Source organism: Pecten maximus, chromosome 5 (assembly GCF_902652985.1).
Source record: "Pecten maximus chromosome 5, xPecMax1.1, whole genome shotgun sequence".
In the NCBI taxonomy this organism is placed as follows: domain Eukaryota; kingdom Metazoa; phylum Mollusca; class Bivalvia; order Pectinida; family Pectinidae; genus Pecten; species Pecten maximus.
The window spans coordinates 33,904,323-34,048,501 of NC_047019.1; the positions used below are offsets into that span (position 1 = coordinate 33,904,323).

General features: G+C 36.4%; 2 protein-coding genes and 1 long non-coding RNA gene across 8 annotated transcripts in view; 1 reads left to right on the forward strand and 2 right to left on the reverse strand.

Moving 5' to 3' along the window:
* Nucleotides 1-9,864: 9,864 nt before the first annotated feature.
* Nucleotides 9,865-86,413, reverse strand: LOC117327856 (tubby-related protein 3-like). 5 transcript variants are annotated; one of them, XM_033885062.1, is made up of 14 exons: nucleotides 86,298-86,413; nucleotides 75,944-76,058; nucleotides 43,224-43,274; nucleotides 38,507-38,558; nucleotides 37,401-37,569; nucleotides 33,662-33,811; nucleotides 28,387-28,599; nucleotides 23,262-23,527; nucleotides 21,142-21,351; nucleotides 20,452-20,664; nucleotides 20,000-20,098; nucleotides 17,754-17,841; nucleotides 14,814-14,897; nucleotides 9,865-14,503 (listed from the first exon to the last, which is right to left on the reverse strand). In XM_033885062.1, exons 3-14 carry the CDS (start codon nucleotides 43,241-43,243, stop codon nucleotides 14,370-14,372), a joined length of 1,698 nt encoding a protein of 565 aa, XP_033740953.1. In that variant the 5' UTR covers nucleotides 43,244-43,274; nucleotides 75,944-76,058; nucleotides 86,298-86,413; the 3' UTR covers nucleotides 9,865-14,369. The 5 variants fall into 5 exon arrangements, 4 of the variants coding, with proteins under 4 accessions (XP_033740953.1, XP_033740951.1, XP_033740950.1 ...); XR_004532742.1 differs by lacking the exons at nucleotides 75,944-76,058; nucleotides 86,298-86,413 and adding an exon at nucleotides 63,386-63,587 and having other exon boundaries at nucleotides 9,867-11,968; nucleotides 12,014-14,503; XM_033885060.1 differs by lacking the exons at nucleotides 75,944-76,058; nucleotides 86,298-86,413 and adding an exon at nucleotides 69,467-69,682.
* On the forward strand, nucleotides 63,782-86,303 carry LOC117327857. The gene is made up of 2 exons (XR_004532743.1): nucleotides 63,782-63,996; nucleotides 84,319-86,303. It is a non-coding gene; the product is annotated as an uncharacterized LOC117327857 (long non-coding RNA).
* Nucleotides 86,414-107,153: 20,740 nt separating the features above from the next.
* LOC117327858 (hormonally up-regulated neu tumor-associated kinase homolog A-like) overlaps nucleotides 107,154-144,179 on the reverse strand; it is a 38,899-nt gene continuing 1,873 nt past the window's right edge. The window contains exons 1-10 of one of the 2 annotated variants that reach the window (XM_033885064.1): nucleotides 139,136-139,716; nucleotides 130,622-131,310; nucleotides 126,510-126,802; nucleotides 123,102-123,157; nucleotides 122,625-122,778; nucleotides 118,467-118,594; nucleotides 114,554-114,646; nucleotides 113,800-114,077; nucleotides 113,265-113,433; nucleotides 107,154-109,759 (exon numbers count right to left, since the gene is read on the reverse strand). In XM_033885064.1, the coding sequence (XP_033740955.1) occupies nucleotides 108,861-109,759; nucleotides 113,265-113,433; nucleotides 113,800-114,077; nucleotides 114,554-114,646; nucleotides 118,467-118,594; nucleotides 122,625-122,778; nucleotides 123,102-123,157; nucleotides 126,510-126,802; nucleotides 130,622-130,810 (2,259 nt within the window). In that variant the 5' untranslated portion in view covers nucleotides 130,811-131,310; nucleotides 139,136-139,716 and the 3' untranslated portion in view covers nucleotides 107,154-108,860. Of the gene's footprint in view, nucleotides 109,760-113,264; nucleotides 113,434-113,799; nucleotides 114,078-114,553; nucleotides 114,647-118,466; nucleotides 118,595-122,624; nucleotides 122,779-123,101; nucleotides 123,158-126,509; nucleotides 126,803-130,621; nucleotides 131,311-139,135; nucleotides 139,717-144,179 lie in introns of those variants that run through there. The other variant, XM_033885065.1, reaches the window with a different exon arrangement.

Here is a 144,179-nt window from a genome sequence, read left to right on the forward strand (position 1 = left end):
ACAACCGTGAATGACAGCCATAGCCATGGCAGACTTTTGAACAGGAACATTGTCCTGATGGAATAACACACCTTTATTGAGCTTTACGTGGCGCTTAGTTTTAATATTTTCCCGAAACTGCCTCAGAAGTGAAGCATAGTGTGTACCATTGATTATTTGTCCCTTTTGGAGATAATCTATCAGCAGAATACCATCTGCATCCCAGAAAACCGAGGCCATAATCTTCCCAGCTGATGGAACAGTATTTGCCAGGGTGCTTCCATTGCTTCGATTGTTGTTTCGCATCTGGGCTAAAATGATGGCCCATGTTTCATCCATAGTGACAAATCTCTGAAGGATGTAGGCAGGATCTTCCTCAAAACGGTTAAAGATTACCACACGATTATGTGCCCCTGGTGTGCTTCTGATCAACTGTCAGAAGTCTTGGTGCACATCGGGCCGAAAGCTTTCTCATTGCGATATCCTCGGTCAGAAAGGAATGTGTTCTTTTCTGTGAAATGCCAACTCTACTGGCTATATATCTTTCTGTGACTCGTCTGTCAGTCATAACAATATCATGAACATTATTGACCATTTCTGGGGTGGCAACATTGACAGGCCTTCCAGGACGGGGGACATCCTCAAAGCTCTGTCTGCCGCGCTTAAATTTCGCCACACACCTTTTCACTGTAGCATATGAAGGGGCATCTTTCCCTAGTTTTGCAACCATATCATTATGGATACCCTTAGGTGTTAAACCTTTTTATGCAAATATTGAACAACTGCTCTTTTACCGATTTTGTCCATTTTGCAAAAGCCGCTTGTCTTGTTTACTTTAGATTGCTACCTTGTCGATATAAACTAACCAAATGAGACCAGTCCTTGGGTGCACGGCCCTATATAGTTAGAGAATAGTAGGACTTAAACAGAACATCCTTGAGTACCTCCTTTAATACGAGGCTCACAACATGTCAATCATCCCTCGTAGTGAAAGGCTGAGGTGAACGTTGCGGCGTTCAAAATACTTAAACAACAGAAACATAAAATTCATAATAGCATATTAAATCACATAAAGGCATCGGCTACTGTACCTGCATATCAAGTGGTTTTACTGAGGACCAATTTACCGACTATACGTTTGAACAAGGATAACAAAATAGCCGAGCGTTTTTTTCTTAATATCAATTCATGAAAATCAGTAATCACTGTGATTCCACCAATCCCTTAATATAGAGAAATCGGTGGAATTAAAAGATCAGCCGGACCTTCCAGAAGATTTGTTTTTAGAATTAGGTATTTACTGTTCATAACCTGACTTACATGATTGTATAGACGATATTTAGTTTATAACTATTTTACATGTGTATGCACTTTATATATACTACATGTGCTGTTTATTATGTATTTGATTTACTGTTATGGTTTATTTCATTAATTTGTTATCAATTCTCTAATTTCTGTAATTGGTTCGAGTCTTTTGTAATTAAAATAATAAAGATCTCGCGAAAATGCATTTAGTGTAAACGTTACCTTAGTACGTGCACGTGCCGTTTAAAGTTTCAAAACAAGGCCTATGTTATAGAAAGGATAGGTTTTAAGGTAGAACTATGTAAGGAATCGTCGCAACAAAACCATTATCTAATACAACGTGACACGCTAATTTTCTCATTTATTACGAGTTCGGCGTGCATTGTCGTACTTGTCCGGTCTGACAACGGAAACCAGACGGCGGGAGCACTCTAATTCTTAACGCCATTTCTCTCCCTTCCTCGCCAAATGTGTTGTAGCCATCGGCAAGATAAAGACTATCTTGTACAGACTCCTTCTTCATCTAATGACCTACCGTGGGGAGGGCGAGATACATGTGCCAACATGTAATCTTTTAAGGAGTTTAACACCACGCCGTGTTCTGGTCATGTGTACTGTTCCTCTGGCTTTTGTCTGGAGTTTCTCCACCTGCCCTTCTCATGTTATCTAACTGTATTGTATTGTTTCATGTGTCCGCAAAGATGTGTAGGCGTGTCACTTAAGGAAACAACACAAGTCGTGCTTTAACTTTAAATAACTTCATAGTACTGTTAGTTGTGTCCATCGTGAACATGTCATCATGTCCACACCACAAGTGAGGACAATCTCCACAAATGATGTCACCGATGTATTGTCAATTAGAATTCTACTAAAATATGTCGAATTTGTTTTTGGAAATTTAAAAAATAGAAAAGCTGATGTTACAGGTGTTCTAAAAATAATTGCTTCAAAAACAGAAACAAAACAATATTGTATAACAAGGGATCCTAGTTTTTAGAATTTATTTATTTATTTTTCTTTTTTCGTTTTTAGTCAATCCTGTCATATGCAACCTTCAAGGGAGGCAATGCAAAACATATCACATATGACAGGTGGTCTCTTAATCCAGGTTCAAGCAATTAGTATAGTAAATGAGGTATAACTATTCATAGTTACATTTGTATACATGTACATTCTATCTTATGTTGGGGAAACAGGTTTATTACTATGCAGAAATGGGTAAAATATAATAGTTTATCTGAGACTATCACCCTTATCATAAGCTCACACGTAGACTGGTTTTGTTGGTTATATTGTAAGACCAAGTTAATGTACTGATGGGGAAGAATCTGTTATGTCCTCAATTAAAGATTCATTTAAGCATTGAACTGTTACCAAATGGTAGTATACAGTCGATATGAATACAATTTGGGTGACAGATAAATAGAATGTCGCCCGTTAGGGCGACATGAAATATTATCTGTCACCCAAATTGTATTCATATCGACTGTATACTACCATTTGGTAACAGTTCAGTGCTTATTTTTACATTCATAAAGTTTTTTTTTATTAACTGTTGTTTATGACGCGTTTAAATTTGCCGCTTACCCTATCACTGACGTCATCTAGTTCAAATACCGGAACAGCCGAAATTTCCAGAAGGAATAATATAGTCCCTCGTGTCGTTATTAATAGCAAACACATACAATGGTTTTGCACAGATTTGACTTTATTTTCTATTTCATATACGTTTGTAGATATCGTCAAATTATTCACAACTGCATAATTTCTGATTGTTTAAAATCCAAGCCGTTTTTCGGCGCAATGCTATACGGTTAGCATTTAGAAGTGATGCGGCTTTGAACGGCTATTGCACAGGATAGACTCGATTCCTCGGAAACACCTACGTTTCAATCGACTGGATTTACGTTATTTTCAGAAGAATATCAGTTCTTAAATTCTAAATGAAAGTCGTCTTGACAGTAGGTGAGAACGATTCCAAGGATACATTTGTATTTCGTTCGAAACAGATTCGACAAGTCTAACCAGTCATATCTTAGCAGACGATTTTCAACTTCACAGGGGCTCGATCTTGTAAGGTAGGCCTTTGACATCAGTGAATAACCACAAAACTAAAATCCAATATACATACACAACCGGAAACCATGTCGATACTCCCGATTTTTCACGAGATTTTCTTTATATAAATACTGGACTTTTAATGTAAATGCTTAATGTCGTGTCTTGCATTTCATTCGGAAACGAGCCCCTGTGAGTGTGACGACATTGACTTTGACAATTTGATAATTCCTAAATCAAGAACGGCGCTTATAGTTATTTTGTGATGACTACATTTTGTTTTAATTATAAAATATTACTCTCATAACTTGTGAAGTTGCTTTATTTTTTTGTTGTGGATTATAAATGCTAGCATTCGAAAGCTCTCCAGGCTGAAAGTAACTGGCGGCCATTGTTTTGACCCGCAACACCTGGGGCTGTATTCCTGCTCTGACCGAATCACTGTAAATTGTAGTATACAGTCTCATGAATACAATTTGGTTTACTAACGATATATAGGCAAATGCAACACAGAATGTAAATATTACTGTATATTCAATCGAAATTATCCATCATTTTTACGATATGAAAATAACGTATCCTCAAAACATTTAAATCTGAAATTGAAGGATATCGTAAGATATTTGTTACCTGTTTTGATAAATTCTCAGATGAAATCAGTCTAAAATGGAAACAAAAACAAGTCGGCCAAAAGAGGAACACATTTTACCATTGATGTTTTGTAGGCTATTGGAAGAGTTTGTAACCTACGTCAACACAGAAATTTGAACAGGATCTTGGCTTCTTATTTCCCAAAAGATACTCCAGCTGGCTTATAATGTGTGCAAGATATTAAAATATCACCATCAAGATCCAGATTTCCGATACATCTAATCTGGTTGGCCAGTACCTTGTCACGCATGAGGATTTTGTTCTTGTATTCCATTATTTTAGGAACTTCACTTCAAATGTAACATAACAATACTTGGCTAAATATCGATACCGGCTAATGATAAGGATGCAAATCTTCTATCTCATTTATATTAGATCACAGAACCTCATAAAAACCCTTTTCTGTTATTGCTGGCTCGAGAAGTTCAACTAAGCCGTTATCCAAACTTTTTACTTTTATAATTAGTACTATTAAATAAGGGTTTCTATGGGATCTCTCGGAAAGACGAAATACATGGAGCCGAGAATGGAATCATGAGAATGATTGAAAGAAGGTCGACAGCATCTTTGTGGAGTCTGATGATAAGATCTTCCGACAAACTATAGGTATACCCATATGGGATCATCAGTGCCCTCTCTTGGCCGAATGGCCAGGTAACTTCAATTCACGGACACTGCACACGATTCTTACTGACAACGTGACCACAAGGGACACCTTACACTTAGCTGTATACGCGTGATGAGTTCAATTTCCAAATTGTTAATTTTCCATTTCTAGATAGTAACACTCATACTTCCCCTACCTACGGTGTTTACACGTTCCAGTTTATTTTATATTCAAGGGTTTGCTCCTTTTATCAAGGTTTTCGTGACTACTGAAGAATTAACTATCTACACACGGTTTAATTTTAAGATACAGGTTTATTAAAACCACGAGAAAGTTTAACGGTCAACAGCAAGATCTTATTGGGAAGATATTTCCTTGTGCGATATGAAGGTGGGCTTTTTCGTATGCATGTCGGTGTTCCCTGTCGTTTTTCCCCTAGACCAAAAACTATTCTTTCATAACCTTCTTTTTTTCTGTCACCACAATCAGCATTTTACCTTCGCTCGCTGTTGCAATGATTTTAAACCACAAACAACCAAGCAAACAATTTGTCACGTGTGATCAAAGATTCGACTGTTTTTGAATGATGTTGATTGAATTCATTTATGAATGGTGTTTCCTCATGAAAAACCGGGGTGTTGCTCACTCAGGTGATTTTGGCATGCCGCTATTTTCAGTAAACTTGGAGGTTTCATTATCCACTTCATTGTTCACGTTTGTAATAGTAGTAAATCAAATAAAGAATGGCCAATTAACAAATTGATTATGAATGTTTAATATTCAACTTAAATAAAATTCGTCTCAATTTATAATGGTTTATCATGAAATACAAACAAGTATATATATATGTATGTATACAGCTTGTAATGCTGGGATATAGCTTTTATATTATTTTTCTATCAGAAAAAATGATAGAACAGAATGGATCTTCCCCGACTATCTGTTCTTAACAAAGGATTTTATGGCTGTCCATAATTGGATTTTGTCTGCGAGTTTATTTCACAGCTACTCGGAGAAATTATGATCCATCACACAAAACGATAGATCCCAGAGGGATGGTGGCGCTTACCATTGATGGTCCCTATTGCTTTTATGTATGCTTGATCTTTTTTCTTCTTTTACTGATAACATAGTTGTTATATTGGCTGTGCTTGAATTTTTCCTTTTAAAATGAAAATGTTGTTCAATCTATTGACTAGAATTGTAAGAAGATATGACACGAACATCCAGACCCCATACCAGACCTGGCCATTAATTTTCAAGATCTCGTCTGTAGCTCTTGAGAAATAACAATAATTGTTTACAGAACCGACGGATAAAAGGCGATGAGAAAATCTCATGTCATCATCAGAATGTTGGGCTAAAACACTAAAATACGAACATGTTATCGTTCCTTTGTCAGTTTACCAGGGATCATTGTATATATACCTTTACCTTGATAGCGATAATGTTACCCTAAAGTATTGTGTGTTACTGCTATCCTTCGGGGTTTCACAGAATGTCCCGGATGATTGATTTGTTTCTACTTAATTATCTCCTCCGGTGTGGAACTAGAACAATATACATCCAGGACGTCATCAAAGTCCTAAGAATAGTCTACTGAATTATCTCCCTTAATATTAAACCAAGATACATCCAGGACGTCATCAAAGTCCTAAGAATAGTCTACTGAATTATCTCCCTTAATATTAAACCAAGATACATCCAGGACGTCATCAAAGTCCTAAGAATAGTCTACTGAATCATCTCCCTTAATATTAAACCAAGATACATCCAGGACGTCATCAATGTCCTTATAGAATAGTCTACTGGATTATCTCCCTTAATATTAAACCAAGATACATCCAGGACGTCATCAATGTCCTTATAGAATAGTCTAATGGATTATCTCCCTTAATATTAAACCAAGATACATCCAGGACGTCATCAATGTCCCTATAGAATAGTCTACTGAATCATCTCCCTTAATATTAAACCAAGATACATCCAGGACGGCATCAATGTCCTTATAGAATAGTCTACTGGATTATCTCCCTTAATATTAAACCAAGATACATCCAGGACGTCATCAATGTCCTTATAGAATAGTCTACTGGATTATCTCCCTTAATATTAAACCAAGATACATCCAGGACGGCATCAATGTCCTTATAGAATAGTCTACTGAATCATCTCCCTTAATATTAAACCAAGATACATCCAGGACGTCATCAATGTCCCTATAGAATGGTCTATTGGATTATCTCCCTTAATATTAAACTAAGATACATCCAGGACGTCATCAATGTCCTAAGAATAGTCTACTGGATTATCTCCTTTGGTAAAGAACTAAGATACTTCCAGGAGCTCAGTATATTCAGTCTCACTTTTCTTCGTAAATGCATATTCTACAACTGTGTTTTCTGCATTACAATATAGTATTTAATATCGTTCTGTCCAGTATTTTTACAACGCCCATAATAAACATTCTAAGGACACTGGTGACAACAAGAGTGACACTGGTATTTCAGGTTGATTTCCTTCCATGAAAAATCAACGTAAAAGCTCTTTCTTGAAATACATCCATATAAAAGGAAACATGTCAATCTCTTCTGAACCATTTTACAGCGTCACCTCAGTGAAATGTCCGTCACAGGCACACTGGCAAGGTATGTCCTCGTCAAAGGTTACACTGGCACGGTATGTCCTCGTCAAAGGTTACACTGGCACGGTATGTCCTCGTCAAAGGTTACACTGGCACGGTATGTCCTCGTCAAAGGGCACACTGGCACGGTATGTCCTCGTCAAAGGTTACACTGGCAAGGTATGTCCTCGTCAAAGGGCACACTGGCACGGTATGTCCTCGTCAAAGGTTACACTGGCACGGTATGTCCTCGTCAAAGGTTACACTGGCACGGTATGTCCTCGTCAAAGGTTACACTGGCACGGTATGTCCTCGTCAAAGGTTACACTGGCACGGTATGTCCTCGTCAAAGGTTACTCTGGCACGGTATGTCCTCGTCAAAGGTTACACTGGCACGGTATGTCCTCGTCAAAGGTTACACTGGCACGGTATGTCCTCGTCAAAGGTTACACTGGCACGGTATGTCCTCGTCAAAGGTTACACTGGCACGGAATGTCCTCGTCAAAGGACACACGTACTGGCATAAATAAAAATTATGTTCCACCACAGGCACAGTGACATGACATGTTCTGTCACAGGCATACTGATATGACCTGTCCTGTCACACTCGATATACTGATACTTGAAATGACTTTTGTACATTTTCGTATGCCAAGCCTTACTCAGAGTGGGAATGCTCAACACCAAGGCCATTCTTGGCCCCATCATCTCTCAATTACAGCTATCACTCTACCATAGCTCTGAACCCGATAGAAACAAAGGGAAGTAACTCTGATAGATCAGAATGCTTCAAGACTAAAAGTAAAGAATGTAAATGAAGACTTTTTTGTTTAGACTGAAAGGAAGAGATAATGGTCCCAAATTTAGCTGCCTCATATGATTAAGATGATATTACCAAGGTGTATTAAAGGGCTGAGAAATAAAAGAAAACTAGGTTGTTCTTAACAAGTGTTGTACTTTAATCAAGACAAACTGTGAATGCAGGCGACAACAAAACACATACTAATAATTTTTTTCTCGATTCCATAAAATATATATATCCATTCATACATAAGTTATAGTGATATACAGAATCATACAATACATAATATACATTTGATATAATTATCAAATTTGTGACATGTACAGACTGGCATGTAATATATATTTGGACGGCATACCTTGTTCAGCTGATACTACAGGAGAGGCATTTTGGAATGTAGCATTGGGAACACTGCCTGATGGGGCGAGTTGTCAACACGAGGTCAGACATTCCTCGTGTTCCCATTATTATTCTCTTTTCTCATTGTAATATCTTCACTTCTAATCTAGGTTAAACTTAAGATTTTTTCAGAGTTTCACTCTGACTTCCAACAAAAATTACTGTAGTCATTCACACATTCTTTTCATAATTTTTTTCAAATTCTAATCTATATAGCACTCAACTACTGAATGATTACTTTCTGCACTTCTATTTCAATTTCATATCACCCAAAAGTCAAGTCATCAACTATTAATCTATTGTGCGCGATATGAAATTACTGAAATCTTGTTACTTTTGAAGTATTTGTTTTGAAATATCATAAATATCCATATAATTATTTCCTACTAAATGAAAAACTAATAAGACATATTAGCCAAATATCCCTTTAACCACCAAAATAAGTGTGACACTGATGTCAGTTAAATATAAAATTAAGTAAAAGTGTATTGGTGGGATGAAAAAAATATATGTGTGCTTATCTGTTAGAAACATTATATGTGTATTTAACTCACAACCAGGAATGATAATACAAAAATATGGTGGTATGAAGCACACTGATAATGTACAACGCCTGAGAAAAAAGTACGAAAAAGTGCTGATTTCGGTGGTTAATTTATGTTTGTGACCAAAAATATATTGAATTATGTCAGTATAATGAAAATGAAACTAAACATAGTGTAAATTTTTAGATAACTATATATGGTATTATGATATGTCGCCAAAGATGTTGACCCTATGTATCAGCTGAACGCACTTCTTTTCACCAAAGTGTAAATAAAACAAAACAAAAAACGTCTGTCATATGATTGAGGTAATTCAAAAACAAAGCGATAAAAAAGCAATAAGCCAGAGAACTAAGACTAATGGTTGGATACAAGTCACCTCTGTACAACAACATAATACTAATGTGGACCCAGAAGTCTGTGTTAAATACTGATTTACTTTTCTAGTGTTTTATCTAAAACCAAGAGGTCCCTGTCAATCAATCATGATGCCATTCTCATTTACTAGATACTATATTCTGTTTTTCAGTAAGACAAAAGCGTATGTCCTGTTACCCATTGGTACTGGACTTAAAGACTTATAATCAGTTCTAAAAGTTATGAATGTGCTACTAATTAAGAATATTGTGTTGTACATATTTGATATACATACTAGATAGTTTGTTATATGATACTACATACCATGTATGTATAAACAGTTATTTCTGTGTATTTGTCTGTATCAGCGTTGTATTTGTATAATGTCTATGACACATTTATGATAGAAAAACATGAAAAATAATTCATTGGTCAAAATATATAGTATCTGCTCAGATACCAGTTTTACAGTCATCCTCCATTTTACATACATGTAGCAGTAAAACAAAATTGCTCAGCAAAGCTGTTTTTAAAAAAAAAAAATTACATTTGTATTGTCAAATGACAGAAAACCTGAATTGTTTGGTCAGTGATAGAATTCCTGGTGGCATTACAACATGGTATTTGTACAACTTCAAGAGAAATAGCGTTTGGAACAATCAGTTTATATATACTGTAATTTCATGAAAGATTGGACTTTTTCAGGATTTTTTCATGCAATATACACAGGTTAAAATTTCCTTGATTTATCAAGTTTGTTGTAAATCCCTCCATCCTGTTACCTCTTTATCAACATCATGCATTGCTAGCTTTAAGTAACTAAGGATTTCTTGAAATGTCCATTTTTGTTACAATGCTGGTGAATGGAAATGCTTATGAAATCATATATTAAATAAAATAATTATTAGCACTTAAAAAATTAAGATAATATATGAGCCTCATATATATTTATGAAACTCATAGAATACAAACAACTCTCATTATGACAAGTCTATTCAAGGGTCATCAATCCTCATGTCCACTAACAAACTATGTACATAAATTAATATTTGGAACGTTTCACCGCGGTAGGCACACGACATCTCGTACAATTATCACATTTTACAATATTGCATTTCAAGGGGGAAAAAAAATAAAAATTGAAAAAAAAACATATCAGCTTTGCAAATTCATATCCTCTCATCAAGAAAAACTTCAACTTGTCACATCAAAGATGATAAACTCTTTCAATTCTCTCACCTTCATCTTAAAATTAAAAATGGAGAGAGGCGATCGAGTTATCTACTACTTTTAACCAAACCATACGCTTGCATTTATCAGCTAGTAGGTCAAACAACAATTACAGAACATTTGATATTTACAACTCATTAAGACATTTAATTGAAATCATGTGACATGGACAACCCATCAAATGGCAATAAATAATGATTCAAAACAACCAATGCTAGTAGCCTAGCAACCAAGCAGTAACCAAGTAATCAACAAAATGCACTCTTGCCCATCTGTCATAAATAGATAAGAAACCACGATCCATTCTCACAGTGTGTTTAACAGAAGACAGATATATCAAGCAAAAATATTTTTCATTCTCAAAATCACAACCTTTTACCAAGTGAAATCATTTTTTCTTCTAGCAAGGAAATATAGGGTAGAAAAATGGTTTTGTTTTGGCAATTCTTTATCTTGATGTGTATGTTTTTGGTATTTTTTTAAAACTTCCTTACCGTTTTCTGGACTTGTCAATGAAAAAACTACTTTTAATGGTAGAAATAGATTTTTTTTTAAATTTTTTTTTTTTTTATAAAATTCAGCTTTATGTGCCAGATAAATTTAACCTGTGTTGGACAACATTATTATCCAACATCTTAACTTACATTTCTGACAGATATTCTTTTATAAGATTTCTATCTTAAAAAGTCTCTGAAAATCAGATTTATTCCTACCAATTTACCTATGTATCATTTGAATATAACTGTACTATGTAGACACGAACTGCCCCTGGTCGAACACTGTAAGTCAACACTCTAACAAGAATTAACACTATAACCTCTACCTTGGATGTGGACATCACAGATAATATGACTATTGGTCTGATGAAACAAAAGATGTTACAGATGAACGACCTTTAATGATATCACTTCCACATCTTTATAAAACTGCTCAGTGCTTCAAACTTTTATATTTCATTGAAAAATATTAAAGCCACTCAAATTTACAATTTACAAGAGATACACATATACATGTTTGCAATGTGATCAGACTCCTCTCACTTAAAAAGAGCAATCTGGTCATCATCACCACCATCATAAAATCAAATTAAATTATGAAGATAAAAAAATAAGAGCACAGACAGAAGGAGACAAGAATTTTTGCTGGAAATGCAATTTTCCAAAACTCAATCACAAAAATATAATCCAGTTTAAACCTGTTGGCAGGATTGTGCAGGGTTCATATAAAGAATTCCTTTAAATAACAGAATCAACATTCTACACCTCTGATCAAATTACACACATACTGTCTGAAAATAAAATGATCAGTGTACATGGGAAACACTTATGATGAGTGTGATGCATTAGATCCTTCCTAAATTGGTCCGAAGGCTGTACCTTATGTCAATGTGAATGTGGGATGCCTAAAACCTGACATTCACAAAAAACATTTAGGGCATTAGCCACTCCTTAAACCTGACATTCACAAATATCTAGGACATTAGTCACACTTAAAACCTGATGTTCACAAATATTTAGGACATTAGCCACACCTAAAACCTGGTGTTCAAATATGGAACATTTAACAGGTTTGCATTCTACATTCTCATTAAAAAAATAACAGGATTAATGTCATCATCTAACTGGTAACTTTCTGATCTAACAAAATGAAGATAAGTGAATATGAAAGCTCTCAGTCTTCAACACCATGATGTCTAGTTGTGTTTCTCATTGTAGTCAAACATTACAATCCATTCACAAAAACAAAGTGATATGATTTATATTATGAATTATTTATGTACATATTAATGATAGCTTGTTTACACAGGAGGAAAATTGTGTAAAATCATCCAAATTTCACAAGACCAATTAATAAAAAAAGTTTTATAAATGATGAAGATTAGGATAGGTAAATGGCTACATAGGCCAGTTGAAATATGTTCCAGTCCACACTGATTCCAATGAATTATGTTACACTGAAATAAAATTGTTCACAATGACAACCGTAACCCGTCATTAACCAGCCAAATAATAAAATGGCAGGGCAACAGGTATACCTTACACCAGACACAAAATTACAACCTTCTACTCTCAAAATAATTCTCGACCTTTTTGTCAAAACAAAATTAAAATCTTTTACCCACCACATGCATTCCCTTGTAAACAATCTTTGGCGTTCATATCAATATGAATATTTACATTCCCAATGATGAACTTTCTAAAATGACATGCCTTGGCATCAGAACAGTATCTTGGAAACCACCTACCAGGTTTGTTAGTACTCGAAGGTTAATTCTAGCTGGACACCAGGACTGGTCTGGTGATGTCACCAATACTAGGATTCCAGGACTGGTCTGGTGATGTCACCAATACTAGGATACCAGGACTGGTCTGGTGATGTCACCAATACTAGGATACCAGGACTGGTCTGGTAATGTCACCAATACTAGGATACCGGGACTGGTCTGGTGATGTCACCAATACTAGGATACCAGGACCGGTCTGGTGATGTCACCAATACTAGGATACCAGGACTGGTCTGGTGATGTAACCAATACTAGGATACCAGGACTGGTCTGGTAATGTCACCAATACTAGGATACCAGGACTGGTCTGGTAATGTCACCAATACTAGGATACCAGGACTGGTCTGGTGATGTCACCAATACTAGGATACCGGGACTGGTCTGGTGATGTCACCAATACTAGGATACCGGGACCGGTCTGGTGATGTCACCAATACTAGGATTCCAGGACTGGTCTGGTAATGTCACCAATACCAGGATACCGGGACTGGTCTGGTGATGTCACCAATACCAGGATACCGGGACTGGTCTGGTGATGTCACCAATACTAGGATACCGGGACTGGTCTGGTGATGTCACCAATACTAGGATACCAGGACTGGTCTGGTGATGTCACCAATACCAGGATACCGGGACTGGTCTGGTGATGTCACCAATACTAGGATACCGGGACTGGTCTGGTGATGTCACCAATACCAGGATACCGGGACTGGTCTGGTGATGTCACCAATACTAGGATACCGGGACCGGTCTGGTGATGTCACCAATACTAGGATACCAGGACCGGTCTGGTAATGTCACCAATACTAGGATACCAGGACTGGTCTGGTAATGTCACCAATACAAGGATACCAGGACCGGTCTGGTGATGTCACCAATACTAGGATACCAGGACCGGTCTGGTAATGTCACCAATACTAGGATACCAGGACTGGTCTGGTGATGTCACCAATACTAGGATACCGGGACTGGTCTGGTGATGTCACCAATACTAGATATAGCAGAGTAGTAAAGTATAGAGCACTATTGTCAATGTGGTGTGTGCTTTTTGATGTGAAATTACAACAGAAATGACTATCTTCCTAAACAATTAATTAATCTACTTGTGTTTGAACCACCAAACATGGAAAATATACCATTTGTATTTAATTACTTTATTTCTACCATTTATGCTTAATAATGTTAAAAAACATGTTTAACTTAAATGAACATGTACAGCTCCTAATTCTGTGTATCTGCCAACACGATTAGATACTTGTCCACAACATTGCATGCCCTAGCCCACTAGGTAGTATTGAATACCCCACTAACAGCATCACAAATGCAACTAAAGAGGTTTCCTAAGAGTTACCTCCCTTACACTGTACTACAGGTCTTCATTTGGTGTCAAAGGGTTTGTGAATTAGCTCCCTTCTCTAATCTGCTGGCATCACATGTAGTGATTTTGAGCTATGACGGAGTGCGATGAATTCAGTTAAATATCACATATTTGAAACTGAACAACATGTGGTTTTACGAGTTTGCTATCACTCGCACGCTAATTTACTGTCAAAACTGGAAAGGGCTATGCCAAAGGCCTGAACAGCACAAAGTGGGTAGTTAAAATCCAGAGTAAACACATCCTCTGCCACACGACCAAACTGCATCACAATGTAGTCAACTGGAAAAGAAAAAAGAAATTATCTAAGCTCTATTGCCTTTTCGTTTCCGTGGTAATTCAAGAAATATCATATTTCTGAAGTTATCTTGACTGATTTGGGAGATATATGGTACTCCAGAAATGTTGAAATCAGTGAAATTTACTTTTACTTTCCATGGTAAACATAAAATATTGAAACTGATAAATTGGTCCATAGGCAAAGATACAACTAGACCAAATGATTGACAGAAAGTTTTGTAAACATATCTTAAACAGTGTTGGAGATATGCTAAGAGAGCTTTGAAAAAACTCTAAAATTCTGTAAACTTACCATCATTATCGTGGACTATTTGGAAATTTTTCACAGAAGCTTGTGTTACCCGTCCATGAAAGTTCAGCACATAGGATTGTGTTTCTGAAATTAAAAAAAAATTTGATCATCTGTAATTGTAACTTGTCACTTCAGTCACAAACTAATGGTGGTGCTAGACTTGCTGTGACATGTACAAATGTCTGCCAAACCAGGACTTTTAGTGTAGTAAGTATGGTATAAACTAGATTGCTAACACATTGAAGGGTACTATACTAAGGCTGTTTTATAACAGTGGTACATAATGATTATTCAATGATTACTGCTAAGCAATACATGTGCTTATTTAAGAAGAAAAATTATACATCATATACTTCCCATCTGAAACTGTTCCATATGGCAGCCCTAACATACCCCAGCTCATGCATGAATATAGTATCGTTCCGATTAATCAATTTAATCAATGATTAGTCGTTTTACCTATGATTTCTATGATCAATCATGTGGTTTGTCTATGACATGGAAATTTTCAAGATTTACAGCCGACTTCAACAATTAATAAATGAACAATATCACAGGTGAATTGAAATAAAAATGCATTAAAACAATATCTTAACAAGAGATCCCAGAGGGATCTTGGCGCCCACCATTGAATGATCTTTATAGGTTCCATGTCAGATTGATCTTTTCTCTACTTTTCCCTTCCTCTAAGTCTTATATTACTAATCTGTGTAAATTCAGAAACAGCCCTCTAGTACTTTTCAAACAAGGGGAACCTATATATAAAATTTAAGATTTAGCGATAATGGCTGTCTGTCGGCCATGTTGTTTTCCGATTGGTCCCAAAATGCAATACCAGGGACCATGGGGAACCTACATATGAAATTTGAGAAAAATCCCTTCAGTACCTTCTGTACAATAGCGATAACAAACTTCAATTTTCAAAATACAAGATGGCTGCCTGTCAGCCAGGTTGTTTTCTGACTGGTCTCAAAATCCAATATGCATAACTAGGCACAGAGGGCAACCTACAAATGAAATTCAGAAAGATCCTTTCAGCAATTTCTGATAAATAGCGATAACAATCTTCAATTGTCAAAATCCAAGATGGCTGCCTGTCGGCCATGTTGTTTTTCGATTGGTCTCAAAATGCAATATGCATAACTACGCACTGAGGGAAACCTACATATGAAATTTGAGAAAGATCCATTCAGTACTTTCTCAGAAATAGCGATAACAAACTTCAATTGTCAAAATCCAAGATGGCTGCCTGTCGGCCATGTTGTTTTCAGATTGGTCTCAAAATGCAATATGCATAACTAAGCACCGAGGGAAACCTACATATGAAATTTCAGAAAGATCCCTTCATAAGTTTCTGAGAAATAGCGATAACAAACTTCAATTGTCAAAATCCAAGATGGCTGCCTGTCGGCCATGTTGTTTTCCGATTAGTCTCAAAATGCAATATGCATAACTAGGCACCAAGGGGAACCTACATATGAAATTTCAGAAAGATCCCTTCATTAGTTTCTGAGAAATAGCGATAACAAACTTCAATTGTCAAAATCCAAGATGGCTGCCTGTCGGCCATGTTGTTTTCCAATTGGTCTCAAAATGCAATATGCCTAACTAGGCACCAAGAGGAACCTTCATATGAAATTTGAGAAAGATCCCTTCAGTGCTTTCTCAGAAATAGCGATAACAAACTTCAATTGTCAAAATCCAAGATGGCTGCCTGTCGGCCATGTTGTTTTCCGATTAGTCTCAAAATTCAATATGCATAAGTAGGCACTGAGGGGGACCTACATATAAAATTTCAGAAAGATCCCCTTATTAGTTTCTGAGAAATAGCGATAACAAACTTCAATTGTCAAAATCCAAGATGGCTGCCTGTCGGCCATGTTGTTTTCAGATTGGTCTCAAAATGCAATATGCATAACTAGGCACCAAGGGGAACCTACATATGAAATTTCAGAAAGATCCCCTCAATAGTTTCTGAGAAATAGCGATAACAAACTTCAATTGTCAAAATCCAAGATGGCTGCCTGTCGGCCATGTTGTTTTCAGATTGGTCTCAAAATGCAATATGCATAACTAGGCACCAAGGGGAACCTACATATGAAATTTCAGAAAGATCCCCTCCATAGTTTCTGAGAAATAGCGATAACAAACTTCATTTGTCAAAATCCAAGATGGCTGCCTGTCGGCCATGTTGTTTTCAGATTGGTCTCAAAATGCAATATGCATAACTAGGCACCAAGGGGAACCTACATATGAAATTTCAGAAAGATCCCCTCAATAGTTTCTGAGAAATAGCGATAACAAACTTCAATTGTCAAAATCCAAGATGGCTGCCTGTCGGCCATGTTGTTTTCAGATTGGTCTCAAAATGCAATATGCATAACTAGGCACCAAGGGGAACCTAAATATGAAATTTCAGAAAGATCCCTTCAGTAATTTCTGAGAAATAGCGATAACAAGAATTGTTTACGGACGGAGGGACGGACGGACGGACGGAGGGACGGACGGACGGACGGACGGACGGACGACGGACCACGGACGCAGGGCGATTTGAATAGCCCACCATCTGATGATGGTGGGCTAAAAACATAGCTAGATGTCTAAAACATATCCACAACATTTTCCCCTATTTTGGTTAATATTTTTGCAGATATTTCCCTTTCTGTTCATGATCAATTAATAATCGATCATCGAGTTTAAGAAATGGTGATGATCAATTATGAAATTGATTCCCAATACAACATACATAACTAATTGACAAAAGCCGAGTGTAACAGCCAATTCACTCCCTTTCTTCCTCCTCCAGGGGAAAAAACTAATTTGTTAGGGAAAGAAGTGGCTAACTGTTAACATACCAGTGTGATCATGAGCTTATACTTGTAGAATCTGATCAAAGGGAGGCAATTCATACAACACTTTCAAAAATTTGCTTGTATTTACCATCATTCCACACAGGAGTTTTGTTGTGTAACTCCAGAATGTTCTCCATATTCTTCCTCTTCCATCTGTCGATAAGGCCATCATTATCCTGTCGTGCAACAAAACACAGTTAATTTTGTATATACAACATGCAGTTGATAAAAATATTTCAAACACCTTACTTTTATCTGAATCAATTAATCTGACAAACAGTTTTGCAAGAGATTAAATTTGGGCAAATTGACTACATTGCAATGTAATTATACGCTGTTTGCTTCCATTAACTCAAACAAACATGTGTACAAACAACATAAGGACACCATCTGATATAAACCACACAGATTAGATTGGCTAGCATTACATATACTGTGGGGTACTTTTAGTGTTCATCAGAATTTCTAATTATCTTCACTCCAACATACTTTTATTTTATTTTCTTCAATGAAGTCATTGATCAGCCTACTGTTGACATCTCTGTATCATAAAAGATATAAAGATGATTGACAGATAATTGCAAGGTACGGTGAGGGTGACAGCTCCCTGTAAGCAGTTTTCAAATGTCAATGAAACCGAAGGGTCGACCCTTGCTACTCCTCACAGGTGAGAGACACTAAGGGTCGACCCTTGCTACTCCTAACAGGTCAGAGACACTAAGGGTCAACCCTTGATACTCCTAACAGGTCAGAGACACTAAGGGTCGACCCTTGATACTCCTAACAGGTCAGACACACTAAGGGTCGACCCTTGATACTCCTAACAAGTCAGAGACACTAAGGGTCGACCCCTTCTACTCCTAACAGGTCAGAGACACTAAGGGTCGACCTTGATACTCCTAACAGGTCAGAGACACTAAGGGTCGACCCTTGATACTCCTAACAAGTCAGAGACACTAGTCAACCCTTGCTACTCTTAACAGGTCAGAGACACTAAGGGTCGACCCCTTCTACTCCTAACAGGTCAGAGAGACTAAGGGTCGACCCTTGCTACTCCTAACAGGTCAAAGACACTAAGGGTCGACCTTGATACTCCTAACAGGTCAGAGACACTAAGAGTCGACCCTTGATACTCCTAACAGGTCGGAGAAAATAAGGGTTGACCCTTGCTACTCCTAACAGGTCAGAGACACTAAGGGTCGACCCTTGATACTCCTAACAGGTCAGAGACACTAAGGGTCGACCCTTGCTACTCTTAACAGGTCAGAGACACTAAGGGTCGACCCTTGCTACTCCTAACAGGTCAGAGACACTAAGGGTCTACCCTTGCTACTCCTAACAGGTCAGAGACACTAAGGGTCGACCCTTGATACTCCTAACAGGTCAGAGACACTAAGGGTTGACCCTTGCTACTCCTAACAGGTCAGACACACTAAGGGTCGACCCTTGCTACTCCTAACAGGTCAGAGACACTACGGGTCGACCCCTGCTACTCCTAACAGGTCAGACACACTAAGGGTCGACCCTTGATACTCCTAACAGGTCAGAGACACTAAGGGTCAACCCTTGATACCCCTAACAGGTCAGAGACACTACGGGTCGACCCCTGCTACTCCTAACAGGTCAGACACACTAAGGGTCGACCCTTGATACTCCTAACAGGTCAGAGACACTAAGGGTTGACCTTTGATACTCCTAACAGGTCAGAGACACTAAGGGTCGACCCTTGATACTCCTAACAGGTCAGACACACTAAGGGTTGACCCCTTCTACTCCTAACAGGTCAGACACACTAAGGGTCGACCCTTGATACTCCTAACAGGTCAGAGACACTAAGGATCGACCCTTGATACTCCTAAAAGGTCAGAGACACTAAGGGTCGACCCTTGCTACTCCTAACAGGTCAGACACACTAAGGGTCGACCTTTGATACTCCTAACAGGTCAGAGACACTAAGGGTCGACCCTTGATACTCCTAACAGGTCAGAGACACTAAGGGTCGACCCTTGCTACTCCTAACAGGTCAGACACACTAAGGGTCGACCCTTGATACTCCTAACAGGTCAGAGACACTAAGGGTCGACCCCTTCTACTCCTAACAGGTCAGACACACTAAGGGTCGACCCTTGATACCCCTAACAGGTCAGAGACACTAAGGGTTGACCCTTGCTACTCCTAACAGGTCAGAGACACTAAGGGTCGACCCTTGATACTCCTAACAGGTCAGACACACTAAGGGTCGACCTTTGATACTCCTAACAGGTCAGAGACACTAAGGGTCGACCCTTGATACTCCTAACAGGTCAGAAACACTAAGAGAAGTGTATGACTTACTGATCGCGGCTTGATGTCTACTCTCTCGTGGTCAAGGTTCATGCCTGGGATAATAATGGTCATCTTTCTTGGTCCTTTGAATCCCAACACATTCGTTTCCTGAAATTAATTTTTTTATAATTATGTGTCAAGATTCTTTATTTGCAACCTGTATTATCAGAATACTTTTAATCCTGGAATTAATTATAAAAATATTCACAACAAAAACATTAAAACCCTACCGATAACCAGTGTGTCACACTGAATGTGAGAAATACGGATTTCTGTGTACAAATCTTCAGCTGATTTAAATATTATTGATAACTAATTAATTATTAACTGAAATTGAATACCACCCAATTTACTGGACTAACAAACACATGTCCTTGTATATGTAATAGACTTAGTTATCCCCACAGAATGTCCAACATATCTGTTGTTTATGGCACCACACCTGGCTACCCTATACTTACATAGACGACTCCAATCAGTTCCTTTCTTGCATTCTCATAGTTCTGTTTTGGGTTGTCCCCATTGTCAAACAGGGTAAAGTGTGTTCCAAGTAAGTTTGACCGCAACTTTCCGACATATGCCTCTCCGCCTCGCGACAGATCTGTTGGGTCCGTAGATATTAGGTAGTTGGATGTCTTACTCTTCTTTCTTTTTCTACCCGCTAATAAAAATATCTGAAATCAAGCAAGAACAAAATCCTATAAAACCTCATTTGGTGATGTTTCAATAAAGTTATTCTATAGAATTCCAGCTCAAAACTCTTACACTATATGCTTTTGCTGTGACATACATACTTCCCGATATGTTGTCCTGTTACTGTTGTGATTTTAATAGGATTAAAGGCAGAATATGTTAAATAAAGAAAATAGAGGATCGTCTTACAAGTTTCAATTTCATACTCTACAAGATTTATGAAATTAATGTTATTTAACAAGCCTATAACTACAAATAACAATGCTGGCATCATCAGTGTTTTGACAGGTAGCAATTCAAAAGTTTGATATTCATACATCCATTCAAGCTCTATAAATTAAGACTTGGCAAAAGCTTGAGAACCATTAAAACATATCAAAAGGAAAAAAACATCGATATCATACACATTAATAGAAAATATCCATGTAAGTTTTCAGTTTTCTGACAGCTCCACTCACCTTTTTTCCGTCCTCCCTCTCTACATGTAGATAGTAGGTCGGATAGATCCCACGGTCCACACCTTTTTTGTCCCTAGTAATGCGACATTTTACTGTTTGACCCTGTGGGGCTGGTTTGAACACAAAAGCATCAAGGTTCTCTGTAATGTCTGGAGTGAGAGTACGCCCCATGGCCCCTTGAACCTCGTCTCCATCATCATCCAAATCATTCTAAAACAAATTCAGACCCATATAAATATTATGGATTGTGTTTTTATCTTAACTGTAATTGCATTTATTATATGTATTTCTATACATACCAGTACATGCAATGCATATCTACATCCATCTTTGTTAGACAAGGGTTCATTTCATATACAGAGTTACAGCTCTTCACTAGTATCTTCACTAGTAAAACTTTTAACATTGCTCCAGCATTAAACCTCCGATGTATTTGTATTTCACTTGAATTATTGATCATTTATATTGATATCATCAATTATCACTACCAACTGACCAAAGTAAATTGTTTCCCAAAACATTAGTATATTAACGTATTTACCCTCATTAAATTAAAAAGAAAATTCACAAAATACACAACGTATAGTTGATAAGTATAAACTCAGTTCTAGGTGCTAACATTACAATTTTTATCAACCCTGCATGTGAGATGCAACTTCATGGATGTCCTGGAAAGCTAAATCTGCCAAGAGTGAATTTGGTGTATACAAAATGAACCCTGAGAAAGGATGGTCTATACATCAATGTTAGGTGATATTTTCCAGTTTGCTTCTACTAATTTGAATTTAGTATATTTTTGCATCATTCTGAACACAACAAAATTATAACTTGCATTAATTTCTTTTTGTGCAAATGTCACCATGTTCATGACTTAAGCAAGGGCTCATTCCCAATTCAGACTTCATGTTAGAACAAATATTGCCTTGGGTATATCTCTATTGTGTAGTGTTGCCATCTCTATTTTGTAGTGTTGCCATCTCTATTGTGTAGTGTTGCCATCTCTATTGTGTAGTGTTGCCATCTCTATTGTGTAGTGTTGCCATCTCTATTGTGTAGTGTTGGTATCTTTAAATGACTACGACTTTGGAATCTCTATTGTGTAGTGTTGCCATCTCTATTGTGTAGTGTTGCCATCTCTATTGTGTAGTGTTGCCATCTCTATTTTGTAGTGTTGCCATCTCTATTTTGTAGTGTTGCCATCTCTATTTTGTAGTGTTGCCATCTCTATTGTGTAGTGTTGCCATCTCTATTGTGTAGTGTTGCCATCTCTATTTTGTAGTGTTGCCATCTCTATTGTGTAGTGTTGGTATCTTTAAATGACTACGACTTTGGAATCTCTATTGTGTAGTGTTGCCATCTCTATTGTGTAGTGTTGCCATCTCTATTGTGTAGTGTTGCCATCTCTATTGTGTAGTGTTGCCATCTCTATTTTGTAGTGTTGCCATCTCTATTGTGTAGTGTTGCCATCTCTATTGTGTAGTGTTGCCATCTCTATTGTGTAGTGTTGCCATCTCTATTGTGTAGTGTTGGTATCTTTAAATGACTACGGCTTTGGAATCTCTATTGTGTAGTGTTGCCATCTCTATTGTGTAGTGTTGCCATCTCTATTGTGTAGTGTTGCCATCTCTATTTTGTAGTGTTGCCATCTCTATTTTGTAGTGTTGCCATCTCTATTTTGTAGTGTTGCGATCTCTATTTTGTAGTGTTGCGATCTCTATTTTGTAGTGTTGCCATCTCTATGTGTAGTGTTGCCATCTCTATTGTGTAGTGTTGGTATCTTTAAATGACTACGACTTTGGAATCTCTATTGTGTAGTGTTGCCATCTCTATTTTGTAGTGTTGCCATCTCTATTTTGTAGTGTTGCCATCTCTATTTTGTAGTGTTGCGATCTCTATTTTGTAGTGTTGCGATCTCTATTTTGTAGTGTTGCCACCTCTATTTTGTAGTGTTGCCATCTCTATTGTGTAGTGTTGGTATCTTTAAATGACTACGACTTTGGAATCTCTATTGTGTAGTGTTGCCATCTCTATTTTGTAGTGTTGCCATCTTTAAATGACTAAGTGCCAAGGGCCCTTCCTAGAACAATGGACATTATTTCTAGTAATGCAGTTTCCCTCACCCCTCCCGAGTTGTAATCCTCCTTGCCATTCCTCCCTGCTGGGGATTTCCCTTGAGGGAGCTGTTGGGGTACAATTGGGGCACTGCTATCATCAACATCCTCCACATCATCGTCACCCATATTTGGGCTCATGGACATGACGTTTCCACCTCTTTCTCCGCGGTCACCTCTATCCCCTGTGCTTCGTTCTGCGGCTAATGCTGCTTGTTGGGCATTCCTTTGTTTTTTCTCTTTCTTGTTCTTTGATTTCTTTGGAGTTACATTGTCTGAAATGTACAAGATATTTCCCATATAAACATTTCCTAGGGAATCCTTACCAGGGTTATGTCAATACGAAAAGGAAAAAAAACTTGGAGAATCACTTTGAAACTGGCATATAAATGACTTGGTATATCTGATAATATGTAAAAGTTTGAAATATATAAAAACTTTACATTTGGATACGCTTTCAATTACTCTAAGACCCACACTAAATATTCATAATAACAATGCAATCTTCAGAGAAATCTAGTAAAATATTCAGCAGAATATAACGTTAATGACCTAGAGCTAAAAATAAATATTAAACATTATTCAATAACGATCAAAGTTGAGCATTGTCATTAACAAAAGCATGCAGTGTAAAGAGACCTGTACAACAAAGATATTATTTGAAAGTTCCATGGTCAATATGGTTATTTAAGTATATATTTATAAGAAATTTTACATAAATATATATAAATAAATAAAAAAAAAACTAAAAATAAAAAAAATGTCAACAGTTTAAAACATGATGAATAGAAAACATTAAAATGGTTTATGTTAATTGTTAGCGACAAACTCCTTAAACAACACTGTTGATTACTCTACCGAGCATACTTTCTAATGAATTAATTGATCTATCAAAATATATGAAAACTACAACATAAATTAGTTAAATAGCTATATCAAAAAAAAGTTCTAAATGTGGTGATTTTCTAGCCAATATACTATAAGTGTATAGATCTAATTTTACCACATTGTGTCTACAGCACTTAAGAACCACACTGGTTAAGCTAGGGTAAGCGACATTATTATACAAGCAGTAGCACCAATGTATACATATTTATACACTGTAATGCTCGAGATCAGGAATAACAATGAAGTTCTTTAGTAAATTAAAATGAAACATCAACATACCATGATTAATAGCAACAAAAATATTCTGTAGGCTATACTGGCTTCAGTTGACAGCTGTTTGTACAGTTAATTAAAGGTAAATATATCTGCCATGTTTATCAATAAAGTCAAAATGCCCTTAGCATGTATTTTCTGTAAATATTACAACACCAGCTTGTAATCTCCATCAGATTGGCCAACAGTTAAAAACTATTATATAAATATATACTATGAAAAATATATGTGTTTATTGGTGTACGATAATTAATCAATCCATACTTGCCAATGTATATCAATCTATTCCCAATTTGCTGGGGAATTCAAAAAAGTTGATGGTTGATAATGAAAATAACGAGCAATTCCGTGTCCATCAATGAAGTTTTGTCTATGCAAAATCTAAGATGGGGCAACTAAAGGATTGCTAGAATCCAGTGTCCTCTCCTCATACCCAAGGTCAATATTTATCAGTAAAGTTATGGATTTATCTATTCTAGTATTTGATGTTAAAGATAAACCTAAATGAAATGTGCCAACATCAAGATAGTGTGCATTCTTATGATCGTTATCAGCCTGACCAGACAATGTCCGACATTCTTCCATAACCAACACTGTAAAGGTGTAGTCTGTATCACTGTGAGGCACAACATTGACCTTATTCAATGTATAGCATCAGTGACGTAGTTAAACTGATGTCAAACATTTGCACATTCTTAAGATATTGCATGGAGTATCTTGGTGACCTAGCTAGGCCAACTGTACTGGATCAATATTACAGAGGTGAAGGTCACACTTTATAATCTATAGTCATGAAGATTGATGTTACAAAACCACACTACATGCAGTTGAATATGTAGAAAAGAAAGTGGAGACTGGAACTAGGTCACATGTAGTAGAATGACCTTATACAATCTCCATTTTTATAATTATTCATATAGTTACATTAAGCTGCTGTTCAACTGCAGGAGCATATCTTATTTTGGCATGTCTCTCAATAATTTGGGATCATATTTATAGTATTGAAAAGACTGTAATCAGAGAAATATGTATTATACAATTAAACAATTAATTACACATGAATTGGAAAAACTTAAAAACAAAAATTGTTGACTAGTAAAATATTTACAATTCCATATACTCCTCGCTTACAATCCAAAATAAGGACTTTAACTTTAAGGATTATAACAAGCTAATGAATACGACTAACCATAAATGAGGTCTGCTAAATATTGAGATAATCTAAAGAAAACATAAACACTTACATGGATCATCCAACTGATCTCCTGAAGAGAACTCATTGTGTTCAAAATCGCCAAACTCAAAAGCTTCATTGACCCGGGCCCTACCACCACTTTCCAGGTGAAGGTCTTTAGCCAGAGCCATTATTAATATAGCCAACAATTAAAGATCACAACTTTAATCGTACATTGTACATCGGTCAGAAACTCTAATCATACAACTCCATAGGGATGTGAATCCTACAGGTGACTTCCAATTAGCCATTCACACTCAAGTTTGTGTATTATATCTGTAAAATCCACTGAGAATCTGGAAAACATATTTCGCCAAAAGAACCATCAGATGTGCAGTCTTCTAATCGAGAATTTTAACTTTTTGTTACACCGACCAGAAAGTGTGTCTGTACAGCCTTAGTTACTTGGTGTGACACTTGGTCTGACCAGACGATGGGATCAGTAGAATTCCAATTTACCTGTTTTATTGTCCTACACGGGTATCTAGATGAATGACCTGACCGTATTGAATTTACCAATAGGCAAAGACTCAAATGACAAAACACTGAACCGTTTCTTTCTGCTAGACTAGTTGTTACTACAAACTTAAAAGCCACCCAGCGAGCAAGCTTCCACTACGCCACAGGTATATATACTGACTGTGTGTCTTTTACCTGTAATCAAGCTGCACACCTGTAATTGTGTATGGTCTGTTACTCCAACACAGTTGTTTATTCTCCATTCAATGAGATTTAGATACCAACTTATGATAAAATCCGAAAATAACTCCCAATATTATCGCTCAGTTTAAGCATATATATTCTGACAACGATTGACAAAGATGTTTCATGTAAGCAATTCTATTAATCTCAGTTAACATATTTGCATCATTTGGACAATTTAAGTTAAACATTTAGTTTGGAAATATACCATGATTTGGATTTACATATATAGGGTTGAAATTTCCTCACCTCGTAAAATAAGTTTATTAATTTAACAAATCCTCCCTATTGACAGATATTATACCTCTGATATAAAAAACCACTCTCTCCTTGTACATATAAGTCAAAAGTTATAGATTCCTTCTATATGGTCGAAAGCCACACTTCTTATGAAAGTCCTATACAGGCAAAAGCCTCCAAGGCATAAAACAAACCTCACTTGCCAAGAAAGTGATAATCCGACCTAAGGTTCCTCCTAGGAAATATAACTGATGAAGCATAAACTCCTCCACCCTTCAAATGTTACACAGAATGACAGAATCCCACAAGTCCTATATATGCTCCCTCCCAGAAACTTTGGCATGGAGAAAACAGCCCAAGTAGAGTTCTGTTAGCAACATGGACACCAGTTGTACATTCATACCTGGGAGTTTTATCTATTCACAATACTGGCATTTATCTGTGGAGAATTTCCATTGATATATAACAAACTGTTTGTATGTAAAGGTCTATATCTATAAACAAATAATGACATTACTAACAGTTATCAGTCAGTCTAAGTGGTGTGTCAGCTTGTCTGTTATCAGCTGTTTCAGCTGTACAACTAAAGACACAGCTGTACATTTAAGAATAATAAAATCCCTTCTTCTTATGTGTTTTTCTTAAACTTCAGAACACATCGCATCAACATTTATCGCCCATTAATTGTTACATTGTATTTAAGACAATAAGACATAACATGGTGACACAGGTGAGCCAGGAAGTCCAAGTATGACAATATTCCTACTGACAACTGATTTTTTTTTTGGCATAATTATCTATAAAGCATTTTTATGATAAAATCATTTAATTTTTATTTGATTAATTTACTTTCATTAAACCGTAACAGATTTAAGTGATAACTTTATCACTCACTGGAATGTCATTGTGTAAATATCACATTTTGTATGATACTGAGTCAGAAGACTCATAGCTAGTTAAGAACTTGAACTTGTATGGGCAGGGTTTTCACATGAGGACGGGTGTAAGGAGGTAAATATCACATTTACATAGACGTAGCCAGGCCAACTAGCGTCCACCACTAGAGTGACCAAGATGGACAGTATAGCTATCGACAGCACTCGGTAAGCTAACTCAAAAAGTTGTAGAGTTCAGAAATTATCCATTATATATATTAAATATCACAGGTTACAATAATGCTGTAAAATAATTTAGTTAACTTTTCTGTATTAATGAATTCTAGCTAAACCACTAAATTCTACAATAATCATAGGTAAACATATAACAAAATCTGGATACCTGTAACACAAAACACTGTTCTACTTTAGCTAACTACTTCTGTAAAGTGTCAGTAGTAAAAAGTTAGACACAAAAAGTAAAAGAGTTATTCCCCTTCTATCAGCCCTCTGAACACTCATTAAGCAAGAGATAGACCAGTAAATAGACTGGAGAAACTAAAACACAACACTGATTACACATTTAATTAAAGAGACACCGTATGCAATGCCAACCAATTACAAAATCCATACTGATCATAATCATTGAATTCTATTCTTATGTTATTTGGAAAAATAATTTATGAAAATTCTGATTTTCTATATTTTCATTTCTTCTTTTTTCCCCTATTTTCTAAAAGGATATTGGCTATTAGGTTAGTTTTTACTGACTTTGGCAGGCTCTGCAGACAGTGTAGCTTAACTAGCTGTACAGTAGTAAAACTGTTATATATTTGGAAGGAGTTAGACACACACTGAGCAGGGTTAGGGGTGGCTAACATGCAGTGCAGTCACCTGACCCTACTAGACCACGCCTCCCTACCTTGTAGCATGGGGATATCTGGTGACTCATCATCATCAACATTTTCAACACCCTCAGCAATAACATTATCCTTAGATTTATTCTTTTTGGTGGTAAAATTTGGGATTTGTCCCGTGTTGGATAGAGTCCAATTAGCAGCACTCTTGGAGTTCTTGGCCTTGTCCTTTTTCCTGTTGGGCTGCATTGGTTCAGGTGCGGTGTTACCAGTGCTACCTATAGTACAATGTACAGGAACACATGCAGGAGTACAGGTATCTCAGGGTGGGGATCTGGGCTTGAGGAGGAAGAGAAGTATCACAGCTGGGGTGGGGATCTGGGCTTAAGGAGGAAGAGAAGTATCACAGCTGGGGTGGGGATCTGGGCTTAAGGAGGAAGAGAAGTATCTCAGCTGGGGTGGGGATCTGGGCTTGAGGAGGAAGAGAAGTATCACAGCTGGGGTGGGGATCTGGGCTTGAGGAGGAAGAGAAGTATCTTAGCTGGGGTGGGGATCTGGGCTTGAGGAGGAAGAGACGTTTCTCAGCTGGGGTGGGTATCTGGGCTTGAGGAGGAAGAGAAGTATCTCAGCTGGGGTGGGGATCTGGGCTTGAGGAGGAAGAGACGTTTCTCAGCTGGGGTGGGTATCTGGGCTTGAGGAGGAAGAGAAGTATCTCAGCTGGGGTGGGGATCTGGGCTTGAGGAGGAAGAGAAGTATCTTAGCTGGGGTGGGGATCTGGGCTTGAGGAGGAAGAGAAGTATCTTAGCTGGGGTGGGGATCTGGGCTTGAGGAGGAAGAGAAGTATCACAGCTGGGGTGGGGATCTGGGCTTGAGGAGGAAGAGACGTATCTCAGCTGGGGTGGGGATCTGGGCTTGAGGAGGAAGAGAAGTATCACAGCTGGGGTGGGTATCTGGGCTTGAGGAGGAAGAGACGTTTCTCAGCTGGGGTGGGGATCTGGGCTTGAGGAGGAAGAGAAGTATCTCAGCTGGGGTGGGGATCTGGGCTTGAGGAGGAAGAGAAGTATCTCAGCTGGGGTGGGGATCTGGGCTTGAGGAGGAAGAGAAGTATCACAGCTGGGGTGGGGATCTGGGCTTGAGGAGGAAGAGAAGTATCTCAGCTGGGGTGGGGATCTGGGCTTGAAGATGACGAGAAATATCACAGCTGGGGTGGAGAACTTTAATTTATCATAGGTAGAAAAAGCTACGAGGGTCTATGGAATATCTTAAAGGGTACTCCATCAACATCAGTATGTAAGAACTGTACATCAATACAAATAAGGAAAAGAATGTATGAGTGAAGGATCTACAGCGATGCAGAAGGGAGAAAACAAGAGGGGTGCAGAGGGCCGGGGGCATCAAAACAGGAGGGGTGCAGAGGGCCGTGGGCATCAAAACATGAAGGGTGTAAAGAGAAGCAAGAAAACATGAGGGGTGTAGAGGGTGACATTAATGCAGGAGAGTTGAAGAGCAGGGACATAAATACAGGAGGGGTGTAGAGGAGGGACGTAAATACAGGAGGGGTGTAGAGGAGGGACACAAATACAGGAGGGGTGTAGAGGAGGGACACAAATACAGGAGGGTTGTAGAGGAGGGACACAAATACAGGAGGGGTGTAGAGGGGACATAAATACAGGAGGGGTGTAGAGGGGGGACACAAATACAGGAGGGGTGTAGAGGGGGGACACAAATACAGGAGGTGTGTAGAGGGGACATAAATACAGGAGGGTGTAGAGAGGGACATAAATACAGGAGGGGTGTAGAGGGGGGGACACAAATACAGGAGGGGTGTAGAGGGGGGACACAAATACAGGAGGGGTGTAGAGGGGACATAAATACAGGAGGGGTGTAGAGGAGGGACATAAATACAGGAGGGTTGTAGAGGGGACATAAATACAGGAGGATGTAGAGGGGGACACAAATACAGTAGGGGTGTAGAGGGGACATAAATACAGGAGGGGTGTAGAGGAGGGACATAAATACAGGAGGGGTGTAGAGGGGACATAAATACAGGAGGGGTGTAGAGGAGGGACATAAATACAGGAGGGGTGTAGAGGGGGGACACAAATACAGGAGGGTTGTAGAGGGGACATAAATACAGGAGGATGTAGAGGGGGACACAAATACAGTAGGGGTGTAGAGGGGACATAAATACAGGAGGGGTGTAGAGGAGGGACATAAATACAGGAGGGTTGTAGAGGAGGGACACAAATACAGGAGGGGTGTAGAGGGGGGAGGGGTGTAGAGGAGGGACATAAATACAGGAGGGGTGTAGAGGAGGGACATAAATACAGGAGGATGTAGAGGGGGACACAAATACAGGAGGGGTGTAGAGGGGACATAAATACAGGAGGGGTGTAGAGGAGGGATATAAATACAGGAGGGGTGTAGAGGGGGGAGGGGTGTAGAGGAGGGACATAAATACAGGAGGGGTGTAGAGGAGGGACATAAATACAGGAGGATGTAGAGGGGGACACAAATACAGGAGGGGTGTAGAGGGGACATAAATACAGGAGGGGTGTAGAGGAGGGATATAAATACAGGAGGGGTGTAGAGGGGGACACAAATACAGTAGGGGTGTAGAGGAGGGACACAAATACAGGAGGGGTGTAGAGGGGACATAAATACAGTAGGGGTGTAGAGGGGACATAAATACAGGAGGGGTGTAGAGGGGACATAAATACAGGAGGGGTGTAGAGGAGGACACAAATACAGTAGGGGTGTAGAGGGGACATAAATACAGGAGGATGTAGAGGGGGACACAAATACAGTAGGGGTGTAGAGGGGACATAAATACAGGAGGGTTATAGAGGAGGGACACAAATACAGGAGGGGTGTAGAGGGGGGAGGGGTGTAGAGGAGGCACATAAATACAGGAGGGGTGTAGAAGAGGGACACAAATTCAGGAAGGGTGTAGAGGAGGGGCATCAGAAGAGCACACATGGGTAAGGGAAGCACATTGTCTTACAAGATTTAACAGATTTTTCGATCTACACAGTACATTCTAACCACAGAAATCAATAACCATGCATTAGTTGTAAGAATGACAGTATAAAATATGTCTTTGTGACATTCATACTAAATACAAATCCCAAATCCATCACATACCTACTTACTACAGTCTATGATATATAAAATACATATTTCAAATTCTCCCTTTAATCGCAGTCAAGCTTTATTTTCAGTCTATGGAGATAGATGCGGGACAGAAAACATTTATGGCACATGCTAATGTGCAAATGCATGCGGAAATGTCTGCTTACACCGACAATCCAGGCAGGCTTTATACCAGTTTATTTCAGATAATGAAAATTTGATGATACAAGAAAACGTCATTAATCCTGCTTTTTTTTATTAATCATTTATTCCAGTATAAATTAAATCAGCAATTTGTCATATTTGGTGTTGAAGCCATAAATCAGGGTGAGCTAGGATTCCTGTGGGTTGGTTATGTTTTTGTGTATGGGTAGTGGAGGTAAGTTTATGTTACTGACCTGTTATTGCAAGGATCAAAACCAAAAGGTTTTTACGCGACAAAAAAAAAAAAAAAAACATATTTCAAAGTTAAACTATATTATTCAATATTACTCCTGAGTTAATGAAAAAGTATAAAGTATATTTTAATATACTGATATCCTTAAATTCATAGAATTTACTTAATAAACCATATTCAATATTCAATACACATTACTTTATAAAAAAAAATACATTATCCACACTAAAACAAGGAAATACCACCCTTAAATTAATCATTACATTTATCAGGAGTTGTCATTTCTTTTCAAAACAGACCAGGGAGTGATATTTGGACACAGGAGACCAAACTTTGTTATAAGAATACAGTTTTTTGGTTGTTGTTTTTTTAGATTTTGGATGTTCAAGTTGTCTAGTTTACACAGGTTTTAATTGTGAAAGGTAAAACATACAATACAATGGAACATTATAATATACTAATTAAAAGAAACAGAACAAGAAATATATGAGGAAGCTTAAGTCAAATAATACTTATGACTGGCCACAATGAACTGTTTGTAATAAACAGAGCTAGGTTACAGCCATAGGTTACTGCCAAAGTGTTGGGGTTCGTTAACATTAAATATTCATCTCTATCTTTGTGTAGACTGGCCATTAATCAAAGCAGCCAATGAGAATTTGGGTAGATTCCAGTTAGAACAGGTAATACCAATCAATTACCAGTTTAACTTGAGACAGAGTATATATTTTCTCATCACTTCCAATATTTATTTGACCAATATATATATATATATATATGATCTACCAATATCTTAGTGAAAGTTTGAATAAATATTTTTGCTTTAAGTGGAAATAGTTAAATAAGATATGCCTCCAATGCATTGTTTTAAACACTGTTTGTCTGATGTCTATATAAATAAGGAGATTTTTAATATATTGTACAGGAGGCGCAGTAGATAGAAACAATCAATTATATAACCTATACAGTATAGTACTATAGAGTCACCATTAGCCTAACTACATAGGTGTAATCCCATATTAGGAGTTCTATGGCCCACCAAGTGTCATAACCCGTAATATGACGTTAATCAAACTTACTTAAATGTTGAAAAATAAATCAAGTTTATTGTTTTAATCAGCAGGTTGTATGAAGACTTGAATATCGACAGCCACTAGTGAGTTAAGTGTTGGTCTTTTTTCAGACAAAAGGAAAAAGAAACTATTCACATTGTACAATTATTGTGTATATCTGATGACATCAAATTTTATATTGCATGTTTGTAAAAACCCTAGACTTGTAAAATCAGAAATACATGTACTTGGAAGTAACAAGAAGGATAGCTATGTGATATTCTACCACATCTTCTGTCAGTCACATTTGACAAAGAGATAAATTATTTACAAGCTCAAGGTGAAAGTAGTTCTTTCTCTGATATTTTATAATGCAGATTATGTGTGGAACTCATTGTCTAAACAATGATTGTCTTGTAATATTCAGATTCTGTGATAGATTTAAAGGGGGGGGGGGGGGGGGGGGGGGGGGGGGGGGATTTTGTTAGCAGGAAACACAATTGTGATATCACTAACAACCACAAAAGGATCACATGTGGACAAAGTGCAGACAAATCTCATGACGGGGACACTAAACCTCACATGTAGGTGACAAACATTTCATCAACAGGTGTCAAACAGTCAATGACCACTGAGTGACCAATGAGTAACTACTGAGTGACCACTGAGTGACCACTGCGTAACAACTGAGTGACCACTGAGTAACTACTGTGTGACCACTTGGTGACCTTGTCCTTTGGCTGGACACATTGTGTGTACCTTCTAGAGGGGAGGCGATCTCTGGTATACTGTCACTATCATCGCTGTGGCTGTCAGTGGTTACATTAAGTACGGTCATCGTGCGTTGGTCTTGAGGTGACAATCTTGCCATGTCGTCTATGTCATCATTAGCTGCTGGGCCGAGGTATTCTGAAATCAAACATGCAGACTTATAAAAATAACGTCCATCAATGCAGGTTTATGAAATTTAATTGAACTACAAATTCCCATGGTATGATCCCTTCTAACATTGAGTTCTTATAACCAAGAACTTTTATTGATTTTCCTTCCACAGAATTTGGTAGACTACACAAGGCATGTTAGTATTGTAAGGTACTGTATACATGTCTAGTTAATCGTATTACACAAGCTATAGTCTCCAATGCTGTGAGAATGGTCCAGACCCTGTCTTATACATGTAGGCACACTGTCACAAAGAAATAAAGCTAGAAAATGAAGAAAGAATAAAGAAATATTTAAACAGATTATCCTAATTTTTGATCACATTTCTTTGGTGCAAATCAAAATAAATTCTGTAAGAAAAGTGTATCTGTATGTTGTAGGGTAGGGAATTCCATCTGATATGTGGTATATGAAGCTGAGGAGACTTTACCAACAACAGGTTTCTGTTAAGGTCAGACACGGAGACGATCCCATGGAATGGTATAATTCATCTTGAATTGCCGTAAAGCTATCTCTTAGGAATTCAAATGTCAGCATATATGCTTAACAATCAATGCCTTTTTTAACATTAGATGTCATCCAGATTGTAAATTACCATACTGTCTGGAGAACAATTATTATCACATGACTATAACCATACGCAGCAGTGAAACTCATTTACCATCACGTATAGCTGGGATCAGACAAAACGTTCACATCACATCTATATACTGTTTATTACAAACATGGACCTAACGAATGTTATTAAAATATGAAGGGATAGAATGTCGGTTGAGAATATCGTTATCTTCTGACCTATACACACATAGATTTAGATTCTAACACTTACTATACTTACATAATGTCCCAATATAGTACTTATCTCTCCGGATTTATAAAATCTGTAGCATATATAGCAAACTTTTCCCTGACAAAAACATAACTTTGTATTGATGGAAATACATGATAGTCCTGATACAGCTGTTTTAATCCTGACAATGGTATTATTGTCCTGATACAGCTGTTATAGTTCTGACAATGGTATTATTGTCCTGATACAGCCTTTATTGTCCTAATAGTGCTGTTCAAATTGTAGTCCTAATATGGCCGCTATAGCCCTAAAATATATACATTGTGTATATACAGTATATATACGGCCGTTATAGTCCTAATAACATATATACAGTATATATACGGCCGTTATAGTCCTAATAATTTAATTTTGTATGAAACACGCATTTTCATTGGCTGAAATAATTTTGTTATACTTCCATAACAAAATTTTTGACGTTGCGAAATGTAACGTCATTTTTGATTGGCTGATGATGTTGCGTAATAATTTATCACAGAAAAGAGTATACTCCAGTTTTTTATGTTATGACTGTATAACAGAAAAAATAATTAATGTTAATCCTTAAATAATATATATACAGTATATATATGGCCGTTATAGTCCTAATAACATATATCCAGTATATATATGGCCGTTATAGTCCTAATAATATATATACAGTATATATATGGCTGTTATAGTCCTAATAACATATATCCAGTATATATATGGCCGTTATAGACCTAATAACATATATACAGTATATATACGGCTGTTATAGTCCTAATAACATATATCCAGTATATATATGGCCGTTATAGACCTAATAACATATATACAGTATATATATGGCCGTTATAGTCCTAATAACATATATCCAGTATATATATGGCCGTTATAGACCTAATAACATATATACAGTATATATATGGCTGTTATAGTCCTTATATATATGGCCATTATAGACCTAATAACATATATCCAGTATATATATGGCCGTTATAGACCTAATAACATATATACAGTATATATATGGCTGTTATAGTCCTTATATATATGGCCATTATAGACCTAATAACATATATCCAGTATATATACGGCTGTTATAGTCCTTATATATATGGCTGTTTAAGTCCTGACAGTTATAGTCCTGATACGGTCGTTATAGTCCTGATACGACAGTTATAGTCCTGATACGGTCGTTATAGTCCTGATACGACAGTTATAGTCCTGATACGACAGTTATAGTCCTGATACGACAGTTATAGTCCTGATACGACAGTTATAGTCCTGATACGACAGTTATAGTCCTGATACGGTCGTTATAGTCCTGATACGACAGTTATAGTCCTGATACGACAGTTATAGTCCTGATACGACAGTTATAGTCCTGATACGACAGTTATAGTCCTGATACGGTCGTTATAGTCCTGATACGACAGTTATAGTCCTGATACGACAGTTATAGTCCTGATACGACAGTTATAGTCCTGATACGACAGTTATAGTCCTGATACGACAGTTATAGTCCTGATACGACAGTTATAGTCCTGATACGACAGTTATAGTCCTGATACGGTCGTTATAGTCCTGATACGACAGTTATAGTCCTGATACAACAGTTATAGTCCTGATACGACAGTTATAGTCCTGATACGACAGTTATAGTCCTGATACGGTCGTTATAGTCCTGATACGACAGTTATAGTCCTGATACGACAGTTATAGTCCTGATACCACAGTTATAGTCCTGATACCACAGTTATAGTCCTGATACCACAGTTATAGTCCTGATACCACAGTTATAGTCCTGATACCACAGTTATAGTCCTGATAAGGTCGTTATAGTCCTGATACGACAGTTATAGTCCTGATACGACAGTTATAGTCCTGATACGACAGTTATAGTCCTGATACGACAGTTATAGTCCTGATACGACAGTTATAGTCCTGATACGACAGTTATAGTCCAGATATGACAGTTATAGTCCTGATACGACAGTTATAGTCCTGATACGACAGTTATAGTCCTGATACGACAGTTATAGTCCTGATACGACAGTTATAGTCCTGATACGACAGTTATAGTCCTGATACGACAGTTATAGTCCTGATACGACAGTTATAGTCCTGATACGACAGTTATAGTCCTGATACGGTCGTTATAGTCCTGATACGACGGTTATAGTCCTGATACGACAGTTATAGTCCTGATACGGTCGTTATAGTCCTGATACGACAGTTATAGTCCTGATACGACAGTTATAGTCCTGATACGACAGTTATAGTCCTGATACGACAGTTATAGTCCTGATACGACAGTTATAGTCCTGATACGGTCGTTATAGTCCTGATACGACAGTTATAGTCCTGATACGGTCGTTATAGTCCTGATACGACAGTTATAGTCCTGATACGACAGTTATAGTCCTGATACGACAGTTATAGTCCTGATACGACAGTTATAGTCCTGATACGACAGTTATAGTCCTGATACGACAGTTATAGTCCTGATACGACAGTTATAGTCCTGATACGACAGTTATAGTCCTGATACGACAGTTATAGTCCTGATACGACAGTTATAGTCCTGATACGACAGTTATAGTCCTGATACGACAGTTATAGTCCTGATACGACAGTTATAGTCCTGATAAGATCGTTATAGCCCTGATATGGCTGTATATGGTTGTTATAGAACTGACCTCAGTTATCCGAGGACAACTGATGATCGATTATACTCACCAAAATTTGTTGGTGTGGACGGTTTAGATGATTCCTTGACCAGAGGCCGCGTTTCCTCTCCACGCCGGCGATGACCACCAGAGTTAGGCCGACTATCAGTGTTGGGCTGAAGAAGGCCCATGTTATTAGTCGCTCTCTTTCTCCTGTTCTGTTCATCGATTCTTCTCCGCTAAAAAAGATAAGCAATATCTTTCATATTCCAATAAATCAAATTTCACTATTAAAAACCCTTAATGGAGAATGATAATTCAGAGATTATAAATTGGTTTCTGAAGTTTGAATCAGAAAGATTGGAAGTATGTTTTGCTAGAAAATCATTTCCTCTGCAAATAGAACATTAAATGAGGTATTAACTGTCTGTATAATATTCTCTAAGTTAGACTGATTATCAGTTTGATAGACTTCTCTGATCACACTCAATATGTGATCTAGGCCAGACCCAGACTATAAATACAATCACAGGGCCTTAGTTCCAGTTAATAGCAGAACTATGATATTCATGATTAGAAAATCATTTAAATATTATGTTACAAGATATGATGTTTACTGTAATCAGTTAAGAATTATGATAATGTTTTAACCTTACATATCTCTTTACCCCAAGGAAAGTTACACATAATTGCAAGTCTTGGGTATATATCAATTGAACCTTCATAGATTTCCATCATTTAATTATCACTATTTGGTGCCCAAAGTTACTGGTAAAACACCAAGGCAATCAAGTCTGAGTGATAATTATATTGTTATGTTGCATATCTACAATGTATTTGTATTGTGTCTTTCTACATTGAGGTTTACAGTCACTATCTAGTGTAATCTTTGAATTACATGTACTTGCATTGTCTTTTGATAATTTAAATCAAGCCAAAGCAAACACCTGCTAGTCACTATGCAGCAGCCAAACGGTGGAGAACTGAGTTATCAAATGTACAAAATATTAGCTGTATCAGGCATTTTATCCACAGTGTATGTGATATAACAGAACATTTCAAAATGTATGAATATTGAATTAGCTGAATTCTTAGACAGGAAATATCATACAATCAGGTCCTGAATTCATTATACTCACATCCTCTTGTGAACACATCATGTGATATAATTCTTACCTCTTTGTCTAACTTCTTCTGGTGTAAGGACATTGCCTGTTCATCTTGTATACTGGAATGAAAATATCACAGTAATGTTATTGGTTGTCTCTTTAAGCATTTCTACTGATATATCTCTACATAGTCATAGGTTTACATCTGTAAAATATGATTCTAAAGTGTAACTATTTTCTACTTATCCTTATTAAAAGAACTTATTCAAAATACACGGCTTGTAACCACTCTATACATACACTTCAGATTGCATGTATGCGAAATTTTACAAGTCATGTCTTATATGACTGCTGAACAAGACAAAATCTGTGTGCAGAAACCAATACCATGCTATTTTGAAATCTAAAACATAAAATCATATTTAGATCTTGTAATATTTCCATGGTAACAGAAAGCAAAAAATCATTTAATCAATACCATTTTAATATTTTATGAATAACCAAAATAGAATTTTCTGTTAAAATGCAGATTCTGTCATTTAAGACACACAAATGGTGGTCTTAACTCCAGGATAACTGTAAGTGAATCCTTGTCTAACAGAATTATTTTTTTTTATATTATTGTCTGAGATCTCATCTTCCTACTCGTAAAAATATATTTTTATAGACCTGAAATTCCAACTACCTCTTACAATAAAACTATGGTACGTATGTCTAACAAAAAAGTAGACAGCCACCATCTCCATTACTAGAATAAACAGCTAGCCTCCATCTCTATTACTAGAATGTGTGATAAGGTGGCAATAAGCTGGACAGCCTCCCTCTCCAGTAGTAGAATACTAGAATATGTGATAAAATGACAATAAGCTAGATAGTCTCCCTCTCCAGTTCTAGAATACATGTATGTGTTAGGTGAGAATAAACTTGACAGTCTCTCTCTCCAATACTTAAATATCATAACAGTAGTGTTGCAGGGCATTATTGATATACCCATATTTCAAGATTCAAGAAAGATACGTATCACAGTACAATTTCAAACCTGGTAATCTTTGTATATTTCCGTAAAAACCTCGTTTTATAATAGAAATTCTGAAAATATTTGAACAACTGCTTTTGATTTTCGTTTCTAAGTGTAAATATCAAATAATATATCAGTTTACTTGCATATTTATTGTTTTCGAGATGATAAATACACAAAACATTTATTCATTCCCGACCTCAATCATATCAAGCGTCTGGTTCACTGAGACTCACAGCTTGAGTGTGTTGCACCATTTTCAAAATGGCAGGCATGATAAATCAGGTTTGTTTAGCCATCATATAACATTCATTTCCTTCATTATAAATGGCTTTGTTTAAAGAAAAGACTTGCAATTCTTCTGACTAAAATATCGTTATATGTATTGTGATATGCATTGTGATATGCATCATGGTACATACAAGCTAGGATCCTGTATCGCAATATATGGAGATACAAAAATTCTTGCAATACACATCCCTACAAAACAGTGCATATTATCAACACCTCATATGAGTTGTCTTTGGGTCCATTTTGATATACAGAACACTTATTAACCAACAGGCAGGATTTGGAAATTACTAGCCATAATATATCTTCTTATCAATTATTGCAAAACTTCACCAGATCTGTCAATGAAATTGACAGTTTATAAATACATTTCAATTATTTACCTATTTATATGCACACTGACTAATGGAATTTTTCACACCTACTTCCATTTCATATCTTTCAGCCAAATGTTAATTAACACAAGTTCAATGTTTACTTCTTAGTATAAACTGATACATAATAAGAATTACGGTACTGTATCCTGTTTCAGCACCTTTATATAACGAAACAGACATAGACTCCACATCGATCACTCACTCACTCACAGTACACCTTTTTAATGTACTAATAGTCTGTTCAACTCTTATTTGAGTTCACCTTTTGAAGAGTTATTGTAAAATAACTGCGAAGAAAACATATCTGCACCTGATCAAACATGCAGTCATTTGTATGGAAATACCTATGGAGTCTACACAGTAATATTCCTTATAGAAATGTCCAGGCTAACATCGAGATCTCATCACAATTTAATTATCTGCTAAAAAGCTTTTATTGTATAGTCAGAGACTTAGGTAGTGGCAAATACAGCCTTTAGTGCACAGACTTATAATGTATAGCATTAGTCTTATACCAGTAGTTGTGGTACAGCCTTAGTCTTATACCAGTAGTTGTGGTACAGCCTTAGTCTTATACCAGTAGTTGTGGTACAGCCTTAGTCTTATACCAGTGGTAGTGGTATATATAGCCTTAGTCTTATACCAGTAGTTGTGGTACAGCCTTAGTCTTATACCTGTAGTAGTGGTACAGTCTTAGTCTTATACCAGTAGTTGTGGTACAGCCTTAGTCTTATACCAGTAGTTGTGGTATAGCCTTAGTCTTATACCTGTAGTAGTGGTATAGCCTTAGTCTTATACCAGTAGTTGTGGTATAGCCTTAGTCTTATACCTGTAGTAGTGGTACAGTCTTAGTCTTATACCAGTAGTTGTGGTACAGCCTTAGTCTTATACCAGTAGTTGTGGTATAGCCTTAGTCTTATACCTGTAGTAGTGGTATAGCCTTAGTCTTATACCAGTAGTTGTGGTATAGCCTTAGTCTTATACCTGTAGTTGTGGTACAGCATTAGTCTTATACCAGTAGTTGTGGTACAGCCTTAGTCTTATACCAGTAGTTGTGGTACAGCCTTAGTCTTATACCAGTAGTAGTGGAACGGCTTTAGTATATACCAGTAGTTGTCACTGGGATATATCCTTAATTTTATACCAGTAGTTGTGGTACAGCCTTAGTCTTATACCAGTAGTTGTGGTACAGCCTTAGTCTTATACCTGTAGTAGTGGTATAGCCTTAGTCTTATACCAGTAGTTGTGGTATAGCCTTAGTCTTATACCTGTAGTTGTGGTACAGCATTAGTCTTATACCAGTAGTTGTGGTACAGCCTTAGTCTTATACCAGTAGTTGTGGTACAGCCTTAGTCTTATACCAGTAGTAGTGGAACGGCTTTAGTATATACCAGTAGTTGTCACTGGGATATAGCCTTAATTTTATACCTGTGGTAGTGGTACAGCCTTAGTCTTATACCAGTAGTTGTGGTACAGCCTGAGTCTTATACCTGTAGTAGTGGTACAGTCTTAGTCTTATACCAGTAGTTGTGGTACAGTCTTAGTCTTATAAATGTAGTAGTGGTACAGTCTTAGTCTTATAAATGTAGTAGTGGTACAGTCTTAGTCTTATACCAGTGGTTGTGGTACAGCCTTAGTCTTATACCAGTGGTAGTGGTATAGCCTTAGTCTTATACCAGTAGTTGTGGTATAGCCTTAGTCTTATACCAGTGGTAGTGGTATAGCCTTAGTCTTATACCTGTAGTTGTGGTATAGCATTAGTCTTATACCAGTAGTTGTGGTACAGCCTTAGTCTTATACCAGTAGTTGTGGTATAGCCTTAGTCGTATAACAGTAGTTGTGGTACAGCCTTAGTCTGATACCAATAGTTGTGGTACAGCCTTAGTCTTATACCAGTAGTTGTGGTATGGCCTTAGTCTTATACAAGTAGTTGTGGTACAGTCTTAGTCTTATACCAGTAGTTGTGGTATAGCCTTAGTCTTATAGCAGTAGTTGTGGTACAGCCTTAGTCTTATACCTGTAGTTGTGGTACAGTTTCAGTCTTATACCAGTAGTTGTAGTACGGCCTTAGTCTTATACCAGTAGTTGTAGTACGGCCTTAGTCTTATACCAGTAGTTGTGGTACAGCCTTAGTCTTATACCAGTAGTTAGTGGTACAGCCTTAGTCTTATACCAGTAGTTGTAGTACGGCCTTAGTCTTATACCAGTAGTTGTGGTACAGCCTTAGTCTTATACCAGTAGTTAGTGGTACAGCCTTAGTCTTATACCAGTAGTTGTGGTACAGCCTTAGTCTTATACCAGTAGTTGTGGTACAGCCTTAGTCTTATACCAGTAGTTGTGGTACAGCCTTAGTCTTATACCAGTCGTAGTGGTACAGCCTTAGTCTTATACCAGTAGTTGTGGTACAGTCTTAGTCTTATACCAGTAGTTGTGGTACAGCCTTAGTCTTATACCAGTAGTTAGTGGTATAGCATTAGTCTTATACCAGTAGTTGTGGTATAGCCTTAGTCTTATACCAGTAGTTAGTGGTATAGCATTAGTCTTATACCTGTAGTTACATATAGTGGTACAGCCTCAGTCTATAAGACCATGGTAATGGTGTCATAATCTTAGTCTAAATTTAAGCTAGTTGTTGTGGCACCAACTTGACATATGTCATATAGTACTAATCAATATAAGGGCACCTAACACACTTTGGAGAGGGGTTTCTGAAGAGAAAGAGTTTTTTGTTTCAAAAAGGATTGCAGTTAGCCCTTAATATTTGCATACAGATTTTTTTTTCTGTGAATTAAGGCTATGAAATATCAATATTTCCAGCCGAACATCCCCTACTGGAAATGTTGCTGGGCATGGAAAAAAAGCATCACTAATGTTTATAGCCCAGTGAATGCTATTTATTCTGGTATTTGTTGCAGTGTTGACATGAATTTCAGTCATTTCTTTCTTGATCTTTAGATCATTTTTGTCAGACATGAAAACCTGTAAAGTTTGATTAAAATGTCATTATCACTTGATCAATATTTAATTTGTTGAACAATGGTTATCAATTGTTAAGTAAATTATCTATGTTTTTTTGTTTTGTATATATAGTAACTTACCTTCCTGGTACACCACTCATATTCCAGCTTGGCGGTTCAGATTCAGCTGGGCTGCAAAACAAAAAATTCAATTATTGATAAAAGCTTTTCAATTAAAAAAAAAATTCTACTTAGCATCAAAATCAAATCTTTTGAAGAAAATGTCTTCCAGTAAAATAGGACACTTGTTGCCCTCGCTCACCTTCTAAGAGTCTTCAGAATGGTCTGGTAGTGTATATTGTAGTCTCTGCCCTAGAATAATCTATTGCAGCAGGCAGCTTTACTGAGTAGTGCTGCAGACCCACAACAAGCAGAGTACATATACAACTTGTATCAAACATGTCCTCACAGTTACTAAGGTACTGAAGTTCATAACAGGAGAATATATCACTTCTTCCCCCTCCTGACTTTGTTGAATATATATGTCAACCATCCTTTGAACTCTAAGCACTGATTAAGTTAATCACTTTTGGGCATAATAATAAGTGTAAAGTATCTCCACAGACCTGTTGATCTGATCCGTTACCTAATACACTAAACATTTTTATACCAATTTCAGACAATCTATTTCTGAGAATGTTTTTTTTTATTCGTTTGTTAATTAATACACCAGCTGCATGTCTATCACAAATCTAATCAATACTTATATGTCAATCCCCACCCCCATGGAGACTCTCGATCAGTAGAGCCAAGCTTTTAGTCTAATTAAAACCTGTTCATTATATTGATAACAAGTACATCCATGTTTCATTCATTAATAACTCTTAACCATTATCCCTCAGATTCACCTCAATAAAATGAAAATCGGAGGACTGGATAAACAATACACTCCTTAATTATATACAAGACTGGGCAAGTGTCACAACAAGTCTGAACTAATGATCAACACGGATCTGCTGGTAATTCATGGTCACAAGTGTCAAGAGTCCCAGAAACTCATGTGTGTGTCAGAGTCATAGAAACTCATGTGTGTGTCAGATTCATAGAAACTCATGTGTGTGTCAGAGTCAAAGAAACTCATGTGTGTGTCAGAGTCATAGAAACTCTTGTGTGTGTCAGAGTCATAGAAACTCATGTGTGTGTCAGGGTCATAGAAACTCTTGTGTGTGTCAGAGTCATAGAAACTCATGTGTGTGTCAGGGTCATAGAAACTCATGTGTGTGTCAGGGTCATAGAAACTCATGTGTGAGTCAGGGTCATAGAAACTCATGTGTGTGTCAGGGTCATAGAAACTCATGTGTGTGTCAAGGTCATGGAAACTCATTTGTGTGTCAGAGTCATAGAAACTCATGTGTGTGTCAGGGTTATAGAAACTCATGTGTGTGTCAGAGTCATAGAAACTCATGTGTGTGTCAGAGTCATAGAAACTCATGTGTGTCAGGGTCATAGAAACTCATGTGTGTGTCAAGGTCATAGAAACTCATGTGTGTGTCAGAGTCAAAGAAACTCATGTGTGTGTCAGAGTCAAAGAAACTCATGTGTGTGTCAGAGTCAAAGAAACTCATGTGTGTGTCAGGGTCATCATGTGTGTGTCAGAGTCATAGAAACTCATGTGTGTGTCAGAGTCATAGAAACTCATGTGTGTGTCAGGGTCATAGAAACTCATGTGTGTGTCAGGGTCATAGAAACTCGTGTGTGTCAGGGTCATAGAAACTCATGTGTGTGTCAGGGTCATAGAAACTCGTGTGTGTCAGAGTAAAAGAAACTCGTGTGTGTCAGAGTCATAGAAACTCATGTGTGTCAGGGTCATAGAAACTCATGTGTGCGTCAGAGTCAAAGAAACTTGTGTGTGTGTCAGGGTCATAGAAATTCATGTGTGTGTCGATCAGGGTCATAGAAACTCATGTGTGTGTCAGAGTCATAGAAACTCATGTGTGTGTCAAGAGTCCCAGAAACGCATGTGTGTATCAGGGTCAATTTTAGAAAATCATGTGTGTGTCAAGAGTCCCAGAAACGCATGTGTGTATCAGGGTCAATTTTAGAAAATCATGTGTGTGTCAAGAGTCCCAGAAACTCATGTGTGTGTCAGAGTATGATGATAGAAACTCATGTGTGTGTCAAGAGTCCCAGAAACTCATGTGTGTGTCAGGGTCATAGAAACTCATGTGTGTGTCAGGGTCATAGAAACTCATGTGTGTGTCAGGGTCATAGAAACTCATGTGTGTGTCAGGGTCATAGAAACTCATGTGTGTGTCAGGGTCATAGAAACTCATGTGTGTGTCAGAGTGAGACAAACATAATTCAGATGAATAAAGCAATACGTAAAACTGGATGACCTATTTTTGTTGCTGAAATTGTATCTTTTTTTCAATCAACCTTTTTTTTTATTAATGTTTATTAATCAGATGATCTGCTTTAAAAGATTACCTTCAAGTGATAAAGGTATAACGGTTCTGGTTAGTAGATTATTTACTGTAGTGTTAGCAATAGTTGTTATAATGTAAGTAATATTTACTATAATGATAATACACTCTGTTAGTAAATTATTTATTATAGTGTTAATTATATACTATTAGCTGTAATGTTAGTAATATTTACTATGATGTTAATAAATTCAAAGTCAGTAAATTATTTATTAAAGTGTTATATACTATTAGGTATAATGTTAGTAATATTTACTATAATGTTAATAAATTCAAAGTCAGTAAATTATTTATGATAGTGTTATACTATTAGCTCTAAAGTAATAATAATGTTTTTACAATTTATTACAATGTTAGTAATATTAACTCTAATGTTAGTACCATTTATTATAATGTTTGTATCATAATTATTTACTACGATGTTAGCAATTAACTACTATTATTTTAGTAATACAACAATGTATTTACAATTATATGTATATTACTAATGTTTACTACAAAGTTAGCACCATTTACAATGTTAGTACTATTTACCATAATGTTTGTATTATTTATTACAATGTTAGTAATTTCTACTATTATATTATTAACATCTACAATTATATTAGTATCATTTACCATAATGTTACTATTATTTACTATAATGTTAAAAATATTTACTATACCATGGTATTATATACATTTATTAAAATGTGTAAACATTTAAATATTCACTAATTTATTTGCTGTGAAATACGCTATAGATAATTTTAAACATTTCATCAACCAAATAGCCTATATTGGGCTGCCAATATGTTTATGATCATATACCGGTAATTGAAATCCAGATATTAATGATGTTATCTATTCAATTAAATAAAGTTATATTCTTCATTACAACACACTCTGGAAAGTTTAAGATACATAACATTGTAAATACTATATCTAGTGGTGACAGATCTTCATTAAAAACCAAGTTTTATATTTATCGGCTGGTTTACACTGTAAGTAAAACAACAAGTCCTGAGTTTGGTTTACACCTATATTAAAACCTACAGTGCCAGTTGGTTTACACCTGTATATACCTGTAGTACCAGTTGGTTTACACCAATGTGTATACATACAGTACCAGTTGGTCTACACCAAGGTGTATACATACAGTACCAGTTGGTTTACACCTGTATATACATATAGTACCAGTTGGTTTACACCTGTAGATACCTACAGTACCAATTGGTTTACACCTGTATATACATACAGTACCAGTTGGTTTACACCTGTATATACCTATAGTACCAGTTGGTTTACACCTGTATATACCTGTAGTACCAGTTGGTTTACACCAATGTGTATACATACAGTACCAGTTGGTTTACACCAAGGTATATACATACAGTACCAGTTGGTTTACACCTGTATATACCTATAGTACCAGTTGGTTTACACCTGTATATACCTATAGTACCAGTTGGTTTACACCAAGGTATATACCTATAGTACCAGTTGGTTTACACCAAGGTATATACCTATAGTACCAGTTGGTTTACACCTGTATATACCTACAGTACCAGTTGGTTTACACCTGTATATACCTATACTACCAGTTGGTTTACATGTACACCTGTATATATATACCTATAGTACCAGCTGGTTTACACCTGTATATACCTATAGTACCAGTTGGTTTACACCTGTATATACATACAGTAACAGTTGGTTTACACCTGTATATACCTATAGTACCAGTTGGCTTACACCTGTATATACCTATAGTACCAGTTGGTTTACACCAAGGTATATACCTATAGTACCAGTTGGTTTACACCTGTATATACCTACAGTACCAGTTGGTTTACACCTGTTTATACCTGTAATACCAGTTGGTTTACACCTGCATATATATACCTATAGTACCAGTTGGTTTACACCAAGGTATATACCTATAGTACCAGTTGGTTTACACCTGTATATACCTACAGTACCAGTTGGTTTACACCTGTATATATACCTATAGTACCAGTTGGTTTACACCAAGGTATATATACCTATAGTACCAGTTGGTTTACACCTGTATATACCTACAGTACCAGTTGGTTTACACCTGTATATACCTATAGTACCAGTTGGTTTACACCTGTATATACCTACAGTACCAGTTGGTTTACACCTGTATATACCTACAGTACCAGTTGGTTTACACCTGTATATATACCTATAGTACCAGTTGGTTTACACCTGTATATATACCTATAGTACCAGTTGGTTTACACCAAGGTATATACCTATAGTACCAGTTGGTTTACACCTGTATATACCTACAGTACCAGTTGGTTTACATGTACACCGGTATATACCTACAGTACCAGTTGTTTTACACCTGTATATACCTATAGTACCAGTTGGTTTACACCTGTATATACCTATAGTACCAGTTGGTTTACACCAAGGTATATACCTACAGTACAGTGGTTTACATGTACACTTGTATATTCCTATAGTACCAGTTGGTTTACTCCAAGGTATATACCTACAGTACCAGTTGGTTTACACCTGTATATACCTACAGTACCAGTTGGTTTACACCTGTATATATACCTATAGTACCAGTTGGTTTACACCAAGGTATATACCTATAGTACCAGTTGTTTTACACCTGTATATACCTACAGTACCAGTTGGTTTACACCTGCATATATATACATACAGTACCAGTTTGTTTACACCTGTATATACCTATAGTACCAGTTGGTTTACACCTGTATATACATACAGTACCAGTTGGTTTACACCTGTATATACCTATAGTACCAGTTGGTTTACACCTGTATATACCTATAGTACCAGTTGGTTTACACCTGTATATACCTATAGTACCAGTTGGTTTACACCTGTATATACCTATAGTACCAGTTGGTTTACACCTGTATATACCTATAGTACCAGTTGGTTTACACCTGTATATACCTGTATATACCTATAGTACCAGCTGGTTTACACCTGTATATACCTATAGTACCAGTTGGTTTACACCTGTATATACCTATAGTACCAGTTGGTTTACACCAAGGTATATACCTATAGTACCAGTTGTTTTACACCTGTATGTACCTATAGTACCAGTTGTTTTACACCTGTATATACCTGTATATACCTGTAGTACCAGTTGGTTTACACCTGTATATACCTACAGTACAGTGGTTTACATGTACACTTGTATATACCTACAGTACCAGTTGGTTTACTCCAAGGTATGTCAGAGTATATATATATAGATATAAACAGTCTACATCTGGTAAACTAGGTGTGCCTACCTATTAAGACATGCAATGCAGCATGAAGATTTAAGATCCAAATCAATATAAAGGTAGAACTTCTTGTATGTAATATAGTAGTGTGCTTTCTCTGGTATTCTGATGTCTGACACCGGACTCCAGGTTAGAATGGACAGGACATTTTGTACAGAGAAAATAATAACCTTACATCAATCTGAGTGACGAGTCTCCAAGGCTAATGACTAATTACTGCTCACAATATGAAAACAAGAAACAAATCCTTTAATTGATTTTAAGGTTACACCAGCTGTTATCGTCGGATATGGGATCACCAATAATTCATTCTAACTAATGATCTGCAGGTATCTAGGTAACAGTGAAATGTATCTCACCATTATGTTGCCCACCCAAATATTGAACATCACATTATACGTACGTACCATATGTTGATTATCTAAATTCCATTTAGTATACAGCGCTGGCCTAAAACTCTAGGTAACAATGGTATCCATTACTTTAAAGCATTATAAATCACTCAAATCTAATAATATTTCCATTTAAAAGTGTAATTCAATCATATTATGAATGTTTTATTTTTATTCAAGGCCTAAGTTTACGTAATATCAAATGGAACACACACTCAAATACATGTATGTCTAGTAGGAGGATAATAAACCGAGTACTACAAAGCTCATGATGACATTGTCATATCAATTAATACCATAGTTCATGTGTACAGGTACTAATAGTGATAAAGGAGAAATACACCAATCAACAGTATTGTGATGGATTATCCTGAGGCATACATGCAAATGCCCTAAAAACATACAAGAGGCCCAAAGGGCCTTAACGGTCACCTGAGATTTGAAATATTTCGGCCAACTAAATTGACCCTTTTTGGCCCCACCCATCAGTCCTAATGGGGTCAGTCTATGAAGAGTATTTGATTCTAACATATAGTAGATAAGAAGATTTTTGAAATTTCAGTCAATTTGACCCTTTTTGGCCCTGCCCACCAGCCCCTGGGGGTCAACCAGGGCCAACATGTACATAAAATCAAACTGTAATCCCATGCTGATAATTTGAACCAAGTTAGAACGAATTCCAATACGAATCCAACAAATAATAGTCAAAAATGTGATTTCCCTATATAAACTATAGTAAAGTTTACCCCCTCCCCAGGGGCAAACGTGAGACCCCAGGGTCATGAAATTCACAATTTTGGTAAAGCACCTGAAGACCCTTCCATCTATGAAGAGTATTTGATTCTACCATATCTGAGAGTAGAGAAGAAGATTTTTGAAATTTCAGTCAATTTGACCCTTTTTGGCCCCGCCCACCAGCCCCTGGGGGTCAACCAGGGCCAACATGTACATACCATCAAACTGTCATCCCATGCTGATAATTTGAACCAAGTTAGAATGAATTCCAATACAAATCCAACAAATAATAGTCAAAAATGTGATTTCCCTATATAAACTATAGTAAAGTTTACCCCCTCCCCAGGGGCAAACGTGAGACCCCAGGGTCAGGAAATTCACAATTTTGGTAAAGCACCTTAAGACCCTTCCATCTATGAAGAGTATTTGATTCTAACATATCTGAGAGTAGAGAAGAAGATTTTTGAAATTTCAGTCAATTTGACCCTTTTTGGCCCCGCCCACCAGCCCCTGGGGGTCAACCAGGGCCAACATGTACATACCATCAAACTGTCATCCCATGCTGATAATTTGAACCAAGTTAGAATGAATTCCAATACAAATCCAACAAATAATAGTCAAAAATGTGATTTCCCTATATAAACTATAGTAAAGTTTACCCCCTCCCCAGGGGCAAACGTGAGACCCCAGGGTCATGCAATTCACAATTTTGGTAAAGCACCACAAGACCCTTTCATCTATAAAGAGTGTTTGACTCCACCATATCTGAGAGTAGAGAAGAAGATTTTTGAAGTTTTAGTCAATTTGACCCTTTTTGGCCCCACCCCTCAGGCCCCTGGGGGGTGGGGACCATATAATTCACAATTTTGGTTGACCTTCAGCCATAGAAACTTTCTGCCAAATTTCATTGAATTTTGTTAAGCGGTTTTGGAGAAGAAGTCGAAAATGTAAAAAGTTTACGGACGCACGACGCACGACGCACGACGGACGACGGACGACGACGGACAAAAGGCTTCGTCTCAGGTGACCTAAAAATTCTGATAAAACTGTGTTCATGACTACCTCCACTTCACAATGAAGTAATAAATATCCCCAACAAGATATGTTTGTCCATGACAACCTCCCATGACACAGAAGTGCTATACAGGTGTTATTAAAGTCTGTGTTACAGTCTACTCCAACCATGAATCTGTATTTCCTAACATATCAGATAAGGTCTATTATAACAGCCTTTTCTGGTTTGTCTGATCCTCCAACATTACAGTCTTATGCTACCTCATCCAGAAGGCTCAGGCACGAGTCATGCAAGCACTGCAGCTATAACAGCCTTAATATAAGAATGGTCTTAGCTATAGGAACCTCTATAACAAATAATGTTCAGGTTTTAACCTTCCCTGATATACAATTGTCTTATTGAGTATCAAACTTATAAGAACTTTTAAAGTCCTGTTTGTGTATCTCTCATCAACAGATTTGTCTTAATTAGAACATCCCATAGAAGCAATAACAATGTTCAGCTAGATAGATCTCTCAAAGTTTAACGGTGGTAGGTTGGTGAAATGGTGTCTCCATATCAATTGATGTTTTACAAGGACAGATTTGGAGCGACATATCCGGTGTTACCCTGGTGCTATATCTGGTATCATCACACTGTGTGGAGGGACAACAGATTTCAGTGTTGGTTTAATATGGCTGTGAGTACCAGACAAATATTGACAGTATGATAATGGAACTCTATATGGTACATTGCAAAATGCCATCTCATCTAAATGTTAAAACAAATGATCTGTAAACAAGATTGGCCCACTTCATCAAACTGTACTGCACCCCTTTATACTATAGTCTGTATGTGTCATCTCTGTCATAGAGACAGCACTTCTATACCAAACAGAGTTCAGGGAAACAAGAAACGACTAGACTGGTTAGAGACCAAAGTCAACAAGTAACGATATTATAGTATTTCATTGATAAAGGTAATCAAACAAATGATTTTGTTAAGAAAAAAACAATGTTTGCTATTACACCCTCAACATTAATTTTAGACAGTAATTGAATGAGATTCATCAACATGATATCATTGAAAAGCAATACATTCCAAAATCAAAAGTTTTACCATTTATTTTGGACCAACAAGTACTGTTATAGCTATCAGCAGGATAATGATGGAACACTGAAATCCATAGACAGGTAGACACGATCCTAAAGGATTGATTACTTAAACGACAGGATATCTTTATGACATCCATCATAAAGCTGCATGCCAGAAATAGTCCTAAATGTAAGAATTAAGCTGGGAAACTATTTAGAAGTTTTCATTTCGCATAATAATCCTATAGGCTGGCTTCAAGTATTATTCCATCAAATGAAAGTTAATTGTCAATTTTTGACATTAATAATTAGACTGACATATTCCTTGAAACCCTTTGGAATATTTACTGAACCTGATATTGATTGCATAGATAATTATATCAATAAAATTATCAGGTTGATCATGCTTGAATTTGTTTTTTTTTTTTTTTTTTTTATTTCCCTGATTTCTATATTTATTGCCCTAATTTCCATCACTTTCCCTTCTGGATTTCCATACTTTTTGCCCTTATCCCCACGGACTCCCCCTTTTAGATTTCCATATGATTTCCACATCTTCCATCCTTGAGTTCTACATTGAACTGAAGAAAATTAAAAAAAAAATAAACATAGAAACATTCATCAAACCAATGGATTAACTCAATTTAGTTAATATTCACTGACTCATTGAAAACACAAAATGTGTTCAATCCAGACTGTATTGTATTTTGAGATTAAATACATATATTGAAAGTAGAAATGAATTCCATGAATATAAAGACCATATAAATATCAGCATGCTGTGTTGATAAAACATCATTCCAACTGGCCAAGTCAGTAATCTACACCGTTTGATTGAGTACCAGACAATAATGGTTCTAGAAGGTTCATTGATTTCTGTTTACAATATTAACTCAGAAAGGCATTTCTCACCTCAGCGTCCACGTCATTAACTCATATTACCAAAGACAGCTGGACACATGATGATCAGCCGGGATCACCACCTGAGCTGATACAATAAACTGTACTACTAATTCCATGTCAATCCTGATTTGCCATGCTTCACCAATAATACAGTACAATTTGTAATAATCAGCAGCTTCCCAGCTAAAGCCTAAGAGAGCTTAATGCTGTACTGTATAAACCATTGAGTTTCCTTTGGACTACATGCAGTGCTTAGAGGATGACATGTGTTTCAACTGCATGGTGTGACTGTCCATAGGCTTTTTCAACCTCCAATCAAAACAGTGCAATTTAACTCTCTATATAGTTAAAGAACTGATGGTGAGATATATCAAGATGTCACCCCCTGACTGGTGTCATTTTCACATTTAAGACACACTTTATATGTACATTGTATCTAACTGTGACTTACATATAGGATAATCATGAGATATCAGTGTATTTGTCTGTTCTTTCAAAGTCCAAATGTTTCCACAGGAAATAATCAGTTTCCTTCCCTGAGGAAGCTTGGCAACAGGGACTCTAAGAATTAACGGTCACACTCCCAGAAATTATAAACTCCATCAAATTTTACACACAATTTATTTTCCCCATGCTTATATGTATCTTTTAAATCTGCATCTTGTCAAAGCAATATTTACTGGTTTGTAAAATTACTCTCCTTTAAAATACAAGAATCTATTCTTTTCTTTTTTCTTTTCTCTTTCATTCTAACTGGATAATCTTATTCTGAAGAATATTGATTATGACACTGTTTCAGCATATTTTGATGTTTGTTATGGAGAAACATTAATATCTTACAAGGATATCATTTGAAAAAAAATTTGGGTTTAGAATCAGAAACAATGTATTGAATTTTACATGATTTTCCTCACTTTGGCCATGGAAACCACTATGAACCAAAACTACTGAATTTTGAATGACTTCTGACACCTGGATTGACTGTTTCCTGGTCGTGATGCTAAAAGGAGAATGTAAAAACTGTAACTGTCTTGTTTTATTACTACTGGCAGTAGGTGAGAAAATGTCTGCTTTCTGACACAGATCAATATATAGATTGTCTGCAATAAATACAGTTAACATTATACCTTAATCATTACTTCCTCTACAGAAAAGGTCTAAAAGACCTGTATCATACTAAACATCACGAAAGACAAGCATAGTGGGTATTGCTAAAACAATACAAGATATGTCCCTACTGGCCCTTGCTAAAAATAGTAATAGTGACCTTGACCCCAAAATCCTGAAACTTGAACTTGATCTGTAGCTACTCTACTGAACTTTCAGCAACATACCTTGAAACATGAATGAGAAATTAAGACAATTAAGTCATTTGTGTTGCTAAGTTATATATCTATTTATTAGCACAATGTATCATATACACTATGTGTTGGTGATCCGAAGATATAGATTTGAATTTCCTGTCGTAGTTGTACCGAGAGAAATATATATAATATATGTACAATTTGTATCCATGTATGTAAATACATTAATTGCGATCCAGGTATTCATATCATCTTATAGACGACTTCCACAATGATCATGTCAGGGTATCGGGCCGACCATCACTGCGCCATTGAAACATTCTTTTTTAAGAACGCCGATGTGGCACAGCAGTATAAGCTGCGGGTATTTCTGGCTAGGCGATTGGGTGCCGTAGATCGTGAGTTCGAGGCCCGGTCAGGGCATGAGTCAAAAAGTTGTCTTCCTTCGTCATTTGTATTGCTAAGTTATAATTCAAACATTATAGATATATGAGCATTATGGTCTCTATTCAAAACTAATAACAATTATTTTTTTCCGATTTAAATGCAACACAGCCTACATTGCACCAGACTTGGTTTCCTAATTGATTGACACTGCAGGCATTCTTCCTCACCCATTACATAACAATAATCCGTACTTATACTTTAATGTCTGCCTCTTTATCTAGTATTATATTGATCACTGATATAGCTCTATAAGAAACACAAAAATTCAGTAAGACAAATTAAGCCTTCATCAAAAACTCTGACATTGAGACTATTGACAAAACAACCTGTCATAGCACTAAGAGCATTATATACTAATATTTCCCACTTTTCTATTTCCACCATTCTATTATCATAATGACATATATGCAAAAAAAAAAAAACTCAAAATGGTCTCATGGTAATTGTTCTAGGAAATCATAATTATATGACTTAACTTCTCGTATGAAAATTATTGAATAATGTGTCTTGAATTCTAATGTTATCAAATTATACTGTTTGATAAAATACCATTGGAGCTAGAATTTCTTCATAGACAGATATTGTGTAACATGTTTTTTTCTGTTTAAGGGTTATCATTTTGATTGACAGCTCCTGGTATACATGTTCTTTGTATACAGTACTCCACTGGGTCCCAGTATATGACAATTTTAATTCACTGTGTGCACAAACAATTGTATTATCACACCATGGTCAAGGTAAAATACACATACAAATACATAGCACTATTGACCAAAAAACTCAAATAACAATGTGCTGAAATTACTAACCCCAAAGACGTTAGCTGACTGGTATGATATTGTATATGGCAGTAAAGTAATATAGGAGAACAACAGGCTAAATTTAGGACTGGAAATTTAACCTATATTGGGAGTGTCAGCTAGGCCTTATTTAGCCGATGTTGGAGTGCGGCTAGGCCTTATTTAGCCTATATTGAGAGTTTCAGCTAGGCCTTATTTAGCCTATATTGGAGTTTCAGCTAGGCCTTATTTAGCCTATATTTGGAGTTTCAGCTAGGCCTTATTTAGTCTATATTTGGAGTTTCAGCTAGGCCTTATTTAGCCTACATTTGGAGTTTCAGCTAGGTCTTATTTAGCCTACATTTGGAGTTTCAGCTAGGCCTTATTTAGCCTATATTTGGAGTTTCAGCTAGGTCTTATTTAGCCTACATTTGGAGTTTCAGCTAGGCCTTATTTAGTCTATATTTGGAGTGTCAGCTAGGCCTTATTTAGTCTATATTTGGAGTGTCAGCTAGGCCTTATTTAGCCTATATTGGGAGTGCCAGCTAGGCCTTATTTAGCCTATATTGGGAGTGCCAGCTAGGCCTTATTTAGCTTATATTGAGAGTTTCAGCTAGGCCTTATTTAGCCTATATTGGAGTTTCAGCTAGGCCTTATTTAGCCTATATTTGGAGTTTCAGCTAGGCCTTATTTAGTCTATATTTGGAGTTTCAGCTAGGCCTTATTTAGCCTACATTTGGAGTTTCAGCTAGGCCTTATTTAGTCTATATTTGGAATGCCAACTAGGCCTTATTTAGCCTATATTGGGAGTGCCAGCTAGGCCTTATTTAGCCTATATTGGGAGTGCCAGCTAGGCCTTATTTAGTCTATATTGTGAGTGCCAGCTAGGCCTTATTTAGCCTATTTAGTCTATATTGGGAGTGTCAGCTAGGCCTTATTTAGCCTATTTAGTCTATATTTGGAGTTTCAGCTAGGCCTTATTTAGTCTATATTTGGAATGCCAACTAGGCCTTATTTAGCCTATATTGGGAGTGCCAGCTAGGCCTTATTTAGCCTATATTGGGAGTGCCTGCTAGGCCTTATTTAGCCTATATTTGGAGTGTCAACTAGGCCTTATTTAGCCTATATTGGGAGTGCCAGCTAGGCCTTATTTAGCCTATTTAGTCTATATAGGAGTGTCAGCTAGGCCTTATTATAAGCCTATATTGGAGTGCCAGCTCGGTCTTATTTAGCCTATATTGGAGTGCCAGCTAGGCCTTAATATTTAGCCTATATAGGAGTGCCAGCTAGGCCTTATTTAGCCTATATTGGAGTGCCAGCTAGGCCTTACTTAGTCTATATTGGAGTGCCAGCTAGGCCTTACTTAGTCTATATTGGAGTGCCAGCTAGGCCTTACTTAGTCTATTTAGCCTATATAGGAGTGCCAGCTAGGCCTTATTTAGTCTATTTAGCCTATATTGGAGTGCCAGCTCTGACTTATTTCGCCTATATTGGAATGACAGCTAGGCCTTATTTGGCCTAAATTGAAGTGCTATAATCATAAAATTATGCACTTAACTATATTTGGTAATTGTATAAAATGAAACATTCGTTGTGTATAAACATTTGTAGCTTTTTTGCATTTCGGTTGCTGATTATGAAAATAATGACAACAAATATTATATGTATTATTGCTATATTGATATCGCAATGGGGCTAGCAATGCCAGTTTGTATTCATGAAATAATTTGGAAGCTTCAAACCACTAAAAGAAATGGCTCGCGAACATATCATATGTTATGCAGTTAAAGCGTGTACGTACATATAAATACCAGTATGTTTATATATTGGTACCAGCTTATTTATACATTATATATATAGTCCCAACCCATTCCCCTCTGAACAGCAATATTCTATGACCATATATATTATTAGCCCCATAAAACACTTACCCAATGACAATGGTACCTGCAGCCATGGGCCTATGTTGAAATACCAGTATATTGATATCACGCATTGATTGCAATGTATACATGAGTCACTAAACAAAGTTGTTCTGGTATCAGTGCAGCTAAGACTCGTTATATTTACATACACGTTACCAAAACAGCCGTACAAACACAGTAACACTCGGAGAGTACATTTCTGCCTATACCGTCTATCAAAATACTCTTATATACATAGTGAATCAACACAGTCTCTATGTGAAAATCTAGAATGAATTTTAATCAGTCCCCTTTTACAGGTTAAGACAATCAGTGACTGATTCTTCAAGTTTAACTTGATCTTTAAGTTTAAACTGCAGCTGCGTGGACATTTATGATGAAAATATTAGTAACAATAAAAATTACAACATTACAATTAATCTTTAATACTAATAAATCAACTTACAATCTCAATTTAGAAACTACTTCATAGAAATCAGACCTTTCTTGGAGAAAATCACAATTATCAAATTTAAATCTTCTGACTTCAATATATTTTAAATAATTTTGATACAAAAACCTTAATGTTGACCAAATATATGAAAATCCGAAATCATGTGTATTATATATATTGGTAATGAACGATACCTTGATAAACATGTATAATAAATACCTACAGTAATATTACTATTGTCCGTCGTGGAAATTCCTTAACTTCCTGAATTCAAGGTCAGTCAGATAAAGCTTAAAGTACTAGGAAGTTTAACACATATGGTAATGGCACCTCCAATAAAATGCCCTGGTCTCTTTGTTATTTAATCAAATGTCTATGAAATGTTTATATACACTCATTATCTTATATTTCTCTTACAAATATTTCTTTCCATTCTTTTCTGTTTAAACTATGGTCCTAAATATTATTTTTCTTTAAATAATGCAGAGCATACTGCTTTTGAAGGCTTCAATTTTCATTTGAATTCACAGAAAACAATACATAAATCTATGTCTGGTAGCTGACCTGTATTTTTTAGAAATAAGAGATGTGAGCTGAAGAAATTGACTTGAGGTTATACTGTATCCGAGTGGTAGACAGCAAGGCTTACCTTTAATTATTGAAAGCATTAACCTAGTACACCAGTTTCAGGACCTGTATTGAATTATACACGAAAACTATGTTTGTCGAAAACTATGTTTGTCGGACTCATCTAGATTTAGGTCATGTGTTTATACTGATCGTAAAGCAATAATCATGATACATCAGTATACTTTAAAGTGGCTGGTGATATCAGTCTTGAAACTGTCATAAAGTGATGATACTGACCAACAGAGATATAAAGGCCTTGGTTCAAGTCGTTCCAATCACGAGTTATATAGGAACATTTTCTCTGAGTGCAACAACACACTGCAGAAGCATGCTGGCATAAATTGTATGTAATTGTGTAGATCCCCATTAACACCTCCATTGTATTGTCAGGTTGTGTTCCCTCCTGTACTCTGACCTGTGTATATCACCTCCATTGTAATGTCAGGTTGTGTTCCCTCCTGTACTCTGACCTGTGTAGATCCCCATTAACACCTCCATTGTATTGTCAGGTTGTGTTCCCCCCTGTACTCTGACCTGTGTAGATCCCAGTCAGGTCGTGTTCCCTCCTGTACTCTGACCTGTGTAGATCCCCATTAACACCTCCATTGTAATGTCAGGTTGTGTTCCCCCCTGTACTCTGACCTGTGTAGATCCCCATTAACACCTCCATTGTAATGTCAGGTTGTGTTCCCTCCTGTACTCTGACCTGTGTAGATCCCCATTAACACCTCCATTGTATTGTCAGGTGGTGTTCCCTCCTGTACTCTGACCTGTGTAGATCCCCATTAACACCTCCATTGAAATGTCAGGTCGTGTTCCCTCCTGTACTCTGACCTGTGTATATCCCCATTAACACCTCCATTGTAATGTCAGGTCGTGTTCCCTCCTGTACTCTGACCTGTGTAGATCCCCATTAACACCTCCATTGTAATGTCAGGTCGTGTTCCCTCCTGTACTCTGACCTGTGTAGATCCCCATTAACACCTCCATTGTAATGTCAGGTCGTGTTCCCTCCTGTACTCTGACCTGTGTAGATCCCCATTAACACCTCCATTGTATTGTCAGGTCGTGTTCCCTCCTGTACTCTGACCTGTGTAGATCCCCATTAACACCTCCATTGTAATGTCAGGTTGTGTTCCCCCCTGTACTCTGACCTGTGTAGATCCCCATTAACACCTCCATTGTATTGTCAGGTTGTGTTCCCCCCTGTACTCTGACCTGTGTAGATCCCATTAACACCTCCATTGTATTGTCAGGTCGTGTTCCCTCCTGTACTCTGACCTGTGTAGATCCCCATTAACACCTCCATTGTAATGTCAGGTTGTGTTCCCCCCTGTACTCTGACCTGTGTAGATCCCCATTAACACCTCCATTGTATTGTCAGGTCGTGTTCCCTCCTGTACTCTGACCTGTGTAGATCCCCATTAACACCTCCATTGTAATGTCAGGTTGTGTTCCCCCCTGTACTCTGACCTGTGTAGATCCCCATTAACACCTCCATTGTAATGTCAGGTTGTGTTCCCTCCTGTACTCTGGCCTGTGTATATCCCCATTAACACCTCCATTGTATTGTCAGGTCGTGTTCCCTTGCCCTCCTGTACTCTGACCTGTGTAGATCCCATTAACACCTCCATTGTAATGTCAGGTTGTGTTCCCCCCTGTACTCTGACCTGTGTAGATCCCCATTAACACCTCCATTGTAATGTCAGGTTGTGTTCCCCCCTGTATTCTGACCTGTGTAGATCCCCATTAACACCTCCATTGTATTGTCAGGTTGTGTTCCCCCCTGTACTCTGACCTGTGTAGATCCCAATTAATACCTCCATTGTAATGTCAGGTCGTGTTCCCTCCTGTACTCTGACCTGTGTAGATCCCCATTAACACCTCCATTGTATTGTCAGGTTGTGTTCCCTCCTGTACTCTGACCTGTGTAGATCCCCATTAACACCTCCATTGTAATGTCAGGTTGTGTTCCCTCCTGTACTCTGACCTGTGTAGATCCCCATTAACACCTCCATTGTAATGTCAGGTTGTGTTCCCTCCTGTACTCTGACCTGTGTATATCACCTCCATTGTAATGTCAGGTTGTGTTCCCCCATGTACTCTGACCTGTGTAGATCCCCATTAACACCTCCATTGTATTGTCAGGTCGTGTTCCCTCCTGTACTCTGACCTGTGTAGATCCCCATTAACACCTCCATTGTAATGTCAGGTTGTGTTCCCCCCTGTACTCTGACCTGTGTAGATCCCCATTAACACCTCCATTGTAATGTCAGGTTGTGTTCCCTCCTGTACTCTGGCCTGTGTATATCCCCATTAACACCTCCATTGTATTGTCAGGTCGTGTTCCCTTGCCCTCCTGTACTCTGACCTGTGTAGATCCCATTAACACCTCCATTGTATTGTCAGGTCGTGTTCCCTCCTGTACTCTGACCTGTGTAGATCCCCATTAACACCTCCATTGTAATGTCAGGTTGTGTTCCCCCCTGTACTCTGACCTGTGTAGATCCCCATTAACACCTCCATTGTAATGTCAGGTTGTGTTCCCCCCTGTACTCTGACCTGTGTAGATCCCCATTAACACCTCCATTGTATTGTCAGGTCGTGTTCCCTCCTGTACTCTGACCTGTGTAGATCCCCATTAACACCTCCATTGTAATGTCAGGTTGTGTTCCCCCCTGTACTCTGACCTGTGTAGATCCCCATTAACACCTCCATTGTAATGTCAGGTTGTGTTCCCTCCTGTACTCTGACCTGTGTATATCCCCATTAACACCTCCATTGTATTGTCAGGTTGTGTTCCCTTGCCCTCCTGTACTCTGACCTGTGTAGATCCCATTAACACCTCCATTGTAATGTCAGGTTGTGTTCCCCCCTGTACTCTGACCTGTGTAGATCCCCATTAACACCTCCATTGTAATGTCAGGTTGTGTTCCCCCCTGTATTCTGACCTGTGTAGATCCCCATTAACACCTCCATTGTATTGTCAGGTTGTGTTCCCCCCTGTACTCTGACCTGTGTAGATCCCAATTAATACCTCCATTGTAATGTCAGGTCGTGTTCCCTCCTGTACTCTGACCTGTGTAGATCCCCATTAACACCTCCATTGTATTGTCAGGTTGTGTTCCCTCCTGTACTCTGACCTGTGTAGATCCCCATTAACACCTCCATTGTAATGTCAGGTTGTGTTCCCCCCTGTACTCTGACCTGTGTAGATCCCCATTAACACCTCCATTGTAATGTCAGGTTGTGTTCCCTCCTGTACTCTGACCTGTGTATATCACCTCCATTGTAATGTCAGGTTGTGTTCCCTCCTGTACTCTGACCTGTGTATATCACCTCCATTGTAATGTCAGGTTGTGTTCCCTCCTGTACTCTGACCTGTGTAGATCCCCATTAACACCTCCATTGTAATAAGAGGTAACATGCATCAGACACTAGTGGCCACCACTGCCTTACCCTTGCCAAGAAGACACTGTTTTCTTGATTTGTCTTGATTCCTGATTTTAACAGTATCGCAAATTCCCCTAAGCAATGCAAAAATGCCTCTCTACGATAGGTGTTAGTTATAGAAACACCTTCAGTAAGGTGTGGTCATTCAGAACATGGTACATATACCCAGGTATATTACTTCTTTATGTTGATCATTAAAATATAATGCACTGTTATAGATATGTTCAGGATAATTAATTAACTGTTACCCAACATGTTACATTTATATGTATATCAGCTCAACTAGCTGGTTTATGCACAAAAAAAAAGGAAAAATAATCCAATATCTCAACATAAATTGCTAGCATTTCTGAGAAATTTGGATATTTTTTTTTCTACTTCTCATATGTCGGTTTTAAAGTTCTGCAAATCACTAAGACACATATGACAGAGGAAGAAGGTGATTATTTCAGAGTATAATACTACAGGTTTTTCCAAAGTATATTTTATACTTAAATAGTTTAATAAACCCTGTTGTGTCTGTATTTTTAAATTAGAGTATTTCAAAATACCATGTTGTGTCTGTATTTTTAAATTAGACTAGAGTATTTCAAAATACCCTGTGGTGTATGTATACTAGCTAGATTAGAGTATTTCAATATACCCTGTTGTGTCTGTATTTTAAACCAGAGTATTTCGAAACCCCAATTAACGAGTCAATACAAGAGAATTCACATATTACTCTGGTGGCTATACTTTACAATGGACTATTGGTAGAGTTTATAGTTTACGTGTACGGAAAACTTGCATTATAACAACTGGTGTGAGACCATTTATTACATTTACACACAGTATACCTGATGGACCGGATGAATGACCACCAAACTATTCAGGAATTATATATACTAATGGTACTCATTCATTTTGACTCAAAAGGAAACTAAAATTGGGTATTCTCCATCTAGTAACACTCCATAACTGAGTGTTGTCAATATGTCACATTTATACGGCTGTCACAATGATAGCAGTAGAACTGTGACACACAAGTGATATTCTATACATTTAATCATTACCATGATGGAGCCTGTTATAACATATATAATATGTGATGACGATGAACAAGATACAGATCATAAAACACAAATATAATATTAATCCGTAAATTCTGCGTATCACTTCAGTGAAAATAGAATCAATAGATACTGAGTCTGTCATGTAATGATCAGCTGACACCTGCAGTCTAAATCTGTTATAATTTCTCATTATCAGATAAGATCAATATTCTCTTGTTAATGTGTGATTGCATTCAATCCTGAAATCATTCAACGTCCCAATATTTGCCCCATTATATATAACTAGTGGAAAATCAGCCTTTGTTGTTGTCACTGCTGTCGTATCACGAACTGAGTCCAATAATAACATATATACAATACACGCTGGACTTAAAACCTCCACAGAACAAACCTACCTGTACAAATGAACCGGACTAGATTTCCCTATCTTGTAGGCTGGTTCCATTTCTGTTCAGTTAGCAAAAAAGTCAGATCTAATGAAAATTTCTATCAGAATGATGATTTCCTGGGAAAATCCATTGTAAAGTGTTTCAGGAAGTAGAACGGTGGGTCAGCCATGTTGTAAATTGTGACGCCAAATGGTTGTCAACCTAGTGTGCTGTGTAACTGACAAGGGAAAATTACCCAGTAAATCCCACTGTTACAAAGACTTGTCCACGTCAGATGACCAGTGTCCTCCACTATACATGGTCAGTCTACCAGACAATTATGAGTCGACCATTGTTAAGTCTACTAGATTCCTTCAACCAAAAACGTAGCTTTATGACCAAACATGTATACACACACGGCAGACTGTCAGATCCGAGTGTGTGCACTCAACACATTATACCATGACTGAGGGGGTTTGTCTAAGCGTTAAAGGCAGTTGATCAATACAGGTGGGTCAGCTGATCAACCCAGGTAAAATTTCCAGGTAGATCTTCTGGTGTGGAGTTCACAGGTATCCTCAGATGTCCCCTATCACAGAAAGGACAGGGTATGGTGGCACTTCAGTGTACTTAATCAGGTGAGAGCGTTAATCAACTTCATCACTCGTATACATTGACAATATGTACGTACACTGTCATGCACTGAGTAGCAGATACATCAACAATCAGAGTGATGTTTCCTTCACAAAAATCAAGACACAGTATTGCTTCTTCTACACTGTCTTATAGAAATTATAACTTTATAATATTAATATTATGATTTCTTTTCATGTATTATTGACTTAACTTTTCGAGGTCACTGTACTTGGGAAAAAAAAGAATATATAATTTTGCTGCATAGATTGTTTTTTGTTCAATGAAAGTTAAATTCCCAGTAATCTATAACATATAGCAACCAAAATGGGGTAAGTATTAGGTGGCACATAGGACTGAAAACGAGCAAGAAATACTGGAAAATAGTGTTGAATGATTAACTAGGCCTATCTGTTATACAATTAACATGTGTTTGGCTGAGTCTTGTTGATGCTGTTGCCACAACCATTTATGTCTTGCTGCAATATACCTCACTATTATATCCAACCAGTCCACTTATATGTGGTTGTCCAACTTAACCCCGTATATATAGCCACAACCAATCAGTTTGTCTTACTTATCAAGGCAACTAATTATGTCATCTCTAATCTAGTTGTCCAACTTTCCATAGTCCCAGCCCAATCTATAAACTGACTTATGATCCAGTCACCACTAATCTGATTGTCCCCCTATCCAGTCACCACTAATCTGATTGTCCCCCTATCCAGTCACCACTAATCTGATTGTCCCCCCATCCAGTCACCAATAATCTGGTTCCCCTATCCTGTCACCACTAATCTGATTGTCCCCCTATCCTGTCACCACTAATCTGATTGTCCCCCTATCCTGTCACCACTAATATGATTGTCCCCCTATCCAGTCACCACTAACCTGGTTGTCCCCCTATCCAGTCACCACTAATCTGTATGCCCTCTATCCAGTCACCACTATTCTGATTGTCCCCCTATCCAGTCACCGCTAATTTGGTTGTCCCCCCATCCAGTCACCAATAATCTGGTTCCCCTATCCTGTCACCACTAATCTGATTGTCCCCCTATCCTGTCACCACTAATCTGATTGTCCCCCTATCCTGTCACCACTAATATGATTGTCCCCCTATCCAGTCACCACTAATCTGATTGTCCCCCTATCCAGTCACCACTAATCTTATTGTCCCACCATACAGCCACCACTATACAATTAATCGTCCCACCACCCAGAACTACTAATTTATTGTCTTGCTACATTCAGTCAGTGTTTTAAGGGCATAAACAGCTATATACTGACTACTGAGTAGAACTGCAGCATTAAATTAAACATACTTTCCACTTGTGATATACAAAGTTCACCAACAATACAAATGACATACCTGTATATTTTTACTGGAGATATAATATAAACATATGGCACGAGAGTAACCATGCAATAAGGAACTCGAAGATGAAATATGGAATTGTTTAAGGTTACAATATTTAACTTCATTGAAAAAAAGGAGATTCAATGTCTGGAATTTTGTGTATAACAATTCAATGCTTCATGTATATATACATAAAGAAAAATTGATATAAAAAGTTTTAAAAAAATACTGCATGTAGATACCTGTACTTTGATGTTGGACAAACCCTGAATAGCCAGACATAAATCAAAATGAACACTGGTCTTCTAAATCAACATCATAATCAATAGTCACTTCCTGGTAGATACAATGGTTAAAATTAAACCTATTTTTGCGTCACTGCAAGGATAAAATATGTTTCTTTATGCCTGTGGAAAGTTTCCGTGACACAATGGAACATACCTTGGTATCTACTGTCAAGGGGAAACCTGCCATCAATCAAACTGCACCTTTGTGTAAATATGGTTACATATATAGTTAACATGAACTACCTGGGTATATGCTAACATATAGATTTGATTACATCGATCTGATCATGCAGTGGCAAAGATCGTCACGTCTGTCTGAGTGAAACCTAGCTTAAGCTTTCTCAGAAATGTAGTAGATCTTGCAGTAAAAACTGCTGAACCATTTTGACAAGACAAAGAGGAAGAAAATTGTTTTGGTACAGCTAAAGGTGAGCAAATTCACATCAATTATCATTGAGTCAAAATATACTTTATCTTTCCCTCACACTCAAGTCTCTGCAGTGTAGGGCAATTGTAATCTTTAACAAGCTATCAGATAGATTAAAAGCAGTCTCAAAATACCTAAAAACAACCCTTAAACACCTGTATTAAGTATTAAGTATATGTAAATTATTAAGGTCTAGACAAAACCTCACATTAATTTTATAACTTTTAAGTTCTCAGCAATTTTCAAAATCAGCAAAATTTCAGCAAAATTTCACACTTCTCAACTGGATCAAATTCCATATTGATTTTTTCAAATTAAAAAAAAAAGGGATGAAAAAAAAAAAAAACGGCCTTCGTAGGATTTGAACTTGCGTCGTGATAAAAAAATGATCATAGACTAACCCATTAGCCCACTCGGCTACAGTAACCGTAATATTTCTGGGTGCATATTACATACATAACATTGTAACAGCCGTGACTCACAAGCATGTATTATTGACACGAGCGTGTATTATTGGAAAACATTACATGATTTTAAACCAATCAAAACTGGCGTTGCATAGCAAACATGCTAGAATAATTGATATATTATAGAGACAGTAATCTAACTTAGTCTGTCTCATATAATCTATGGATAAGTCAGTCTCTACTACCTAAATCAATATAGGTCAAAGTTTTGAAAAATATTTTCTCGTGTCAGTATTAGAATGCACCTTTATAATATATTTCTCCACAGTGGTAATTTATGATTACATGATTATTCTATAATTATAGGTTTACAGAATGGAAATAGAAGCATGCAGACTAGAGTTAATCAAGATGAACTTGAAGAAAGTTTTTATCTGTATTTCTATTCTTGCATGAAGGTTTGGATCTGAAAAAGAGCTGAATTGACTACAATTTTCTGAAATAAGGCTCCTGGCATGTGGTCTAGTAAACTAATCAAGCACTGCAGACTGAAACTGGTCCAAGATTAAATAATAAAGGCTTGGACATTACAGGGGTATAAATCTACACCTAACTGCATGTGTAGATAACTAGCTATCGATCTTCCAGTCTGCCCTAACTCATTCTATATTTCATTAGTGTACACAAATTCCCTTTAGTCTAGAGATTCAGCCAAAAAGTGTATAGCTTTCTTCATCCATTCCACATTATATCTTCATCCTGTTATATAATTACCTCAATATGGCTGTACCAAACATGAAGCAAGAATACTAAAATCAAAATACAGAAAATATCGATATATTCATATCACTGCTTATATATATACATATACAATTATGATGTAACTTTTCGTATTGATTAATTACAAAGGTCTCTATTCACCGTTTATAAGACGTGAATGAAATGGTGGTCAAATAAGTGGTCATTATGTATGCTGCATGTTTGTAAGCATACATTGTAGTCTTTAATGAACATATTGACAACAGTTTTGTACGCAGTTATAATTACCATGTCAATTACAGGTACACTATTTTACTGTGTTATGACCAGGGTATATGTGTGATCTCTTGATGGGAATCCCCCCGGACATGTATAGACTTTTGTCATTATGTGTAATGATAATTCTATATCGATATTTTACCAATTACAGGGTAGTCTAATCAATTTGAAAAAAATCTTGAACTGAGCAATTTTTTTTTGAGAAGCAGCTCAATTAATGCACAATGTCAAACCCAGTCAATGGTTTAAGCCTCCTTTATGGGTATTAAAGCCAGGTACCAGGTATTTTCTTTATATAGCTGTTTTAATATTTAAGGATTTAAAAAATGGCTTGTCTACACATGTATATTTTGTACATGTATGTCTGTACTGGTGGTTTGGGTTGGAGGTTACTGGATGTTGTTAAAGTCAGTGACTAATTACGTCAGCTAGATTTCACTTTCGTATAGAGAAAGGTCGTATCTATATGGCATATCATATTATGGTGATATGGTACCAACAAAAGATCCTAATCCTGACCCTATTATCATGATATATGTATATTGACATGATGTACTTTTATCAGAAACTAAAAACATAAGTGACAAACAAGGAACCTATATACATATGATTGGAGAAAGATCCACACAACATACACTTCTAAGAAATTACAATAGCATCACTCAAAATCCATATCAGATTGCCACCTATCAACCATTCCCATTACCAGCCTTAAAATTGAACAAGTAAACCTCAATTTACAAATTAACTTAGAAAATACATGTATCATTTTATTTCTGCATGTATATATTTGTTTTCATTATTATTTAAGTTGGTTGACAGAACGGGACTATTAGAAGGTTCTATAACAATATACATGTATAAGTGTCAGTAGATTTTTTTTGACATATATGACAATTAATCCATCTGGTCCAAAAAGTCAATTATGATTATCAAAAGGACATTTAAGGTTCTCATGAACTTATATAGCATTATCAGTACACATATTACAGAGAATATGAAATATAGTTTTTTTCTTTTAAACTTTTAACTGCATGTAATCTTCATTTTGGAGAAAATAAAGAGAATAATAATACTAAAGCTTGTCACAAACATATTCTTAAACAGTTTGGCCTTATATTGGTGAATTGCTTATCTTGTCCCCTAGCTGCCATTAGTAAAACTAATAATCAATTTATTAATTTTGGTTTCTATTTTTAGTTTTATTCTGTTCAGTAGCTATACATGTATCCCAAAGCACTAGGCGTTTTCCCATATGGTAGAGAAGTATGTATATTATATTCCTTCAAACATAAATATTGAAATAGCTATACAATAATTGTCTGACAAAGGATGGGCCACACTACCAAAGTATCAGTCACGTACCCTACCTACTGTACCATACTATATGAAGTATTAAATATTTATCACACAATAACCATGCGACACACACATATAATGTCCATTAAAACCAAGTTTTAAAACATCAATAACCAATATATGAACGATAAATTAGATTTCTTTAATTCCATTTAAGGAACAAAATATATAATGTATAGTGTACACACAGAAACACCGATCTCAGCATCTGGACCATGTAAAGGGAAGTAACTCTTTCACCAACACATAAATCTGGTGACATTATCTTTTTTAGCAAATTCTTATAGAACTGTACAACCATGTAATATTTTCAACTTTAGGGGATCAGATAGGAGGCAAATTACCACATAGGATTGTTTAAAGGAGGCTCATGATCAGCTACACGTAATAAAATATATATTAAGATTTATTTTATTTTACAAAATGTTTTAAATTCAAATTCTGAAAACAATCTCATATATAGACTTTATATCAATTAGTTACTGGTGCATACATACCCAGTGACAATTAAGTATAAAAAAAACTGGTGATTCTTATTCTATAATCAACCTCAATACCACGAGTCCTATACATATACATATGTACACGTATATACCTTACCTGGGAGGTTCACCAGCATACATTTTGATCTCTGAAAGTGTTTACTTTTAACCCCACAGATGTCTTTATGTCAAATTTGTAGATCCTTCCACACAAATACACTCATCACATTCAATATTTTTAGTCCTTAGCAAAAGGTCATTCAACAACCATAAGGTATATCCAAAAAGGAAGAAACATATGACAACCTTTTCCAAAGTTCACAAGAGTAAATCTAAGTTACCCGGCTGTGATCGGCTCAGGTGTTATAAGCTATATTGTACTAAATACAATCAGCTAAATATGTCACCCGCTAGGTACCTAATGACTATTATATAAACAAGAAAGGTTTCTAATGTAAAGATTAAAACGCTGAGACCATTTCTTTATTACGTCTCGACCCCAGATAATCTCCTAAGGTTCAGCTTTTTACCAAATACATGTACAGCAGTTCCAGTTATGTGCCTGTGAGAACCTGCAGTGTTCATTGATCTGACATTTCTCAAGACTGGTCAACTTGATGCTTTTACAAATATTAATGTACAAAATCTATGTATTTGTAGAGTGGACAATTTAAATAATCATAAAAAAAAAATCCTGTAAAAAATTACTGAAACTGGTCAGATTTAATTTGCATACGTGTCAATTTTGAAATGTATTAAATCTTTGAGGAATGATATTTTGACTTAAACAAACCAGTGAGCTATTTTTTTTGTTCATGCATCACTGATCAGAATGAAAGTGATTTAATGAAAAGAAGTGGGTCTAATTAGCTAGCTAACAGTTATTAAAAGCTTGAACTCAGCTGACATATGTGTAACAACAGGAATAGACAGTTGGGTCAATACAAGAGCACAACATATCCACACACAAGACTTGGTTCCATGATATCAATAGAGCTGTGGACCAGCTATAAACCACCCAGCTGTGTAACACTGACCATTAGAACTTAGAAGATATGGTACTTTTGTCATTTACAGTATGAAGTTAAATGTAACTAGATAAATATGGTACAAAATACAAACTATATTTATGTTGGTAACTATTATAACAATGTGTAGAAGTAATCCACTTTATTTGGAAGTTATTGTTGAACTGTGAGAGAACTCAGTTTATGTTGCCGTTATACAAACAAGTATTTGTGTATTGAATATACAGATATATAACATTCTACTAATCACCTATATAAATGTACCAAGTGTATATACAAAGGATCAAGTTTTTGAATTAGAGTGGAATTATAGTAAGTAAATCAGCTGTGTTTTCTGTCAATGACAAAAATTAAGCATGAGTATTGAAGAATCTTTTTGATAGATATCAGTAAATATTAGACTATTATAACTATTCAGAAGAAGAAAAAAAACAGAATTTAGGTAAATCAAATAAATGCTGGACTTCCTATCATTCATATATAAAAATAACAAACAAAACATTTTTGAACACAAAGAAACATTTTGCTTTAAAAAAAATAGATCTATGAATAATGTAATAGTTGAACAATAATTGCTGGCTATTCCATCTTTCCAGGTCAGTGTTCTAACCACTAACATAGGTTTATTCCACGTCAGTGATACCTTTAAACATTCTTATTATAAAGTATATATTGGTCAAGACAGGTTGGTTCATGTTGTAAAAATTAACATCCACTTAACAAAGAGTTTGTAAAAGACATTATTCAGGACTTACATTATTGGCAAATGAATTTAAATATATATATCCTCTACACTTAGGTATGTCACACAACACCTGTTTTATAGTGAATATTTGACACTATAGACGTATATAACATACAGTTACTGTTTTATAGTGAATATTTGACCCTATAGACGTATATAACATACAGTTATTGTTTTATAGTGAATATTTGACACTATAGACGTATATAACATACAGTTAACTGTTTTATAGTGAATATTTTACACTATACGTATATAACATACAGTAACTGTTTTACAGTGAATAACAATGAATATTTAACATTTAGTAATGACATACAGTAACTGTTTATAGTGAATATTTAACATTTAGTAATGACATACAGTAACTGTTTATAGTGAATTTCTAAAACATTTAAGCATCAAGTTATTGATACAGTGGAACCTCTATAAACCGAACATGCATGGGACATGACTATTTGTTCGGTTTATAGAGGGTTCGGTTTGGAGAAGTTGATCGAAAAATGACCGGTCAAATTCCGGATATAATTGGTTGGAAGATGTTTTATTAGAATGCACCCGATTGCAAAACGGCACGTATATACTTAGACAATTTGGATTGTCTGAATAATATGCATATTGTGAAAGTTAATCAATGTATATATTGCAGAATATATAAGAAAGGCAAATGACTATAACAATAGTTTTAAACAGTATTTTCACATGTACAACTACACTTTACGATCGGCCTACATTTTGTTACATCCGGTGAAGCTTCGTCATGTGGATGGGGCCAATAGTCCGATACAGAATATTTTACACATCAAATAATATTAAAGGGTGTGAAGATCTTTTGTTTCAATATCAACTACAATTGATCAGATGATACTGGTCGTATTTCCGACATCGCTGTTGTCTAAAAAAACATCACGGGCTTCTTTACGAAAACAACCCCTTTTCGGCCTCATTTAAATTAAATGCGAAACTCGGGCTTCTAGCTCTACTTGCATTGAGAAGATAAACGAACCGACGCGCTTCAATGAAGTGTGGCATGGTTTCATAATTGTCGTGTTGATTATACACTAGGCCTTCCGTCATAATGCCCCCTTGGGGTTTATATTGGATACCGGTACAAATCACCTACTTAGGTCCCGAGACAATAAGGCTTCACACAATACCCGTCACAGTTGTTGTTTCACGGTTGACTGGCCTGACCTCGTGTCATAATCGCTCAGGTAAGGCCGGTTTTCAGAAGTAATTTTTGGTATATTTTAACAGGAACCGGACACAAAATCAGTCCGGTGTTCGGAATTCAGAGGGATCGGTATTTGGAAGTTTTTTAATACTATAATAAAGAAGGACCAATTCCGTACAATGACAATTCGTTCGGTATGCAGAGGTGTTCGGTTTTTAGAAGGTTCGGTTTTCGGAAGTTGCACTGTATTTGATAAAGAGACTTGAACAGTCATATCAATAAGATTATTTAAACAATGAACCATAAAACCTTTCAGTACAAAAAGGGTTTTTGATATAAAAAAAACAACAGTTTAGGGGAGAGGTAAGTCTTGGTATCTGACTCCAGATCATTGGATTTCTACCCCTAAAATTTACATTCTAGATATACAATAGTGTTACAGGATTATTTCAAAAGATAACTTTCACAATATCTATTAATCTTTGTTCATATTTCATTTACTGGATGTGTGTATAAGTTCATTATTTCCAATAAAAATGTTCAAGTTGTCACATCAATAATATCAGCACATAAGTGTATCTGTGCCTGCATGTATACAGACACAACAAGAAAACCAGAGACTCTCCTTTTTAACATCCATTTACCCTGACTACAGAACAATTTACATTGTATCCCTGATACATCAACAAACCCACACTCCTTTTTTACATCTAATTGCCCTGACTAGATCTAAACAACAATAGCCATAAACACGATATGGTTCATCATTATCCATATCGAAATAAGATAAATAACCATCCTAATTTTTTATTATCCATATCTCTTTCCTCATTTATTTCTTAAAAAGAAAACTACAAACTAGAAAAAACTAAAAAGCTAATTAATAATTGAGGAGTATCCATTCATTATATAATGACTTCTGTACAATATATCAATACACTTTTCACACAAAGAATTTGAAACACACAGTACAATATAGTCTATCTCACCTGGTGAAAAGGAGTTAGTTCCCTTTAACTGAATATCACAATTACAAATTTAAAGTATTCATCAGGCTATACATCGAATGTAAAGGTGACTGGGCAGCAATATCAACAGACTCAGCATCATCAGGCACAATAAAAGGAATGACACGAAATACTGCTCACTTAATGTACCTCCAGCAGTGAGCCTCCACATGATATAGACATCAACTGGACCCCAAGTCAACTAAAAACATTATCTCAGCAATCAATACTGCCTGCTAATGACGAGTTCCTTCCCAGTAAAAAATGTGTCCCTTCACACCCTTTATCCCTTCCTTTATCAGACCCAGTGGAAGATACAGTGTATGAATATTTTATAGGGAATGAGCTCTCCCTGCACACATCACTGTGCAGTATTTGTGCTCCAGGCTTGGGACAATGTTTTGTATGTGCACGATCAGATCATGTCAGGGACATGTCGATTTTCAATCATGAAGATGTAATGGATATTACAGGCCATGTCTTCTCCTTCTTATTACATTATGTAAGTCGTACATTCCCAACTCCAGCATACATGTACATCCTTCTCCACTTCTTTCTATCTGTATTTTGTATAACCAACTCCAGCATACATCCTTCTCTACTTCTTTCTATCTGTATTTTGTATAACCAATGTTTTTGATAATTTTTTTTTGCAATTTTGGGTATTTTCATCTTTGTGTAGTCTTATTTTTCTTCTTTTTTTTTTCTCAACATTTTGATTTTTGCAAACATATAAAGTGACAGTATTTATTTCTCAATTTACAAAAGTCTATTCATAGAATAGCCAGTAGCACTAACAACAGTCGCTGTTAGGAAGTTTCAATGTTTGTTTCAGAAATAGAGTACAATTAGGAAATTCAACCAGAGGCAGTAACAGAATTTAAATATAATCTGGATGACAGAAATTTGCGAAATCTTGACTACATATAGCTGTATTATATATACAGCAATGGTAGAGATGCTCCACTATTATAACTCTCATTAATGTTTTATATCCAAGATTGAGTTTGTAGATAATGTACATGTATACATTTTGCCTGAAGCTTACAATCAATAATCTGTCTATACTAATTAATTGTCTATCCTCTTGGTATATGTATATACTGCAGTTCACTCCAGGCAGGTCTGCATGGTCAATTTCTGATTAATGATGAGTAAGTTGTGACTAGTATACATTCTCAATCTAAACTGTAAACACAAAATAAAAAACAATACAGAGGTAATGAAACTGATCATTAACTTTCTTCATTAAAAATATCGTATGACATGAGGTTTGAAAAATTTCTATCTCAGCTATAAGCTAGAAGACTAACTTGAAAAACAAATATCAATTGGTTTATGGGATTCTTATATCTCAAAGTACTCGTATTTAATACTTGTACATCTAAAAAGTGGCCTACATGCATGCATATCATATACAATGACGTAAGATATTTCTGTACATGCATGAACTGAAATATTCTGCAAAAATAAACCTGCCTTTTACCTGGACTGATTAATTTGCATTTTGAATGGCGTTTTTTTTGTCATCAATTTATTGAGTTTATTTCATTTATTATTAATTATCTATCATAACCATGCAGCAATAGCCTCTCACTATTCTGTGTGTACTTGTGAGACTGTTGATGTTACTGGCTAATACAAGATGTCAGAATTAAAGTTGTGTGGGGATGACCATGTTTACCATTAAATGGTGGATGGTTTTCACCATATAATGTTGACTTTAATCATCAATCCGCAGGTTATGGAGTATGCACAGTATAGTATCCAAAACATGTTGGTTCAACACCATAGCATCAACAACTTTAACAGCGAGCACGATTAATGTTACCAGTAAAACTGGGGATAACCTAATAGGCCTGCTGGTTGTCCTCCAAGTAATGTTTAGACAAGGAGATTGATTCCAAAATTACTGGCCAAATATTCTATCAATCAATAACTAGTTGCCCTGGGAACATTAATACCATTAATTGGAAAACAGCTTATAAGGAGTGACTGTACTTGCTGTATAAAGTGGTGCAATTGAGTTTATTACTCAAACTATGGCATAATGTTGTCGCAGCTCCATAGCGTTGAAGTTACATCGTAATATAATGTGCTCTGATGCCCTAAGATGGGCTTTATTTGCTTATAAAGATTTTAGTTTTCTTTTTCTCTCTCGATTTGATACCATACCATCCCTTACTTTCTGATTAAAATTAGAAATAAGATTTCAAAATATCTGTGTGAAACTGGAAATTACAGCTTTGTATTTATTCATAAAGACAGATATTGTATTGATCATTACTGAGAGTGAATTAATAACACTATGTAACCAATACTACTGCTTCTGTGGATAGGAACATATCTGTTTTATAGAGGTATGTTTTATAATAGCTGCAGGATACCCAAAACATACTTAAAGTTCCAAGTAACACAGGAAAAAAACATACACAACAGATAAAGGAAAAAAGTTAGAAAAAATATCTTATTTAACATGAATACATGGAAACTTTAAAGTCATCTGGACAGGAACTATACACATCCCAACCCAAAACTCAAAAGTTTTTTTTTTTTTTACAGATACAGTGACAGCTTGGGTGGAAATTTCATTACTATTTTTAATTAAAATGTTCTTATAAAGACAAAAGAAAATACTCACATGTAACTTTGTAGTAAAGAAGCAGGGGAGGTATAATGTAAACGAGAGGATTTTCTGCCCTTTATTCTGCTGCCTGGTGTAACAACTCCCTCGGGTTACACAACATCTGTTGCTCCTATAAGTAAAGATAAAATGAAAACTGTGTAAACTGACTTATTTTGAATATGTGTGAGATGCGTACATGCCCCCTGAATTGTTGTTTGTGCTATAGATATATGTCGGCTATATATAATACAGGTGTGTAATGTATGGTGTGGATCACCTGGTGTCTAATATTCCTCCTCAATATGTCCATTCTGAGGAAGACAACAGGGACAGGATGAAATGTTCCAACTCAAAGTGTATTTGTATTATCAACCTTTATCAAAGTAAGTTCCAGATACATTCACATTTCATTTGCCAGTAAAGGATCAGAATACCTCATATATACGTAGTTATGAACAAGCCAGTCAGCATTGTTATAAAGCATGTTTATTAAAATCCTGTTGTTGTAATCTCTAGAGAGTTTTAATACCCAGCACTATTTTCAGCTTTCACTAAGATAACATGTCCAGCTATCAGATACCAACAATATTGAACCTCAATATAATGACAAAGCTTCCACTCATAACCATTCCACTGGTATAGTGTGGGTATATTTGATAAAGTCTCTCACTGACATATCATCTCTTTGTACTGTTATTGTACAGTAATATGCTTTACCATACAAATATATTTGTCATATGATCATTTACATTGTCATAATGGCTGGTATTTTCTAATGTAAAGCTGTTGGAAATTTTATTTCTAAATATTTTTCGGCATAGCCGTCTAATTTTGTTTTTTATTGGCCCCGGATATGACGCGACAGGTGGCGTTACTGCATGGTCAAGATGAAATATGTGATTGGTCAATGTAGCGGTCAATGCAAAATGCAGATATACAGTTAAAAACAAAACAAAGTTAAAGGAACCTCACGGTAAACCAATATTTATTTTGTATTTTTTATCATATTATTGGGTATATCTTTTAAAAAAATAACCTTCTGAACAATAACCATTCGAATTTGATGATGTATGTACATAAAAACATCAATTATCGATTATTAAAAGGTTATCACAATTCGCTGATCAACAATCTGAATATGCAAAAATTTTGTGACATATACGATAAACGCATGCGCACAACAAACTAAAACACATGGAAACAAAAATGGCTTCCAATGTGAATCGACTGCGGTTGAAAACGATAACAGCTTCCGCAATGAAGAGAATAATCGGAAAATGGGTCAAACACAATCCTAGAATTAAACTTGGGAAGCAGTACAATAGACTGCAACAGTTCAAACATGAAAACAGCAGTAATACGGACGCCGCTCGTATTTTGCTTGATTGTTTGATAGTAGGTCATATTCGGTAATATTAACACAAACTCGGTAATATTAACACAAACTCGGTAATAGTTCCACAAACTCGGTAATATTTATACAGTCTGTACCAGTATATCGCTACATGTACTGTCACTATACTATATGAACAATGTTAACACTTATTTACACATAAATATGTGTGCCGTAATATATACAGTACGTGTTATTTAACATTTAAACCACTGTATAATATCGATCGTTATCCAACTAACCCAGATGGAATATAGAAATCGCCTTGCAAACTATCGTGTGTTTGTGCTGCCACGATTTCAAAACAGTCACGTAATGATTTAAAAATAATTTCCGCGCTAAATTTAGAGGGGCATTCCCAACTAAATCGAGTGGTCAAGCTGGACATAGGGATTGACTTTGAACATTGGGACAGCACAGAAACGTAACTGGAAAGGAACAAAACGCGTACATTCAGTGAAAATTGCAACGTTTTTACCGTGATGTCCCTTTTAAATTGAATGCAAGCTGAATAAGTGGATGCATCTATTCAAATGACACATTTGCAGTCTTATATAATTATCACCAAAAATGATTCAAACCGATATAATTTTGTTATCCGTGCTGAAACTGCGCATTTATTAATTACAATGTAGTTGAACGTTAACTTATTTCACCAGTAGTTTTACATTATAACCACCAGCATTAAAACTATGCCGTTTATCTTTTTTAAAGATATTTCTTGTTTGAATTTAATTGTAATCCAAATTATTCCAAATTCCAGAATAAACATTAATTCCAGTGACGGTTTCAGCTCCATGCAATGTTGTTTTATATTGGTACACTGTATATTGTTGTGAAATATATTTAGATGACTACAACACTATAAGAGAGCTATAAAAATAAGACTCATCAAACCTACAAAAGTGTCCAATTATTGACCTGAGCAAAAGCTGTTTTACATAATACCAGTTGAAGGTGTTAACATGAATGAGATTTTTATTTCAAAAGCGGTAAAGAAATATAATGTGTGGTCTATGTCCCTTTAACATTGACTGTCAGTACTACAATGTACGTGTATGTAAATGGTATAAATATTAAATACAGTATAATCATTATGGCTTTCATGAGATATATCTTATTGTAATTCATTTCATTCTGAAGTAGTCTAATTTGACCTTTGACACAGCCATGGCCAATGACCACAATAATCTACTACTTAGATATATAGAACTTGATGGTATAACAATATAGGTAGACTTTCAGGAAAATGCTCCTTATACTTTGATAAATATTGCACATAATAAAGAATGGAGAAACAGACTGACAGATGGACAAACTGATCAAACGACGGATGATGGACCACAGACATTCAAAATCAATGTGGGAAGTTAATTATAATATATAGCCCTGCACTATCAAATTGATGGGCTAGAATGTCCAGTGATCTCGATCTTGCATGCAGCATCTTCAAAAGTGGAAATACACAACCTCATTCTTAAATCACTGTAAAATATAACATTTACTTTATGTTGTTTTTTTCAATATCTGCTAAGAAATGAATATATGCAATGATGGTAACAGCCTTATATAACTTTGTTTCAACATTTTAATTAATATATTTTAGATATATGTACCTATTACTTCTATTCTCTAATGCCAAGCTTAAGGCATATCAGAAACAAAAACATTTATCACTCAAAAAAATATACAATCTATCAATCTACATCAGGATTACTTACATGATAGAAGTTTTGTTATTTACATTCCCACAACACTACACAATTCAAGTTCTCACCTTTTAGTAATTAAAAAAAAAGAAATCATCCAATCCAATTATGTTCTGTTTTTCATACCACTGACTAGTACTTTGGAGAGTGTATAACAAATCCCTGATTCACTGAAGTGTATACACATTAAATCTGTTACTGTCTTCTAGGTATACAAAGAGCTTCATAAAGTCACTCCCTGGGAAGCATTAAATATAGTCATTAAAACTAAAATAAAGATTATATAAGATTCAGTTTAAATCTCTGGGCAGAAAGAGGTAGAAATCTCCAGGCAGAAAGAGCAAGTATGACATTGTCAGACACACCATTCCCACAGACATAGATACCGACACCATTATCACTAGATTATAGAGGAGCATTTGAGCTAAGTATCAAGTTCTGGGTAATAAAAGTAGAGGTGACATGGATCCTACACATAAATGTACAGATTGGATATCTATATATGGAGAAAGTGTTGATTGATAATGATTTCTGTTTTATAAAACAGACAAGGCTGTATGATATTTATAAATGTGACAACATCCACATATACATGTCATATCATACGTCTCTGATCTAGATCAGCTCACAGAAATGCCTCTTTAAGTTTATAACAAAATTACATATTCTTACTTACCCTAGAGATCCCTTATCAGTAACGCGCCACTAGCCCTCGAGTTAACTCATTTAAGGAATTCTCCTACATAATAATATATTTGACCAAAAATTTGATTAAACTTTAAAAGAAAAAAGAAATGACTAATTATACTGAGGTATTCTCATACTTGACCAATATATGAATGAAGTTTGACTAAATTGCATTAACAAGAGGCCCATGGTGCCTGTATTGCTCACGTGGTTGGATTAGACCAAATGTTAAAATAATGTTCATGTTCAATTCGTTTTATTTGTCAATCTCAAACAATGCTATATATGGTTATGGTGTGGGGATCCCAACTGCTTTAAAGAAATAATGAAGTACAGATTCTCTAAGGGTCTGAAAGGCCTCAAGAATTGTTTTTAGAACATCCATTCATAACTTTATTACTAGTAGCAATTTAAAAGAATTACCTCTATTTCCCCTATGGGGCCCTGCCCCTTTGGCCCCTCGGGGGTCAGAGTCACCATTTATGCAAAATCTGTTCCCCTTCCACCAAAAATGTTTCTGACCAAATTGGGTTCAAATCCATTCATAACTTTATGACTAGTAGCGATTTGAAGGAATTACCTCTATTTCCCCTATGGGGCCCCACCCCTTTGGCCCCTTGGGGGTCAGAGTCACCATTTATGCAAAATCTGTTTCCCTTCCCCAAATGATGTTTCTGAGGGTTCAAATCCTTTCATAAGTTTATGACTAGTAGCGATTTGAAGGAATTACCTCAATTTCCCCATTAGGCCCCGCCCCTTTGGCCCCTTGGGGATCAGAGTCACCATTTATGCAAAATCTGTTCCCCTTCCCAAAAGGATGTTTCTGACCGAATTCGATTCAAATCCTTTCATAACTTTATGACAAGTAGCGATTTAAAGGAATTACCTCTATTTCCCCTATGGGGCCCCGCCCCTTTGGCCCCTCGGGGGTCAGAGTCACCATTTATGCAAAATCTGTTCCCCTTCCGTGAAGGATGTTTCTCACTTAATTTGGTTCAAATCCTTTCATAACTTTATGACTGGTAGCGATTAGAAGGAATTACCTCTATTTCCCCATTAGGCCCCGCCCCTTTGGCCCCTCAGGGGTCAGAGTCACCATTTATGCAAAATCTGTTCCCCTTCCCCCAAGAATGTTTCTGACCAAATTTGGTTTAAATCCATTCATAACTTTATGACAAGTAGCGATTTAAAGGAATTACCTCTATTTCCCCTATGGGGCCCCGCCTCTTTGGCCCCTGGGGGGTCAGAGTCACCATTTATGCAAAATCTGATCCCCTTCCGCCAAGGATGTTTCTGACCAAATTTGGTCAAAACCCAATAAGAACTTTTTGACAAGTAGCGATTTTAAGCAAATGTTGACGGACGACGAATGACAGAGGGACCTTAGGTACCCATCTTTGAATAATCTTTTCCATGTAAGACAGTTCTTTTCTCTATATTTTCCCTTCTTTCCCCATTTCCTCCTTCATAATTCCAGTACTTTTCAAGAAATAGAGAAAACAAACTTCAATAGTCAAAATCAAAGATGGCCACCAGTCAGTCATTTTGTTTTCCAAATCAGACTCAAAGTTCAACCTGCAAGTATAATTGAAGTTTGAGATATACACTTCCAGCACTTCTCAAGATATAGTGTCTAGCGCCATTGCAAAATTAAATATCTATATTTTCTCTCCACATCCTAACTACCTGATAATTGCTCAGAGTGCCTCAATATTGTAAATGTTGTTCATAAATGAAGCCTGGAGGCCAGTGGTGGGGTGTTGTTCCTCTCCAACATTTCAGTAGGATTGTACTATAAAAGTTCCTGTCACCTGTTCTATCCATGGTCAACTGAGTCTTTATACAGCCATAACTGTTGTAAGTATAAAACCCCAAACAAGCCAACAAAGCCTATCTGATAAAGCTGAAAGTGATTTAAGATTAACTTGTTGGATTTTCTAACTTCACAAGGGACCTGGGTACCGTAACAGACAGATTAGTTTGTTATAACTGATTTTAACTGCATTCATTTAGATAAGGAGTTGTTTACGTAAGTATGTATCAAAATATTTGAAACATATAGTTTGGCCTTTTGTATTGGTGTCAGGTTTGCTAATTTTTTGTAAAAAAACAAAAACAAAACATGAAGATTAATGAACCTGAAAACTGCTAAGGTATCCTGTCTATATATAAACCCCATGTTGTGCTACCATTCTTATTAGAGAGAGCATGGCTTACTCTATTAGAACATTATTAGAATCATGAATAACTTACAGTTCCAACTTTAGAGATTTTATCATCTAAAATGTCACTGTTGAATGACTATATATATACAGGATATTATTGATCTGACAGTCCTGCAATAGTCTTGGGATTAAATTCTACTGTAACCATGAATACTGAAAGCTCTGTGATGGATCACACTCATAACAAAATAAGGTGTGTATTACAGAAGCTATGAACAATGTTGACATATTGGATCAATCACAGGGAATGATGGTCTGTATTTCTACCAACTTCTGCTAGCAACCTCTGTCCCAAGGGGACAACCCTTACATACATGCTTATAAATATTGTAATCCTAGGTAATATCCCATTAAACTGTTCAATTGTTGCTGCTGAACAGGAAACTGAGTTAAAATATACTTCTCATATGCAGTATATCTAAATTTAACATATTCTGAAGCCTACAGTGCAGATTCTCACATGTCGTGGAGCTGCTTCCTGATCAGCTTACTGTTTCACCAACTTGTGACATTATCACAGAGATCTGGTATCTATACACATGTGATCAATGGTAGATTATAGAGTTCATCACCCAGGAGATTTCTACAGGGATACATGTGTACATGTATATTCTAACACATTGGGCTCCATATATAGCTTGGTTTTTCGAATATAACTTTTGGACACATGGTCTAAATTCAATAAAATTTCACACTGAGATAACTCTGTGCACTGTAAAAATGCTCTTCAATTAAAAGTCAGTCGACCACAAGCACACCTGCTTTTGGTCCATTTTCTCATCTTTAAATCAAGGTCACATGACAAAAGAATAAACCTTGATATTTAAGGATACTGTATCAAAGTAGGTTTCTGAAGTTTGTGTGCATTTAATATTTTAGTCGGATTGAACTGAACTTCAAATTGAATCAAAGCTCACCCCCTACTTCCAACTTTTCAATAAATACTAGCCAGATGCAGACATCTGTGCCTTAGCCCTACACATGGACAGAACCCTACCAACTTCCTTGACCCGACCATATCCTACCATCACCTTAATCTGATAGTACCATACCACCACCTTCCAGACAGGTAACTCTACCCTATCACCTCTCCCAACTCCACTCTACCCTATCACCTCCCCCAACTCCACTCTACCCTATCACCTCCCCAACTCCACTCTACCCTATCACCTCTCCCAACTCCACTCTACCCTATCACCTCCCCCAACTCCACCCTACCCATGCACCGCCCCAACACCACCACCCATCACCGCCCCCAACTCCACCCCATCACCTCCCCCAACGCCACGTACCCATCACCCCCCAACCCACTTACCCTAGCACCCCCCCAACTCCAGCTACCATCACCCGCCAAACTCCACCCATCACCCCCTCCAAGCCACCCATCACCTCCCCCAACTCCACCCTACCCATCACCTCCCCAACCCACTCTACCCCACCCCCCCAACCCACGCTACCCCCCCACTCTCCCAACACACTCTACCCGACTCACCTCCCCCACCACCCGACCCCAAACCCCAAGCACTACCCCAACACGCGCCCAACTCACTCTACCCACACCTCCCCAACCGCCCCAAGGTACCCTAACACCTCTCCCAACTCCACTCTACCCTATCACCTCCCCAACTACACTCTACCCTATATCCATCACCTCTCCCAACTCGACTCTACCCTATCACCTCCCCAACTCCACTCTACCCTATCACCTCCCCAACTCCACTCTACCCATGACCTCCCCAACTACACTCTACCCTATATCCATCACCTCTCCCAACTCGACTCTACCCTATCACCTCCCCCAACTCCACTCTACCCTATCACCTCCCCAACTCCACTCTACCCTATCACCTCCCCCAACTCCACCCTACCCCATCACCTCCCCAACTCCACTCTACCCTATCACCTCTCCCAACTCCACTCTACCCCCCCCCCCCCCCTCCAAAAAAAAAATCTAACCCCCCCCCCCCCCCCCCTCCCCAACACTACTCTACCCTCAACTCTCCTCCTACCCACTCTACCCTACCATCACCAAACCCCAAGGTACCCTATTGACCTCCACAATCACACCATACAATCACCTTAACCCTTTTGCACTCCTCTCATCCCTGTTGTACCCTACAACTTCCCATAATCTCATAGTATGTATACTCTGCCATTCTTCAGACCCCACAATACCCCCACCATCACCTTAAAAATCAAAACTAATACTAATAGAGTACATGGGCTATTTCAGACCAACACTGACACTTAAACATGGAGTACTCTCCCTTTTTTATTAACATAAAGCAACAGAAATAACATTGACATTGACATACAGTGTATCAGTCTTTGATTGTTATTCAAGAATAGAAATAAATGTCATTGTCTCTTTTTCAGGTTTTTGCTGATTTGCTAAAGGTATAAAAAAAAAAAGGCTGGTTCTCAACACTTGGAGCAAGGGACAATACTTTGTTGTGGATACAATATGTACTTTACACAAGTTACAAGGAGGACATGTACACGACAACAAAAGTATGAAGAAGTTCAACCTAATAATTATGTCATAATAATCCTGTAATTTCCAAATATTTTTTTGTCAATAAATATCATGCAGGGATCATTCTGGGTCATGCAAAAAATTTCCAACCTAAATTCTGGGCTTTATTTTGCATGCACAATAAATTGCATTATGATACTTTCAATGAGATTTTCAACTAAAACACTGGTAAAAAAATCACCTAGCATTACACCAAATTATAGTTTATACTTGTAGGTAAAAAGTTCTGTATGTATTAATACTGATTAATTATATATTCAGTAGTGTGAAAAAAATAATTGTTTAGAGATCACATTTATGAACACAAAGGAGATGACACATTACTTGGAATAATGGAAAAGTGTTTTAAACATTGGTTTTTAGTATTTTGAAAGCACTTCTCTATAATATGTGAAATGACGCAAATTAAATTATAGAAAGTAATGACAACCTTAATTAGGTTTTGATGGATTTATTTCATTTTTGTCCCACAACATGGAAATGTAGGCCTAGTCTTTAACTTTTGTTGAGATTAATATAACAATAAGCCTCGGTCAGGTTTATAATAGACGATTACATCAACATAACAGTTTTTTCTGTCTACAGGTGACGTGCATTATATATTATAAATCAGTGTCTAGAATATAAAGTCTTCATTAATATTTCCCTACATGTTTATAAATTAATGATATAATCAACTACATGAACATACAGTAATGCTTTAAAAAGTTTAAAAGGGCAAAATGTTAAACTGTTTAAAAATTAATTTTTTTTTACAATAATGTACGAAACTATGGAAGCAAATTATTGTTATTATGTATAACAAATACATGAAATTAAAGATCTGTCTACCAGCTCCTATCACATTATTTCGATCAATGAATAATATCTCCAACATTAGATATTTTTTGGGGTTGCATGTCTAAATAATATTCTTCAAGTTCAAACAGATAAATTTATGGTAAGTTCTATCTTTCTTTTTAATACGAAATGGAATTTGCTGATAACTGCTTATTGTTTGTATACAAAAGGCAACAAAAATAAACCATTTCCTACATTTCTTAAAAATAAAACTTTCTTTACCAGTGTTGGAAATAAAAAATGCTGGTGTCATATTTTCTATATTTTCATTGTTTAATTTATAGCTAAATATATGTGCAACGCAGCTACGCTAGTTAACTCAGTATTACAAACATATTTTCTATGTTTTCATTTTTGACTTAATTGCCATATATATAAATATGTGCAACGCAGTTACGCTTGTCAGTATTAAATGTAACATGTACAGTACAGTGTTGTGTGCAATTGATGGTATCAGCCTATATCAATTGAAAAAATAAAACAACACGTCATTGTTTTTTATTCGAAATGTATGTACCTATAGACGCATTGAAGAACGGGGTTATTGTGCAAATCTACCTATAACTCGGTCCTATTTACCTCTCTGCCAGGTAGTTAGCCCAGGTCAGGTCAAGGTGCCTGAACATGTTCAAAGACGAATTTTCAAACAAAAAGTACAATGCACGTCCCTTATATAGCATTGTTTTCAAAGCATACGCACATATATTTATAAATATATAATTGGAATAAAGTTTATATTATACTGCTGACTGTTGTATAAGACATATAAATGCACAAAACGGTTCGATACGAGCACAATAACATCGTCACCAATGTAAGCATGCTTGCTCACGAGCATTTGTTTACATTGACATCGTGCCGCTGGACATATTCGTCCCCTAATCTATGTGGTATAACAGTGATTTCTGTATATGTATGCACACCGAAAACTCGAATATATGTGTAATTATCTATCTACGTTCATTAAATACATATTTACCTTGTATTTGTGATTAACTGCTATTATCAACTGACTCGAGTGTCGTCTTCACTCCGATTTTCTACCGAAATATTCGGAAGATGACAGCCTCGAGCTGTCAAAATACTCGTAATATGATTGGCTGAAATAATGTTTGCCAAGGGGAGCACACTCTAGTTTTTAAGTAAGACTGAACAACACGGCAACACACAAACAGTATCGTACACAGTACTGAGTATACTGTACAGTATATGCTAGACAAACAGTCAGTAAAGAAAGAAGTAAGCCTGGAATATAATTTTCATATCAAAGTTTAAAAAATAACAAGAACAATATTATGAAATAAATCATTATGCTTTTCCGACATAAAAATGGCAAATTTTGCGTGAAGACAATGTAACATGTTAGGCTAGGCTGTACTGTGTAAAATAAGGAAAGGTATAAGAAATTTCATAAAATGAATAGGCATATTGAAAGTTGCGTAATTAAACGAAAATTATGTTTCACTTAGATTCTAAATGTCATACCTCTGAATGTGAAAACAGAATTTCACTTAAATGAAATGAACAGGGCCGTTTTCGTTTTTGCAGTCCAAACAGTTTGTCCAGTTGGACCGGTGTTGTTCAAGATCGTTGATGAAATACAGACGGACCTGGATATTTTATATTGTTTTCAGACGAGCCCTGACAAATACTTCCAAGGCCAGTACATTATTAGCAAGTCCGTCAAGATATACAGTATGCTTGAAATATTACTTTTAAAAAACAGACGAACCGGAGTAATTTGTCCGCGTAAACAAACAGGCCCCTATATCCACATGTGGTCATTCCTATTGTACGCCTTTCACATGTCACTTTTTAGAACGCCTTTTCTTGGCTGTTCAGAAAGTCATCCACTGCATGTTAGGGTTAGGGCGAGGATGGCTGAAATGGCTGTTTTCAGTTTTGGAAATAGGTGAAAGTCTGATGGAGCGAGAACAGGTGAATAAGGCGGATGCTCAATCAATTTAAAGCCACAATTGTGAATGGCAGCCATGGTAATGACAGACTGTTACCCTAGCCCTAACCGATTTTGTCCATTTTGCAAAAGCCGCTTGTCTTGTTTACTTTAGAGTGCTACCTCGTCGATATAAACTAACCATTTGAGACCAGCCCTTTGGTACACGGCCTATATAGTCAGAGAATATCCTTGAGTACATCCTTCAAGAGACGAGACTAACAACTTATCAATCAGCCCCGTATATAACCCAGCAGTTTGTGTGTGGTCGACGTTTAGTGTGGAATTTGTCATATTTCGGACAAAATTGAATCTCGAATCAAATGCGACATGTTGATATGGCCGATGTAGGTGAGGAAAGTCCGATAACGCTGATGTCAAGACATGGAATATTAACACTAGAAAATGGAATATTAAAGGTAGAAAATGGAAAATTCACGTGTAACATTGAAACCACCACGCCTATACATGAAGTTAAGATCGAGGAAAGTGACTGATGTTCAAGTTGCCCTTTAATGGTCCGGTAGCAATTAAAGTTATATCGGACCAATACCGGTAACAAGGGAACAGAACTGATTAAATGCCTACAAGACAACAACCTACAGTACATACCAATTTTTACGTTAATACATCAATATAAGTTAAAGATGCTTGTAATCACAGAAGAACCGATCCTCTAGGAATGTACAAAAGATACACGAGGTTTTAACAGAAGATCCAATATAGATTAAGCTTCATCATATCTGTTTCGTCCTTCTAGAACTCGTTCGTCAGTGATGCTATGGTCCTAAAGTGATAATAGGATACGACCAAAAGCTCGAAAAAGTCCAAATGAAATTAGGATGGGAAGGTAAAAAAAAAACCACAATAATTTAGATATAAAACAACTCTATACGTACAGTTCACTGTCTATTGAATCCTGATGTGATCAGCTCAGTCTTGAACCGTGTTTGAGAGAGCTGCACGCCATAGCGTTGACTGGAAAGCCGAGGCGCAGCCTGATCCGGCCAGGAAAAAACGAACGTTGATATTGCTGTGTTCTTTTGTTTTTGTTTTCGCCCTGCTGCCGCGGGATGAGGTATGTAGTGGGTATAAACACTTATTATTGGTAACGTACAATGCGGCACATATACTGGTCTTGGTTACTGTCCTACAATGCTGCAGCATAAATAACACACTGCTGGTAGTGTGGTAGTCATCGGTGACAACCTGTATCCGATATAAGCTGAACCATCTCCAGTTCGTGATGTCGTTAGTCGAGATGTTCAAAGATAATCTTCATAATTTGCCAAATAAGTGTAGTATAGCACATTTACTTGGTTTTCGTGGACAATGGTAGTCGTTTAAAAGATCTGGTGCTGCTAGCTTTCTTAGTCACCTGTGCCCAGTTGTTCAAAAGGTGATTAAGCTGATCACAATTTAACAACAATCTTAAAATTGTGATAAAATAATTTCTGGTAAAACTAACATCACAGCATTTTGTGAAACTATAACAACACACCTCAGTCTCTTCCTATTTGCCTATTTTAAGGAATATACACACGGAGGTTCTGAAGTAAAGGCGAAATAAAATTTTCACTGATCAAGTGATTAAGCTAATCAACTTTTGAACAACTGGGCCCAGATTGATCTGGTTGTCCCAACTTAGGTTGTTGTAATTAACGGCGATACGATGTTGTTCTAGTAGTCACTACGAGGTATTTTGCTGACATTGCTCTAGGATGTAGATGTGGAGGGTGTAAGAAGACTTTATCAGCTGGCATGTCTGAGGGGAACTCCATGAGCCAGTCTTACTACCAGAACTTGAAATGCGACGAGGTCGGCTTGCGGTTCACGACTATCCTCAATGTTCTTGACCTCTCTGTAAAGCACACAGTCATCAGCAAAACAGCAAAAACATCTGCCTTATTCCATCTTGATGTGTACGCCTTGAAGGACATTGTTAGGGCTGGGTCCTTTCCCTTTATTTTGATAAAGCTCGGATCCAAAAACGTTTGTTTGTATGTTTATTTTGATTTTTAATTGACGTCCGGCGATATAATGTTGTTCAAGTAGTCATTGCACATTTTTGTGTGTGTGTTTTTTTTTTTTTAGTTTTTTTTTTTAATATAAATATAAAATGTATTGCTTTCTTGAGCCGGTGGTAGTCTCGTAGTCTTTGGGAGAGTTGGATCTCCTAGCTTGGTTATAGCTGAACTCCTTGTGCCTATCAGGACTGGTTGTATACAAGGTCGGATACAGGATTTTCAGTTAGGAGGGTGGTCCCAGGGGTACTCCGCCTGCATTCTAGTGTATTTCACGATAGATACATACAATTGTATGCCCATATCCTCAGATATGGAGCTATACCGAGTATCTACATACGTATATCTTCATATATGGACCTATACCGAGTATCTACACACGTATATCCTCAGATATGGAGCTATACCGAGTATCTACACACGTATATCCTCAGATATGGAACTATACCGAGTATCTACATACGTATATCCTTTGATATGGAGCTATACCGAGTATCTACACACGTATATCCTCAGATATGGAGCTATACCGAGTATCGACACGCATATATCCAGACATGGAGCTCTTGCCAATGGATTTATTTGCACACTGCATCAGGTCAATAATTCGCCCACATGTATTTTTTACATTTAAAATTATCCTGTATAAAAAAAAATAGAAAAGATAGAAAATTGATTAATTTGGGGATTAAAGGACCCCGCCTCCTTTCCTTATATATCGTCTTATATCATGGTTGCTGTAGAGTCGCCATCAAGTCTCCCGAATTCTGAGTCCTAATTTGGCGTCCGGTATGACCACTTGTATCGGCTGTGAGGATTTAACCGCATCCTAGACAGGAAAAGGATACCTACAGGAACTATACTGTCTATACGGCGCAAGGAACTATATATACTATCTATACGGCGCAAGGAACTATACTGTCTATACGGCGCAAGGAACTATGTATACTATCTATACGGCGCAAGGAACTATACTGTCTATACGGCGCAAGGAACTATACTGTCTATACGGCGCAAGGAACTATACTGTCTTTACGGCGCAAGGAACTACACTGTCTATACTGCCAAAGGAACTATATACTGTCTATACGGCGCATGGAAATATACTGTCTATACGGCGCAATGAACTATACTGTCTATACGGCGCAAGGAACTATACTGTCTATACGGCGCAAGGAACTATACTGTCTATACGGCGCAAGGAACTATACTGTCTATACGACGGAAGGAACTATACTGCCCAAGGAACTATACTGTCTATACGGCGCATGGAAGTATACTGTCTATACGGCGCAAGGAACTATACTGACTATACGGCGCAAGGAACTATACTGTCTATACGGCACAAGGGACTATACTGTCTATACGGCACAAGGGAACTATACTGTCTATACGGCACAAGGAACTATACTGTCTATACGGCACAAGGGACTACACTGTCTATACGGCGCAAGGAACTATACTGTCTATACGGCACAAGGAACTATACTGTCTATACGGCACAAGGAACTATACTGTCTATACGGCGCAAGGAACTATACTGACTATACGGCGCATGGAAGTATACTGTCTATACGGCGCAAGGAACTATACTATCTATACGGCGCAAGGAACTATACTGTCTATAGGGCGCAAGGAACTATGTATACTATCTATACGGCGCAAGGAACTATACTGTCTATACGGCGCAAGGAACTATACTGTCTATACGGCACAAGGGACTATACTGACTATACGGCACAAGGAACTATACTGTCTATACGGCACAAGGAACTATACTGTCTATACGGCGCAAGGAACTATACTGTCTATACGGCGCAAGGAACTATACTGACTATACGGCGCATGGAAGTATACTGTCTATACGGCGCAAGGAACTATACTATCTATACGGCGCAAGGAACTATACTGTCTATAGGGCGCAAGGAACTATGTATACTATCTATACGGCGCAAGGAACTATACTGTCTATACGGCGCAAGGAACTATACTGTCTATACGGCGCAAGGAACTATACTGACTATACGGCGCATGTACCAGCAATGCAATTAGTGTCCCTCTGACTGGCCATCGATACAGTGTAGAGTTGAAATTAGTGTTGGGTTTATGTTCAAATGCTGACAAATATATTGATTCAACCCACAGTTCACTGCAGAACGATGCATGTCTTTTCGAGTTTTGACATTTCTGAGATTGGAGGCTTGTACAGTAGCTATTCCCACCATTATAAAGTAGTAATTATTCAAAAACTTTATTGCGTAGGATCAACGATATTTAATACCTCGCAAAAGTGTCGTCTGTTTAAATTGATATAGCTTATATTATATATATACAATGTATTATATGGAAACCGTATGTCACTTTCTTTTACCTCGACTATAACGCAATTTTGTATGTTGAAAATCGGAACGGTAATAATGAGTCTACGGAAAACAATTTTCAATATCTTCTTAATTTCGAATAATGACAATGAAAACCTTATATTTTTAAGTTCATTTAATCATCTACTGGAGAGTCGTTTCCTGAAAACAGGACATTTGACTGTAAGCGAGACGAGTTGTCTTTCTTGTCCTGTTTTTAGTTTACGTGTTTTAGAAGAGATAACGGGTCGGAATATGAATCGATGATCTTCATTACTTTAGAAGTCCGTTGTAAATTGACATAGAACTCTGACATCTGGCTTTAAATACTTATAGTTGATTGAATGTTAAACAATATGAACACCAATTTGACAAAGGCCATGCCTATAAATTATTAATTACACTGACCTCACAACAAGACACCAACTAAGGATAAAGAGAAATGTTTTTGGCCGAATTCATGTGATAATTCATCAGGTACTCAACACAACTATTTAGTATATATAGAATCACATGTACAAAGCACACACAACCAAGTTACACATTTATAAGGAAAAAGTACTGATATAGGCAACAAATAAATTAGGCCTAAGAGCATTTCCCGTAACAATATCATATTGTCAAATATATACAAGTCATAAATATATAAATATCTTCCATACATTATAATAAATAAATAGATAATCTACATGACTCAATGAATAATTTAATTTAATGACTTTAATCATGAATTTAGATAGGACAATAAATGTATCTATATATAAATATTAAACAAATACCATAATTATATACATAATCTATACAAAATTACTCTAGTAAGTAGTAATACTGTACGAAAAAACAACCACTCAGAAAAGAAATCATTCAGAATATCACTATGTAAAAAACAAAAACTCAAAACCTGCCTTTACAGGAGCTGTCTACCAACAATAATGACAGTGCTATAGCTATGTTTTATAAACGACGAATGGCTGTAGATCAAAACATATATCTATAAGGTATGGATTTACTTACAGTGGTGTTGCATATACAATATCGTACATGGCAACGTGATCACATGCTATCTTTACTGTTCTATTTATAGCATTCATGACCAACACATTTAAAATGCGATTAAAACCGTTATAAACCATCATGCAGCAATACAAATCGTGTCAAGTCTGCCTCATTAGACATTCTATGCAACCAAGCATTAGTTTCATAATTTGATACATATTTATAAATCAATGACTTCCAGTGTATTTTGTTTGGAAAGCTACCATCATCAAGAAAAAGTACAATATATTCATATAAGTTATACTTCTTAGTATTCTAACGATATCGGGTATAAAACCTTTTTGACTACAGTTGTTCACTATGTACATTAAAAATCTCGAGATGATTACTCTGCAGATTAAGTTATTTCTATTCATTCTGCAGATCCTACCTAAATACAAAAGTTTTTTAATATCAATGTACGCTTCTATAGAGAGCCATCCAATCAAGGAAGTACATGTACACATATCAGTTCTTGTTCTTTTTCCAAAACCTTGAATTGACTTTACAATAAAGTGTTGAGCTCTTTCTAGCATCAATAATTCAGTAATTGAAAGTACCCACAGTTCACATCCGTAGAGTGCAGATGGGTATACTTTAATTTTTACAATTTTAGCAATAGTTAAAGGGTTTAATGCGCATTGATGTGCCCCAGAACGTAAAAGGGCCATAGTGCCACTTTTAATTTAGTGCATGCTTGTTTTGTTCTTTCAATGGAATTGTGTTTATCATTTAATAAGATGCCTACATGAGTAATCTCCGAAACAACTGACAACATGTTATCATAGAGGCGTAAAGTACAGTTAATGGTTATGGTTCTTTTATTTGAAAATACAACAACTTTACTTTTTGAAGCTGAATACAAAAATCGCCATTTTCGACTGTATGATTCACAAATAGCTAACATTTTATTTAAACTTGTAATATTTGTGCTTACTAAACATTTACAGTTTTATCGATAATCATAGCGCCCCTACCACATCTTTCTACTTCATCCAATAGGTCATTAATAAAAATTAAGTACATTTTGACTGAGAGAGCCCCTCCTTGTAAGATCCCGCGCTCCATCTTTACTGGAGCGGAGATTAAACCATTAAAAAATACGGAACTGTTTATATCCGTGTACATAAACTTTAAAATATTCCACACTTTACCGGTAAGGCCAATGTCATATAATTTTGCAAGTAGACCGTTATGCCAAACGGTATCAAACGCCTTTGAGCTGTCTTAAAACGATACATATACATCTGAACCATTTCGCATATTATAATAAATACATTCCTGTAAATTAAAAGCTGTACAAAGGCTACATAAATTCTTCTGGTATGCCGACTGCTGTTTATTTGGGAACACATCATATTCTATTACATGGCTAATTCTTTTTGCAATAGCCACTTCAAACATTTTAAAAATACTGGCAAAAGGGTTATTCCCCTATAACTATTAGGGTCATCTTTTGGCTTCCTATGGCCTTTATACATCGTTACTATAATACCATGTTTCCAACTTTTCGGGATATATTCATGTTTTACAACAAGATTAAATAAGTTTTGTATATGGTTAGTTACAGGAGTAGGACAAAAGCCCCCCCCCCCCCCCCCCCCCCCCCGGACAACATTAGCCCCCAGGACAAAAGCCCCTCCGGACGAAAGCCCCCCTGGACAAAAGCCCCTTCGTTATGAATTTAGCTGGTATATTTTATATAAATCTGTACTTTTGAAAAACAGAAACTATATATATATATATACACTGTATTGTTGTTTTTATCTCTGAAATTTGGAGAATAATTGTGTGGAAAATGAAGGTCCTTGGTTGAATGTCAGTGTAGCATTATATGTCTGTCGTTTATATGTCTGTCGTTAAACATCATAATTGATTTTTTTCAAACTTTATATTATTAAGTAAGCTAAATGTTTCAGGAAAGTTCTCCATGATGAACATATTGTTACTGATTACACATAATTTCTGACTTCCTAATATACTGCAAATATTGATAATCAAAGAAATGTCTACAAAAGCAATAAACATTAAATTTTAATCCCTATTTGCAGTGTCTCAAATTATAATATAATAAGTACCTAACAAACATGTTGCTCTGTGTTGTAATAAGTTTAATTTTAGGAATAATTAAAATCAAAGAAACAATGAAGCCATTAATGATATATTTCTTTCCAGGAAAATACAATATCAATGAAAAACCTACCAAACACCTGTGAAACAGCTTATTGTTTATGTAACAGCTAGCTCAAGTAGTTGTTGTTGGAACCGGTTGTTTACATTGCAGAAGCCACTGGTGACTGAAGTCACTTATACATATATGTAGCACTTGATTGAACTTAATGTTATATTGCTAAAAATATATATTGAATTTTTTTTTTTAGATCAATATAATAAAAAATATATACATTTTTTTTATGAAGGGGCTTTTGTCCACTTTTTGATTAGTGTGAAGGGGCTTTTGTCCTAGGGGCTAATGTCCGGGGGGGGGGGGGGGGGCGGGGCGGGGGGCTAATGTCCGGGGGGGGGGGGGGGGGGGGGGGGGGGGCTTTTGTCCGTACCTGTAGTTACAGAGTGACCTGCATATTTAATATGTTCGTAGACAAGACCTTCATGACCACCTGCTTGACCTGATTTAAGGTTTTACAAATTAAATTGATTTCACTAAAAGTAAAATTATCATGTAAAAACAAATCTTCATCAGAATGTATACTAGATTTTAACAGTTTGATTCTTTTTTCCATCTATCTCGAAATTGACAATCAAATTCCTTATCGTCATGGTTTTTAAATATATGTTGAAAATGTAGACGCCACCCATTAATAATATCATGAGGATCTCTGAGAACTTTACCTTCATATTTCAGCTCAGTTTGTTTAACCCTTGAGGCTGACTTTTTGCTTTTAAAAAGTTGCCAAAAAAGGTTCTGATCAAGATCACCCGATCTATCAATTTCAGCGAATTGGTTCTTCATGTAAGATTCAAATGATTTCACTTCAGGCAAGGTTGGTAATTAGAAACTTTACCTGTGACCCAATTTGGCGACAGTCGGACTGTGTCACGGTTGACTGACTCTTGTAATTAAACCCTTGGGGTCAATTAGTGTCACTGACCATAGCTAACATGGTAAATCAGCTAACATACACTTAGGTGAGCCTGTATATTGGACAACACACAATACTTACATGCAGCACTAGTGTTAGTCAAAATTTGAAGCGTCAAATTGACGAGCGGCATGTAAAAATCATGCGTCAAATTATTTTTTCTGCGTCAATGCACTGATTTAAGATATTGAAATACTTATAAAGTCATAAAGAGTTAAGAAAAGATATGTAAATATATATTGTTAGCCTACTGTTGATCTTATCCTTACTGTTGTTTGTTTTAAAAGACAATTTACATTAAAAAGCGCGTTGCGTGCTCATCTCTCAAAAAGATTTTAGCGCTAAAAATCAATCTTCTATTAATATAGGTCTCTGCGCATGGTAATTAATAAGAAATCTACATAATAAATTACTACACCGATATTGTACTTGAATTGGAAAATGGCGTTTACAATCATCTTGTTAATGTTGTCGTCGTCGTTTTTGTCGTAGTCTAATAATATAAAATATCACTAGAGACTTGTATATCAGATATATACGTACGTCTCTGTCCGAACGCCTACATATTTAGAAAAATAAGCAGAGACATCAAAGGACGGGTAATTATAGTCTGTTTCCTACACGTTCTGTATTTACCCGAGATATTTTACCTGTAGAAATCACTATTTATCTTCAAGCGTTAGCCAGAGCTACATCACAGCTCATCGTTTTAACTGATCTCGATCAGTAAAGTGAGCGATTTTTACATATCAACATCATTATCTTCAGTCTTTTTGATATCAGAGAGGTGTTAAAATGAGAAAAACAACCGTTTGATTATAACTTGTAATTAAGAACAAAGCAAAGTATTTGATATCCTTTTTAGTTGATGATGAAATTGATAATTTGATAGAAATATTAATAAATATTTTACAATATTAATTTCAATGAATAATTAATTACTATTAATTTCAATGAATTATTGATTAATATTTAATGCAATGAATTATCAATTAATATTAATTTGATAAATATTGTTATTTATTAGTTTGATAATTGCTTATTTGTTTGAATAAGTATTGACAAATATCATATGCATATAGGTAATTTTAAAATATTATATTTTTGTGCAGTATTTATTCATTGAACCAGAGACCTATATACTTTGATTTTGATAAGAAATACAATGAAATCTACATGTAACATACATAGGTAAAACGCATGTGACTTAAGTGACTTCACCAGAACAGACTATAATATATAGTTACTGTACAAACATAGTCAGTAGGGTGTTATTTCAAATTCTACAATGTTTGCTATACAACGCCAGTTTTGATTGGTTTAAAACCATGTATTATTTTCCAATAACCCACTCTCGTGCCAATAATACACTGTCGGGAGTCAAGGCTGTAACAATTTTATATATCTAATATTCACCCGTTTTACAAAAGGTTACTATAGCCGAGTGGGCTAATGGGTTAGTCTTTCAATAAATTTTATCACGACGCGAGTTCGCACCCTAGGGAGGACCCTCTTTTCTTTCTTTTTATCTTTTTTTTTTATTTTCAAAATCAATGCCATATTATAGATGCTCTTGATCGTAGTACTGTATTGCCTGTATATTTCATCAACAAATAATGCAATACTCAAGAAATAAATTACAAGGTTTTCTCGAGGTTTCTTTGCTGTTTTTCTATTAGAAAGAGGTCGATCTCAGAACTAAACAGTACATGGTAGAATAGAAATAATCAACTTTAACTCGTGTATTGTTGCAGGATATACAACTCGGACTCGGATATTTTGCAATTTTAATTAATAACTCAGGACTCGGATATTTTGCAATTTTAATTAACAACTCAGGCCTGCGGCCTTCGTTATTAATTCAATTGCAAAATATCCGAGTCCGAGTTGTATATCCTGCAATAATACACGAATCATCGTTAATTATTTCTTAAATGTAGGCCTTCAGGGAATCAGCATCAGCCTTCGAATCAATCGTTCGGACACATACGTTACGTAACAACCACTGACCCGGTGTAACGTTGAAAATGAACCCCCGATGAAAACTGACCAACGTTGAATATTGACCCTGTAGCGTTGAATATGGACCCTTTAATTAATGCCGTTGAAAATGGGTTGCATCGTTGAAAAAGACAGCTTAAAAGGTCAACTCTCATGCCCAACGGATGGTCTGTTGAAAATTGACCGTTTAAAATTGACCGTTAAAAATTGACTGCTCAATACAAGCTTCACCGATTTACTCAATTTAACATAAAACGCATGGGTAAACGTTTGATCGGGGTCTTCCCCGAACACCAACTCTGGTTAGGGTGGGGTGTTTACAAAATCAAATTCAAATTCATTTATTATCTCAACACCTGTACAGGTATACAGAGATAGACTACAAAATGAAATACATGTAAATTTACAATAATATAAAATTTGGTGAACATGCGTGGATATACAGAAGGATGAAAGTATCATAAAGATGTAAACTTATATTTGAATTAAAATATCTACTCATAGTTTACATAGTGTTGATAGGGAGTTATAGTCTGTTACAGAAAAATTCTCAGTTTTAGATCACAGGTAAATCAGAACTCAGGTAAATGAACTCACCTGTTAGGTGATTAGAAAATCATTAGCTGTTAATGATTGCCAAACTGTTTAAAAAATAATGTATAATACAAGGATTCAATATTTTTATTTCACTCTGACACATTTAAGTGTGTAACAAGAGGTCAAACTAATACCGGGACTGAGACCACAATTAAGTACTTCCGGGACGAATGAAGTCCCCTCAAAAATGTATGTATTTCAGGAAAACAAATCATATGCCTCTTTGAACTTGATTTTGTTGATGAATTTAATGTGGATTTATAGTAGAGATGTCAATCTAGGTTTTGTGATGTAAAATAGTAATATTGATAATTTATTATGTGCTCCAGGACCCTGTGTGATGAGTCTTGATTTGACCTCTACCCCTGACCCGGATGTATATAATCCACGTTGGTGACACATTTTGACAGCTATCTCCAGAAAATGCCCAACATGCTGGGTTGAAACTTTCATATTTTGCTTCTCAGATGTTGGTCTTAGCCAGGTGAGATGGAAAGTTGCATATGAGAATTTGGGAATTTATTATGAATTTTAATGTTACAATCAAACATATAGCGAAGCTAATTGTGGTCTCGGTCCTAATACATATCAATTGTATAACATGGCAACGAGAGTAGATGGACAAATTGAAAGATCCAACCAGAGGTATATGTCTCTGATCCAACAGGCTGTAATGAAATAATGACATCTTCATATACACAATATTTTTTTTAACTTAATTGGGTTTTTTTTAGAATTATTTGTAATTTTGCAAGAAATATGCTTATCGGTTTTATTAATCGTACGTTACCTTTTGCAAACATATCGCGTCACGGGAAAATAAAATTTGTCTGCTATGTTTTACTGGAGTTGGATGCGAGTATCATTATTTATTTTTATGCCCAGATATACATGTATATGTAAGTCAAATTCGTAAAAAGTATATACACCTAATTATTATACATGTAACCCATCTATTCATAAAATGAAAGGATTATTCCCATATATTCATGAAATGAAAGGATTATTATCAGTATGCAGTATTAGAGTATTATCAAATCTGTATATATGTCTCTGGTTCATCCAATTACTAGAAAGGCATTTTAAAAATAATATGTGAATTTCAAACATCAATTTGTAAAATATGTATATTGTAGAAATATGGAAATGATATGTTCTAAAACTTACATGTTATCATATTGAGTACTACAGTATGGTTATGTATTGAACGAACTTTTATGCAGTGTATACTACTTTGTCTAAATGTATGAGAAATATGACAGTGAAAACTATACCTGACTCATATACCTGAGTTGACCCTATTTTTTACCTGTGTTATTATTCCGTATTGAAACAGACTATAACCAGAGACTTGTATTGTGATATACAAGTCTCTGCTATAACTTAACATCAAAGAACTTCCTACAATAACACCTTCCTTTGTCTTTACCAGAGTTGGTGTTCGGGGAATGAGCCGTTTGATCAACCCTCTCTCTTCCCTGTAAGCAAGGTCGGATACAGGATTTCAGTTAGGGGGGTTCGTGGTCAGAATTTTAGGAGGTAAATGCAAAATCCTGCATTCTAGTGTATTTTCACGATAGATTCATACAATTTAAGGGGGGGGGGGGGGGGGGGGGGGGGGGGGCTGAGCGTCAGCTGAGTCGAGAAAGATCACTCACTCTGTCTAAAAACAATACGTACTTTAAAACTTTCTTGTTAAATATGTTCTTATTATTCTTCAAAAATTGTAAATTAAATTGTAAATGAAGGAGACTTCTAAATTCTCTTCCTCCGTTTCCCTCTAATTATCACCCTATCTCTACTCTTCTTAAACTCACATTTTCAAAAATAAAATCACTTTATGTAAATTCTAATGTCATCTTGTGTAAATATTTATGTTGTATACTGTTTTTGGGAAAGGGCTTTATATAAGTTGGAAAACTTGTTCCCGATCCCTTTTTATATTTATGATACAATAAAATATGTTTAAACTAAATGGATATTTTGTGACTTTACAGGTATTTTACGAGTACTAAAAGTTTTTCTATTTTACGACAACTTTCTCTGCAAAATTCTCAATGTCACATCAGATTATTGGATTATGCAGATTATTTTTGTCCATGTCCCAAACCATGATAATTATGTTCCATCCTTCAGTTTTACATACATGTATACGGTACGTCGTGCTACACAACATTCAAAGTCTGAATGTTGAATGTCGTATGTCGAGCTGCATGACATTCAAAAGTCTCCTCGTTGGCAATTGATTACATTTGAATGTTGAATGTCGTATGTCGATCTACACGACATTCTAACGTTCCCTCGTTGGCTAGTGAAAACATCTTGACGATGCTCCACGTAAGTGAAATCGATAAATGAACAAGAGGCCTAGAGGGCCTGTATCGATCACTTGATTCATTTGAGCAAACATCAAAAGAATTTTCATGTTCCATTTGCTAAAAGCTTTATTTGTTGATGTATGATTATGTTGTGGGGATCTCAACTGCTTCAAAGATATAACCCATTGGTTTCGTTTGTTTTGTTTAACGTCCTATACCAGCCAGGGTCATATAAGGACGTGCCAGGTTTTGGAGGTGGAGGAAAGCCGGAGTACCAGGAGAAAAACCACCGGCCTACGGTCAGTACCTGGTAACTGCCCCACGTACAGTAGGTTTCGAACTCGCAACCCAGGTGGAACGAATCCAGAAACAAAGTCAAGTTTCAACATGATTGTATTTAAATAAACTATGTCCCTTAGGGACACCGGGCCTATTCTTACATCAGGATTGTGTTCAGCTCTTGATGCCCAGCAAAGCTATATATGGTTATGGGGTAAGGATCAGAATGGTTTCAAAGATAAAACAAAAGAAATACGTCTTCAGGGGAAAGACCCCTGACCCTAGGGGGTGGGGGTGGGGGTTGTCAGCCCCATTATTTGTAAAAATTTGAAATCCCAGCTTCCTGGGGATGTTACCACTGAAATATCAATGTCATACATTGCTTAGTTCTAGAGAAGAAGTCATTAATATACATATTGCTATATGGACCCATTTTGGTCCCGCCCCTTAGGCCCCCAGAGGGTCAGTCCCATTTGTAAATTATTTTAATCCCTACTGTACATAACTTTCAGAGAAGTCGTTTATATATCTTTAGCCAAATTGACCCCTATCCCTCAGACCCCTCGGGGTCAGCTAGACCATATACAGTTTTTTGAATCCCCACCCCTAGGGATGCTACCAGTCAAATATGATATCACTTACATCCAGACGATTATTTGTTATAGCAATTTAGCCAAATAGACCCCTTTTGGCCCTGCCCCTCAGGCCCTCAGGGGGTCAGTCCCACCATTTCTTCAATTTTGAATCGCCAACCCATAACAATGCTACCAGACAAATATGAGCGATATCCATTGCTTAGTTCCAGAGAAGAAGTCCTTTATATCAATTTGGCCCCTTTTTGCCCCGCCCCTCAGGCCCCCAGGGGGCCAGCCCCACCATTTCTACAGTTTTGAATTCGTACCCCATATGGTTGCTACCAGTCAAATATGTGTGATATCAAGCTTAGTTTCAGAGAAGAAGTCTTTTATATAATTTCAGCCAAATTGACCTCTTTTAGCCCCACCCCTCAGGTTTTGGGGGGTTAGCCCCACCATATGTACACTTTTGAATCCTCACCCCATCATGGAACTCCTAGACAAATATGTGTGATATCCATTGTTTAATTCTACAGAAGAAGCCATTTGTACAATTTTGAATCCCCTTCCCATAGTGATGCCACCAGGCAAATATGAGTGATATCCGTTTCTCGGTTTCAGAGATGAAGTCGTTTACATTAATATAGCCTAGATTGACTCCTTTTGGTCCCGCCCCCAGGCCCCTGAGGTGTCAGCTCCACCATTTGTACAATTTTGAGTCCACACCCAATAAGGATGCTTCTGACCAAATTTGACCAAATTCCGTTGAGCGGTTATGAAGAAGAAGTCGATTGCTGACTGAGAAACGACTGACGATGGACGCCACGGTATGGCATAAGCTCACGTTGGTCCTTCGGACCAGGTAAGCAAATAACTCATCGCTTGACCTTGGACTTTGACCTAATGCCCTTGACATTTAGTAAATTCGGCCATAATCATGGAGTCGACAGGTCGGGTTTTAGTTACGAAATGGCAAACCATTTGTAATAGGGGTCAGGTTTCAACGGGGTCCAAATTCCACGGATCGGAGTGAAAAATGCACTGATGGTTCGATTTGCAACGGTATTCAGGGTCAATATTCAACGTTGAAAACTGACCCCGGGTCAATTTTCAACGAGGGTCTATTTTCAACGTTACACCGGCGCTGATACACACACGGTTAACACACCTGTAGCAAGTCCAAGTGGTAACACATGGATTGAACATCAACGGCCTTTTGATGTATTACCGTGATTATCTCCCTTAGGAAATATCAGAATTCATGCAGTTGATTAATTATTTAAGCCAGCCCGGTTAAGCGCCTAATTGTTTCTTATAATCGTAAACATAGCGAAGCTGGCGTGCTGTGGATCCGGAGTTACTGGTAATGAAAGCGTTCACTTAGCTTAAAGATATCTTGATGATGTAGTTGATTTGATCCAGTTAATTAAGCTATGGTATCATCAATACAGCACAATGCTTCTTTTTTTTTTTTTAACTATTTCAAATTATTTCAAACATAAGCACTTGTTTTGTTACAAAATACCGATATGTTAACAGAACCGTTATATATAGAGTTCATTGACGACACCCGCTTTGTAATATTCAGCTTCATTGACGGATTTTAGGTTCCCGAGGTTTGTCGTTACCCTCCTGGTGGAGTATAAGTTCCCGAGGTTTGTCGTTACCCTGATGGTTGAGTATAAGTTCCCGAAGTTTGTCGTTACCCTGATGGTGGAGTATAAGTCCCGAGATGTAGTAATGGGAAGTCCCGAGGTACGTCCTGATGGTGGAGTATAAGTTTCCCGAGGTTTGTCGGTTACCCCTGATGTTTGAGTATAAGTTCCCGAGGTTTGTCGTTACCCTGATGGTGGAGGATAAGTTTCCGAGGTTGTCGTTTACCCTTATGGTGGAGTATAAGTTCCCGGAGGTTTGTCGTTACCTCCTGGTGAGGTGAGATAGGTCCCGAGGTTTGTCGTTACCCTGATGGTGGAGTATAAGTTCCCGAGGTTTGTCGTTACCCTGATGTTGGAGTATAAGTTCCCGAAGTTTGTCGTTACTCTGATGTTGGAGTATAAGTTCCCGAGGTTTGTCGTTACCCTGATGTTGGAGTATAAGTTCCCGAGGTTTGTCGTTACTCTGATGGTTGAGTATAAGTTCCCGAGGTTTGTCGTTACCATGATGGTTGAGTATAAGTTCCCGAGGTTTGTCGTTACCCTGATGGTTGAGTATAAGTTCCCGAGGTTTGTCGTTACCCTGATGGTTGAGTATAAGTTCCCGAGGTTTGTCGTTACCCTGATGTTGGAGTATAAGTTCCCGAGGTTTGTCGTTACCCTGATGTTGGAGTATAAGTTCCCGAGGTTTGTCGTTACTCTGATGGTTGAGTATAAGTTCCCGAGGTTTGTCGTTACCATGATGGTTGAGTATAAGTTCCCGAGGTTTGTCGTTACCCTGATGGTTGAGTATAAGTTCCCGAGGTTTGTCGTTACCCTGATGGTTGAGTATAAGTTCCCGAGGCTTGTCGTTACCCTGATGTTGGAGTATAAGTTCCCGAGGTTTGTCGTTACCCTGATGGTGGAGTATAAGTTCCCGAGGTTTGTCGTTACCCTGATGGTGGAGTATAAGTTCCCGAGGTTTGTCGTTACCCTGATGGTGGAGTATAAGTTCCCGAGGTTTGACGTTACCCTGATGGTGGAGTATAAGTTCCCGAGGTTTGTCGTTATCATGATGGTGGAGTATAAGTTCCCGAGGTTTGTCGTTACCCTGATGGTTGAGTATAAGTTCCCGAGGTTTGACGTTACCCTGATGGTGGAGTACACGTTCCCGAGGTTTGTCGTTACCCTGATGGTGGAGTATAAGTTCCCGAGGTTTGTCGTTACCCTGATGGTGGAGTATAAGTCCCACTGCTGGTTGAGTATAAGTTCCCGAGGATTGTCGTTACCCTGATGGTTGAGTATAAGTTCCCAAGGTTTGTCGTTACCATGATGGTTGAGTATAAGTTCCCGAGGTTTGTCGTTACTCTGATGTACGGTATAAGTTTCCGAGGTTTGTCGTTACCCTGATGGTGGAGTATAAGTTCCCGAGGTTTATCGTTACCCTGATGTTGGAGTATAAGTTCCCGAGGTTTGTCGTTACCCTGATGTTGGAGTATAAGTTCCCGAGGTTTGTCGTTACCCTGATGTTGGAGTATAAGTTCCCGAGGTTTGTCGTTACTCTGATGTTGGAGTATAAGTTCCCGAGGATTGTCGTTACCCTGATGTTGGAGTATAAGTTCCCAAGGATTGTCGTTACCCTGATGTTGGAGTATAAGTTCCCGAGGTTTGTCGTTACCCTGATGGTTGAGTATAAGTTCCCGAGGTTTGTCGTTACCCTGATGTTGGAGTATACGTTCCCGAGGTTTGTCGTTACCCTGATGGTGGAGTATAGGTTCCCGAGGTTTGTCGTTACCCTCCTGGTGGAGTATAAGTTCCCGAGGTTTGTCGTTACCCTGATGTTGGAGTATAAGTTCCCGAGGTTTGTCGTTACCCTGATGGTGGAGTATAAGTTCCCTAAGTTTGTCGTTACCCTGATGGTGGAGTATAAGTTCCCGAGGTTTGTCGTTACCCTCCTGGTGGAGTATAAGTTCCCGAGGTTTGTCGTTACCCTGATGTTGGAGTTTAAGTTCCCGAGGTTTGTCGTTACCCTGATGGTGGAGTATAAGTTCCCGAGGTTCGTCGTTACCATGATGGTGGAGTATAAGTTCCCGAGGTTTGTCGTTACCCTGATGGTGGAGTATAAGTTCCCGAGGTTTGTCGTTACCCTGCTGGTGGAGTATAAGTTCCCGAGGTTTGTCGTTACCCTGATGGTGGAGTATAAGTTCCCGAGGTTTGTCGTTACTCTGATGTTGGAGTATAAGTTCCCGAGGTTTGTCGTTACCCTGCTGGTTGAGTATAAGTTCCCGAGGTTTGTCGTTACCCTGCTGGTTGAGTATAAGTTCCCGAGGTTTGTCGTTACCATGATGGTGGAGTATAAGTTCCCGAAGTTTGTCGTTACCCTGATGGTGGAGTATAAGTTCCCGAGGTTTGTCGTTACCCTGATGTTGGAGTATAAGTTCCCGAGGTTTGTCGTTACCCTTCTGGTGGAGTATAAGTTCCCGAGGTTTGTCGTTAACCTGCTGGTGGATTATTTAAGCATTGAACTGTTTTTGTATGGTATTTATGGTCTATTTGAATGCCAGAGCTTTGCAAGAAAACAACATAATGTGCGTTAGCTTGTAAAGTTCTGGCATTCAAATAGATAATAAATACCATGCAAAAACAGTTCAACGCTTATATTTACATTCCTTTTACTTTTTTTTAATGCTATAATTCATATTTAAAATTCATAATTCCCGCCTTACCGACAGTCAGCAGATTTTTTGTCAGTCGTTGGAACAGCCGGAACATGGTCGCGTGCTTTTTGGCAAACAAAATAGTACAAGGAAAATAAAAAAAACCAAAAAAAAAAACCCTCAATTTTGTTAATCATTTTATTATCAACGTATTGCACAAATGGCATATTTTTTTTATAACAAATAATGTAGACAAAACAATAAGTCGTTAAACTTCATTATCCTGGATATTGTAGTTCCGGTTTGTGTTGTATTAATACGCTGATACGTGTAGCGCGTGATGGATGGCATTTAAACGTACATCAATGCCAGAGCTCTCAAACAGATTATATAGTGACAATGCCAGACAAATGTAAATATAAGATTATAAGTATGCCACATGTATTTTTCTGTACACCAGTGACACTAGTTTAGAATATAACTGACCTAACTGATCGCTTTAGGTGGAAGTGTACCTCAACTTATACTGTAATATTTGGTACGGCTTATATTGTTGCCATAATTTCCCTTCTGTATTTCCACACTGCAATCACTGTCAAGTCGAAGAAGAATGAAACAGCTGTAAGTTTTATATCAATTGTTATGGGATATTCAACCAGTCTGTACTTCTTTATTAACTTTGTATTATAACTTAGAATAAATGACACTAGACCCTTCGACATCAACATCAGCCGCATACCTCGATCGTAACCGACAGGGAAATCATCCAATTAAGCTGTTTAATTGGTAAGTGTGATGATTTCAATTTTCTAATGGTTAATTTTCTGTTTCTAGAGAGTAACATCCCTGCCTCCTCTACCTGTGGTGTTCAAATGTTGTAGTTGATTAGATATTCAAGGACATGTCCCCACTCTCACGATTTCAGTGACAGAATGTCGACTTCTGACTAAAATGCAGGTTGATGAAGGTCAAGGGGAAGCTTGTCGTCGACATTATGATCTCTTTCGGAAATATTTACTTCATTGTTCGATAAGAAGTCAGACGGACGTGTTCGGCGGGTGTTGATATGCCTGATGGTCCCGTTGTCTCCAGCCTAGCTCTAATTTTGAGAGAGGTGTTAAACCGCACCTAGATCTGTATGGCGGGTGTTGTCCATTTAACAGAAGTCTTATTCTCACCGTATTTTTTAAGGGTGGCTGTTGAAATCAACACTTTTTGTTCATAATGATTTAAATGATGGGTTCGTTATTTTGTCAGTATTTTATTTTGTTTTTCTAAAAGAAAAAAGAAATAAAGAGAGATGGAACTTACCTACTTTTTAATAGATCACTTTTTACTGAAATTCATCACAATATCATATTAACAATATGTAATACAAACAAAACATGATAATTTCTCATCATGAGTCAAGCTAACTAATATTTCATCGTTTCCAAAATCGTACCTGTAATATAAAATTGCACTGGCAAGTAAGTAGTACACATGATTCTTTGTGAACCATAATGTACTTTGTGTGACTGTTATAATCACCATGGTGACGGTACAGAACATACCGTCTCGGTCCCTGATGATTATAGTTATAATCACCATGGTGACGGTACAGTACACATACCGTCTCGGTCCCTGATGATTATAGTTATAATCACCATGGTGACGGTACAGTACACATACCGTCTCGGTCCCTGATGAGTATTGTTATAATCACCATGGTGACGGTACAGTACACATACCGTCTCGGTCCCTAATGGTTATAGTTATAATCATCACGGTGACCGTACAGTACACATACCGTCTCGGTCCCTGATGAGTATTGTTATAATCACCATGGTGACGGTACAGTACACATACCGTCTCGGTCCCTGATGAGTATTGTTATAATCACCATGGTGACGGTACAGTACACATACCGTCTCGGTCCCTGATGAGTATTGTTATAATCACCATGGTGACGGTACAGTACACATACTGTCTCGGTCCCTGATGAACATTGCTATAATCATCACGGTGACCGTACAGTACACATACCGTCTCGATCCTTGATGAACATTGCTATACACTGTCTCGGCCCCTAATGAGTATTGTTATAATCACCATGGTGACGGTACAGTAAACACACCGTCTCGGCCCCTGATGAGTATTGTTATAATCACCATGGTGACGGTACAGTACACATACTGTCTCGGCCCCTGATGAGTATTGTTATAATCATCATGGTGACGGTACAGTACACATACAACTGGTAGTATTGTATAACATCGTATCATATTGATTGTCGGTCTTTTGACTAGGCCCTATACAAAGTCACACGTGCATGACGATGCAGAAAACACGAGTGAACCAAGAAAATAAACACGTGCTATTTGCATTGCATGGCGATAACGTGTGGCTGGGATTTAGTTTTAATTGTCATTTATATAGATATATTACATTTAGCTTAATTCTATTGAAAAGACCGGAAAAAAACGACACCAGGAAAAATATATTGACGTCGCATAAACAGGACAATATGATATTGACTGCCCGTGAATGACCGTCTGACATATTCCCGCCACAAAGCCCATTTCGTCTGACATGGAGCAGAGGTGGTGATATCATATTATATACTTGTATGAAAGAAATTAGTCTTTGACTATCGTTGTTAATGATGTAGGGACATATAAACCTCACGAGTTCAATAAGCCTCATCGAGGTATAGGTTTAAATATTTAAAAGCAAGATAAGTGTTTAAGAATATATTAAATGTTCCATCAATAAAACACCCTGGTACTCGACAGAGAGTACAGGGGTAATTTCGTTCCAGCCGATACATTTGCAATTGTCAGAACAATTATCTTTAAAATTGTTTCCATAATAATTCACCAATACTTTGATATGATAATCGATATTTCTACAAACCCATGTACGAAAGATATAGGTACAAACGGACCATGATTTGGTATCCAATTGAATCATTTACACGTTATCTTGTGGTCATATTGCACCCGGCCATGAGTTTATTTGAGTAGGCCTTCTACTTGCACTCGGTAGGAGACATAATGTTGGGCAGAGCTAACGAAGGGGCTGTGTTCTCTCTGTTGAGGAGTGACGAAAGTTCAGAATTCAACGTTCCCTTCGAGCTTGCAGGTTTAGGACTAGAGGAAAGAGCAGTGATTCTCTCAATTGAGGCTGCATGGGGCGATTTACTCCGATTATAAAGTGGAAGTGCTTGCCCTGACCTATGATGGTTGTGAGGATGCTGGTAGTTAACCGCGCGTGCTGACGTTCTGGGCTTAGGAACGTCCAGACCTCTGTGGTTAGCACCATGAGCTGTTGTCAGCACTTGCTTGGTATCTTTATTACCACCACACGGCGAGTAATCAAGGTGAATTAGTTTCTTGTTATTTACTATTTTAACTTCAGTCCGTCTAATATAGACGTTGTTTTGTCCATTGCACATTTGATGAGTGACGTTATCAGGATGATTTTGCGCCCTCTGGAAGCGAGGTTTATTGCCTTTCATATTCACCGTAAGGTCTGTATTGCACCGTTTAATGAGCCGCCGTACTAACACATCAGCCGTCTCTGCATTTCCCCTATCAGCAGACGGCAGAGGATCCTCCCAAAGGTACTGTTTAACCCGGCCGAGATGTCGTCTTGGAGGCATCATATGAGGTCGGTAGTTGGAGCGTTTATTTACTGTGCTATGTGAGTCTATGCCCTCCGTGGTACCACCATTGTCACTGCCTATATCCTCGATATGGAACTCTGGGGAAGGAGACAGGTCGCGGGAAGCACCCGCACCTCGTACAATCACTTTCCCGGGCACAATGGGTAGATACGTTGTCTCTCGTCGTATAGGTAGAGGTGATTTACACAACGATTGTTTCAGCTGATCAGCTTTCGTTACGTCAGATACTTCTCTGTCCAGCGCTACAACACAGAAACATAATTTCAAAACAATTTGATGAGAAACAGAAAAAATGTAAAGAGAGAGAAAATATAATAGTTATTTCAATGGTGTTTTTAAAACGATTATCGTTGGTTTGTTTTGGCAGTCTTACAGATGATCGACCGGTTAATAACAATATGCTTTGAGGACGTCGGACATGAACTACTAATTTGCCCAAAACATGCATTGGACATGTAGGTACTCATACAAGTGATCACTTTTAAATTCATTACTTAAAATATTTTGGCCATTCGCAATATTCACAGACATGAAACTATTTGTCCCTTGCACTTGCGCACGGAGGCTGATTTATGCTCTCGGACACGCCAACGTCAGAATTATTACGTCATATTTAAAATTGCGTTTTATGCTTCGAAAAATGAAAACTTTGAAAAAGCAGGCTACCGCTTCATCTTTGAAATCCATTTTAAATTACAATTTGCTGAATTTCAATCTGTACGACGGTAACTTCCAGATGATTCTGGTTACCAATTACACCCTATGACTGTCCCTGACAGCGCTAGACGCTGCCCGAGAAATTTAGTCAGTAGTTTATTCAACCTGCATCGAGTGTTCACTATCAATATAGTGTAACCAGGTATTAACCGATGTTGTCAATAGTTATCAAGACCAGACTTCGTAGAATTGACTTGGTATATCTGGCCAAGTTCCACAATGACAAGTTAGCAGTAGTACAAAGTGATGTTATTTAAACTACCTAGCTTTATTATAGTACGTGTAGTTTGGTTTACTACGCCTTATCTAGTATGTAGTTTTACTTACTTAACCTTGTTTTAGTTTATAATTTGACTTAACTAGCCTGATTTGAGTATGTAATTTGACTTAACTAGCCTTATTTTAGTATGTAGTTTGACTTAATATGTAGTATGACTTAACTAGCCTATCTCAGTATGAAGATTTACTTAACTAGCCTTATTTAAGTATGTAGCTTGACTTAATTAGCCTGATTGAAGTATGTAGTTTGACTTAATAATCCTAATTTGAGTATGTATTTTGACTTAACTAGCCTATCTCAGTATGAAGATTTACTTAACTAGCCTTATTTAAGTATGTATCTTGACTTAATTAGCCTGATTGAAGGATGTAGTTTGACTTAATAATCCTAATTTGAGTATGTATTTTGACTTAACTAGCCTTATCGCAGTATGAAGTTTGACTTAACTAGCCTTATTTAAGTATGTAGCTTGTCTTACTTAGCCTTAGTTATTTGTATGTAGTTTAACTTAATAATCCTAATTTGAGTATGTATTTTGACTTAACTAGCCTTATTTTAGTATGTATTTTGACTTAACTAGCCTATCTCAGTATGAAGTTTGACTTAACTAGCCTTATCTAAGTATGTAACTTGACCTAATTATCCTTATTTCAGTTTGTAGTTTGACTTACTGAGCCTTATTTCAGTATGTAGTTTAACTTAATTAGCCTAATATGGGTATGTATTTTGACTTAACTAGTCTTATTTTAGTATGTACATGTAATTTGACTTAACTAGCCTTTTCTTAGTATGCAGTTTGACTTAACCAGCATTTTTATGGTATGTAGTTTGACTTAACTAGCACTTTTATGGTATGTAGTTTGACATAACTAGCCTTATTTTGGTACCGAAGGAAGTTTTCGGAAATACTTAACCTATTTTAATCACACATGTAAATAGGTCTCAGGCACATAACTTAATAGTATTTTCACTAGCCCGTGTTATCATGAGTAATTCAGGCTATCTATGTAGGACTACGCTCGTTTACTTCTGTGGCCTAATAATTCAATCAGCCGAACCCAGTGGTCCAGATTAACTTGATTGTTCATTTAGTTCGTACTAGTTTCATTAACACTATTGAATTACCGAGATAATTGTGGATAGAACAAGGCTTGTGTGATTTCATTTTCAAGACTAGGAACAATATAAATGATAAGCGAAAGTTTTTGAGCAAGAAGAGGTAGGACTGGGTTGTCGAAAAAAGCGATCTCGTCAAGTTATAGTACGAGGGTAGATTCATGGATAAATGAAAAGATCGAAGCTATCAAGATATGGTATTTACCGAAACAGGTTCGTTGGTTTATGTTCTTAGAAAAAGGCAATGACGCGATGAACACCCAATGCGTAACGACACTCGCTTGAGGCGATTATATAACATGAACTCGCTCTTACATTATATTACATTTAAAGCTGTATTGCATGCTTATTGTTTGTGTAGATCCTTAATTGGTTGACGCGTGTCTTCAATAAACTATTCTCGACGAGTAGATGAAATCAGTCCCCGTTCATTTGACATTGTTATATTGGAGTCGGATATACGTGTCTTTACGAAGGCTCGTCCAGCTTAAACCACATTAAGGGAGAAAAGCACCACCACGTCCTGATAACGCGGAGGTAGATTGTTCGTGTAATCCTCTCATTTATGATGGATAATCAGGTGTTTGCACGCCAAGTTCAACTGCATGACAGTGTATTTACAGTCTCCTCTAGGGCAAGAGAGTAAACACTGCGTGGCCCTTGATTGAAGGGGATTTATTACTATCTTGACGCCTGGGGTACAGCGGTCATTACTATCATACACGCCGCATCACCTACTAAAGTCACATATAAACACTGCTTTATTATTAGGCTTAGCATGGTTCCTGCAACTGTTCCTATCCCTACATCCTGACCTCCAGATATATCGTTTGTAATGAATTCGTGTAGTTTGATATTAGATATAAAACAAGAATTGCCAGCTTTACCACGCGTGCACATTCGTGTTAGTATATGTTGATTTCCTAACCACAGATAACTATAATGCCGATGGCTTTCAATCGATGGTATATATTATTTTATTTATAGAATTCTGACATAAAACAGAAATGACTATCTACTTCGTAAAGCTTACAGTAAGTTAACAGATTTACCTCCAAATCGATACTGTTATTGTTAAGGCAATCGTCCCCAAAGGAGTTTGACCATGTCCGTTACTGTAATAGAATCTCCCCATTTATTGTGGATCGCAACATACGGCCGCACTGGGACAGTTTGTACATACGAATGAGTTACATTTCAACGTCATTGTTGATTTGATGTAAAGTCATATTTACCGACCTCCTTTGTTTTACACGTGAAGCTGGTAAAGATAGTTTGTCTATATGTTTTACACGTGAAGCTGGTAAAGATAGTTTGTCTATATGTTTTACGTAGTGAAAGTCTCTGTTATTCTTTATTTGATAACAAATCAGAGAAGAAGAAACTTGAGTCGAGTGTTGTTTCCTTAAACTTTATAAATGATGATATAATGAACGCAGAGAAAGAATGGATAAGTTTAGTTCTAGAATTATCTAAGTAGTATTAATGGTCAGACTGACTTGAACAAATCGACACAAGGCAATTCGCATGATACACAATGTATAAAAGGTTCTTATTCTAAAGCATACCTAACGTGAACTGTTAAATCAATGTTGAAAATGTTTGGAAACAAAGATGATGAGAAAAAAACTTGCTTTTCGTCTGGTCATTTGTGTTATCGTCGTTCTCAATATCTGTGATTTTCACGTCGTCGGTTTTGTCTGCCTTGGTGTGCCTTTTCTTGGCCATGTAGTTGACAGCACCAAACTTGTTAGTTGCCTGATAGTCCTCTCCATTGGCAGAATTACGACGAGCTTTTATTTTCTGGAAACAATTTTTTTTTTTTTTATAATTTGATAATTTAACAGATGGTTAATGTCTTATTTAGAACAGTTTTATTATAACAGTTTTAAAATTGATTGAAATGATTCGCCTTAGACCTATCAACAACTACAAAGTATCTCTAGATATTCTTTCTCTGCACTGTCAGTTTACCATACTCGGTGTATGGAGTAGAGCTGATGTTAGTCTTCTTCTCTAAAATACTGGTTTATGATATAATTGTAAAGATGGTTTTATTAATTTCATTCGTGGATCTAGACACAAACTACATATATCTTCCCTTTTATATAGTTTTTATCATATTTAATTATTTGTCACACAATAACATAGGGTTATCTGTACCTTTACCTGAAAGACTAGAGATACTTTTTTGTGACCAAACATTGGCGAATCCATTGCAGACACCTTCCCCTTAACACGCATGTCTGCCATATACCGAGCCAACTTCCGGTGTAGGATGTGATACATCGCTAATGCCGGACTAGGGATGTTTCCAATAACAAACCGGATCACCTCTGACAATCGGAACCCTTGTGATTCTGTCATGTGTTTCATGATGTTGTCATCTAGTTCGTCGTTCCGTAGTTTGTTAGGACAAGGAGCTCGTTCCATCGGAACACCTTTACCTTTTATAAGAAAAGACCGAAACTTTGTATTTAAATATTCAATTATTAAAAGCAAAGTCGATTTTCCTTTATCAAAATGTCTGGTATCCGATGAATGCCATTGTTAGAAAGTTCCGCATTAAATAGCCCATTAAATTGATTTAGAAAGGAGTAGATATCATTTTCGTAGATTGTGAAAAGTACGCTTCTTCAATAAGCGTAAATGTAAACTTACAGTAAAAGTTAAAGTCCACACTTTGTGAAAATACATAACAGTAGAGTATATAAATATTGGCATAAAGTTATCATATATCGGTAATCGATCGTGTACATTTGCCACATCAGTCCTAACAGGGACGTATTCTTCCTACCATTTAAAAAAATTATGTCCGAGGCATAGAAAACAAGACGCTAACTAATAAGTCGGTAATGGTCAGTGTTATAGTTATATTATATCATAACTCGGGTCCCTATTATGATGCCTCTGATATACGTACTTTCTGCTACCCATGAATGTCTCATGGTGTCCTCCAGTGTAATGCGTTTATCAGGCTCCGGTGTCAGGAAGCGTTTTAACAGTTCACGGCATTCTGTAATGATATGTCATACAGTGAAATGTGATTTTACACGTTTGACAATATACAATATTGATTTATGTAATATATAAATACGAAAAAAAAAAACATTGACTATATTTCACACCCATATATTGGAATTGAAGCACAGTATAGAATATCATCTAATCAATTAATTCTCATGTGGAAAGGCTGTGCTAGGTTAAAGTACAGGTTCATCGATTTCAATGACAATGTTTTTGAAAACGGTATTGCAATCATACTAATGCTAATGTGGTTATATTTAGTTAATTTATTAGCGTGTGATTGTCTGGCTGTGACGGCAGTAGTTAATATTTAAATATTTATGAATAATGGTATACAGTCAATCAAACAGGCTTTACTAAGAACTGTAGATGACTTATAACTAATTGGCTACATAATGTTTTTAATATAAGTTTTGTCGTTGTAATAATACTACATCAGTACGTAATGAATTTGCATCTTTGTAGTTGAATGATCAAACACGCGGACGAAACAAACTCTCAAAGAAAAAAATGCTTGACTTACTCATTTCCTGTTTTATTACCATTTGTGAACAAATTGATGACAATGGAACCCGACACGCTAACCACCCAACCCAATCCCCGTCACTATTCTCACATCATTTGGTTCAGGATAAGGAGCTATTTTAGAGAGTATGTGGTTTTGTTGACGGTAAATATATCGACTAGGAAGCGTTGGATACATATCTTATTATTATGATTTAAACATAACATCAATAACAACATGGGTCGGTAGCTTATGTGGTAACGTTGCAAGGAAACGGGGTTGTGTCTGGAATATACACTGCATGTAATACAGGGATGTAGAAAATAAGTTCAACGGGGGATTTTAAAGATGCTACATATATACCTTTTCTCAAAATAATGTATAACAAAAAGCGTCGTAAAAATTAATGCTTTTAAGACTAAAAGTTACATACAAAAGATAGAGGTGGAACATAATAGGTGTAGGACACAATAGGTGTGGGGCACACTAGGGGCGTAACACAATAGGGATGAGGGAACACAATAGGGGAGGGGATACAATAGGGGTGGGACACAATAGGGATGAGGGAACACAATAGGGATGGAACACAATAGGGGGAGGGGACACAATAGGGATGGAACACAATAGGGGAGGGGACACAACAGGGGTGGGGCACAATAGGGGCGTAACACAATAGGGGGAGGGGACACAATAAGGGCGTTACACAATAGGGGCGTAACACAATATGGGTGGAACGCAATAGGTGTGGGACACAATGTATGGATGGAACGCAATAGAATAGGTGTGAGATACAATATATGGGTGGAACGCAATGGGAGAGGGGACATAATAGGGGCGAAACACAATAGGGTGGAACACAATAGGGTTGGAACACAATAGGGGAGGGGACACAATAGGGGTGGGGCACAATAGGGGCGTAACACAACAGGGGGAGGGGACACAATAAGGGCGTAACACAATAGGGGCGTAACACAATATGGGTGGAACGCAATAGGTGTGGGACACAATGTATGGATGGAACGCAATAGAATAGGCGTGGGACACAATATATGGGTGAAACGCAATGGGAGAGGGGACATAATAGGGGCGAATCACAATAGGGTGGAACACAATAGGGTTTGAACACAATAGGGGAGGGGACACAATAGGGGTGGGGCACAATAGGGGCGTAACACAACAGGGGGAGGGGACACAATAAGGGCGTAACACAATAGGGGCGTAACACAATATGGGTGGAACGCAATAGGTGTGGGACACAATGTATGGATGGAACGCAATAGAATAGGTGTGGGACACAATATATGGGTGAAACGCAATGGGAGAGGGGACATAATAGGGGCGAATCACAATAGGGTGGGACACAATAGGGTTTGAACACAATAGGGGAGGGGACACAATAGGGGTGGGGCACAATAGGGGCGTAACACAACAGGGGGAGGGGACACAATAAGGCCGTAACACAATAGGGGCGTAACACAATATGGGTGGAACGCAATAGGTGTGGGACACAATGTATGGGTGGAACGCAATAGAATAGGTGTGAGATACAATATATGGGTGGAACGCAATGGGAGAGGGGACATAATAGGGGCGTAACACAATAGGGTGGAACACAATAGGGTTGGAACATAAAAATAATATAAAAAGAAAAGAAGCTCAAACGATTGGAGGGTAATAATAGTGTATAGTATGTAACTTTTGGTATTTTATCAAACCACACAACGGCCAATTCTTGATTTCAACCCATCATGGTTACTCTTTGGCAAAGATGCAGCATCTTTAAGTTATGTAGGCATCAATAAAATATATAAACCTTGTTTAAACGAACACATGCTAAGATAAAATCAAAAATAATCGATTCCTCAAATATGATGAAGCATCTAGCATCCCTCATAGTCTCCCACAAAGGTCTGCCACAAAGGTCTGTCACGAACGAGCTACATTATCAACAAAGCTTGTACAAGGTAAGGTCTACGGCATCAAAGACACGTTCACAATAAGTGTCCAGTTGCCACCTTCCTGTTAGCGGGGTAGAAACGTGAAGATGTAGATTAATTAGATACAGGTCTGATCAATATTCGCGTGATTGGCTAAACCAGGTATCGTGGGAGAAAAAAATATCAATTAGAAACAAGATTGATATATATGTAGATACACATGCTAAATTCACATCTTAAGCTTCGATTGTCTTGAAGCCTAATCTTACTTATTTGTATCATGTACACCTGTACATGCTAAATCACTGGTTGGTAACATGGGTTATTACAACACAGTGATAAGAATAGGAAAACCAGAGGCAAGTCCAGCTTAACATACATATGGCTAAATATGACAATAGTGGAAGTAGATAGGAAAAATACAGATCGTCAATAAATAGACTAACTCTCAAAAATCACACAAAAACAACGAAAACCATCTAGACGTCAAAATTACAGACATAAATGACTCCCCAAAAACATCATTCATTTAGTTAAATAATTTATTCATGTTTAACTGGTTTCGGGATTTATATTTCAGTATCCCCGCTAATCTCTTCTCACAATAGCAATAGAAGGCTGGAGATGACTATCGTAAAGGCATTTTCACCATACTAGTATTACCCAAACTTGCCTCCATACCGGTATATAATTCTAACACTAATCACAATTTTGATTAAGTACATGTTTTACAATGCCTGTCACATGTATATTACCCTTCAACACGTTAAACTTATCCTTCGACACGTGAAACTTGTCCTTCAACACGTGAAACGTACCCTTCAACACGTGAAACTTATACCCTTCAACACGTGCAACATGTTCCTTCGTAACGTGTACATTAACCTTCGACACGTGTAACGTTTCCTTCAACACGTGAAACTTGTCCTTCAACATGTGTAACTTATCCTTCGACACTTGTAACTTATCCTTCGACTCGTGTATCTTACCTATCGAAACGTATTCCTTATCCTTCGACACGTGTAACTTATCCCTCGACACGTGAAACGTATCCTTCAATACGTGTAACTAACTCTTCAACACATGTAACTTGCCCTTCAACACGTGTACCTCATCCTTCGACACGTGTAACTTGCCCTTCAACACGTGTACCTCATCCTTCGACACGTGTAACGTATCCTTCGACACGTGTAACTTATCCTTCGACACGTGTAACTTATCCTTCGACACTTAAAACTTATCCTTCGACACGTGTAACTTATCCTTCGACACGTGTAACTTATCCTTCGACACGTGTAACTTATCCTTCGACACGTGTAACTTATCTTTCGACACGTGTAACTTATCCTTCGACACGTGTAACTTACCCTTCGACACGTTTTCCGGAAGTGGGTTCGTTTGACCGCTCAGCATTTTGTTGTAGAGAGTTTTAATATTGAACGGATCAACAGTAAAAGGCAGGTTTCCGGTCAGCATTGCATACATATTTACACCTCTGAAATTATAGAGAGGAGAGGGAGTTTTTAAGTTTCATACACAATTAATTACATTGTTAAGAATCAATATCATATTTCATAGATGTGTATGATTAAATTGAAAAGGATATTTTATTTTGAATAAACTATTGTTTTTCTCAGTTTTACCATAGTTTATACTGTTGTAAGAGCAGAAAATAATAATAATAATAAAAGACACACACAAGCAATATATCACTGGCAGTTTAACCTATTGATAACATTGATACATAGGATACACATTCGAACTTTACATTCACGTGTGTTTTAACAAACTCTTTATTATAATCTCTAATCAGCATCTGCTGTGAACGAGGTTTCTTCAGTCAGACACACTGTCTTTTCGTATCTCTTACCCCAACATATTTTTCTCAAAAGCTGAATTAAAGCATTATATATAGAATTCTACCTAAAACACCTGTTGATAGAATGCAACATTTTAAAAATCAATATCTTTTTAAATCATCGAGTATAAATGACATTTGGTTATTTTCATTTTGGGCGTTGTTTTTTAATTAAGTAGAAAATTTGCTATTCACGTGAGACTTAACATGTAACTGATACTGTTTATGTGTTCGATATCAATTAGGGCCAACCTCTATATATGTAAACAACAAAGACAGGCGTGTTTCATTACACGCTTAGTCAGATGTATAACAACCTTACATGTATGTTCGCATGAACTTCGAAATGATATATCACTGAAACAGAAAGCTTAACTGTGCTACGCTTAAGTGTCTATTATACTTGCCATGCCGATCATAGCATATCGGGTACTGCTTCAGACAAACAAATACACATCAGAATATCATGAAGATGTCCACGAATAATGGGACCACTGATTTATGTTAGATCTTTTGGACTGAAAGACATGAAAATTGATGTCTATTTTTAGCTCTTAAAAATCAGTTTCGCAAAAGAGTTTTATATCTAATTAACAATTCACCAATGCAAATATTTTGTGAAAAGCATGATGCATGATTTTATATATGATGTAGTTTCATTTTTAGGTTTCATCACACTAGCTTTGCTCATGTAAATATATTGTCAACGAATGATATGGTCACCGACGAACGCTTTTATAGTGCCGCCTCACTGAAATATCATAACTCGGCACGGTATCGCATAAACCCACCTGATTTCATGATGCTGACATGATCTATCGCCGATTCATTGAATATATCGGCCATGGGACATAACTAAATGATAGTATTATATCGATCAATAATATTTCATATTGACATTGACAAAGACTTCACAGTACTTATTTCACAAGAGGAGAACGCTATAATAACATAGCTATCAGGGAGATGTAGAATCAGCTTTGATGTCGATGTCACGCTATGTGGTCTAAAGATCATGACATCATGGCATAAATCGTGACCTAAATTTGGTCGAGTGACTGTAAAAAATGATTGTGACTATCTTTGTATGTTTAGGGTCCCAAACAGCATACTATATACGTAGTTAATAACAGGGTGATGATTGCAAACTCATGAATTAACCATTTGTTAATACCAATTTACTCTCTCGGGCAATATTTCTCTAGTTGTCAAATATTTTCAAATTTCTTTGTTGTGAAATAATCAAAATGCATGCATTGCTGCAAAAAATTATCATGAACATGTATTAAATTTGACTATCAGACATAAAAACTTGAGATTTAATCAAATCAAAACGCATAATTGTTTTGCAGCCAAGGCGAAAGAGAATATAATCTGGTGTTTGGTCAACTATGACCGGTGCGGGTTAAGATACGTAAGAAAATCAATTACATCCGCGCAAATAAAATATTGATAGCACTTTGTCCTTGGAAAGTAGACTTGCTCCCTTAGGCCATTTTTTCGGGGTTGTATTTCTATTTATATACCCATGATATCTGTTTCACACTTTCAACGATGACTTTATCTGTTAATGAAACCGTGTAATTAAAATGAAAAAGCAGGGCTACATACTGGTTCCAAGATCAAACAGGACACCAATTGTTTATAATATCTTTATACAGCTGATATTCTAAAGCTAAATTAATTATAATATGACTCTTCACTCGAGTTATTAATTTATATTGACAAATCAAATGAAAGGGTGTAGATTCAGGTTCATTTCTTGACAATTTTTGCCCTTTATGATTTTGTTTTGTTTCTTTTAATATCGGATATCATCTACAGATATCGGATATCATTTACAGATATCGGATATCATCTACAGATATCGGGTATACTCAGCTGGTATTCATTACATTACTATTGAGGCGTCGTTTATGTGTTTAAGCAATGGGTCCTTGCATTGTTATTTATTTGCACAATAAATTCTTTCTTTACCTTATAATATATTATTTATATTCCCAACATATCACATTTTTCACTGGTTATATTATAATAACGATGATAATATCCACTGACGTTATATTAGTATTGTTCTCTGACGTCAAAATGATATTATCAAGTTACTAGAAAACGATTGCATCCACAGACTATATGAACATATAACCCTCTGCTTATACATGGACGTTATATATTTATGTATTGTGTACCGAAGTTAAGGTAATTAGGAAGGTTTTATGATAAAAAAAACTTAAACATTAATGAATTTTGAAAAAAAATCAATCCAAAAGAATGTATATATGACAATAAAGCTATATAACTTATTTATAAGTACTACCTGATATGGTTACGTACTTGAAAACTATAGGTTATTTATCAATGTACCATGTATACCATAGCAACGTCCTTAAATTAAAGCCAGTGACCGCAAAACCCAATCGACTGTAAATGGAACAGGCGACATTTATTCCCAAGTGTGCCATATGAATATGTCAAAATACTTCTTTATACATTTTACGTTTCATCCCATCTACACTTTACGACGTTCGTCATATCTAATTTTGAAATATTTTCCTGCTTTCAGGGGAAATATATTCATATATTAGGTTTATTTTGTATGTTATAACTGTGTTGATGCCTCCTGTAACACTGTTTTGTTGTTTCCTTGGCTCCTATTGTTTTATTTATATATTGACCCCAAACTCAGCTTTGACCGGTGTGTATTGGTATTGTACTATTTTCATTATTTCAATTTATATATCTTATCTTAATATGTCAATCCTCAGATCAATGTTGATAAGTGCCTATTGGCATTGTACTAATTTTTGTTATTTTAATTTCTACAATTAACTTTTTTTAATAGGAAATATTCATATTAAAAGTGATAAGTGTGTGTTGGCATTGTGCCTTTTTTATAATTATTTTATTTTTTATTCTTTAACATAATGCAAACATTAGTAATGCAACACAGACAGACATTATGATTGATATTGGGGCCTGATCAGATTACAATTTATTTTAAAAATCTAGTGCATGATCAATATGAGCGAAATCGTGCCTAAACAGATACAAATTGAAGTGAAAGCATTGATATGCATTAAGTTGTGACTTAAATATCCTCATTTGACGCACATGACTGACATTAGTATAACAATAGGCTGTATTTCTGCATTGTGTTGAGATCTATAAATCATTTATGTGTTTTAATGTTATTGATTAACACGGACATAAAAACTATCCGTATGCTTTAACAACGCGTATGAATATTGGATTTTATTATGTATCGAGTCTAACGTTATTGGATTTATTAGGTTCAGACAATTAATTTAAGGAGCTCTCAAAATTAAATAAATGAAATTAAACACTATATCTCGAGGAGTTTTTCTGTGAGATATGAAGTCAGGCGTGTTCGATACTTGTTGATATATCTTGTGATTTCGTTGCCGTCAACCTAGTTCTCCAGAATGTGACTTATTTAACCCGGAGTTGACCTAGATTTGAATGCCTTGTACTTTTTCAGGGACCTCCATGTTAATCTATTTTTGTTTATATTTACCCTAGTTTTGTGGATTTTGATTTAGAATTGCAGTTTAGTTATCATGTCGGTATTATATGTTCTCTTTTTAGTAAAACTTAGATTTAGATGCATTTAATTGATAGTGATTTCTAAATTAGAAAAAAAACTTACATGCTCCAGACATCTACTTGAGGACCGTACTTTTTACGCCCAAGGAGTTCCGGTGCTGCATAAGCAGGGCTTCCACATTGTGTATTTAAATATTCTTGTGCACGCACCGAGTCTTTGGAAGAGGAAACCTTGATTGTGTTACTCAAACCAAAATCTGTAAAGGGGAAGAGAACAGTTATGCAAATAAATAAATTAATTATTACATCTTATATTTCTAAACGTGCCCCTCCTCCTTTTATAATTAACAACTTAATGTTCTAAACACCCCAACCGCCTGTTTAAATAATTAACATCTTACAGTTCTGAACATCATTTTCCCCTTAGATAATTAAAATATTATAGTTCTGAATATCATTCTCAATACATTAATTTTACAAGAAGCAATATATTGTATTTTGAATAAGTGCCTATATGTAAAAATATGTTTCTGATATTTCGCAAAGGTGTACAGAGACAACTAAGTTTTGATAAACTTGCCTATTATCTTGATATCACGACTTTCATCCAGCAGTAAATTTTCCACTTTCAGATCCCTGCAAAATGTATTTATTAAAGTTATTCAAGACATGTCAATGAAATATTTACATCCTATTCAATGAATCAGCGGAGAGATATCAATTTTTGCTACCCATAGATTTGAGATATGTAAAGCATACGGACTATTGTATAAAGTGCGAAATCCACTTTTCCCATTAATATTTAGGAACAGAAACTGTTATTAATTTTCCCTTCACGAGAAGTCGACGAGGGGGTATGGGGGCCAGCCCTACTAGGTACTTGCCCTACCGACTTCATCAATAATCCGATTATCATGGAAGTACATACACTTAATCACAGCCATTATTTCTTGCACAAGTTACTGTTTCAACCACATGGGGATGGGATTTATGTCAGTATTATTATAAATAGATTTCGATACCTTCTCTTTACCAACTTCATAGATAATCTGATTGTCCTGAAACTTTTTTTCACAACCATCATCTCTTGTTTTAAGTCATCATTGTATACTGTTTCTGTATTAAATCTTAATTTCTATGATAAACCCTGATTTCTTTGATAAACCCTTATTTCTATGATAAACGCTGATTTCTTTGATAAACCCTGATTTCTTTGATAAACCCTGATTACCGTGATAAACCCTGATTACCGTGATAAACCCTGATTTCTTTGATAAACCCTTATTTCTGTGATAAACCCTGATTACCGTGATAAACCCTGATTTCTTTGATAAACCCTTATTTCTATGATAAACGCTGTTTTCCAGTAAGAATTTATTCGTCCAGTTGGATTATTATCAATGTAATATTAAACAGTAGATATATCATTGAAGCTGGATATAGTGTATATGTCTGCCAATCATAATTAGGGATATATTTTGGTGCGAGTTGAGTCGTATCGTCTGCGACGCTTTGTTGAAAAGAACGAGATGCAGAACAACGTGATGCCTTATTACAGATGGATCGGAACTTTTGGCTGTTCTGTTTCATTATCTATATTTATTGAAAATTTTTCTGAAATGACATCTTGTCCTTAAAACAATGCTACGGGTATATCCACGCCCTAGTAATTAAAATTGTTTATATTCAATATTTAGCTTTTATCACATAATCGACCAGTTATCCACTGAATTCGCCCGTGTAATGTTTCAGCATGTCACTAGTATTATATACCCTGGAGCGGTTATTATTGGCTGTGCCAGTCAGAAACTGATTTTGACGTAATACTAGGGACAATGGAGTGTCTTCATGAATGGCAAATTGCAAAATGGCGACTCTGTTGGATTAAATCATCCACAATTTTAACTCTAATTAGTGTCAAAATGTAAAGTGTTCTTTATAAAAATAGTATCTTAATTTTGTCTTTATTTCAGGACAACTAACTTCCTATCCTATATATATTGCATCCATTACTTACACATTCACACTCAAAGGGGCCATGTCCTTGCGTTTTTTTAAACACTCATTTCACACAATTATACACCGCGTGTATTACACTTATATGAGCCATGTAGACATATATATATTAAAATAGGAAATTGTAAGAGTGTTTTTCTTATTCATGCACCTGTAATGATCATGTAGATCTTTCATGTACCATTTCATTAATAAATGGATATATACATGTACACGCCACTGACAAAGTATGGCTGAAATGTACGTTACTAAAGAAGATAGCCGAGTTTGATGTATGCCACAAGAGCATACCAACGTATGGTACTAACGCCCACTATTTACTATGTGCTATTTGGCTTCAATACGAGTATAAATAATTAACTTGTTTACGTCTTAGATTGACTTCTTATTGATCACTTGTCATACTTTAACAACGATAGAATCTCCAACAGCATTTCGAAATCACTTTCTTCTCTCTCTCTCTTTTTCAAAGAATGCAATCCGACAATATATTCTGCACAGCCCATTTCGGTTATCGGCTGGTGTCTGTGTTTCCAATCTTTGTTTAACATAAGCATTTGGACAAAAGCCACACAAGCATCCAATACCAATTGATACAGATACAGTAGAGCCAAAATCAGCATATCAAGGACTTTTTTACTGCAGTTAGACTCACTAAGTCTTAACCAGTGACTGTGTAGAAAATACCAGCATTTAGCAGCTACTATAAATCACTTATTAAGGAAACCTATTGATAGGGCCGATATGTACGTACATTTTACTATGCTAGTATGTAACATATTCTATCGTTTGAACATGTTATCATAAGATCATCTCATATTAACATAAATTATACATCAATTTGATTCTAAAAACTGTTACGTGTATATTATTAACATATTTGATACACGAGTCTTTGATAATTTCTAACGGAAGAAAAAATCAGTAACATAGACAATTTAACAATGCCATAGCGACAATTTGAGGATGAAGAGTAGGGTTTTACTGTGTGAAACTCAAATAAGAGTTTAACGTGAAAAGTAATACATGTACATTTTATATTAAAGAATACTGTATTAATCTCAATTGTAGTTTCCACTTTTTGTGGCAACATATTTTCATATATATATATATTTAAATCAGCTGAATGCCAAGATGTTAGTGTGATATTCACAAAGTGATACCGGAGAACTGACTTTACATAATCTATTGTGAACCAAGTAGTAAAAATCACCTAAACCATTTTTCTTCCATCTAACCACTTTGACTATTTCTATAAGCACTATGCGTATATAATCACACATTTACCACGTAGCGTTACCTAAACTATTTGTCTATTGTTACATTATTGTATTATTGAAGTGAGGGGCGGTTACTCAAAACGGTTTAACATTCCATACATTCGTAAAAAACTCAAAGGAAATACGTTAGAAGACGAAATGATAAATGGTGATAAAACGACATGAAACAACACATTATGTCTGGGTATATGTTTATAGTTCTGCTTCCTTTCTATCTTCACTTTACTAGCTGTCATTAATCCTAACATATACTTAAGTATTTTAATGTGCCTGTACTATGTCATCTTAACTACATAACTATTTCTTTTTGCTTTAAAGTTAAATGAATATATTGATCTCTCCAATGTATTTAGACGTTAAACAGTACATGTATACATTACACTACTCTCGTTAAATAGACGTTTGAAGTATCGAAATTCAAACATGGTATACCTTTGATGTCGTAATGTAAAACGTCAGATTCCCTTTTTAAAGAGACATTACGTGTAACACTATTCCTAACAGACAGACAGACAGACAGGCAGACGGACGGACGGACGGACGGACGGACGGACGGACGGACGGACAGACGGACAGACGGACGGACGGACGGACAGACAGACAGACAGACTATTAGGCTCTCTTCCATTCAATCATATAATCACAAGTGATACATGTACATCTACATCTTTGTTTTACACGGATATGCTTACCTGTGCAGTATGCCAAGCCTGTGGAGATATTCAATAGCAGAAACAATTTGCCTAATAAACTTTTTTGCTTCCCGCTCTTCTAGTTTCTTCCGCTGACAAATATAGTCCATAAGATCACCACCCTTACACAGTTCAGTCACGAGGTAGTAGCTGTTTTCTGTTTCCATGATTTCAAACAATTGTACAATGTTCGGATGTCTTGCCAACTGCAGAATTTTTCCCTCTCGTCTAAGATTTTTCCTGACATAGCTGTCTTGTTTCGCTCTCTTTTTGTCAATTACCTTTATTGCCACCTATTAATAGAAATTCCATATACTTAATTAGAACTACATTTTCTATGCAAACCCTAAGTCAACATATCTGGAAGTATCTGTCTTTCTAGCAAGCATCTCCGGATTCGATTTTGTTGTTAGTATCTACCTTCGAATGTTTCATCAGTTCATCTCACTTCCGGTGCTTGTTAAAGACAATTAATTAGCAACACTTAATTATATTATATATCACAGTTTCATACTTATCCAGTATTGTTGATTAAAAGGGGTTCTATTGTATATTCAATTAATGTTTGCTGTATTGATAAATATTAGTATGAAGAATATCTTAAGCCCCACTGGGCGAGGCTTTGTTGCTTGTTGATATTGATCAGAAATGAATTACAAAGCGTTCCTCCCTTGACCTATAAAACTATCTAGACATTAAAAAGGGAATGTGGTCTCAAATGATGTGTCCGTAAAACAGACGTACGACCAATGAAATAGATATTCATCTGACTAAACATGACTTAGATCATTAAAACATGACTTGGAAACTAAATCGACGGGTATACACTGAAAATGGAGTCGTTAAACCGTGTAAAACTTTCCATTTTAATGTAGGGACGGACGGATACATGCAGGCCATAACTGGGGTAAACTACACTTATATACAACAATAGAATGAATTATCATGTCGATATAACGTTCTCTGCTTTTGTTATGGACATAGTTTGCTATCAGAAGCCAGGACGTTTGGTATATACCGGTTTCCAGCCAATAACATTTAATATTTAACGAAAAAAACGCTGATTGATTACCCCTGTTCATTATTAATGCCTGGTATATATTTCAGAAGACTAGACCTTTGTATAATGTGGTTATAAATCCTATGGCGCCTTAGATCTCTTTCTCCCATTATTTGTACAACATATCATATATATGTTTAAAATATACACGATGTCAAATAGTTCAGTAATTACATATTCATACGCAAACACATTTCAAATAATCCCCTTGAATAATGGCAGTCATGGTGAAGTTTGTTTGTATATAGAGATAAACACGCGGCCATTTAAGTATGTCCCGATATTGATGAAATGATGCAGACACATTGCCACTCTTTTGACACACTTGTTATAACAACAGTTAGTACATGTATATACGTTATTTTGAGATTGTAGGTACATTTCTATATGGAGAATATACCTTCCTTGTGTGTATAATAAGTACTAATTATATGCATATTGCTGTGGTTATAAATAATTATAATGAGTGTCCTTCCTTTTGATTTTGTATATATTATTTTAGAGAGTTGGAAAGTTCATACATTGTAAAGGCCTAGTCGTAAAGTTTGCTGATAATGATCATACAGATGTCATTATGGTTTCTAGTATTAAACAGTTACACAAAATATACTTTTTATTTATCAACCAACGGTGACATACCACTGAGGACTTGCACTCAATCTACAGACTGGAGAAGATTTCACCGACACATTGTTGATGAACAGATGACCTATCTATACGGTGTCCGAAAACACAAAGGAATCCGGTGATAAGTAAAGCCGTATACATACAACATGTGGATAATTTTGACGACAGTATGACACTACTCGATTTTCCTTTCAATATACCACAATGTGTTGTGTTTCAACTAGGTAGCAAGGGTAAGATAAACAGAGGTAAAGGATTCCTTTAAAGGCTCTGCGGGGGAATATCTTATCAAACAAACACAATAGCGGCTGTCGAGATTCAAATGTATTACAATCCGTTATATAGCTCTGCAATCTTATATTGATTCATGATGATATGTAAAGCTCTATTGTTGTTTTATTGTGCAGACGTAGACATTCATAAAATGCATCATTTATATTTCATACAACAGTTAATAATAACTTGTGGGTCCAATGTCTGAGCTGTTTTTATTAAAACACACCAAATAAAAATGTTCAAGATAAACAAACACAAGTAAAAAAAAAAATAATGGACCACAGAATGATTGGTATGGATGTAGCTTTTATGTTTAATGGGACCAACGAAGAATCTTTTTAGAATGACAGGATCACATTTGAAATTCACGAACAACACACGAAGGTTCAGAGACTTATATTGACAGTTGGTAAAGAGAAAATACAATCGAGAACAAATCACACACACACATATATATATTTCTTGATAAAGACTATGATGTGTTTGTTTGCATCATATTCTCAGCAGTATTGTGTACACGTGATAGTTAAAGTGACACTGTTACGCCGAACATAGATCAAATAGATTATTTAATTGGGTTAGAAATGCATACAGTATATAATTAGATATTTAATGTTTGTTCAACGAACTTTAAGAAACGAAAGGAAGTTGGCGGACAGGAAATTAAACACAGCCATTAACACGTACTACAATTATGGTATTATTCCCATAAAATAAACACATCAGTACATAATTTCACTTTGTGGAGCCTGTACATGTTTGTCCTCACAAACACCACTAGGACGTTCTACTCTGACGTTTAACGGTGGTTTTGATTTCTTGTTCTGTTCCTTTTGTCCCTTTTTTCACCAGAATGTGTTTGAGTTTAGAAGCTCTGAAGAAATTTCAATTGTTCCGATATCACATTTCTATCAAAGAGTGACACCCCTTCTTGTTAGTATCAGTTTTGTTAAAACCAAGGTCTTATGAAAACGTGTCCACGGATGGTTGGGCCACTCGGAGACCATTATGCAATATATACTTATAGATTTGTTCGTTACTTATTGTCGGCCTGTGAGGTTAATTTGGGGCGTGGGGTTAATTTAGTCTAATATAAAACGTAAAACTGTCAGGAATGCCTACTGAAACCTGAATAAGCAATTTCAGTTTTAAGGTACCGAACTAAGAAAATGCATGTACTAAGATTACAATTGGGGATTTGTGGGATGAAAGACTGAAGGTTTATGACTTATTTCAAATGAAGGAGCCACTATTTGATTTAAAAACCATTTAAGACATACGTGTTTAAAAGACATTATTCGCCTTTGCAAATTCTCTCTTAAAATCAAGCACAAAAATGAAATATAAAAAAAATCAGATTGATAAGAAATATTTAAGTATTTGTATCTATATTAAAATATTAATTATTAACTACGTGGTAGTCCTGACCACAAAGGACAAACATTGGAAAGGTACAGTAATGTCGTAAGGATAACTGTTATCACCCCTTAACTGTATGTACATACTGTAAACTATGAACAATTATTTGTACGACACTATAACTTCACTGGTTCATGTTTAAACGATCCATTATTTACAAGCATTATAAAAAAAATCATATTTGGCATACACCCAGTGTCGGATTCAAATTTCAGTTGGTGTATTGACAAAACAATATCAGTCCATACTAATATGTCTACTTTTGTTTGGAAGAAGTACGGACGGATTCATTGTCAATAAAACCATGATGTCGACATAGTTGACAAGCATTGTAAAGTCCATAAACACGCAACTCAAAGGCAACAGAAGGGGTATCATTCAATATTCTTTGCTCATAAAGCCTCATTGTTCATGTGACGTAACCATAAAATGATTGATATCCGTTGTCAATATATGATGATGTAACTGTTCTTTAAACATATTTTTACATTTAGAAATGTATATGTATCATCCTGGTGTCTTTGTAAGATAAATATAAAAAAAAATATGCTAACGAGTACATGCATACTTCTTGCAATGAGAACCCCATAGAACAGAACCAAGTCTAAAAATCATCGGTTACCATCTGTGGACCAGCACAACAAAACTATACCAAATATTTATAATCATCACAATAGTCTTACGGTTATTTATACACACTGTGCATGATCTGCAACAAGAAGTTACTTACCAGTTCACCCGTTGGGACATGAAGAGCTTCCTTAACCTTTGCGAACGATCCCTCTCCTATTGTCTTCCCTAGTAAATAGTTGCCTACTTTTTTGGAGTGGTGGAAGCTTCTGATGGCTTCCCTAGGGACGTCCACTACCCGTGGAGGTAGATAGGAGGTGTAACCAGATAGGCTCGAAGTCACTGTCATTGTGTGATGGTCATAGGTACGATCATTCCAAAAAGGCAATCCTTACAAAGTGCGGCACAAAATTAGGAAGAAAAGATGCTATGGATGTGGTTGTTATTTCATCATTAATGTAGTATGTTCTGTGCTATAACTTTAAATCCGAAAACATATTGTATGCGGTATTGTGACGAATTGTGTCATCGTCCCTGAGTATCAGATATGATGAGAATACACACACTGTCCATTGATATAGTCCACTAATATAGTCCACTAATAAAAGTCGAATATTTATTTTCAATCATCGTTGTTATTGAGCGCCTCCAGACACCAAGGTAATGCATTGTAATCCTCTCCTGTCTCCTGATGTTTGTCGACGCAGAAATAACGTTAATCATCACATATTGGTTCCGAAATGTGGACCTTTAAACGCGGCATGTCTCTGCTGTGCACCAGTGCACCTCCTCCCCTGTAGATGTAGCGATAGGTACCTCAGGCGACTACGGCTGCACCGACTACCGACCCTAGAACAACAAATTAAATGTCATGCAGTGGTATTTCATCCTAAAACTATTTCATTAACTGGCTTGAGTGAACAAACATACATCTGTTCGGTAGTCTGTGGTATATAGGTAAAGTATCCCAGTGAATAAGCGTAATCCTAACACACCTCTATTATTCGTTATCCACAAAACGTTTGGATCGGATGTTTTATATGCTTTATAAAGTGAATACTTGTATTGTGTCAATCGTACAATGAACCAACAGTTGTTGATTTAGATCACATGGCAGCCGTCTGAAGACACAACTATTGCCGCAAACGATCGATAACGTTTGAATGATTGTGTACCTTGTATAAAACCAAGTATACATATTCTAAATATACATATATATGCAAATATTGCAGAGTTTTAATTTCTCGACATGTACTCTACTAAGGCGACAGGTCACGCCGCTGTGCCCTTAGGTAGTTAATCAAATACATCTTACATGTTTAAGATTTAAAATTAGATTGTAAGCATTTGATCATTTTCTCGAAGTAAACATTTTCCTTGTATAATTCAGTATCCTATATTCTTTGTCAGTTTACTTCGTAGTGGTTCTAAATACGGTATACTTCTATCAGGTAGATTGGAAATGTTATATTATAAATATATAACAGTAGAATGAAAGTGATTGTCTATATCATATATGCGTTTGCTAAACATTTACGGCGATACAAACGTAGTCAGTAAACATTTAACACCTTTGAAATGTTACATTTCACACTTTATGGCTGAGTTTATCAATTCATCTAAGGAACCTATCTGAGCTCTTAATAGTCAACACACCAATTAGATTTCATTTTGCCAGTTATACCCCTTATTCAACAGGACATACGGCTCGCACAGGGTTGGGCACGGTTTTATTTTGTGTAAACAATCACCTGTCCGACAAGTATCCTAGATAAACAGATTGTATTTAGTTTAATATTAGAAATTATAGCATAAAGAGGATTTGTGTTTGTACAGAGTAATCTTCAGTAAACGTATATGTAAACGTGTATGTTACATGTCCAGAGACAATGCCCGATGTCAGGTAAGGCCATCATAAAAAGACTCAACATCGAGGAGTTAGTCAAGTATACGAAACATAGCAACCATCAAGATTATATATCGCCGGGCTACCAACCTTTCACCTTATAATGTCATTAACTGTCTGAACTGTATGACAATGTACATTATTCCTTTCTCAAAACAAATGAAGTTTCCAAAAGAAAGAGTATTATAATATTATGGAAAATAAATAACTGAACTGAAATATAAGAGATGTAAAAGGACAGGTAAAAAGGAAATTGTAAATATGTTTGTAATATAAAAATGAAAGGGGTTATCACCACATATCCTTCTGTCTGTAATGATAAACAAAGGTATTTTTAGTGATATAAGGTGTCCATGCTGTTTAACGTTAGGTTCCTTTCTATGTTTGAACAACTTTACATTTTCTCCCGTTATAGAATTTCTGATTTATCTGCTTTCTCAGTGTTTCATGTGATTATGTTTTGTTTCTGATTTACGCTAACTTTGACTACATTGAATTATGTTTTGTTCTATATTTCTGATTCTCGCTCACTTTGAATACATTGAATTATGTTTTGTTCTATATTTCTGATTCACGCTCACTTTGAATACATTGAATTATGTTTTGTTCTATATTTCTTATTCACGCTCACTTTGAATACATTGAATTATGTTTTGTTCTATATTTCTGATTCACGCTAACTTTGAATACATTGAATTATGTTTTGTTCTATATTTCTGATTCACGCTCACTTTGACTACATTGATTTATGCCTTGTTCTATGTTTCAGATTCACGCTAACTTTGACTACATTGAATTATGTTTTGTTCTATATTTCTGATTCACGCTAACTTTTGCTTCATTAAATTTTGTTTTGCTCTGTTTCAGATTGCTCTATGTTTCAGATTAAATTTTGTTTTGTTCTACATTTCTGATTCACGCTAACTTTAACTACATTATATTATATACGTTTTATTAGTGGATTGTAAAGATTCAGATCAAAGAATAAATATACAGACAGACTGAGGTCAAGCGGCAATAAATGGTAACAGACATAAGTAGGAAGTGATATACGGTATTGCACTGGGGTCGTATGGAATGGTCAGGTAGAACATACATATTTCAGATAATATTCAGAGCAACGGTACTGATTTAGAGATGAAAAAGCGATCCAGTAGGAGAGAAAAACGGAAAAACTGAGAAAATCATTCCTTATCATAAAGAAGGAGGACGAATGAATTTGTGACACCAACAGGAGATGATGGGATCCTACTTGCGTTGTAAAATAACAATATATGATTTACGTACATTTTACATGTATTAAACATGCAAGCAAATAGAAAATACGTGTCCATATACACGATGTGGTTTTATTTATGATACTGTTTATGTATGTGATATATTATACACGATGTTGTGTTTATAATGTTGTTTATGTAGATACAGAGATGTGTCATTGCTGGGTCTGTGAGATATTACACACGATGTTGTTGTGTTTATGATGTTGTTTATGTAGATACAGAGGTATGTCATTGCTGGGTCTGTGAGATATTATACACGATGTTGTTGTGTTTATGATACTGTTTGTGTAGACACAGGGGTATGTCATTGCTGGGTCTGTGAGATATTATACACGATGTTGTTGTGTTTATGATGTTGTTTATGTAGACACAGGGGTATGTCATTGCTGGGTCTGTGAGATACTAAACACGATGTTGTTGTGCTTATGATGTTGTTTATGTAGACACAGAGGTATGTCATTGCTGGGTCTGTGAGATATTACACACGATGTTGTTGTGTTTATGATGTTGTTTATGTAGATACAGAGGTGTGTCATTGCTAGGTATGTGAGATATTACACACGATGTTGTGTTTATAATGTTGTTTATGTAGACACAGAGGTGTGTCATTGCTGGGTCTGTGAGATATTACACACGATGTTGTTGTGTTTATGATGTTGTTTATGTAGACACAGGGGTGTGTCATTGCTGGGTCTGTGAGATATTACACACGATGTTGTGTTTATGATGTTGTTTATGTAGACACAGGGGTACGTCATTGCTGGGTCTGTGAGATATTAAACACGATGTTGTTTTGTTTATGATGCTGTTTATGTAGACACAGAGGTATGTCATTGCTGGGTCTGTGAGATATTACACACGATGTTGTTGTGTTTATGATGTTGTTTATGTAGACACAGAAGTATGGCATTGCTAGGTCTGTGAGATATCACACACGGTGTCGTATTAAAAACAATGGAATTGTATGCCAATTGTTTTATTTTATTACTTTAATATTTATTGATATATTGAGAATGGATATTGTAAGAAGCTATAAATACATTCAATACGTAGATACCTTGTGTTACAGCGAAATGTAAACCGTGATATAACATTTCTCTCTGATAGGTAATTTAAGTCATAATACATAACATATTCCTTGTCTATTTCTACGCTAGTAACGATATATTTGTTATTTAATATGTCTATACCGGTAGAAAGGATAATATAAGTATAGACCTGGCTTTAATGAGTTCCGGATAAAAGCCATTCACATTGACTTAATGATACTTCTCCTCATCGCTAACCCCGGTAATTAACAGTCGCTACCCGCACACAAAGGAAATCAACACAGGTCTAACGTCAACCTGTACTCGCGTGCAATCAAGGGCTGAAATCGATAGTATATATATCTTGATACGTGACTTTTTGACCTGTCACCTAACACTTAATCCTGTATATTTGGTTTTAAATTACTCCCAGATCTAGATGACATATATTTATCCACGTCTAACTAAACGATCGCAGTATAATTTCACGTGACATGTAATCAGGTGATTAACACATCATAGGCAATAGAAGCATGTACTATGTGGTTAGCAAATTATATATATGTAACTGTAATACACAGTGATGAGTGGGTAACGCAACATTAAATCACAAACTTATAATAATATAAACACGGGAAATCCACATAATTTACCAATAAGGAAGGTTCTTACTCTTCTAAGTACTTATATTTCCCTATATTGATACTAAGATACTAAAACGCTATACTATTTATCATATTAAGCTGACTATGCTATATATAATTAAGGTGTGTGCACGAGGGTATGGTTTAGTGGTGAACGACAACAGCATGACACGTATTTGAACCAATAACGTCGTGCATCATCCTTTTTATTTGTTCTAGTGCTGTCTAGCTTTTAGCCAATTTTACAATGCAAAGTGTGGCAGGTAAATACTGCATTGCAACGGTACTCTCTTTAATTAGTAAAGAAAATAGTTTATAGGATTAAAACATGTGTATAACATGCTTGAATTATGTTTTTTCTTACACGGTTGGGAGAGGTTCTCATATGTCAATGTACCTCGTACGAGAATTTTATAAGAGAACATCCAAGTGTGAAATAGAAAATGTTATAGGTTTTAGAAGACATCAAAATTGAAAAAAAAATACGGTGAAGAATTTAGAAATGTATCTTTTAGCCGATCCCAAATAATCACCGTGCGATAAATAATACTGTTAAAGCCTAAATAACTTTCTTTTAGTAGAAAATAAATTATCAGAAAAGACTGAGATGACTGTTCCCAATGATATAATTTTTCCAACACCTTCTTCGTACGCATGTTCGCAATACACCTGGTCCATAGAGGTTGTCTCTAGACCTACAGGAGATATTTACAATACTCTTGGTCCATAGAGGCTGGCTCTAGACCTACAGGAGATATTTACACTACTCTTGGTCCATAGAGGTTGGCTCTAGACCTACAGGAGATATTTACAATACTCTTGGTCCATAGAGGCTGGCTCTAGACCTACAGGAGATATTTACAATACTCTTGGTCCATAGAGGTTGGCTCTAGACCTACAGGAGATATTTACAATACTCTTGGTCCATAGAGGTTGGTTCTAGACATACAGGAGATATTTACAATACTCTTGGTCCATAGAGGTTGGCTCTAGACCTACAGGAGATATTTACAATACTCTTGGTCCATAGAGGTTGGTTCTAGACCTACAGGAGATATTTACAATACTCTTGGTCCATAGAGGTTGGTTCTAGACCTACAGGGTATACTTACAATACCCCTGGTCCATAAAGGCTCTCCCTAGAGCTACTTGTGATATTCATAATATACCTAGTCTATTTGGTTGTCTTAGATCTACGTGCGATATTTAATAACGACAAACGGGTTCGTGGTGTATAGGGAGTAAGAAACTTCGAGTGTTGTTTATGACGTATACTTAATGAAATGCATCTGGATGAGTATTGTATTATTTATGATACTTCGAAGAGAACGATCAGTTGAAGCCTTCGCAATTGTTCCTATATATTCAGTTGAAAACAAGATATTTTAAAACGTTATATACGGTAGTAGAAAACAATATCACGAATTTCAATCCGACATATACCTGTAATATCTGTTGCTATGGAATGGAATTATTAAGATATGTTAAATAAATGACAAACTTTTCTGTATATCAATTTGAAATGGACACAAAAGGTTAAAACCCTTTAAATTAGAAGATTAGTCTCTCTTATGAGTTTAATTATAGATACTTCATAACACTAAACTGTTATCAAAAGACTATACAGTATTTCCATGACTCTATAATGATCCACGTTAACAATGTTGACAGCAATAATATCAGACAGTAACTGTGATTTATGCAGCCGATTCTGTTAGGAGTTTTACGTCTAAGAAACTGCAAATGTCAAATAGAGACACTTTCATTGGATGATAGATTCACTAATTTGTTATAGTGCCTCATTCTGAACTGATCTGGACACGATGACAATCTGTTTACATAGATGATTGGTCCATCATTTATGATGATGGGATTACTCATTTACTATAGTGCTATCAACCTGAAATGATCGGGATAGGATGACGATCTGTTTACATTGGATGGTGGGTTCTCTCATGTGTTATAGTGCTATCACCAAATCATTAGATATATGTTTACAAAATATGTTATTTATGTAGAAGTATTATGATACATATATATAATCGTATAATTATATTGGAAGTCAGTCACCTACATTGAAATAACATTTAGACATCGAAATATGATACCGGGCAAATTCCAGACCAAAGTTTATAATTACAAGTATTCTAGTTGTTTCCAAGATAATATCACAGCGCAGTTAGATTAATGAATTATTTGATTTGAGTCAAATTTGGAAAACATAGAGCTTTTAATTTCTACTGTGTCGTATCATCGATAAAACGATAATACCTTTTCCTCATAGATGCCGGCTTAATTTGAATTAATTCTGTCGCTTGTTCCCGTGCAATTTTTCAAACTTTTTTTTCTGTCACGACAAATCCCCCCTGCACCATTTGCAGTTAACCAAGGGATCATATCATAATTCATTATGTTCCAAATAATTAAGGTACGGTCCATTACTTCTTCCATTTGTTCTAAAAGCATTAGTGTTATGATACATTAGTAAGCATTTCCTGAATAATTCTCACATAGATATTCAAAGTGAATATAAATTTATGTGAGTATTTTAAACTGCCATAACAAAAGGATCAACAAAAAAGAGGACAAATATGTTTTACAGATAGGATACCAATCTTTTTGTCCGCAAACGTTCTCAGATCTTTTTTATTGACGTTATATTTTCATGCGTCAGAAATAATTTGAATAAAATGTATAAGTCCCATAAATGTATCTCACTGATACCACACACTATAACCTCGGATGAGAGTGTTTTAAATGTATCTCACTGATACCACACTCTATAACCTCGGATGAGAGTGTATTAAATGTATCTCACTGATACCACACTCTATAACCTCGGATGAGAGTGTATTAAATGTATCTCACTGATACCTCACTCTATAACCTCGGATGAGAGTGTATTAAATGTATCTCACTGATACCTCACTCTATAACCTCGGATGAGAGTGTATTAAATGTATCTCACTGATACCTCACTCTATAACCTCGGATGAGAGTGTATTAAATGTATCTCACTTGCACCACACTCTATAACCTCGGATGAGAGTGTATTAAATGTCTCTCACTGATACCTCACTCTATAACCTCGGATGAGAGTGTATTAAATGTATCTCACTGATACCTCACTCTATAACCTCGGATGAGAGTTATAAAACGTATCTCACTAATAACTTACTCTTTAACCTCGGATGAGAGTGTATTAAATGTATCTCACTGATACCACACTCTATAACCTCGGATGAGAGTCTATTAAATGTGTCTCACTGATATAACACTCTATAACCTCGGATGAGAGTTATAAAATGTATCTCACTGATACCTCACTCTATAACCTCGGGTGAGAATGTATTAATGTATAAATATATCTCAATGATACCACACTATAACCTCGGATGAGAGTGTATGAAATGTATCTCACTGATACCTCACTCTATAACCTCGGGTGAGAATTATAAAACGTTTCTCACTGATACCTCACTCTATAACCTCGGGTGAGAGTTATAAAATGTATCTCACTGATAACTTACTCTATAACGTCGGTTGGGAGTGTATTAGATGTATCATAGTCAAAGAACTGGCACCATTCATATTTAATGAAGATGATAGGACTGATAATTTCCTTTAATCTTTGTATATCAGGAACGGCGCTTGATAAAAGTAAAATGTCTCGCACACACCTGAGCAAACTCAGAAATAGGACATGAATTCTTCATGCTTACTGTACATGTGATGTCGCCAATTTCAATCACTAATACTATCATTTGGTACAGTAAGACTGTTGAAGAGACGTATAAGGAACAGTAAAAGACATACCTGTGGACCAATCATCAAAGCATCACCATCCATCATTCAACCAGTACGGCACCATTAATGACGAGATTTGATTGACAGTGATGCTTGCGTGGGGTTTGTCTTTTTTACATCTCCCAGGTGTGACCTACATAATCGGGTATGCACCCTTTCACCTGTGAGAGATGTCGCCTGATAGTCGCCTATAAATCCTTGTTCAATACCAGAAACGTCAAGCGTCTGGTACCGGTGGTGACTGCCAACCAAACTGTGGGTTTTTTCAACGTCACTGATATGCAAAGCCAAAGCCAGTGTTAGCATAAGTCGCGGTCGCTACTAAAAGTCCACAGGGAACTGACTTTAACCATTACATTGATGGTATAAGTAAACATATGTGTCGCCGTTATGCCTAGTGAAGTCACTGCCTCTATCTCGTCACGAGTTTATAACAGCTCTCTCCCTGACCGCTAACATCGTCTAACCTGTATGTATAGTACTATAAGTATACACATCTGAAGAGGATAGGTAAACACATCGATTTTTTGTCTTTGTTTTGCATTGGTTAGTCCTTCGTTATCCCCACATGATATGATTAACACACCAAACATCCAGTGTATCCTGGTAATTAGGCAACAAAGACCATGCAGCACGGAACACCACAGGACAGGTTAATCCAGGTATTACCTGTCGACGGTACGGGTAGGCTTCACCTGTTACCCTACAATCATATATCCTAGCCTATCAAGCTACGTAAATGTTTCATTCTCACCTGGCAGCGCTGACTAGGATTTCCTTCTAAGCTTTTCAGCACGAATTCTCTAAACGTCATACACTGCACCACAATGGTATACCCATATGATTAAATATTGATAAGTTATTTCTGGTATCCCAGGGCACAAAGAAACAACGGCTTTATCTGTTCATCTATAAATTGAAGGAGAAAAAATTATAGTCGTGAAGTTATGATTAATGTATTAGATATGTACTAATAAACGTTTCGTTTTGACAAAAATAACTTATGTATTCTCAATGGAGTATGTTTTGTAAAGTAAAACTACGAAATCAGTCTAAAATGGACGCTTTGTTTATAAGATATTCATAGTTGTAAGTCCATCATAAATTAACAATGTAAAGTAAGTCTGTTATTTCCGGTATCCTAGGACACACAGAAAATAAATCGGGTGCATAATACTAGTACTACTTGACCATGGTCAGCCATTTGTACAGGAGGAATATTGTAGTGTTATAAGATGTAACAGACATTTGATAAGTCTTTTAAAGCTTAGGTCATTCGAAGATTTCAGATAGTATTCGGAGTGTTTCCAGTTTTATTATTTTCTATATATGTATCGGGCACTGCGAATTTTAACATTTTAATATATACATGAATCTGAGAGCTCTGGCGACTGCCAACTAAACTAATCACTTGACATCTCCAGTAACGTCAAGGTCCCACTGGGGATCAGCGGCGATGTGGAGACTCACTGATACTTTGGGGATGCCGTATAATGAAAATATTTCGCGGAAGTTCAAGGAAGCATTTCCTTGCTGTTTTAACGACAAAATGTCGGGAACATATCGGGAAAACCAATTGATTTAAGCAACCTCTCGATGGCCCACATGGCTCGCGACGCTCCCGGAGATTCCTTTTTGTACCTGTTCCAAAGCCTTTCCTAGACTCATCAATTTCCATCGGGAGTACATCACTGAGGCAACTGTGGGGCTGAGCAATAAAGCAGGGATATGTTCTGATGCGTATTGATTAATTAAATGTTCAACGAAAGCTTACTTGTATTGCCATAATCAAAAATCGAGGAATAACATGTTGAAATACCAAAAAGTACCATATATTTGTCAGTAACCGCTGAAAAAAAATTAACAACTTTATCGCCCAAAATAAACAATGCTATTGATAAGCATAAACAATGTTTTCAACAAACGTTAACAATGCTATCACCACACACAAACAATGTTATCACCAAGCATAACATTGTTATGAACAAACATAAATAAAGTTATCATCAAAGATAAACAATGTTCTCACCAAGAATAAACAATGTTGTCAACTAACATAAACAATGGTGTCACCAAACAAAAACAATGTTATCACCAAACACAAACAATGTTGTCACCAAACATAAACAATGTTATCACCAAACACACACAATGTTATCACCAAACACAAACAATGTTATCACCAAACACAAACAATGTTATCACCAAACATAAAAAATATCATCACCAAACATAAACAATGTTGTCACCAAACATAAACAATGTTATCACCAAACATAAACAATGTTATCACCAAACATAAACAATGTTATCACCAAACATAAACAATGTTCTCACCAAGCACAAACAATGTTATCACCAAACATAAACAATGTTGTCACCAAACATAAACAATGTTGTCACCAAACACACACAATGTCATCACCAAACATAAACAATGTTGTCACCAAACATAAACAATGTTATCACCAAACACACACAATGTTGTCACCAAACACACACAATGTTATCACCAAGCACAAACAATGTTCTCACCAAACACAAACAATGTTATCACCAAACATAAACAATGTTGTTACCACACATAAACAATGTTATCACCAAACATAAACAATGTTATCACCAAACATAAACAATGTTATCACCAAACATAAACAATGTTGTCACCAAACACACACAATGTTATCACCAAGCACAAACAATGTTCTCACCAAACACAAACAATGTTATCACCAAACATAAACAATGTTGTTACCACACATAAACAATGTTATCACCAAACATAAACAATGTTATCACCAAACATAAACAATGTTATCACCAAACACACACAATGTTATCACCAAACACACACAATGTTATCACCAAACACAAACAATGTTATCACCAAACACACACAATGTTATCACCAAACACACACAATGTTATCACCAAACATAAACAATGTTATCACCAAACATAAACAATGTTGTCACCAAACACAAACAATGTTATCACCAAACACACACAATGTTATCACCAAACACACACAATGTTATCACCAAACATAAACAATGTTATCACCAAACACACACAATGTTATCACCAAACACAAACAATGTTATCACCAAACACACACAATGTTATCACCAAACACACACAATGTTATCACCAAACATAAACAATGTTATCACCAAACATAAACAATGTTGTCACCAAACACAAACAATGTTATCACCAAACACACACAATGTTATCACCAAACACACACAATGTAATCACCAAACATAAACAATGTTATCACCAAACACAAACAATGTTATCACCAAACACAAACAATGTCATCACCAAACATAAACAATGTTATCACCAAACATAAACAATGTTATCACCAAACACAAACAATGTTATCACCAAACACACACAATAGTATCACCAAACATAAACAATGTTATCACCAAACATAAACAATGTTATCACCAAACACAAACAATGTTATCACCAAACACACACAATAGTATCACCAAACATAAACAATGTTATCACCAAACACACACAATGTTATCACCAAACATAAACAATGTTATCACCAAACACACACAATGTTATCACCAAACACAAACAATGTTATCACCAAACACAAACAATGTTATCACCAAACATAAACAATATCATCACCAAACACACACAATGTTATCACCAAACACAAACAATGTTGTCACCAAATATAAACAATGGTGTCACCAAACATAAACAATGTTATCACCAAACACACACAATGTTGTCACCAAATATAAACAATGGTGTCACCAAAGATAAACAATGGTGTCACCAAACACAAACAATGTTGTCACCAAATATAAACAATGGTGTCACCAAACATAAACAATGTTGTCACCAAACACACACAATGTTATCACCAAACACACACAATGTTATCACCAAACACAAACAATGTTATCACCAAACACAAACAATGTTATCACCAAACATAAACAATGTTATCACCAAACACAAACAATGTTATCACCAAACATAAACAATGTTATCACCAAACACACACAATTTTATCACCAAACACACACAATGTTATCACCAAACACAAACAATGTTATCACCAAACACACACAATGTTATCACCAAACAGTAAACATAAACAATGTTATCACCAAACACACACAATGTTATCACCAAACATAAACAATGTTATCACCAAACATAAACAATGTTATCACCAAACATAAACAATGTTATCACCAAACACAAACAATGTTATCACCAAGCACAAACAATGTTATCACCAAACATAAACAATGTTATCACCAAACACAAACAATGTTATCACCAAACACAAACAATGTTATCACCAAACACAAACAATGTTATCACCAAACACAAACAATGTTATCACCAAACACAAACAATGTTATCACCAAACACACACAATGTTATCACCAAACACAAACAATGTTATCACCAAACATAAACAATGTTATCACCAAACACAAACAATGTTATCACCAAACATAAACAATGTTATCACCAAACACACACAATGTTATCACCAAACACACACAATGTTATCACCAAACACACACAATGTTATCACCAAACACACACAATGTTATCACCAAACACAAACAATGTTGTCACCAAACACACACAATGTTATCACCAAACACAAACAATGTTATCACCAAACACAAACAATGTTATCACCAAACACACACAATGTTATCACCAAACACACACAATGTTATCACCAAACACACACAATGTTATCACCAAACACACACAATGTTATCACCAAACATAAACAATGGTGTCACCAAACATAAACAATGTTATCACCAAACACACACAATGTTATCACCAAACACAAACAATGTTATCACCAAACACAAACAATGTGATCACCAAACACACACAATGTTATCACCAAACACAAACAATGTTATCACCAAACACACACAATGTTATCACCAAACACACACAATGTTATCACCAAACATAAACAATGTTATCACCAAACATAAACAATGTTATCACCAAACACAAACAATGTTATCACCAA

What these genes read in the sequence shown, in the direction of transcription:
- LOC117327856 (XM_033885059.1), bottom strand. Translation starts at nt 63,435, where the DNA reads ATGGAACCAGCCTACAAGATAGGGAAATCTAGTCCGGTTCATTTGTAC. An exon ending in GATCGCCTCCCCTCTAGAAG is followed by an intron (nt 28,600 to 33,661) that starts GTACACACAATG and finishes ATTGTACTATAG; the next exon opens with GTAGCACTGGTAACACCGCA. An exon ending in AACTCCTGTGTGGAATGATG is followed by an intron (nt 14,898 to 17,753) that starts GTAAATACAAGC and finishes TTTTAATTTCAG; the next exon opens with AAACACAATCCTATGTGCTG.